Source organism: Pagrus major, chromosome 19 (genome assembly GCF_040436345.1).
Source record: "Pagrus major chromosome 19, Pma_NU_1.0".
Taxonomy (NCBI): Eukaryota; Metazoa; Chordata; class Actinopteri; order Spariformes; family Sparidae; genus Pagrus; species Pagrus major.
Genome location: NC_133233.1, coordinates 21,977,543 through 22,121,721, shown reverse-complemented (window position 1 = coordinate 22,121,721; position 144,179 = coordinate 21,977,543). Strand labels below are relative to the sequence as shown.

Here is a 144,179-nt window from a genome sequence, read left to right as displayed (position 1 = left end):
TCAGAAAAGATTGGTTCGAGTTCACAGACACTGACTGTGTCCTGGGACACGGGAGCAACGCCTTGACTGTAAATTTTCTCAAATCTCTGCCATCCTCTCTAAGTGTTGAAATGAAAACACTATCACACACGGAGACCGTTGTATTATGTATCGAAAAGCACACTGGAAATAGACCTCTCCGTGTTTTGACTTTACCTAATAAGGTGTTGTGCTATTTTCCTGCTGCTTGCTGCTATTGTTAGGCTTTTTTTTTAATCATTATTTGTGTGGGCGACAGCGTCTGCCGTCACTGTCAGTCATTAACAGAAGGCACAATGGGTCCTGACAGATGAAAGAAGCAAATTAATTCAAGACCGATATTAGAATTTGAAGTGTTACCATCATGGCATGAGCGGACCGCGTTCTTGGATCCTGTTTATTGCATTGGAAAGGCGGCCAAGCGCTGGAAGATGAACAAAATCAACACAACCGAACGGGAAAGTTGCTTTTTTTCCCAATCATTCTACAGTGCATAAATAGCATCAGCGTGTTTATCAAAGCTCGGAGAAACAAAATGTGTGATGTCAAATTGGCAAATTTTTTAGATATTTCATATGTTGCCTGGTGGAAAATGATTTCCTTTGGTGTGAGGATGTAGTGTGACAACGATTTTAACAAGTAAACATCCTGGCACATGAATGTGTTTTTATGCTTGACATGAAAAATATTTTAAGAACGAATCCTCATAATGCCGCTCTGCAAAAAGTGGAGGAAAAAGCCACAATGTTCTTTTAATGTACTAATTCATCAAGTCACTCTCCTCAAAATGTCATGAGACTCCATTATAACTGCCTTCCAGTCTTTCCAGTCTCTCTATTCTGCTTCCCGATTATGTTCCCAGTCCAGGCAATACGGTTGATGGGAGGGAGGCCATAGCTTTGTTCAGTCCCGCAGGGAGAGTGTGAGGTCTGCACAGGCTGAAGCTGCCTCTCGCTTTTTCTTGTTGCAGTCAATGAGGCGGCCAGTGAAGGCTAGACAGCCTGATTTAACAGATTTAACGGGAATATAAGTATATATTCAAATGTGTCTTTCACGCTTTTAGGACAGTCTTGTATGATAACATGAATATCGGCTGTATTTCCCCAAACTAGAATACTAAAACCACTAATACTCACTGCGGTGACAAAGATCCGTGTGCTGATTCCTAGAAAATGAATAGAAAAATGATGATAATAAAGTTATGAAGGGCTTTTCTTTGAACTTGCCGTTTTCATTAAAGTTCGGATACCCTTCACTTTCATTCTTTTGCAATGTCAATTCAGAGGCTACATTCTTGCTATCTGAACTGTGAGTGACCTCTTAAAGGGAGCAATGGTAATGTGAGGAACTGTCCTTGGACTCTGGCGCTTTCTGTACCTTTCTAATGTATTATTCAGCAACAGATCGACTGACTTCTAGTATGTGAAAGGAGTCCCTCTCAGATATATGCCGCATTCAGCGTTGCAACAATTCACAGCGAGCGGGTGGGCGTGTCGATGACATATATATCGTGCAACTCGCGCGTAACCGGAAGAATGCAAATATCGGAAGCTGAAGAAGAAGAGTAGGTTTTACACGACGACGGCGAGGAAATAGAAAATGTCCGTGAACTGGAGGGACGAAGAGATTTGCGAACTTCGGTTGAACAGCAAAATCGTCAAAATCGTCGAACCACACCATATTTCCAACATGTTTGAACCACGTCTGACGCTATCCTGATCCGATGCTCTGGATATTGTCAGTGAGTTTATCTGTGAGAGGGGCTCTAGCTTGCTGGCAAAGTCTGCCACTTCAATGTGTATAGTTATAATAAGCCAGGAGGCAGCTTGTTTCCTCTTGTTACCTCCAAGTGGTCAAGAAAATCTGTAATTGCAGGTTTAAAATCAACCAATTATTGGTGTTACCCTGATTCATGTTTATTTATGATGCCTGAAACACTTTTAATAAGATGTAAATTGCCTCTAATTCGATTACTTAAAAGGCTCACTTTGTAGTTTTGGAGAAGAAAATCCAGGTCAGAATTTTAATGTTGACGACATTAATGAGGTTATAATACAAACTCAGTAATATTTAATTTTTCCATAACTGAGTAAACAAGCTGTTCTCAGAGGAAAATAAGGTCCCCAGAACATTGTTTGAAGCTAGAAAGGTGGCGGGGTCCGCCACATATAAACAGAGTAAAACAGCGTGAAATTGTGTTGTCCTTTAAGGTCAGTTTGTTTATTCAGTCATGAAAACAAAGAGAGTTTGTTTATTTAGTTTAGAAATCAGTCAATTAAGATCTTTCTCTTCTGATTAAAATATACTCCCCAGAACTACATAGTGCTCCTTTAAGTTCAATGTGAAGGGTCATATTTAATGTAAAACTTCCACTTTAACTTTATCAGTAACAACTTTAATTTAATTTCATGAGAGTAGGTTATTTAATTTATTCACATTGACTCAACATGATGGAGAAAAATGTGCAAAGTGCATTAAATGTGACACTGAACTTATATGGATTTTTTAGTCCATAATTCATTAATATCTCTCAATCTGTACTTTAGAAACCCATCATCTTCTACAGTATACAGCCCTGGAATCAGACACATTATTCATCAGGTCGTTCTTTGATAGTTTCTAAGTAACTGCTCATATTTTTTTGGTTCCCTGTTTGTTTAATCGCTACAAAAACAAAACGTAAAAACAACAAATTGTGCTTTTATGGCGGATTACATGCTAGAACAGGCTGTTTTTCTCCTATAAGCTAAGCTAAACGCTTCTGGCTCTACTTTATATTTAATACACAAACATGAGAGTGGTATTGATCTTTTCTTCTGTCGATATGCCCTTTTTGTACATTACTTTCCCATTGACTACAAATGCACTGCCTTCACAAAATAAAATGGTGACGGTTGACGGGCAGCCCGAGTCGACAATGATCGCAGAAGCCATCAGATTTATTTTTTGTTGTTGTTGTTGTGACTGCAAAATCAAAACCTTAGTAATCGAGTGTATGGTCGACATTATATTTAGATTATTTTAAATCCATTCAAATAGAGGGAAGAATGAAAAATATATATGTATATACATATATATATATATATATAAACACGGCAGCATCTGCAGTAACTCAAATCTGCATTCAGTCTCAATAATGAAATTTGAAAGAAAGCCCTTGAGAGATTAGGGATTCCCCTTTGCCAACAGATGTTTGTGAAAGGAAAGAGTTTTCAAAGAGAAGAGGCCGGGGGGAGGGGCGGAGAGGCAGGGCAAGAAAACAACCAGAGTGTAATCTTGAGATGGAGGGAAAATGTTTGGATTCTCTCCGCATTTGTGCGGTGGGGGTAAGAGGACAATGGATGAGGCTGATTTTCTACATTGTAAATGTGCAATCCCCCAGCAGAGGAGTGCTGCATCAGGATCAAGACTTAAACAATGTCGCCTTGCCTTTATCTCGCCGCCACACTCTCCAACAGACCTGCTGGAATTGACTCGCAGTCTGTTATTCCCCAAAGCCTGAATCACAAACAGCTCCCTCTCATTCAAGTGCAACTTCATTACTGCTCGGAATATGCTCGGATTCAAGTATACATTGCTATTATATTCCTCGGCTTGTATGACACTTGCGGCATAATTTAGTTTACGTAAGGCTGCTTGTTTCTCTGCGCAGCAATAAAAATCCCTGAGAAGTTAACTTTGCGATAACCCTTGACAGCCAACTTTGACCTTCAGCTATGATAAAACATCAAGCAACACAGGGAGTCCGTGAAAGGAATTGCTTCAAGATGGGCTGATACAATCTTCCATTCGTCCTCCGTACAAATTCAACTAAAAGAACACTTGTTAAAGACCTCCACTTTATTGGACCCAAGCTGTCACATCTGATAAATCTCACGGTAACCGAATGGGCGACCCAGGGACAAGCGGTGGGGACCGGGAAGATTGGTCGGTGCCAAACTCGTGTGACACTAAAATGCACCTTTCACTCGTCTCTCAACAGACCATCATTTCAAATTGCGAAGCGAGAAAAAAAAAAAAAAAAAAAGAAATCACAGCCTCAAAGGCAGCAGACCCCTAACTTAAACAATATTACAGCTGTTAAAAATCAGCCTCTAAATGACAGACGTTGCTGCAATCTGGGAGCAACATTTGCCGGAACACCTTGGACTTTAATGATGGCTATGAAACCGCAAATGAGCAAGTGAAGACTTCCAGTGTGGAATCTGGAATGAACACATTAGCCTGTGCTGACAGATGAGTCTTAATTGTTACCTCTGGCAAATGGGACTTCACATAAGAGAACAAAAGCTCTCCTCGCAGCGCCCCTGTTTGATGCAATGTGACGATGACCTTGCTGCAATGCACCCTCCGCAAGATCCTTAAGAGTTTATCTTGACAGACTCCCAAAGACTGTCTCTCAGGTGTCGCACTGATAGACCAATTCATTTAACTCTGTCAGGATCCGGGGCTTTAGAGGCTGCCGCTTGATGAATCCCTATTGTTCCTCTGCCTGTCTGGCTGTTTGCACTCCTTGAGGCGAGCTACATTACTGTTTCAATAGCCTTTAGACTATTACGGCATGAAAAAAACGGCACTATTTTTCAATGAGCATTGTCCTTTTCTGTCCTATGTGCGAGTCCATGGTAATAGTATGCACTGCTGGGTAAATGAAACGTTGGATTGCTTGACTGCCTCGCTGCTTATTAAACTAGTTTAGAGGTGTTATTTCGACATGTACCATCAGTAAATCAAACTCAGAAGCCTTCAGTCTGTTTATATTATCGCATCTTTTTTACTATATTGCATTAAATTTAATGAACTGCCAAATCTCATGTCTCTACACTCCAATAAGCTATCTAATAAAAGAAGCTCTGGCCATTTTTCTTTGTTGTCAATGAGAAATAATTCAACATTTTAGGAAATTCACAGCTCGGAGTCAAGAAATGTGGCGACAAGACTGTAGATGTATAACTTTCGTACGGTTTAAAAGAGGGAATACTATGAGTTGATTTGTGAGCTGCAGCAGATTTTGTCTTCGGTCAGAGACAAGCTGTTTCCCCTTGTTTCCTGACTTTGTGTTGAGCTAGCGTCCCGCAGGGCGTTAGCTTAGCATAATGTTAAGAGTGGAATAGCTAACCTAGCTCTTTCGAATAAAATTCATCTACCAGCACTCCTAAAACTCACACATTACATTACCTTGTTTCCTCTTGCTGCTGTGAAGTTAGCTGTTTCCCCTTGTTTCAAGACGTTGTGCTAAGCTAGCATCCAGCAGCTGGTTAGCTTAGTTTAACATAAGGACTGGAACAGCTAAACTAGCTCTATCTAAAGGTAACACAATTCAGTAGCACTCCTAAAACTCACAAATTACATTACTTTTTTTGTTGACATCACTGTGAAGCTAGTTGTTTCCCCTATGTTTCCTGACTTTTTGCTAAGCTAGCGACCAGCAGCAGATTAGCTTAGCTTAACAAGAAGACTGGAACAGCTGACCTGGCTCTTTCTAGAGGTAAACAAAACTGTCTACCAGCACTCCTAAAGCTCAGGGATTACATTATCTTGTCCCTTGTCGTCACTGTGAAGCTAGCTGTTTCCCTTTTGTTCCCTGACTTTCTGCTAAGCTAGCATCCAGCAGCTTGTTAGCTTAGCTTAACATGAAGACTGGAAACAGCTAACATGGCTCTGTTTAAAGCTCACAAAATGCATTATCTTACTAGCTGTTTCCCCATGTTTTTCAGCATTCACGCTAAGCTAAGCTAAGCTAAGCTAACTGGCTGCATATTTACCTTACAGTCAAAAGAGTGGTATCAATCTTCTTATCTCACTCACGGCAAGAAAACGAATAAACCTTTTTCCACCAAATTGTTGAATTACACCTTTGAGGGATTACTTTATCTGTTGTCGTCTTTACTATCTCCATAACCTTGCTGTTGTGTTGCTTTACGAGGAGAATGCGTGGAGAATACAGGAGCATGACGGAGGAGAAGAAGAATAACCTGCTGACGATGATTCTTGTGGTAGAGGACATTAACCGATAAGAAATTATTAAATATCCGTGTTTATGCTTAGATTTGAATTATGTTTGACAAGTCATATTGCATCTAGTTTCACAGGGGCTTCTCCTGGCATTATACCCTTTACACAGCTGATGTAAAGAAAAGGGATGAGAAGTGTATTCTGTATTTTCTGCTTCACTAAAAGACGCACCTTACAACTATCCTTACACCTCACTGCATGTTCAACTAAATAAAGGATGCCAAGTGAGAGAAATACAGCGTGGCAGCTCACATGGCGACAGCATGACTGGCACTCTTGTACTTTGTTACTAAGTAGTTATAAATAGAGCTTTAAAGAAAGTGTTTCCGTCAGATTTCCTCCACACCTACACCAGCCAACTCTGCGTGGTGGCGGCTCCATATGGTAGCCAGAGGTGTTTGAAAACTTTAAAATCCAATAACCGAAGCCAATATGATGGTGCTAAACGTCACACAGCATTGGTTTATGTGAAAGGGTAGTAGCCGGATGAGAGAAAGATATAACGCCTGATATGTTTTCTTTGGTTGAGCCACTCCCTCTTGGCTGTTTCTGTTTTTCCGCTTTAATCTGCTGCTAAATCCCACGAAAGACATTTCCAGAGAGCTAATTACAATCTGAGAACACAGAGCGTAAGCATGGGAGAGACAACTTTCCTCATTTTGTCACCACCCTTTCCCAGTAATACATCAACAAATCACCACAAGTGGTTGCATCTGACTGTGCACACTCATTTCGAGCAGCTGGACTACCTCATTGCCAGGCAGGGAGTGTGTGGATGGTGTGAGTGGTCTTGCCTGGTTCAGGAGTGGGCATGCGGGTGTTAGATGAGCCATTGATCCTTCCCAGCAGGCTTTTCCACCAGGCGATTCCTCCACTTTCACAGCCCCCTCCCCCACGCCATTGACTTTCTGCCATGGCGTTCCGCTGTCACGGCAGGACCTGACATTTAATGATCCTCTGATGGAGTAACGTCACATTTATCACTTGCCGGCAGAAATGACGGGGCAGAATCTGAGAGGGGAGCGCAGGCCAAGGCAAAAAAAAAACAAACAAACAATATAATGCAGGAAAAGGAGCTGTGCTCTGACTGACAGCGGGAGTAATTCAGGATAAAGTCCCCAAAATGAATGTGAGGGCATGCCAAATATGGACAGATTCAGCCAGGGAAAAAAATCAGAAACTGCATTTTCAAAGAAAAAGTCAAACCCAGGCGGTGAAGATTTATAAAAATCATTTTTTAACTCTTTTTTTGTTTACCAATCGCTAAAGGTAGGTAGAAATGAGCCAATTGTGGTTATAATTGACAATTAAAGAGGCTGATTTTTTTTTTCCCTTTCCAAGACAACAACAACATTAGCGTAAGGATTGGATTAAATTGTCTGGAAGCTGCAGGCGTTAGCATCTGAAGCTAACTAACTACATAAGCTGTGAAACAAACTTTACTTCCAAGTGTAAGAAGTGTTTCTTAACTAACTAGCCTACACTAGCAGCTTATATTAGCGTACTGGAAGCAGCTAGTTGAGATATGAGGATATGTGGAAAGCTGATGATGGGAGGTAAACAGGAATGGTATGATCCAGTTTAGGGGTGTCTGAAATCGTATTACAAGATTCGTGCAGGCATGCACTGTCTTCTTCACCAGCCTGATTTCTCCCTCCACACCTGTTCTATATTGGTCCGAGTAACCCAGTCATGTTACCTGAGCTCTTTCCCCAGTCTGCCTTCCCTTCACACCTGCACTTCATCTCCCTCACTAGCTCACCCCTCTCTCCTGTGTTACCTATCATCACCTTTTTCTTCTTCTAGTGTTTTTCCGTTCAGCTCCCTCACCTGTGTTTCTCCATCTGCACCTCGTTTATTTAGTTTGTTTAGCGGGAAAATCCTGCAGCGACTGTGAGTGACTGACATTCCTTACATCACTTATCAGGCTTGAATGCTTTGTGGGTATGTTTCTAACCCCTTTTGCCTTATTCTAGACGGTAATTGTGTCAAGAGGAATGACGTATGAACTACAGTTGTGTGTGTGGCTGTAAGTTTAGGTTGTGTGCATGTATAAAAGCAAACCACGAGAAGGCTTTTCACACCTCCAGCCAGAGCATTTCACGTTGACGGTTGAGGCGTCCACTTGCAAGACGACTCTCTCCCGTGTTCAGTCCTCCGTGTATCTGAAATGACCACAACAGTTTGTATTGTTTCCGTTATCCTGATATTCCTTCGTGTTTGTCTGTTCTTTGTTTTGCCGTTATCCGGATTAAAACCTCATCCATTGCACTCCCTGCCTCCCTCACATGCACTTAAGTCCACCTTCTCTGCTCCAGCGTGACAGTTTTCACCTCTTTTGAGGGGGTCCAACTCCTAGTAATTCGAATCCTGGACAAAAAACAAGTATTTTAAGCCAAAACATGATGTTTTCCTAACCCTTCACCAAGTGTTTTTTGTGCCTAGGCCACATAAAAATTAAAATTCAACCTAAAGAAGCATCAAAGTTGCGTCGTATCATATGATATCATATTGCCGACATTTATTCTGGCGATCGGGTTGCATGCGAGAGTGAAAAGCTTGACGGGTGAAGCGACGGGAGCTGAGGTTTTTTGGGAAATGGTCAGATGCACTTGAAATTAGACCGTCTTAAAAAAACACACTTTTCATCTCTGCTTTGGCAGTTCAGTCCCGAGCATGAAAGCACTTACAAGTCCGGCCTCTCACCTAACCGTCTGTCTGTGGGGGAAGTAGAGGGAATATTCAATAATAGATACGTTGCACTCATTTTTGGGAAGATATCTGTGACTCTGTACAAGAAGCCGGAAATATACACGGAGAAACACTCATAGGGTAGAAGAAGTCAGTATCCAACTGAGCTCGAGACAGTTGAACCGTCCAAGTTCCTGTCCTGCAGTACGACGAACATCAGAAATTGGAAAAGTCTTACGTTCTGTGTTTCGCATACTATTTGGCGAGTACAAAAACATCCCAAGTGCGCTTTTCGCCTCGAGCAAACAGTCTGACTCGCAGCCGAAGGAAAAAAAAAAATCTGCACTGTAAGTTAAAATAGTGACTCTGAGGTCGAATAATTATGCGTTTCCTCCGTGTGGCGTATCGCTGCACAAAAAGGGCTGTCTAACAAGTTTCGACCAGAAAAAAAAAAAAAAAAAGGGAAAAGGAGGAGAAGAAGAAAAAGAAAAACAATGTCGAAGGACACTGAAAGAGATGTGTTAATTTACAAAAGGCTTGAGGAAGAGTTAATTAAGCCAGCTGCAGGAATGGGGAGAAAGTGCTGAGTCCTGGAGACACAAAATATTTATTCATCAGCCCATTAAAGTTTAATTCCTTTTTTTTTTCCCTCCTATTTTTAAAATGGAGGGAGAATGGAGGAAAAGCTTTGAACATTTGACCTTATATGTAAAAGTGTAGGGTGAGTCTGAGCAGCCTCGGGGATTGTTTTAATCATTAAAAACCAGCAGCAAGAAAAAAAAAAGGAAACTTGCTCAATGCTCTATTGGAGCGGACTTACATATTATTCAAATCAGATTTTTGCAGCACTTGATTATCCCGCTTTTCATTTTCTGTAAAAAACTACAACCACCTTGGGATACTCAGGTGAGGAAACAGTTACGTTGGAGGCACTTGACCTCTTTCTTGAGGCTCGAAACGAACAGACGGAAAACAACACACCTGTCCGATCACCCGTCACGCCGTAACGTAACACTTACTGTATCGCGGGTCGGGCTCCTCGTGAAAAAGGACGGGGCCCGGCCGAGGAGGGAAACAGTCGCGTGCTTTGATTTGTCTGCAGCCTAATTATATGGCAACAAACGAGTTGCCAATCACGAGAATATATTGTCTGGTTTTATCTCAGGAACTCATCAAGTCAACCCAATTAAAAGCTGCAATGAGAAAGACATTGGCAGTGAACAGGGCTTTCATTCAGTTAATTCATGATTGCCAATTAAAATAGAATAGCGTGCAAAGTTGTAAAGCTGTCAGGAGGGCCAAGCTAAATTACCCTTTTCCACTTTGAATGATGGATGCGTTCATTGCTCTCCCTTATCTTATTTATTCTCTGGGCAGAAGAGGAGGACGAGGAGGAGGAGGAGGAGGAGGGGGACAAAAGCAGGAAGAGTTTAAAGAGTGTGTCGCTAATGAAGAAGGCTCCTCCTTTTGGAAAACCGAAATCTGCAAGTGGAAGATTGTTTTGGTTTTCTAGAGAAAAAAAAAAAAAAAAACCTTAATTAAATCACGTACAGTATCCGGGATCCACGTAGACGGCACAATTTTCTCTAACAATGACGTGTAAAAAAGGAAAATCCAAAGACTGGAGATGACAATTGAAGTATTGATTGATATTACTCTGCTGTAGGTGGCACACAAGTGGGGTATTTAGTGGCAATACGTGGAAATCGGAGATGGAGATGGACGGCCAGTTTGGTGTGGCGTCGGCAGGACTGCAGGCTTTACGCCGGACCGACGTGGTGAAAAGGGAGCTGAGCTGGAAGGCGAAGCTCTCGGTTTACCTGTCCACCTACGTTCCAGCCCTCACCTATAGTCATGAGCTGTGGGTAGTGACCGAACTTTCCAGAAGGATTATATGTCTCTTGTGGCCTGGATGTGCCTCAGGATCCCCCAGGAGGAGCTGCAAAGCGTTGCTTGGGAGAAGGAATGGAAACCCCACCAGGTCTGCTGCCACCACGACCTGACCCAGGAGAAGGGTAAGACAATTGGATGGATGGATGGACTCATGCTCAAGAGTTAAAGGTCCCATATTATGAAAAAAACTCACTTTTTCTGGGATTTGGGGTGTTGTTTTTGGGTCTATGGTGCTGCCACACGCATAAAAACTTTGAAAAAAAGACCATCCGTGCTTTTTTGAGTGAGATACAGATTTCTGACGGGGTCTTGCCTGCAGTTTCCAGATGAGCGAGTCAAAATTGGCATCGGACACCGACGTCATTGACCGATCATTTGAATATTCCCACCCACAGTGTCTCCAGCAGCTGCACCTGAGCCACAGGTGAGTGTCGCCACGTGTTGGTAGCATTTACAGTTGCCTACGAGTGTGGTGACGTCAGCTTGACCTCGGCTAACTAGTTAGCTCCGCTACGCAACGGCGTTTGAAGCCAGTTTAATGTTAATAATATTACGAGGGAGCTTGGTTGTCACAGTGAAAAGTCTGGAAACATGTGCAGACTGGAGACAGAGGCTATGCGAACAGTGTCCAAGAGTTTGGAGACTGTGTTGGAGACAAACACAGCTTTCGCTAGCTGTTTTTAGATGTTACCTGTTGCAGGTCAGTGGGGGATGGGAGCCGGGCGGTTGTGTTGGGGAGTCCTGCTGCAGCCGCAGAGTCTGTATTTTCCTGAGCCTCTCCTTCTGGGTCAAACTGGTGTGGTTGAACGACAGCATCTCGGCGAGCCATAGCGATACATCCACCGTAAACATTAGCGCATGCTAACGCTAGCGTGAGCGGCATCCTCTCCCTGAGAGGCGCGTGTAGCAGGAGGGAGCTCATTAGCATTAAAGGTGCAGGCACAGAAACAGCCTGCTCTCACCTGAGCTCACCTGAGCGACTTTCAGACAGGTGATACTCAGAACCAGGATGGGTTTGGGGCAATACATTTCAAATACAGTGTTGTTGGACCTCTGACAGCTGTGTGAAATTGATGAAAAACAGTATAATATGGGACCTTTTAAAGAGGCTGGTGTCATTTTTGTTTAACCTTTACAAGACCAGAACCACAAGACCGAGAAGCATCTAGCTAACGTTAGTTTGTGGTGTTACAGGTTACATTAAAAAAAAAAACACACTCACATCCACAGGAACATTTCACCACTAGTACAAACAGAATCAGCCCGTACTGTCAGTATAAATCAAGTCTCAAAAAATGATGTTTTGTGTCAACACGGCGCTTTAAATCCCATTTAAATGTGTCCACAACAGTTAAAGTGAAGGCAACTTATCCTGGTTGTGTCTTCTGCACCATTAGCCACTGTTGCCATACTATTGATGGCCTAATTAAAATGTGTCAGGCTGAAATGTGTCACATTTTTTAAAGGCTGAAATTGATAGCTCACATTAATTTTCACTTTTCTCAAAATGACCTTTAATTTTCGCTCGCCAAAACGCAGGCTTGTGTCTACACCGGCACACCCTCCCCGTTCCTGCTCCTGAAACAATATGTCAAACGGCTTTGACAACACGCGGTGGAAGCCGACCATTCCTCAGAGCCGAGTGTCTCAAAGCTCAAATTGAAGTCACTCTCAGATTTCAAATATCCACGAGAAAATTATATGCCAGCGCCTCCCTGCAGAGTAATGGTTTCCAACAATTTCTTGTCTGTTAATAAGTCATCACTGATAACCCTCCCTTCTTTTTCAATTTGCTCACTTTTGCTCTTTTCCTAGCCCGGCTTTTATATCTCCCCTCCTGGGACTCTCTCTTTATGAAAGCAAAACAACTCCCAGATCCAGAAAGTGTCGCCGTGACTGGGTTTTTTTCCTTCAAACAGCCGGGGAGAAAGTGATGGTTTCCATCTGAGGCTCCAGTAGCCAAGAGTTTGTTCTCATCCCCGGGAGACGTGCTCCACAGGTCAAGCTCTTTGCAAAAGATTAAAAGAGAGTGTCACTAATGTCACCCGGCCAGGGAATCGGCGGCATGGCGTCGGAAATGAAAGCTGTGACGGACGTGGACGGCCACATCAGCTCCTGTCACCGTGTGTCCACTCTTCATCCTGGCAGCTGCTGGGACCTGAGGGGGGGCCCTGTCAGCTGAAGCCTGCGTGGCCCCCGGCACGCTCTTGAACCCTGGAAAGCCCCATTGGGGCCCTTTTCTTGAAAAAGGCTTCCAGGGCTTTCAGACACTCACACCATCAGATCAATCAACTCGTGCCACTCCAGACCCCGAGCCTTGCTGCTGCACCACCGGAGAACTTTTTCTCATTTCCCGACGTTTCCTCACATGAGAAATCAAAGTGTTAAAAAGTTGGAAACAGAGGAAGAATTAAGTGAAAGTATTGTTGTGTGGGGACTTTCTTTATTTCTTTTCTTCTCTTTCTTGATAATCAACAGAGCTCATTGCATAATCTTTATCTCATAAAGTGATTGCACCCATTTTTCAAGCAATGGGATTTAATCACCGTCTTTCAGCCTCCTCCTCTGTGTTTATTTCTTGTTTTTTAGGTCTCTATGTGCACAGAATCTCATAAATTTAGATGTGTACAATTGTTGTCATTTTCAAACAAGACAAACATAGCTCTTGATATCTCTCAGCACTTGAGTGTTCAGATGTATTTGAGGCTAAATAAATCTCGCTCGCTAACCCCTGTCCTCCCTTTGCTATTGCTAGGCCTTGACAAGCTTTCCGTTCCCGCGTGGCACATGCAGTTTACAGTGACGACTGTGGCAGATTTACCTCTCGAACTTGTTTGAAGAAATGGGTCCTAGCTTTAAAGACAGAGGTAGAAGAAAGCAGGTTTCTCATTTCTAGTTTGGGGACCTTTTGATTTTGTTGATATGACAGCTTTTCCCAGAAGATTTTATCAGCTGCGAGCTAGCTTATTGCTAATGTTAGCTTCGTGGTTTGGTTAAAAATTTGCAACAGTGGTGACGTTATGTCAAAGACGTCTCTGTAATGTGTTGAAGAGATATCTACTGAAGTTAGCATGCTAAATAGCTAGCCTGGTTATTAATACAACAACACAGTCTGGCTTCTTAGCTTGGGCTACATACTTTTAATTTCTTTGTTTGTCAGACAGTGTGTTCCACTTTTAAACATTACAAGAGCAAAGTCTCTGAGGATAAGGACATACCAATGTGTTGTGCTAATGTAAAACTTATTAGTTGCTAATGTTACCCTACATGTTAGCACTCAGCAGTTTCTAAACAGTGGGGAAATGCTATACAGTGTATGTCCTCGTGAACAAGAAGGCTTTTCTTAACGTAGCATCGAACCCCACCTAATAAAGTAGGAGGCTAGCCTATAAAATACTCCTCGGCCTTGGAAGTAACTGGCTTAGTAGCCTATCGTAGCAAGCGAGTAAATTGTAGCCTAGTATGCTAATAGCCTAATGTTCCCGTTATTTATGGCTAACATAGCCTGCTGCTGTCATAGTTTTGGGTTTTTAGTCAAGTTATTTCCTGTTTTATTTTGTTATATCCTAAAGTTTCTATGTTTTACTTTCCACTTCCTGTCTTTGTCTGTTTTCCCGCCTGTTTCCTGCTCACCTGTGTACCATCACTTTATCGTTCCTGTGTTTTTAAACTTACTCTTTGTCTTGTTTGTCTCTTTCTTTGTCCTCTGTTCAGTCTCCTGTGTTCCTGTGTCAGTTCCCTCTGCCCTTGTGTGTTCCCTGCTTTCCTGATTTGTTCCCCACGGCTTTACGGTTCGTCCTCTGCTTTCGTATTACTCTTTAGTTTCCTTGGCTTCTCCTCGTTGCCTTTTTCTTGCCAGCTTTATGTTGCCTGCTTTTCCGTTGATTGTATTTTGTATTTTGGGACTTCAGCTTTTTTTATTTTTAAGCTTTGCTTCTTGTTTTTCAACCTGCCTCCCTAAAGCCATAAGAGCTGCACGGTTGCAGACACACAAACAACAAAAAAAGAGAAATTATTCATTATATTCTCAAATAAACATGTGATTTCCTTACAGACTGTGGGTGACTTCCATGACGGAGATACCTTTCTTTTGTTTTTTGGTGGCAATTTTAATCTCTCAAGAGCCCGTTCTCCACATAACACACGTCGGAGGACTCGCGCTGTCAAGCAACACCAGGTACTTTTATAATTATGCTGTAACTCCTGAAAGTTTATTCCATTATAAGGCCGCACTAAGAAGCAGCATCTTGTGAACAAATTGAGGTATTACATTGTTGACAGCCAATATTTGTCCCTGTTTTCTCATTTCCCATCTTCTCCCACTGTAAAGTGTTTTTTTCTTCTTCTTTTTGTTACTTTGTGCTTAGAACAATGCCTTACTTTATATTCACTTTCTGTCTCCGACAAAAAAAAAAACACAAGATTGGTAATGTATTTCGTTCTGCTCACCCTCCACCCACTGACTCAGCAAGTGTTCTTGGCTCATACAATCCCATTCACATAAAGACGGGAAAGAAAATTTAATGGGTAGAATAGAAACTCCTGCAGTTAATGAGAAACATTTGAATTATGCCCGATAAGAAGAAGAAGAAGACCTGAGTCTTTCCACCGGTATTCATTACTCGGTGTATTCAGTCAACCCGGCTCCTCATGCGTGCCTGTGTTTTCCCATTTGACACTTGTTGGTTGATCGAGTCCATTAGATTACCACTGTTCATTTCCCTTTTCTCAAGACTGGGGGGGGGACTCACTTCTGTCACCAGCAGGACGGCGCCAGGCGCCGCGGGGAGCACCAAGCCTCGGCTTGACGGGACCGCATTTGATTTTCGGGATCAGGACGCTTCGCCTGACGCAAAACAAAAAAAGAAGACACCACCTGGGCTGTTGGCTGTGCTGTTCGTGTTCACCTGTGTCTTGCAAAAAGAAAAAGGCGCTTGCTTGTTTGCTTGTTACATGGTGGCCAGGAAACACGGAGAGGGCTTGCTGAAGCAAACAGAATGCAGATGCTTGTGGTGTGGGAAAAAGGGATGTGGACAGAAGAGGAGCAAGCAGATGAAGGGATGGAGGGGGGATAACAAGCTCTTTGCCAACCAGGCAACCATGAGTGCTATTGCTCTGCTGGATTGAATGCAACAGGCCTGGGTTTTTCAGCCTGACTACTGGAGCATGTGAACACACATCGTCCCCGCCATGGGAGAGGAGACTGTCATGACAAAAGCCAATGCCTCTGCCTCTTTTACTTTCGCTTACTGTCCCCTTCCTGCTCCTCATCTGTGTCTCTGTCTCATCCAGTCCTCATTTTCTTGCTCTTATTTGTGCTCGCTTTTTCTGTTTGGCTCTTTCTTTTCCGTCTCATTGTATATAACACAAGGTGACATTATTTTTTCCCTCTTTCAGAATGGAATGAAAAGCATCTGGGTGATGTGCAGTCAAGGCTTGCTGTCAAAAGCTTTGAACATTTGCCACCTTTCAGGGAAATCCTAATTGAAAAGCCCGGCTCTGGAGGTACAACAAATAAACTAGAAATGTGCAAGCTAGAAATGAATACAGATGCAATCTGATACAAAAAACCACAAGCAGTTTCCTTAAAAATGATTGTGTGCCCTAATATGGAGGCACGTTTTTTTTTGAAAGGGGATCCCACATGGCACAGGCGGCAACTTTTTGTTGTGATATTCCTCACAAACTCTTCTTTTTTTTTTCTTCTTGTGTATCAAACACTCGCCCCCTGCGGACATGAAAGGTGGCATTTCAAAGTTTGTGGAAGTTGCGGCTCGTTCCCTCGACGGTGGATTTACGACAGAAACAATCAAGGAATTAAGTATTAAAGCATCCGAGGAAACTTATCAAACTACCCCTGCAGCAAAATCAACTTCTCTGTTCTTCATCTTGTATACAACATACTCCATATTCCTAACAGCTGTCAACCTAAATACTGTATGCATTGATACACTTTGCACCATCTTCTCAAGCAAACCTGCTTTCAGATGTTGGCAAAGTGTGTTTCTGCAGAACCACAGATAAGTTGCAACTTTACGTTTCTTTAGGTCAAACTTTCTATTTCTCTCTACGCTTAAGCTCTGGTTAGGTTTAGGAACAAAACCCACGTGGTTAAGGTTAGGAAAACATCATGGTGTGGTTTAAAATACTTGTTTTGGATGACACAAACACGGCAGGAGATGGACAAACTTCCCTTAAACTCAGGGAAATATCCGTAGAGCCATGAATCCATGTGTGCTGTCGCCCCCCATTAAGATCGAGCTTATACACTACAAGGAGTGAGTCTTTGATGCAAACTGAAGTTATAGATTTTGGGTGACGTATCAGTTTAAACTGTCTACAAAGCCAGCTATGTTGAACCAGTGTTTTATTCTGGTATTTGCAACACTACAGTGAGAATATAATATGTAAAATGTTCCTAACTAACTTCTGTTCTATATTTTGTTACGTTATATACTTGCGTTATCCCCAATGCTGTGTGAGAAAGTACCGGCGCTAGCTATAGTTACTAGAACATCCAGGGAAACATGCGCTGAGATGAAAGTGACTAAATATGATGTGAATAAAACTTTATGCTCGTCTTTTTTTTGTGCATATAAGGACGAAGCTCAACAACAACAACAGGAAAGAACATACAACAATTGTGGCATTAATATGGAGTATTTCTAACCACGTGACTAATGTTTATTCAATGGGGACTCGCCTTGTAGCTCTGTTTTGGTCTCCTCCACCTCCTGAGGGAAATATTTGACTGTGTAGCTGCTAGTTGACTTTCTTTACTCGCTTGTAAAGTTGCAGACTTTTTCAGATTTCTGTTGTGTGCTGGGCAGGTATCGTGTGGGCGGGTACAGAGTTATTTTGTTGAAAACAAACAGGTTCTGGCTGCTGATGGAAATGAGGTTGATGAAAATGCATGAGCTGTTCAAAACAACAAGATAAAAAAGGGCTGAAAAGCTCCGTAGAGCTTGAGGGAGGCTGGATGACCATTTTCTGTGTAGCTAATCGAACCCTTTTCACCTCACATGTAGTCGTTTATTGTTCAGGATACTGTAAAAAACAATTAAAACATAACATGAAACATTTCTTATTATTCTATCATCAGTGTCAAAAGCAGGACAGCCATGAATCAGATGCATTTTGAAGCTTTGACCTGAAGCTGCACAAGCCATACCTCCATACAGTGTACAACACTTTGTATTACAGTGGTTGTGTTGACAAGGAGGATCTCGTCTGACAGACTTGTTTTGCTTTTGCAGAGATTTTGTAGGTGCAAGATCTGAGTGTGAATTGAGAGCACAGCCCGAGCTGCCTCGGCTCTGCCGCTCTGTGACACAGACCGCTGAATGCTAGCAAGTCGGCGTGTCATTAGGATTCGGATCAGGACGCCGTCTCAGTCGACACAAACTGAGGTGAATGAACATGTCTGTCTGCAGTGAGACGTTTCTCTTTCAGAACCTGCTGTGACGCGTCTGGAGGGAAATTGCTGCGGATGACCTCTGTACTCGATTGTTATCTATCGCAACTATTTACCTAGATTTCTTTTTTCCCCTCTCTTTTAAAGGGAGGCTCTCTATCTCGAGCTCCTCGAGGAAGAATGAATGTCACTTTAGTACTAGATGTGCTCTGCTGAAGTGGTATCGCCTGACTCTATATGAAAGATGCCACCGGTTCATGATAAACTTTCAGTAACATTGATTATTCACACAGATGCAGAAGATTGTCCTTGAAGAATGACTGTCTCTGCAGCGTTGGCAGCCAGTGTCACCAACCACCAAGTCATAATTTTGCTTGTGTGCAAAATTGCATCTGCAAGCATGACAACATTTGCAACACGCTGTATATCAATGAGGATTAAGACAATTTATATATGGGGGGGTGTATGCAGAGGGGCCGTGCGCTGCAGAATCTCCTCGTGAGGAAATACGAGAATGAAATAAAATACCTGAAAAGGGAAGTCGGGTTGATAAAAACCTGTTACATTAAATTATTCGAAGTCTAACCCTTCTGCAAGACAAGTTTCTAAGCTGCAACTCAGCAAGATTTCCATTCCTCCCCCGTAATCTATTTAACCCTCGGGGGACCAGGAGAGGTATGGGCTAAATTAGTGTAATCTGAATGAGGGTTTCTTGAATATGGTGGTTTCAGCCAGTGAGGGATCGTATCCGCCTGCAGCTCCAGTGGCCTGACAGACAATGAGGATATGACCATCTGAATCGATACAGCCAATCCCCCATGATTAGGTCATCCATTAGTTCACTTGATCTTTCGACCCTCTTACATTGCATCTGATGAAAATGTAATCGCTCAATACTTTGCCGGATGATTAGTCCAAATCCCTGCTTCTCTCAGAGAGAGGGAGGAGCAGGAATGTTTTGATGCAGCATATGCAAATAAGTCCGGCTTTTGTATTTCGGTCATGGCGCCGGAGTCAGGGGGACGTCATCTTCCCCGGCCTTGTCCCCTTGAACATCAAGGCCCCCTCTGCTCGCTCTGATCCCCGGCTCTCTGGAGCCTCGCGAAAACAGCATGGAGCGAAATGCATGTTCACATACTGTGTGCTATGCAGAAAAGAAAAAAAAAAAAACGCACACTGGCTGACCCCTCGCTGAGAGAAAACGCCGCCCCGATGTGTCTTAGCCCGACAGAAAAAAGAAAATCAATCAGCGAGAAGAATTAAAAAAGAATAAAAAACAATTAAAGGGGGGGATTCAGACATGTGCGCAAATGTCTTGGTGCAATTATAGAGCAGAAGGGGAGTCAGAGATAAATTAGAAACAACTGCTAAATGGGAACCAGTTTGATGATAAATCAGGATCCCATTGTCAAGATCATGGTGTGAAAAAGGTCACTCGCTTTGAATCATCGCCCCGCCGGCACCACGGCATTCGAAGGCCGACGCGGCGGAGTGAATTCTATTTTCATAAACTTAAAAAACTTGAATCAAAATTAATTAAACTGCTGTTGTTAGGACATTATCATATATCGGCGCGGGTTCGACCACATCATGTGCGGCTTCTCATCGCCATTCTCCAGCTCTTATCTGCTGTGCTTGGCTGTGTAGTGCTGTAGTGCCGCTCTACACGGAGAACATATGTTATGACAGCTTTTTTTAGCTGTGAGCACAGCAGCATGTTTTCTTTAAATGTCCACTGGGGAAATCAATACCTTGTTTAGAGCTGAAATTGGCCAGTCAATGATACAATCATCTGTTTCCAATGACAGTGAAAGGCAGTTACTGGAATTATAATGTCAGCCGTCTTTTAGGCGGTCTGAGATTGACCAGCAATTAACATGACTCATCAACTTATTTGCCTGTTATGAGTATTGATCCATAATTATCCACGTATTATACATCTGCAATTTCAATAGAGGTTGTGTGGAGAGATTGTAGAGGAGAAAAAAGCAAAGCAAGTACGCAAAATCGGTTAATTGCATTGTTTTCTAAGGGAATGTGGCCATGAGCACATCATGGCGAGCCGTTGTTGTCGGGCCATCTCGTATTACTACAATAATTGGATTAAAGTGGGAGCTGGGAAAAGTGATGCTGCTGGTGAGAATAAATAACATTACGAAAAACAACCTAATTACTGTCGGCCATCCTGTTTGTCATTTAAACACCAAGATATAAAATGTGTTTTTCTGTTTTAAAAGTACAGGTAGCAAGATGGACTATCTGATGTCTCCTGATAGGCGGCTTACATTGTTTGTTTACACGGCGAACAAAAGTCCACATTTAATGAATTCATTGTGGGGACAGCGTCAAAAGCGACACTATGGTGTAACACGTTAGCTAAAGATAAGTGATAAATGGTTGAAACTATTAGCTAAAAGGAACAAAAACAGTGTTGAAACTGATAGCTAAATGTTGGCTCATAATGTGTCATAAAACTGAAAGTGTTGAACAGCAGTCGTTTGTTAAAAGTACTGAAAACCAATAGATATAGTTCTCTAAAAGTACTGAAAAAGAGTTGAAATAGTTAGCTGAAAGTGTAGAAAAGCAGTTGTTAGCTAAAGGTACTCAGAACCAGTTGGAATAGTTAGTTAAAAGTATTGAACTGCAGTCGTTTGATAAAACTACTGAAAAACAATAGATATAGTTAGCTAATAGTGCTGAAAAAAGTTTAAATAGTTGTCTAAAATGTTGGAAAAACAGTTCTTAAAAGCAATGAAAATAAACAATTTAAGCAGTTTTCTAAAAGTAATTTCAAAGATGTGAAAATTTGGATTTATAAGATGTTAGCTTGAAGTCGCCAAAGGGAAAAACAACATAATGGACATATGGCAAATAATAGGCTAGGCTTAAGGTAATCAATGGATAAACAGCTAAAATAGTTCATAGTAATGGATAAATATTACAGTTAGCTAACTAAAATTATATAAATCATGACATTGTTAACGAAACATATATATAAACAGTTAAGGTAGCTAAAAGAAATAGATAAATGGATTAATTTGCTAGCTAAAAGTAATGGAGAAAGTGACTTAAAGTAGCCTAATACTGTAGCTATCTGGCTCACACCAGACTCGCCTAGCTATTTCAGTATAGCTAACAGAACAGTCAGCTAAATAATGAAATAACTAAAGCAATGGATGGAGGCCTTAAACATCTGAATAGTTAGCTACATTTAGTGGAGGCTCTGAGAAGGCCTAGTTTAAATTAGCATAACGTAGGCTAACGTTAAGCCAGCTAAATGGTGGACAGTTGTAATAGCTGTTTAAAGATAATGGAGAAAATGTATTAGCACCACCTTTACACTGAATGTTTAACTGTACGATGGCTAACAATATCAATGTTTGTTCAGTTAATAATGTTAAACAACATCCTAATTCAAATGAACTCTCACAGGAACATTACAGGTGGCGTTGATAAAGGGGCTATCTGACTTTTAGAGCAATAACTACTTGTGTAAATGCTAAATGCTGCTACCGAGATGCAGCACAAAAATCAATCCTCATTGTCCTTGGAGGTCATATTTTATTAATGTTCCATAAGCTGCTACAGTTTCTCCCCCCGACTGTTTTCCTTGTTAGTCTGTGAACAAAAAGACCCATCAAGCAGGCGTGTCACCTGGGACCTGATAACAGTAGGTCCAGGTGAGCGGAGGTCAGAGCATCCTGGCGAGGGGGGAGGAGGGGGAGGAGGGGTCGGGTTGGAGGGTGGAGGAGGAGATGTAATGGAGGCACGGCGGTTAAATGGCGAGGACCGGCCGCGGGGATCCGGGGGGGAGCGGGGAGCGAGGAGCGGGGCCACATCACCTCAGGCATCTCCTGACCGCGTGTGATTGATGGGGAAGAGCTGACGAGCCAGGCTCCCAATGTCACTCTCCAATTAAATAACTCTCACCACTGAACTGCAGCCTCACCCCCTCCTCCACCTCCTCCTCGTCCTCCTCCCTTTCACCTCTCCCTTTATTATCACACGCCCACTCTCCCTCTGTACTCCCTTTTTAAGTCGACTTCTTATTCAGTCCTGCTCACGCTCTCCTTCCCTTTTTGTCTCCACTTCCCTTTTTGTCCCTTCTCCTCAAACAACGTTATTCTCCCTCGCATCCCACTTCAGTCTCCTGTAGCGTACGTTTTTTTCTTTTTCTACCTGTCCATTGTCCCGTGTGTCTGATTTCAGCTTTGCTAACTGCTCTTCCAGTTATGACAGACAGAGGCTGCTCTTTCTATTAGTTTGGGTCAGCGCTCCCTTCTTAAAAAGACAAAAGGGAGGCTGCACATTTCTAATGTTTCCTGTCTCGAAAATGCAAATGCACGGAGGGGGAAAAAAATGAGAGAAGAAAAACTGCGTGGGTGACTAATGATCAGGGCTGTGTTTAAACTGAAACGTAATCTTTTTTCCTATGTGAGAACAGGTGTATTTACTATGAAAAACCAGGAGTTCAGGCTATTTACCCCGACGCGGCTCGAGAAGCGTTATATTCTGCGTTGTGCCGGTGTGTTTACTGTCACTAATTAGGAATGAGGCTCGTACTGGTCTGTTTCAGAGGTGCAGCAGTGTAGAGAAACCAGACTGGTGCTGCAGTCTAGTGTCACCACAGGAGCTCAGTTTGGAGCTAATTGGATGAAAAAAACAAATAGAAAATGGGGAGGGAGGCCGGATATATCCGTGCAGAAGTCCACTTAAAAAAGTGGGTATTTAAGAAGTGACTTAGGAGAACTTTTTTGTGCAAAAAAAAAAAAAAGGTAATTGTTTTTTTGTGACCTGCAGGATTTAATGAATTCTCAAGGTGAACGAGGGGTGTTGAAAAATCCCTCTCACCGGCTGAAGGTGTCATGCATTTTTATTTTTTTGTGCTGTATTGATTCTCTCCTCACCAGCATAGCCAGTCATTTAACAGTACACATGCCATCTGCTGCCAAACACTTGGCAGGTTTGGGATATTCGCTTCTTCTCTTCCCTGTGCCAAAAACGCTGCGTGCGTTTTTCTGGCTCCCTCCTCGCCAACTTATTCCGGTCAAAAAACTATTTCGACAGACTCCCTCTATCTACCCACTCCAAGGATTTTTTGCGTTTCCTGTCTCGTCCTGGAGGTCTGACGAATCTTCTTTCTCTCTTCTTCGCTCGCCTTGCCGCTGCCGCTGCGCGTCCCCTGTTGCCTATACGAACACGAGAGAGATGGATATGTAAACCCAAAAGCCTGCAGCTGGGGTTCCCTGCACGGAGGCAGCACTGCGCAGGATACTGAAGGGGGAGAGGGAGAGAGAGAGAGAGAGGGAGGGAGAAAGAGGAGAGAGAAAGAGAGGAGAGAGAGGGGGGGGATCAGACCTGCCACATCCCTGCCAAGGGTGAGAGCATTTACGCGCCGATCTCTCTCCGGCAGCTCTTCCTCCGCCATCAGGACTAATTTCACCATGCAAACTTTTCCCTTCATTCCGACATAAGCTGCGAGGACAACTTTTACCACCACGGTCCTCCATCTGTGCGGCGGTGAACTTCTCCGCGGTGAGTACATTTTTTCTCTCCAAAGATTGCAATCATTTCTCTCTCTCTCCTCCACACGCACGTCCCCACCACGCATCTCAGTTTAATGTGTCTTCTCTCCGTGCGCATTTGTGTCCCCGTCGTCTGTAATTAGTATTCAGTGGACACAGGTTTCCTGCGGCGCTCGCTCACACGTTATTTTATTTTTTCTTCTCTCGGTGTTTGTGCTGCCCGATTCCCATCATGCGTTCATCTGGCACCGTCATCCGTCCTCCGTCTCCATCTCCGAAGCCTGAAGTTGTTGAGATGTTGAATCGATCCGTGTTAATGATCCGAGATGTTTCTTTTTTTAAATTGTATTGGACGATCGCCCTCTGATCGATTCGGGAACAGGTGCGCCCCTGCGAACTTTTTTTTTTCTTCTCCCCCCCCCCCGGCGTGGTGCAGGTGTTGACGGCTAATGCGCAATGATGGATACTTAACAGGAGGGTCAGAGCAGGCAGGTCACACCTGAAGACAAGGCCGTGGAGAGGGGAGGGAGGGAGGGGGGACGGGCTACCTGCTGCAAAGAGTCCATGTCAGAGATTACCAGGCTGCAAAATCAGGGTGCATGCAGGGTAAAAAAACAAAAAACAAAACAAGAACTTCTATTGAGGAATTAAAATAGAAGATCTGCAAACTGCAGCGGAAATAAGTGCCAGAAAACGACTGAATGTGCTCGTTTAAGGACCAAATCAGATTACACGTGGATCAATACGCAATGAAATGACTGATAACGATGGATACGTCCTGCAGAGCAAGTTTACTTTCAACGTATGTGAGAGGAACTACGTTTTTTTATTTGCCAGAGGTACGATGTAGTATTTTGCACAAGCCATCAGCAGCATTTGTGAATTATATTTATGTGTCTGTGAGTGAACTTAAAGGAGCATTATGTAGTTTTGAGGAAGATGTTCATAGATGTTTTTCATGCATGAACAAACTAAATAAACAAACTCTATTTGTTTTTATGACTGAATAAACTGAATAAACAAACTGAGCTTACACAGTTTCACACTGTTTCACTTTGTTTATATGTGGCGGACCCTGCCACCTTTCTAGCTTCTAACAGTGTTGTGCAAAGTTATTTTTCCTCTGAGAACAGCTTGTTTATTCAGTTATGGACAAAAAATAAATATTTCTACCTCATGAATATTGTAAATATTAAAATCCTGTGTTTGTATTTCTTCTCCAAAAACTACATACTGCCCCTTTATAAAACATTTCATTAAAGGTGCACTATGTACTTTTTGGGAAGACATTTTAATCAGAAGAGAAAAATGTTAATTGACTGATTTTCATTGATTTTTATTCAGTTTGATGAAACAAACTGAGCTTAAAGGACAACACAATTTCACACTGTTTTACTTTGTTTACATGTGGCGGACCCTGCCACCTTTCTAGCTTCAAACAGTGTTCTGGGGACCTTATATTCCTCTGAGAACAGCTTGTTTATTCAGTTATGGAATTTTTTTTAAAAAAAATATTACAATTCTGAGTTTGATACTTCTTCAAAACTTCATATTGCCCCTTTAAAGTCTCAGTCTAAAGAGTTTATGTTTCCAAATATCGACTGAACGACCAGAGGATCCACTTGCTGGAGGTTCCTGTATGTTTCTGACGTGCAACGCATGCATGAAAGCCCTCCACAGATGTTGCGTTGCCTTCCCCTTGCAGCACACAGCTTCAAATCTACTCTTGGGTGACGTGAGGCGAATCCAAACGCTCGAGGTTTCCAGAAACATGCGAGTGGGGGGGGGAGACCACCTTATAAACCGGAGGACTCGGGTTCAAGCTCCTGCCTCGGTGAGACTCTGATCTGTGCTGCGAGTGTCCTTGAAGACCTGCCAGCAGCTCCGGGGTTGTTGTGGCTCTTCAGCTGACCCCCTGCTCCCTCCCTCCCCCACCTCCACACTCCTCGAAAGACACAAACAAAGAGGGAAGGTCGAGGGAAAAATCAATGAAGCGCCACGTTATTATCATTTATACAAAAAACTGCTCATATGCTCTTTTTATTTTTGCCGGTTTTCTTCAGCAGACGGTTCAAAATGAAAGAAAATGTACTTTAAACTTAAACGAGATCAGAAAAAAGCCGTCTCAAACCCTAATTAACTCAACTTTTTAAGCAGTTTATGCTTTGTATTCCGGCCCATGAGGAGCGAGAGACGCTCCGAACGTACACAATGATTGAGGAGAATATGGATCAGAGGAAGCGTGTGATTGGTTACTGAGCCCTGTAGCTCTGGTAATCCTGTTGTGAGACTGGCAAATGGGATTAGGACACAGTGTGTAAGAGAAAGAGAGCCGGGGGATGACTGGGAGGCTTTACATTCACGGCTTTATCTCGCGTTTTCACTTAATTTAGCGTCATCGCTGTGACACTGCCCGACAATGAGCCTCGTTAACAGGAAGTCAAATATGGACTCTGACCATTATTGAGTCAGCAGACGAGGATCTTTTGAGCTGATGTCTGATGTTTTTTTCTGGAATGATGAGACAAAAAAGCACCAGTTTGATTTTTCTCTGCAGGGTGGGGAAACCAACTGAAGCATTTAGAGCAGTTTGGCACCAAAACATTGCCAGCGCTCTAAGGCAGAAGGGTAAAAACTGCCTCTAAATGAAGAACAATAGGCAGTTTGATATCTGGAAGTTAAAGAACAATCCCTTTTTTCTCAGCTCGCCCTCCTTCCTTTTCATATTTGTTTCAGACATCAGGCCCTGGTTCTCACTCCTGTAAAGTATGAATAACAGCTCCAACAGACTGAGATAATCCATCAAAGTAAACACGAACGCCTTCGTTTGTTTTTTTTTCCACCCAAAGTTACTCTCTGTTTCCGTCGTCACATCGTCGCGCTCGGAGTCGAGTGTTTTCATATCAGCGCTGCGTTACTGTCAATCACCTGACGCCGACAGGAAGAGGGAATGGAAGTCGTCACGAGAAAAACACTCCCTTGTCACATCCATCTCTCGGTTTTTATTACACGCTTTCATTTTTAAAAAATTGCATTGAGAAGATTGTGTTTGCAGCATTAATTGCTTAAAGGTGCAGTGTGTAGTTTTGGGGAAGAGAAAGATCTTAATTGACTAAATAAACAAACTCTCTTTGTTTTCATGACTGAATAAACAAACTGACCTTAAAGGACAACACAGTTTCACTGGCGGACCCTGCCACCTTTCTAGCCTCTAACAGTGTTCTGTGGACCTTACCTTCCTCATTATTCCTTATCGTGAAAAAAATATATTTCTGAGCTTGTATTATTACTTCATTCACATCATTAATATTAAAATCCTGAGCTTGAATTCCTTCTCCAAATCTTCATAGTGCCCCTTTAATAATCTGAGCGGGACAATAAATCAGCTAAAGCTCATTTAATATCAAGCTGATATCTGCCTCGGTGAGCACGCCGCTGCACCCACAGCTACATTAGTGTTATCTCCAGTCTGCATCTGACTCCCATCTCTTCTAATGTTCAGGGTTTAGCGAAAATGAGAAGCATTAACGCGGTCCGCTCGGCTTCAAACTGACCCCGCCGCCGATTCCTCTCCCCCACAATACCACCGCTGCAACCTGCCTTCACCACTCGTGCTGCCCTGCAGCCAGATCTGCTCCACTTTCCACCTCTACCATTAAATTGTCATGCAGAGGCAGTGACTTTGTGTGTCTGTGAACGCTCATGCGCTGCAGCCTTAGCGTGTCGGGGGGGGGGGGGGGGTTATGGTTTTCTGGTTCATGTTGGGAGCACGTAGAGATCAGGGTTTGCACAGTTTTTGCAGCTTCTTGGATAAAGTTTTGCCTCGTAGGGGTTTGCGCGCCTCCTGCACCCTGACCAGAGAGAGGGAGAGAAATAGATTAAAATAGATTCTCAGATGTTCTCACAAACATTTAGCTGTCTGCAGAGGTGACGATCGCGCCTTCATGATTCATTTCGGTGTTAATCATTAGCACCGGTGGATAATGACTTTGCCGTGGCAAAGTACAACAAATCACTTCCACAGGATGTGTGGTAGTGTGCTGTTTTTATTTTGCTCGGAGGGGGGGGAGGAGGGGGGAGGGGAAGTCAAATGAGAACTGGAGAATCTGTGTGGGAAGAAAGAGGTCACTTTATGCCAAAGCAATTACCTTCCTCGTCCAGGGCCCTGCCAATACCCAGCGTAGAGGAGAGAGAAAGAGAGGTCGGCGTGGAAATAAATATACGTGCGGTCAAGCTCTCAGTTTTCTAAACGTCTGCTTTTCAGAAGACCTCCTGAAGTCTCCTGGCATTTTCGGGAGTCAGCATCATCCCAACGTGTTGCATAGATTTGCTGGCGAGCGCTGCTGCTCATCTCAGACCAAGGAAGTGTTGCTCCTTTGAGGTATTTATTGAGGGAATTAGATGAAATTAGAGCGATACTAGCAGCGATGTAATGAAGTTTATGTACTACTCCACATTGCCAGGATGTGTTGTGACACCAAGAACATTATCTGTCAGGAGCTGATGCTTTTCCCCTCGCTTTGACAAGTCTTCATGTTCTGGCATCTTGGGGGATCTGTCACGGCATGACGACGGCAGGGAGACAGATCCCCTTGCATGTGCTGGTGCCGGCAAACAGACTGCGAGGAGTAGAGGTCAGGAGCGCTCGGGCCATCATGCTGCTGACAGCTCAGATTTATTTTTAATCTCCAGCGATAGAGAGCTTCGCCACACAGATCATGTGGCTTGTTAGTGTTTGAGTGGCAAAAGCCCCGCCACCATTACGCCGTGATCTTATACAAAGAAAAAGTGACAAAATAATGACCTTGGCGAGGTGAAGCCCAGATAATTGGGAGGCAGCCCGAATGGGCGTTTTTGATTGTTATTCCGCGCAGCTAGTGTTGTCTCACTCGCTGCGAAATCTGCATGGAGAAACTCCAGGTCGTTTTCACCTCCATCTTACACTGATTAACACTTTGACCTCTCCACAGTTTTCCTCTGGCGTGAGGGGGCGTGCATGTGAAGGACGTCGTCTGTACCGTATTTACTGTCTGCTCCGTTTTTGACCAATTTCTTTATGATTGGTGAAAAATGTCATTATCGTTGCATCAGCAAGCACATTACTCGCTGTCTAAAGTGACTGCGGTCACACAGGCAATTTTGCTGACGGTACTTTCTCCCTTCTCTCCCCTATGTCTTTGTCTCTCTCCTCTTTTTTTTTCTCTCTCTCTCTCTCTCTCCCTCCCTCCCTCTCTCTCTTGTTCTGATAGGTGCCAATTATACAGCCTGTGTGTTGAAGCCTGCCCGGTCGCCACTGACCCTGTTAGCCGGCTTTAATGTCAACTCCCCGGCTCCAAAGTGGAGGGAATTACCCCACTTTTAGTCTCCAATCAGGAAAAAAAGAAGAACAACACGGCAAAATGCAGAGCTTGACTCTTTTCCGACCCATGCGCTCTTTTCCGGGTCTGACTGCTCTCGCGTTCTGGTGAAAAACACAGGGTCAGGACTGTGTGGATAAAACCCTGAGGGTTTTGACATTTCAGCCTTACTGTCTTTTTTTAGTTTTTCCGCTGCTCTTCTGGCCTCGGTGCTTTTTTGGAGGAGGCCCAGATGATGGGGTGGTGCTGCTCAGGCATATGCAGAGCCCTGGCTCTCCTGGCGCTCCTGTTTCCCTTGCGGGAAAGGGGCTGCTGGGGGCTGAATCCCAGCTCTGGGGATCTGGAGAAGTCCCCGCACTCTGATCCAGACCCCTGGGAGGCCCTGCACAGGCACAAACGCAGCTGGGTATGGAACCAGTTCTTCGTATTGGAGGAGTACACAGGAAATGAACCGCTCTATGTTGGCAAGGTAAGAGATCTGTGACCGGAGCAGCATTAGCACGGCTTAAAGGGGCACTATGTGGTTTTGGAGAAGGATTTTAAACTGAATGAGGTAATAATACAAACTCAGAAATATTTATTTTTTCCAGAACTGAATAAACAAGCTTTTCTCAGAGGAAAATGAGGTGTTTGAAGCTAGACAGGTGGCAGGGTCCGCCAAATATAAACAAAGTCAAACAGAATGTTGTCGTTTAAGATCAGTTTGTTTATTCAGTCATGAAAACAAAGCAAGTTTGTTTGTTTGGTTTGTTTTTAAGCCATAAAAAATCAGTCATTGAATGATCTTTCTCTTGTCTCACATGGTGCGCCTTTAACAACGTGCACAACGTTTTAAATGTGTAATACACATGCAGCATTTCATGCAGAGCCTGCTCCAGGTTTTGTGCACCTGTACGATAATACACATATCAATAACCTCTTACCATAACGACCTGAGAAATCTAGGACACAGCAGTTGTTTTCACAGAGTTGTACATATTCTCACTGCCCTATATACAGTATTAAACAAATGAAAAGAGAAAACACAGACAGTGTGGGAAGGCGTTCTGCGTTTCTTTTATCCCAGCCAGGTTGGAGCGTGAGCCTGTGCAAATGTACAGTTTCAGTGTAGAGGACGCTGTACGACTTGACACGGTAATTTGCATTGCAATCATTCGCCGGGAAAAAAAAAGGTACATATTACTCAAATGTGTCTTTGTGGAGTGGGTGTTCTGCCAAGGTACAAGCAGATAGATCAAAGTAATGCATGTTTTGGCAGATAAATAAGTATGAAGCCCTCCCAGTGACACAAGTGGCGTAGTTAATACGAGGGTGCACCGACAAAGTGACTAATCAGGCATTAGCGAGTTACAGTAACGCTGCTGTTCTGTTATGGATCACAGTCCCTGAGGTAGAAATGTGTGCAGGAACAAAAACCTGCAGACTTGACCTGCAGTCTCCTGTCCTGCATACTCCATGCTGGTATTCTGAAGTTGAAGGAGGAGGAGTCAAAAGAAGATATTCCATCAGTCAAAAAGACCATTCAGCAAGCTACATGCCAAGCCAGCAAACCACTGCACCCTCCCAACCATGACTACAAGAAGTTAGAGGATTTCATTAACCAGTTGATGGCCATAGAGACAGTCATCACCAGAGCTCGCTCACTGAAGGCCAAGTTTGCCCTTTGTGAGGGTGAGAAGGAAGAGGACAGAGAAGAGCTAGGGAAAAAAAACTCAGTTACAAGTAGATGTTCTGCTTGTATTTTTATTTAAAAGCAAACTAAACTGTAACTCTTAAGTATTTATAAGCAGCATGTAATACATTAACAAACATTTATGTAGTTTTTAATCAAATATGGAGACATTTAAGTGTTAACACTATGTATAAGTCGTCAAACAAGCTCAATTGACCCTGTTATCAAGCCTGTCATCGCCTCATTACAGACAAATGCATTAATAAACACTTGTATAAGAATAATGAAAGGTTCATAGTTCAGTGTCATCGTCTTTGTACACCACAAGAGTAAAAATGTATATTTACATTTGCTTACGACGACATTATAATGTGTTTTAAGTGTTTAATCGGGGGTTAACAAGTGTTTACAAAGTTCCAATTATGCAGAAAGGCTTTTCAGATGATTAATTAACGACGCATTGGGAGACTACTTATAATGCAGGAAAATACCCCATGTGGGTGTTTAACTATTAATTGATTTTACATTTTTGTGACTTCACAACAGAGTTCTCTCCGTGTTAGGGGGTCGCTGTAGTGGGTGTGCATTGTGAACAGGAGAGGGCTCAGGACGAAGCCCTGTGGGGCCCCAGTGTTGAGAGCGGAGGAGGTTTGAGTTCAAATTGTCTGTGGTCTGCCTGTGAGGACGTCCAGTATCCACTTGCAGAGTGTGGTACTCAAGCCAAGAGTGCTTGAGTACTAGAGGTTACCACTGGAAGTAACAATATACTGCGTCTCGAATAAATATTACTATTATTAGAGATTGTTGTTTGGGTTAAAATAACGATGTTACTTGTGTGACTTCAGTTACTATTGTAGGTATGTTCCTATACAGACTTTGTCGCTCATTATCCTTCACCCAGATTTCCTCCTTTGCTGCTGTAGTTATTACTTTTGCTGCCTAACGAGAAACGTAAACACTGGTTGCAATAAGCTGCTTTCACAGTTGATCTATATGGTTGTTTTTCTGATGAGGAAGATGTTTGTATTCGCTCTGTTGTGATCCATTTCAGTTTCAAGTGTAACCAGCCAGGTCTTTCTTGGAAAAGATGTTTCAATGTCAAGGGACTTCCTAAAAGTAACTGATGACAGAAACCTTGAAGTTTACTTGACAGCAGAACCTGAATAAAAATGACTTGTGAAGGTTCACAACTGGAAGTAACTGGTGACTATACCTGTCAGAGGAAAGTAAATAGTAAAAAATAAAAATAATAAAACATAAAATGTAGTTAATTAGATGAACAATACAGCGTTAAACTAAAAGAGTCATGTAAAATTCAGGCACAAGTACCTCAAAATGTACTTTATTACAGCAGCTGCATCAATGAAATGTACTTAGTACCACAGCTGGAAGTAACTAGTAACATACAACCGTCAAAATGATGTTGTGGTGTGAATTTAAATTAAATACGTTCCACAAAAAGTAACTTGTAACTCTGCATGTTAAATAAAAGTATAGAGCACAAAATATGTCACTTCCTTCTGAAATGCAGTGAAATAGATCTGAAAGACAAAGAAATTGAGAGAGTGAGATAAACTACAAGCACAAGTACCTTAAAATGAGCTTTAAATAAAACTACTATATACGGTTCACAACTGGAAGCAGCTAGTTACCATAGCTGCCGAATAAATGCCTCAAAATGCACTACTCTGTTAATTTCCCCATCAAATTATTATGCATAATCACAAGCTAGTTTTTCAAACAGCGTTGTAGAATGGTTGTTTTACATCACAGGGTTTGGTGTACACACAAACGCTGCTCCCCTGCTTTCAGCACCATGGTGTAAATGGACAGCTCCTGCCTGGAAAATGGCTCTGGTGTGTGTGCGCAGTGCCGGGCCAGATGGGTCTCGGATTGGTCTCTAGATCCCTGTTATCTTGGAGAATTTTCTGGTCTTATTATTAAATTAGTTTTCATCTTTCCGCTCATCTGCAGGATAATCATTCTCATCTGCATGTATTTGCCGGGTCTGCTCTCACAAGCCCATTTCCTTGCTGTCTCTGAACTGGATTAGTGTCTCCAGCTGGAATTAGGATACATTTGACTGTCCTATTGTTCTCCACCGTGTTTTTTTTTGTTTTTTGTTTGCCGGAGGGATGTCGGCAGGAAAGCATCTAAATCAGAATGAGCCTATTTGTGACACTGCCGGAGTTCAGCTAAAGGTCATTTTCTTGTCCAAAGAGAGTCTCGTCTGATCTGCGCATCTCCGGATATCTAATGCATCTGAGTATTTTTTGAACATCTGCTCTCCGATTCAAGCGTGTCCTTGTCCCGCGTTGACCGTTTTGGAAGTTACAGAAGAGAAGGCCGGCGCAGTAGTCGGGAATTTCGAGAGCCTTTTCTTCTGCACATGCTTGTGTCTGATTGCTTTTCTTGTTAGTAAATCCCGCAGGACACAAACAGGCTGATTACTTATTCATAGATGTGTAGAGATCTGCTTATCCACATAGAATATACACAAACTCATTTGCAACCCCTTTTCTAACAGGTAGTGCTTTTTCCTCCCGTGCGTGTATTGATTAATCTTTTGTTTCGTTTAGTATCAGATGCATTTATAGTCGTAGCGCTGGCCTACAGTCTGGGCGAGGGAAAGCATGTGAAAAGTCACACCGGCCCCCATCTCTCCGTCTTTACATGTGACCTCGTGGCCGAGCTCAGTCTTACCCATTCCCGAAATATGAAAAAATCAGATTCATTTCCTTCCCCACGGGGCATAGCAGGCTGCCTGGGAGCCTGAGGAGCTGTCACATTATTTGTTCCCTAAGATCACAGTTGTCACATGGCGTGTGTGTTTGTTTGGTATCACAAGGACACGCTGTAAAAAGTCCAGGGCGGGACACCCTGACCTCGCGAGCGACACGGAAGGTCCCGCCGTGTCAGGGAAAACGACCTTACTAGAAATGGATGCTTTAGCGGGTTTTTTTCACAGCTCAGCTCTTAATATTTCCAGCAGGTGATGGGCAAAAAACACCCAAGCGACATCGCCAGTAATCGCTTTTGTCAGACGTATCTAATATGACAGACAATAGGAATCTGTGTCCAAACAATGGCACAGCCGCTGCACAATTTGGTCGTTTATTTGGCTGCGAGCGGAGGGAAATATGATATAGTTGGTAGGAAAATGGGAAGTCATCACTTTGGCCTGGCTGCTCCCTTTGCATCTGCAGTCTGCTCGGCTTTAATGCATTCTGTCAGATTCTGAATTTCACAACCAAATGTCTCATTATGCCTTGGCACTCTGCCTCGGGTAAGTGTACTGGCCTGGAATCAGCTGCAGTCACACATCAAGCCAGCGGAAACATACATTAAAGGAGCCCTCGAACTGCACAGCAAATTGGTGACGCACATATTTAAACAAGCGGCGGAGCAACTCATCCACTTAACAAACACTTACTGGTACACATGATGCGATTAGCGTTTTTCGCCGCGTGTGATGAGTATTGGTGCGACGAAGTATCTGAGCGTTGCAAAGCTTCTGCTGAATAGGCAATGTTCGCAAGCGCAAAAGGGTTTTTTGTGAAACATGACGGCGACAATTTCGAATGTCAGGTTGGGATCTTTGTTAATGCAGCGACGTCTCTCTGTAACTTTCGCAACGCTTCCGCTACATAATTAAGGACATGTCTTTTTCTTCACGGATCTGTTTATGTTCGACTGGAGACGTTTGCAGCCTGTGAGGCAGAGTGCCGCTTCATGACACAGACCGAATCGCACCTTTTTTTTATTTTATTCCCCCCACAAAGATGTCTCCAAAATTGGCAGTCTGACTAACCATCAGAGTAATGGAAGGACTTATTCCACCTTATAATTCAGGCTGCATGCGGGGTAAGCATTAGCCGGGGCCTCTCCTGCTACTCTCCCTGAAGGATGTCTTCCAATACAACTAAAAGGAGCTCAATGAGGAGCAAGAAAATGGAAAACATCTCCTGATGGAGGAATCTCTTCAAGCTCGAAGAGAGGAAATGATAAAGGAAGCAGGACGTTTTTTCTTTTTTTCTTTTTTATCGCGGCAATCATCAGACGTTTTTATACGAGCGTGCAATCGTGAGTAATTCCTGACCCGGTGGCGAGAACCTGGTGTTGTGTGTGACAGTAATTAAGTTTAATAATCAAACAATATGCATCATAATGCGTCAGGGATACTCCCAAAGATAATTGCGATGGAGCCAACATCACATGTTACTATGCAAACCACTTCATTAGCATTCCGCGAGACGTTCACTGTCAAACGGGTTAGAATCATAGAGCACGGGGCGCCGCTGCAAAGGTCAGTCTCAATAGCATCTACTCACACTCGCTGGTGCTGCAAACACGCAGCTGGGGAGTGGTGAGAGCGGCGTGGTGAGCCGCAGAAGAGGGTGATTCGAGCTGACAGGGAGGGGGGCACATCATACACAAGCTACCCAGGGACAGGAGCTCACAGAGGAGGGAGCTCATGAGGCGTCCTGGGGGCCTGTGGGATGGTGGGAAAGCCTTTATCTGAGCCAGGGAATCAAAGGGGATGAAAACAGCGGTGTAAAGCAGACCAGAGGGGAGTTATCAGTGGGGTAGGGGAAAGGACAGCAGAGGAACATTGTTTACAGTCCTCTCTTAAGATGCAGCACAGGACCCGAGGTTGGCAGTTGTTTTAAGATCCTGTAATGTCCAGAAGGAGGTCAGGAAAAAGTCAACACATTGTTGAGTACAGGGAGATGCATTCAGGAGCAGTGACCATTATATTGGTCATTTAATCCAGAAAAATGGGTAAACAAAGGATGTAATGTACCCGTCAACATCCAACTAAATATTTATTCCACCTCATGCCACCAACTAAGCCAAGTATCAGTGTTGCCACACGCCGAAGAACCAAATAATTATACAAAAACGTATTTATCGTAACACCAGTGGGCTGCAGCTGCAACCCACCCTTCACAAACTTGCATCTTAGCATGTAAGCAGCCAAACTTCTTACTGGTGCTGCAACAAATAATCGATGAATCACTTGGTTGTCGGCCGCTATTTTGATAATCGATGAATCTATATACTCCTCCATGACAGCAAACTGAATATCTTTGGGTTGTTGACAAAACAAAATATTTGAGGACGTCATCTAGGTTGGGCTTCAAGAAATTTTCACCATTTTCTCTCATCGATTCATCAAGAAAACGATCAGCAGGTTAATCAACTGTGAAAATAATTGTTAGTCGCAGCTCTATTTCTAATCAACCTCACCACAAAGAGATGGGTTGACACTTAAACCAAACAAAAGGTCCAAAAGACAGTCACAAAGGGTTTTTAAGAGGTTATGATGTTGAAAAAGACACAACTGATAGTAGATTGTACAACAGGATAAATGATCATTTGTAGCCAAAAGGAGCCGCAGTGTTTAGTTGTCTTGTTTTCAAGCGGTCAGTCAGACGCATTGTCCCACCGTCCTGATTAGTCCTGCTCAGTGCGAGAAGACTTCACTCTGTCGGTTGTTTGGTTGGTTTTGTGACCAGTGTTTTTGCCAGGAGACTGAAGGTGGGGGGGCGGAAACAGTTTGAGCCCATCACAAAACAACGAGTAACATGAGGACAGCTGATCCCAACTGACTAAAAGAGGTGTGTCAGGGGGAGTGGCCTCTGATAAAAGCTGCAGAACTTTTAAACAGATTCAGGCAATTTTGATGAATAATAGGTAAAATAGATAAAAGTTCATTTATGACATGTCTGGAAAACTAAAATAATACGTGATGCTGAGTGAAGGGAGAGACACAACCAGCAGATATGTGTCTGATGGTCCATCAGGTCATTGGTCCACCTTAAAGCAACTGAAGCTTTCTATTAGTGACGCCGAAATTTACCATGGCGGTCAAGGCTGTGTGTGTGTGTGACGTGGTTGCAGCACTTACCTCTTTCTTGCTTTTACACGAAAACGGCGTCTAAACTTGGCCAAACAAGACGTGGTGACGCAGCAGGTTGAGGGGGATGGCAACCGGTCAGTCCGGGTGGGCGGACTGTCGGTATGCAGGGGGGCTGCAGCTGCTTCGACCCGTGAAGCCAAACAAGCTCGAGTGGGGCAGTTTAAACTCGAATCTTCACTCTAGACCTGATAAATCTGTCTGGTTGAGAAGTTCCCAGAAACGGTGCGTCATTTCAAACATGATCCTTTTCGTTTCCGAGACAAGACAGGCAGCTGGTGTCGGTCTTTTACGCTGATTTACTCCTCATGTGTTTCAACGTATTACAGAAGCTGTTTGTCTTTTCAGCAAATTTAAGTTATTTAGAGCTTCGATTTACTCGCTCTCCTCTCCTCTCAGCCCTCAGCTACATTTTTCAAATTTGATGATGTCTCGATAAAAACAGAGGTAGATCATTTTATCACTTGGGCGTGCTGTATCGAGATGGGATAAATCCTTGTAGCTACTAATATTGAAACCTAATTAAATATTAAGTAACATTGTAGGCAGGGGGTGTTGAGAGATAGTTTGAAGTTGCTGTGTGCTTTATGTTTTTTGTCTGTAAAAATCTCTTTTATGTTTTTTTTTGTGTGGAGTACGAGGCTGCTGAAGTTTCCTGAAGTGCTGATGTATTGAATTTTCGACATCCCCAACAGGTCTGATCCTGAATTATTCAAGAGAGGTCCTCAGCCTGCGCTGAGAGTGTAGACGGACTGTGAATACACACGAAAGTTAAAGTTTTTAGATCTCTCTATTTTTCCTCTACAAAGTGGATAACAGGTGGCCTGGAGACTGTTGTGTTTGGTATCAAGCGCTCTCTCCATTTCAATGAATAATGTACGCACCGCTCTTCATGTGATGCTAAGAAGCTGGTTAAATGCCTGCCACTTGTTCCTCCTAGAAAGGCTTTTGGTTATGAAGTAGAGAGCGTTTTGCCTTTTATGGGATTTAAAAATGTATTTAATTCGTTTTGAAGGCAGGAAAAAAGTGGTGATGTGAGGAGGGAGAGGTGTCGGTCAGGCATCTCTGTGCAGAGGCTTCTTGACTGTTCTCCTCAAAATGTAATGAGGCACTATAGACCAGCGCTCCTTTTTCATGGACTGGCTAATTACATCTCCCATGGATGGATCTGTACGAAATGAAAGCAGTTTGATCTCAGTTTTCTGGTTTTCAAACGGCATGGTACACCATTGGTCAAGAGACTGGAGGCATTACAAATGTTTCCTTGAGTTTTCCTCGCCGCTGTTTATTTTTCCTTCCACCACAGACTGTGTCCAGCGTCTTTTTAGATTAATTCATTATGTATCGCCCTGTGATGCTTACGGGACCCCTGGTTTGAAAGTCTATCAAGCTGCCATCGATTCAACAAACATCGAGGCTCCGTAGTAATCTGATTATTCTCCACTTTCAGCAGCGGTCTAGTTTTTTGAAACTTGGGTTTCCTTTTTCATGTTAAGGGAGGAACAATGATTTGATTATCAGAGCCAGATTTTAGGAAGGTGAAACCCAATTACGTGGTTCAGTATCACCTTATCTGGGTTTCTTGGAGTTGTTGGGAAGTACCACTTAAGGAACACTAATGATACCCAACCAGAGGTACGAGAACCCAGGGGAGCACCTGTGCAGGAACCGGGGGGAACATGGAAAGAACAGAGAGAGAGAGCTCACACTGAAAATATGCACAGAAATTATGACTTGGCAAAACATACATATCGTATAATATTACATATTTGTGCTTTGGAGGAAAAACAACACAAGAAGTCAAGTCGATGTGAGGCTGAGCTCAGCATGTTTACTGTCACAAGAAGGGATGCACAGTAGATATACAGTATCAGTGTGATAATGGGAAGCTGAGGCCTCATTAAAAGTGAGAAGAGTCAGGCATCCTTCCATTTGGTCGAGTAAGGGTAGTTGCAGCGGCAGTGGTGCTGACTGCGGGGGGTGCGGCCGGCCGAGGCGAAGAAGATGAAACAGAATCAACTTTTGGGAAGTGAGATCGACCTCACGTTACCGTGGCAAATCACGTATGCTGGCGATCAGATCCGGAGACTAGTGACTCAGCGTTTGCCTTGTGCACCATTATGAATCCTACTATAGCGAAGGCCTGACCTGCGGATCAGAGGCAGTAGTTAGGACCGGTCATTTTCAGGCAAGGCAATATATATCATATATTTTTCTTAACTGATGCTATTTATTGTTACTTTAACATTTAATTTTTATCTTGTTCATATCATGTTTTATTGTGTTTACAATTATTTTGATTGTGAAGCACTTTGACACAAAGTGGCCGTGGAATGAAGCCCGAGCCAACGCAGACACCCCGTGGCTATTCGCTGCAACGTCTGATTCTGTCTGAACGAGGCCTTATTGGCTCTCAGTCGATGATGAAATTATAGCCCTGATGACACAAAGCCAAATTGCGCTCACCGACTTAACAAGCGCAGCAGTAGGTAGCGGTAAGCACCTTAAAATGTTGGTTTACAATAAGAATAAGCGCAGCTCGCCGTTGTCGTCGTCGAACTGCTGCACCTTGTTAGAGCTGTACAGCGTTGACTAGAAAATCAAATGCGTCCCGTTTTGGGCCTGTTTTTCACAATGAAAAGGTGATTGCAATTTACAAAACTCTGTTTCTCCTGTTAATATTTTGTAGCAGCGGCGGTAGGGGGTAATTTTGGGGTATTTGTTCGGCCTCCATTCCTGTTGGTGTGAGTTTTGGAGAAGTGGTCGCAGCACTACTGTTTATATTTAGTCATTTGATTGTGATTAAACGGCTACTTCTATAACTTATGCTGTGTTTTTTTTAATCTAGATTATATTATTCAATGTCCAAATGTATCTAGCTGGTCTTACTGTGGTGGTCCACCCACTCCTGGATGAATGTAGAGGAGACACTGCAGGTGTTTCACAAGGAGAGAAAAAGTCTACAAGTTTCAGCACACTACTTCTTAGCCTTTTCTTACATACACTAAAGATTACGAACTCCTTTTTAAAGAACACAAATGTCAATTTACTGGTTATCTTATTGGTAATGGCCATGAGAAGCTGGTACTTACTGGTATCGCCTGAAAGAAATCCATATCGTGCAGTCCCTACAACCAAAAAACACCAACACATCTCCAAACCAACCTAATCATAGTTATAACAACATGATGCACTTGAGAGTTTGTGAGATTGCATACTCTAATAGTTCACCTAATAGCGGTCAAAATCTCAACCATCTTCCAATCAAAAAGTCAAATTAAATCCAGATTTAAAACAGTTCAAATAAATGGAGCTCATCTGACAGGAATCTCCTTTTAATGAATTGCTGTAACAAGTCGTAAGCACAGTGTGTGTGATTTATATGAATGGTAGAAAGTCTTAATAATGATTCACACACACTCTCCTTGTTAACAAAAGCGCACTGAGGGTTGATTCTGACATCAGACCGTTTTTGGAAACGGGAATGGGGGAAACACGTAAACGAGTTATCCGACTTTTTTCTCGCCTTAACCTGATTACCGCGCTCTCGGTAATTTGCTTTAATGTGTGTGTGCATGTAAAACGTGTTCAAATTGCAGCTCGGCTAAAGTAACCCGAAGCCTCCTGCCTCCATCCACACTCGCGCACACACCCAACCCCCACACCCTCCTACCATTTACCATCCATTGGCTGAAGGGACCCTAATATGCTAAAACCGGGGATGCAGTGGCCACCTCTCGCTGTAATTAAATTCAGTCATAATGAATCATAGCCCCTAATCCTAAAACAGGCTATATTTCCACAGGGAGGAGAAATGACCTACATGTACTGAAAAAGCTCTTAGTATAGCCTTTCTACTACAGCTTTCTTACTTGGCACCCGCTCTGAAAGCATGACAAACACACACAAACCTCACTTTGAGCGGTGTTGAAAGTAACTGACTTGGTGTGTCGTGCCTATTTCCATATCAGGGCTGTTTATTTATATATATCACACGGGGAGTAGTCAACAACATCAGGTAGAGGCTTCAAAACACTTAAAAGCAAGTCGTGTCACAGTTTTCAAGAGTTTCTTAATAACGTGGTCAAATCTTCTTTTTTTTTTCTTTCGACTTCTCCGTCCTGGTTTCGGCTAATGTTTTGTGACTTGAATAGCAATGTGATGTTAGACGGCTCATTGCTCTGCGGAGAAGAATGTGCGCATAGTAACACGAGGCAATTAGGGTATTGTATGAGCCAGTCATCGGACTAATGTTGGTGATTCACAACGGTGCCTCTGCACCTTTGCTCCTGGAGGTGTATTTTATCATTTGGAGACCATGTTGGTTGCAGCCCAAGATCCTGTCACCGATTCATTGTGTAAGGAAATACACTTGGCAGCAGGGGAACACAGAGATAATGCATACTTTGTTTTTTCTGTTTTGAATGGATGCAGATAGTAGGAGTAATGGTGCACTTGGAGGAGGAGTGCGTTAATTACGATTTCTATCTTTGGTTTGCGTGTTTGAATCATTGTGTTGGATTCATTAAAGTCCTTTTTTTGTGCTTAATTGCACATAGTGACTAATTGCATCAGAGAATTTAACATTTCAGCTTCTAATTCAAGCTTTTATTTTGGCCTAATAATGGCTTTCCACTATCAATCATGTGCTGCTGGAAACAGATTTTTCATTTGGGCAGATTGGAGAGTGTTTTTTGGGTAAAAAATTGTTTTCCCTTCTTCATTGCACTTCTGTCCTCTGGATAACAAGAGCCCCGTTTGGGCTACACCTGGTAGGGATAGACCAATTATCAGCCGGTTGGATTGCCAATAAAAAATGTGCTACTTTGGCTCTGATGCAGCGTCATCTCACACAATGTGCCGCCCCACAAAACTATTTGATCGTTAACGCGTCACAGTTAATAACACTGAAAAATCAGTATCTGCAAAGTAACTAGTCACTAAATGTATCAAATAATTGTACTAGAGATGATAGTATTGTATAACGTTGCAGAAAAGTGAAGTACTCAAGTAAAGTATCTGAAAATTGTCCTTAAGAACAGTTTCCTTTTTACTGCAAATGAATATCGGTCCCAAATATCGTTTTTCAAGCCTTATCGGTCGACCCCTAACTCCGGATAATGACATCTGAATCTACATGATTGTGACTGGGAGGTTGCTGGTTCAGTCCCCAGACCAGCAGTTAAAGTCTGGGTGGGAAAGTGAAAAAGCCAGTGCCTCTTTCCCCGTCCCTCATTATCACCACTGACGTGCCCTCGTGCGAGGCCCTTAACCCCAGCTGCTCCAGTGGAGCTGCTCAGTGGCAGGCAGATCAGACTGTTGTTGTACTTGGCAGCTTCTGGCTGTGAATGTGTGTCACTGTGCAAATGTGATCTTCTTGAAAGAGACAGGCTTCCCTTCTGTGAAACCTCCCTGAATAAATAAAGGTTAAAAAACACAGCAACTTTTAAATTTACCCCTAAAAACAATACTCTTTCTCGTATCTTGATTCTGCCTGAACTGTGATCGGATCCCATTATGCGAATTAGACTGGCAGATATGGCACGTCTCAGGTCAAGGGAAGAAATTCATTTTGAAATTAGGCTACATTTTGTGAGGGAACACCTGCTAGGAACTGCAACTTGTACATGTAGCTTAAAGGAGCAATTTGTAAGATATAAGCCAGTGGTACTCGCTAAGCTTCACAAGCCCTCTAGCTTTTAGTGTGATAAATGAACAAAATTATCTCACAACATGCCAAGAAAATAAATACTCTTACTTCTGTTTAAGTCATCGCAAAACACTCTTCATTCAAACTCACCAAACAGGCCTGGTATGGCTTTTCACAATCGGGTTCGGTTGAAATAAATCCTCAGTTCACTGCACAAGATGGCAGACTCTCTCTTGCTCCTCTCCCGCTTCATTGCTGTCATGACCCAGCCTTCTCAGCCATTCGTTCATAGTCTTGGTCAGTGCCGTTGTAAATCGCCTCTGTACTTTATCCCCTGACCTCCCTTGGTCTCAGAGGTTGTTAGGTCCCAGTTCTTTTCACAGCCATGTTCAGTCTCAGGCTGCTCAACGTTGTTGAGCTGTGCAGAGCTGCCTGTGGTGACTCCCCATGTGATCCGTGACTGGCTCCATGGTTAACTGAGTCATGAGCTAATTACATAGCTAGCTAGCTAGCTTCTTTGCTAGCCAAGAATAACTAGCAAAGAACTGCAGTTGTCGGTTACTTTGGTGATATGCTCCCTATATTTATGAGGCTATCTTCAATTCTGTCCATAATCTGCAAATTACAGCTCTAAGCTAGCAGGAGGTAGTGTACATGGGTGGTCTTTTTAACTTGGCTGGGTGCTATTTTTTTCCCCTTGACGATATGGGTAAATTGGGTCCAGAGAACATAGTTCATGCTGAGGGGGCATGAATGTTTGAACCAAATTTGGTTTTCATTTCATTTCACTCAAACCCACAAATGTAAACCTCGGTGGCGCTAGAGCAAAGGTCAGGGGTTCACCAAAGTTTTGAGGATTCATCATCTTGACAGTCTCTGGACCCAAAATTTGTGCCAATCCATCCAAGAGAAATCATGAGATATTTCAGCCTGGACTAATGAGGTGGAATGAGAGAGACTGACAGACATCACCATCCCTGAAGGTATGACAACTAAATTACATCAGATAATGAGAGCGAAGTGAGGAAAACAAGGTCTTATCACTTTGTACAAAGGTGTCTCATTCAAAGCCCGAGTTTTAACGACCAAACGATCCGGTAAATAATCAGAATGCAAGAAGTGACCTTTGCCGCTCGCCTTTCATCTGAGGTACTGCTGTGGCTGTAAAAGCATAATTGCTTCATTGAACAGAACTAACCCCACTCATTACTGACTCCGCATGACTGACTTTGGACTTTCGATGCTCAAGGCTAATTCTTAAAAACAACCAAAATAACTGTATTGGAAATAGCTGCCGGCTGAATCAATTCTGTTTCTTTTCATTCTCTTAACTCGAAGCATTCATTCAATTTCAGGGACAACGGGGATAAGTGGATCTTGGGTGGTGCAGAAAATGTTTTGTAGTAATTTTTCTTCTTTTTCTCATACAGCCTCTATTTTTTATGCCCATGAAAAATCAAGGACACTGTCTTGCATGTGTGAATTTAAGTCTGGTATTTGAATGTCCTTTCATATGTCGTGTGCATTAGATTTTTCCTTCCTTTATTCTTTTCTTTTCTTTCTTCTAATTCTTTGGTTGTGATTCTTAAGTATGAATGTAACTTCAGCACAAAATGTCTATAAAAGTAACTACTTTTATGACAATTTCAGAAATTGCCTGTATTAAACTTCCATTCAGGACTTTTGCCTTGCACTAGGCATGATATAAACCATAGGTGCAAGACAAATTATTTTCACTCCATTCACACCAAGTTTCATTCCATTTCAGCCGATTTTTTTCCTGTAGATATCACTTTTCGCAGCCTGAATTCAGTTAAATTTAGTGGCTCCGGAGAAGTTTGAGGGATCTCTGTGAAGATATCCTGTTCTTGGAACTTAGCCCATTCATTTTCTATGGAATAGACGAGTTCATAGTCTGACAGTGTTAAATTATGCCGAGGGGCTAAGGCTATGCAAAGACTATGGGATGATTCAGAGATGGATTGGGCTATGATCTGAAGTTGTTATTGAATTTGGCTCCTCATATCCCTCAGAATGAAGAATGGAGTCAGGAGAGTGATTTGCTCTTTTTCTTGGTGGAAGACTAAATATATTCACTACTGGAGGGATTGTGTACACATCAAAAGTCTGCCTTCCCAAAGGCCCTCTCATGTTGGGGTTTAATAAGGTATTTTATTGTTTGAAGTAGTACTGCTTGTTTGAGTTGTTTATAATCCCATTGGATCATAGCAGCACTGTTGGTAGTGTACAAGAGATGGCATTATCCGTGTTTTCTTTTCTTTCTCACTCGCACTGGGCTTTGGTTACATTGTATAATCCAGGTGGGCTTTCTCATTCCTCCCCCAAAGAGCTAAAGGAAAGATTGAGTCACAGGGTTCAGGATTTGTATTATGTACTTCAATGCCAGTGGTGGGCGAATGCCATTTTTTCATTGTTTATGGTATGCAGCTGTAACACAGAGATGTGAAGCTGAATGGAAAGCTCGGACAATGTAGGTTCTGTAACTGGAATGTGAAAGATCAAGAAAGTCCAGGTAATGGTGAAGACGTTCCAGTAACAAGACTGCAGTCCTTGAAAGCCTCGAGGTGTATTATACACTCGACTTAACTAGTGGATAGTTGCGCATTGCTCTGGCAGCTGTTTTTTTTTTCGCAGGTTAGGGTTAGGCTAGTTCAAATAATATTCACCCGAGTCCATCAGAACATACCACCCTTGGGGATTTAACAATTTAAAACAAGAGACAGAAATTCAATTTGTTACAAAGTTCCATTACTCAAAAGTATCCAGAGTAAACCCTCTCTCCAAACAAATTAATTGAAGATTAATTAAAAGGAAATCACTTCTGTTCAGTTCAGTTCCTCCCCGATCAGTAACTCCTCTTTCCAAACAAATCAAGTGAGGATCTCTGGCAAAGTTATTAGCTCTGTTCAGTTCAATTCTTCCCCTACAAGTAAACCATCTTCCCAAAGGTATCAATTACGGATCTCTGAAAAAGAAAATTAAAGGAACATCTCTGACGCTGTTGTCAGTTTGATCGTCTACGTTTACGTGAGATAAGGGTCTGGATGTGCAGCTGCAGGCTAAGCTAGTTGTGTCGCAAGCCCCCAGGAACATAGTGACATAGTGGCCAAACTGCGTAATTACAACACCATGTGATCCGCACTGGGCCGAAAAGATGTTTTCCGACAAGCTAACATCCCGAAAGAAGCAGCTGTAAAACGCTGGAGACATTTTTTTTAGCGTTACAACCCTCGCAGAATGACTTGTTTCACAATCTGAATTTGATCCATTCGGTCTGATAATATTGGGAAGGTCTAGAATAGCCGCACCATGAAAGGCTAAACCAGAAGATAGCTGCTGGACTGGCAGAAGTGCGAACGCTCTAAAGTGATAATGTTAAGGCTACTTTTTTATATCTTTTATTTCGGCCACTCTGAGCAACGTTCGAGTGCTGCCTGAAAGGATATTGTTGTAAAAGTATTTACGCACCAGCATGCTTAACTTCAGTGTGAGTAAAAAGGGGCGAAAATTTGCGTGTCCACCCAGATGTCACGTTTAAAATACCGCCGATCTGAGATAGAGCCTATACATTTCGTGACTGCTGCAGAATGGCTGGGAATAAGCGCTGATCGTACCAATTTTAAACTGAAGCTAGAAGCCAGATGTGAGACCAGTGTGAGGCATTTAATCATATATTTTCCTGTCAAGCTCCTCAGATCGACTGTTTTTAATGATCATGGACAAGATGAACTTGATTTCCAGCATTTCACTCATCTAACAAGGTCACACGGAGAAAAATAAGTGGAGAGCGCAGCATGGTGGAGCGCATGCCTCATACACACTGATATATTAGAGTGGATATGCCTCAGCCAATTCTGACTGCAAGCTATAGACTTTCTTTATAATTAGCTGTGAACTGTAACGCAGCTGGGTAAACACTTTGTCGGGTCATTTGCATCTGTTTTCCCGTAGATGATCTGATCTACTTTACGTGGCAGCCCATCAATTTAAAAAAAAACTTTACAGCTGTCTGTTTGCCAGAAGCTCTTGGAGGATGTATGTACAGTATTAACTGGAAGAATTGGGCTAAATTTGCCACATGCAGATATGTAGGTAAAAAAATGCAGCAAAAGCTTATGCATTTTGATGCTGATTTCATTACGAATAAATGAACTTTTTTTTCTTCACCTCCCACATTCGGTTAAAAGTTTCTAATTTTATTCAAATCTATCACGAGCTTCGAAATCTTTACTTGCAGTTGCCACAGATATTAATGATGACAGGATTCGATGCAAAAATACCACCTAAAGAAACAAGTAGTTTTTAATTTACAGATCCCCCCCCCCCCTTTATTTTAAAGGTCTGAAACATTAACGGTAAATGTCAAGAGAGCTTCGTTGCTCCCTCCACCTACACATACAGTTCACACAACAGTACGTTTTCTGTGCATTTTGGAAAATACAGGATATCATTAAGTGGAGCAGAAGACGACAAGGCCAGATGAGATTAAATGGAAAGAGTCATTTAACAGCACTGAACATTAATAATGGATGTGGCAGACATAGTGTAAGCCTTATACCTTTATTTGACCTCTACGTTGACTAAACAACACGCATAAGCAAACAGTCTCATCTGAAAATACGTTTGTACTAAAGTATTGTGCGTTTAAACATGTTTGACATTGAGGTGAAAACGCGCCGCGGTTTTGACCTGCGTCATTTGTCCGTGTCAAAGTGAATTAGAAGAATATTCAACTCATTACAGACACACTGCAGCAGATTTACTACAGAATAAATAATATGCAGAATTCACCCACAGGGTATCCAGTGTATATTTTGAGTTGTGTGAAAGTTAGTTGGACCAGTGTGGTTGAGGGATCTTGAGCACGATGTTGAAGAGGCTGGCCAAATCGGACCTTTTCAGGTGGCTTTCTTCCAGGAAGTAACGCATGACCTGTCTGTCTGTCATGTTGCTTTAAGTAATTGAGCTAATGTACACAAATGACATAACGTACGATATGTGAGTGACTTGAGTTACTTCACTTATGTAACTTATGTTCTTGAAGGTAGTCATCAAGACAGAAGGATTATTAAACAGAATGATGTAAATAACACCCCACCCTGAACGTTTACTCTTGTTGTTGTTGAAGTATCCACTAAAATGCAGCTTTTATGGCATGACCAATGCTTAGTACTGTAACCAAGATGCATAGTGAGCGAGACATTTTACAGTGTGTAAAATCAACCTGTCTGTTGGTGGACAAATGGAGATACTATTTCTTCATGTCCTCAAACCCAGTTTGGCATCTGAACTGTAATTACAACCTTGTTTCCTGCAAATAGGAAGCAAATTTGAAGCAAATGTAACACTACCTGTTACTATCCTATTTTTTTTGATTAACATAATGAGGAAACAATGCCAAACATAGTAGTACCATTTTGACTGATGACGTTTAATTGGTTATTCCTAGAAATATCAGATTTTTTAATACAACATCAGCTCACAGTGCCTACAGACAGCATTATTAAACTTTATTTTTGGCACATGCAGCTCTTGGGTTAGGTCAGAGAAAGATCATGGTCTGGTTTAACACAGTCTCCAGTGACTTGATACACAATGTGCTAAACTTTTTTACCAAAGTAAGGTTCTTTCTCTAACCCTAAGCAAAGTGTTTTTGTTGCCTAACCGTAATCACAGATGGGACTCCCACGCAGCCCGTTCTCACTCCCAACGTGTAACACGGCAGCCTGGTCAGCGGCCTTCAGCTTCTAAGTTTGACACTGTAGTTACTCCTCTAGCATCGGTATAGGGAGTGAGAAAAGTGTGTGCAAGTTTGGGGGTGCAATAGAAAACATGACATCTTGTGCAGTTTTACAAATATTGCACCACAGTTAATGACTTCTTATTGGACCCATATTTACTTTTTTTACTTTATTTGAGGTTTTAAAGATGTTTCATGTTCATATTGAAGTCAAACGTTTTCTACTGGGTTTTCGACGTTTCTGCTGACCATAAAATGTCTTTTATTCACTTTGATTGAAATAAATCTGTAGCTTAAAGTGTGCACTTTTACTGTAAATGGACAGTTAAAACATTCATTGACCTTGTTTCGGAAAAAAAACGATGAGCTGGGAAGTAGGTCCGTGTTGCCAAGTCATGCAGGTCCGGTTTGATTTAGAATCGGGGACCAGGACGAGTCATGACATCTCCCCGCGTTGGCCGAACTTTTGCTGACTCTTCATCTCTTGGCCCTGGGGTCTTTCCGGCAGACGGTGGCACATACAGTAGAGATGTCATGCTCACTCCTGCGCTGTCTGGGGTACTTAGGGCAACGGCACGGCGACAGGAACAACACATTGGTTTCCCACGAGCTGCAGACAAAATCAGAGGTGACTCGTTCTCGACAGCGAGACTCCCAAACGTCATGTGAGCAATAGATGGATCACAGTAGGCCATGATATCACATTTTTGCCGCTTACATTTACAGGGTGTCTGCACCGTCACTGTTTCCTCTCAATGTTGTGACCCCATTTTCAGGTTCTACTCCAAACAGGCTTCATGCGGTGATGTGAGCCAGTCAAACAAATGTCATTAGGTCAGTGTGACTTTGTGTCATCTGACAATCTCTCCTCACATCATCTAGACAGCTGCATGATCAGAGAGTTGGTCATGCACAGATTAAATTTTGGACGTTTGATTTTGAGTTCATCACATTGAATGGCAGCTTTGGTTGACATCCATAGTAGTAAATTCAACGTCTGATATATTAGAGCTTTTAGAAAAGGAGTTTCCCGTTATAACTTGTTTAACATGTTGGAAACTTTTGATTAATCACAATAACTCTGTTATGAGATAATCTATAGACTATATATAAAGATTGCCAGACGTGAGTGGGTGTCAGTGGGTTTTTTGTCTAGTGTGAAAGAGATCATAGAGGGAGTGGAGTTTATGAGCTATACTGTAGCCAGCACTTCACTTTTGGGGAGCAGTCATGTCCTCCATCTTTATATATGGTCAATGACATGATGGTTGCAGTAGACATAGTGGTGCTGTGAGCTAAATGCTACTCAGCATGCCAACATGCTCAATGATAATGCTAGTATGCTGATGTTTAGTAGGAATAATGTTCACCATCTTACTCTTGCTATTGCGGGGACATGATTGTTTTTAGTATATTTCACAGCAATTAATCCAATAATTATAATTTTTCTACAACTAACTCAAATTTCAACCTTCTGATGGCGCTAGAGGAAACGTCAGGGGATCACCAAAGTCATAAGGGTTTGTCCTCTGGGGATGGTGAATCCTTACAAAATTTAGTGGCGATAAATCCCAATTAACTGACAAACATTGCCATGCCTATACCCGTGCTGCTAGCACTGCTGAAAAACATGATGCACATAAACACATCCAAGTGTTTTTTCATCCTCCACAAAAACTTTTGTTCTTGTCTTTTAGTGCACCCCACTTCACTCTAAGCTTGCAGCACTACTTATTTGCCCATGTCTAAGTAAATACTTTGAAAGTTGAGTCCTCTGAGGCGGTCTGTTCCTTAGCCGATGCGACTGATATATTGCTCTATTAACACACAGGTTTCTGTCTTATTGGCCCGGAAGATGGAGAAACTTCACGGCCTCATCACAAAACCTCTTCACGCTTTAGCTATGACTTTTACTAAAGGCCACTTTCAATAAATGTCAGGCTCCAAACATTGGTAAACAGTTTTAGCTCTAATCAAATTCCAGAGGGGTGATATACACGGTGAGGTTGCCATGTCTGTAGGATTACAAGGGTTCCACTTGGAAAATGGCACATTAAACAAATGGATCATTTCCCACTGGTGACGACAGTATTTATTCCCAACACTGAGGAGGCCTGCCCTTTCACTTCACGTCCCGCTCATCCAAACGTTGAGCCCCTCCCTGACTCTTCCCATCACCGACGAGGGCTTGTTCACTCCAGTTACATAGCGCAGCTCTTGACAGGGATAGCTGCACACTCATTACTTTTGAAATATTCTGCGGAAGGTGTCGAAATGTTGATCCACAGAATTTTAAAAAGAGAAGATTGCGTCAGAGTTATGAGTATGCAGTTTTCTACTCCTTTGTTTGATGTGTGCGTGACCCAGTGTGAGAGTAGCTCTCTCTTCTTCAGTTTAAAAAGCAGCGCTAAGTACACTCACATTAATTTCTCTCCCTAACAAATACATTCTTTTATGTATATATGTAAATATGTCACTTCTATTACTGTTATTATACTGTGCTGTTTTTTAGAGGTTAGTTTCGTATCAATTCAAGAGCAGAATGGGGTATTTTAACAGAAGCCTATAACATTATTGTATTGCCAATAGTTTTATTAGTTAATAGTTTTAATGTTGCTCACCTTAAGATATATATAATTAGACAATATGAAATAAAAAGTCATTTGGTAGATGTATAAAAAAGCATACACAATAATAATACTAATCATACTGTACAATAATAATAATACTGACCACCTTCTTCATGAGTTGTTCCGGATTAATTATGAACCAGCCACTGACTAGTAACAACTCATTACTTACTAATTATTCAATCATAACTTACTGTTTTTATGAAGTTAAGTAAGACATAATTCTAAGTAGTCATTAATTATATAATAATACTAATTACATAATCATTAGTTACTTTTTGTGCACCTTCAAGTACAGTGAAACAAAATACTGAATAGTTGCTACGTAGACTCATTAATTACTGATTACATAATCATTAGTTACTCATTAGTGAAACATAATACTGTATAGTTACCAGGTACTCATTAATTACTGATTACCTATTCATTAGTTACTCATTAGTAAAACATAATACTGTATAGTTACCAGGTACTCATTAATTACTGATTACCTATTCATTAGTTACTCATTAGTAAAACATAATACTGTATAGTTACCAGGTACTCATTAATTACTGATTACCTTTTCATTAGTTACTCATTAGTGAAACATAATACTGTATAGTTACCAGGTAGACTCATTCATTAATAATTACCTTTAATTACCTACCTTGGTTGATAGTTAATCAGGAACAACTCAAGTGTTCAGTATGTTGATTCAGATATTTATGAATGAATCCTTAATGAATACAGTATCTTCAGGAATTACTCATTAATGATTAATTAATTATCAAGTTGTTCTTGATTCATTCCATACTTTATCTTTTATTGTAGTAAGTATTACCTGGAATTGTTCACATTTTAGGAAAATGAGCACAAACCTTGAAAAGGGGAGTCTGTTGTTGTGAAAATAAATAACATTCTTCATCATTTTTCATTCATCACAACACATTTGGTAACTTATGGAGTGTAGGCTTAAGCTTAGGAGTGTAGTACAATTTTGATTGGTTAGAGTTGTTGTTTTGGGTTAGGGTACCTTTTATAGAAATTAATTTGTAGAATCATCTGTTGTACCAACAAAGATGAGACAAAATCCTGCTTTGCTATTCTGTTGTGAATCTGTGGCCTTCAACATCTTTTCATTTCTCTCCGAACAATCATTTAAAAACTTGTAAACATTTCAAAAAAATCTGACGTCCATTAATTTTGTCCTTGTATTCATTTGTTAGCTTTTGGATGTTTTGAAAATGTTATACAGATTAAGTCTAGAAATGCCAAATATTAAATGGATCGTTTTTTATTGTCTGTTTGAACAGTACACATTTGGGTGTTTTGCCTTAATTAGAGAGTAGGCAGTTAAAAGTTGAAAGGAAATGAGGAGAGGCAGATGGGAGACGACGTAAAATAAATGTCCAAGTCTGAATTGGGCTTTCTGTGACAACATGGCCGATGTTCCAAACCCTCTAAGCCAACAGGATGTCGCAGGAAGGAGTTTTTGTCTATTAGAGTCGTATATAGTGAGGTAATGTCAGCCTCCCGCTCTCAAAATTATGTGATTTATGGGTCATAATAAGGCTGTTATCATCCTCCTGATCCACATCTCCAATATTTGGATTGTTCATTGTCCTTGTCGGTCATCTTCATCCATGTGTTGTAGGTGACTAGCGCCTGAGAAGAGATTATTGATGTCACTGTCATCAGACGGTCACCTCAGAGTGCTCGGAGCGACGAGTACTCTTCACTGAACAGGTTTTTAATCAAAATAATGTGTTTCAAAACGCCATCGAAACCTGTTTTCTGTGGAGAGCCGGAGTGTGTGTGGAAAAAACAAGAGTAAACAAACATTGGCAATTATGCTTCCCCAAGCATTCAAAAAATATATGAATGAGATGAAAATGAGATGATGCTTATCAAAAACACTGTGAGAACAAGGGAAATAGAGGATTTTAAATGGCGATGGTGAAGATAGGCCCTTCTATTTTGTTTTATTATTCTTTTGACTGACCTTTTGTCTGAAATATGTTTTCTTTGCCGACGGATTTGTTAAGACACATGAACAAGCTTAACCATATGTTTTGAGATTTCATTTTCCACAGCTGTTTTCTAAATTACTGCTGACTGCACTCCATTAAGCTGGCACATATCATGGACTAAAAGCTTCTGCACAAGATGACGACGACGTATAGAGGAGAGAGACTAGATCAGTGTGGTCTGACTGACATTTGGGGTACAGTGGGGCACATATGGTGAATATAAGGACGGGAATTAATGAAAACATGAGTATGTGCATCGTTTGAACTGATTTCACGTTCATAGTTCACAATTTTGAACCATGCATCATGTTAATTTCTTCCATATTTTTCTATATTACTTTTAGCAGTAATCTGTTTTGTGGTTTATTACATTTACAGTGTCAACTAACGCGTTACCAGCTGATCTTGTCATCTTTGGTCCAAGGTGTCATACACTCTATCAAAATATGTGCTAACATACTTAATATCTCTAGAAAGCTGCATGTTAGTGACTATTTATCCATTTTTCATGTTGAAAACAGTTTTCGTTGCATTATTGTTCGCTGTCCAGTCGCATGACTCCTTGGGCTGAGTCTGTTGACCAATCAGAGGCTGCGTTCATGACCTGTCAACCAATCACAGGCACAGTAGGGCGGTTCTTTTCAGGGAAAGCAGTTGGATCCATAATCACGGCTGCTCTGTATGAAACATTACCCTCTTCCGTTTTCCAGCCGGGTTCCTTAAAACTCTCACGGAGTTAGCGACGCTCATATTCACGGTCATTTGTTTCAAACAGATACTTGTTGACAAAAAAATACGAGCACATCACCTGCTGTCATCATCTTTGTTTAGCCAAAACAAAGACAGCTGAGGATGATGGGAATGTCGCTAGTTTTGCAGGTCATTAACCAAAGTGTTGGACAAACTGAAATTTAGACCCGATGATGGTGCTACATCAACATTAAAGAAAACCAAAATTGATCATTCAAGTGAATTTCACTGAATAAGCATGAATGTCAATCTCATGGCAGTAAGTAGGATTTCTCCTCTGGAGACCATGAATGTGCGACCAAAATTTCACTGTGATCCAATCAATGGTTATTAAGATATTTCAGTCTGGATAAGCGCGAATGTTGATCTCATGTGAGTGCTACAGATGAATCCATCAGTAGGATGTCTCTTCTGGGGACCATGGACGTCTTCGTACAGTTTGATGGTGATCCATTGAACGGTTGTTGAGATGCTTCAGTCTGGATCAGAGTTCTGCGATTACGACTACTTGAAGTGCTGTGCTGAAATCCCTTTCCCAGGCAGCTGCACAACACTTCACAGTTTAATTAATGCGACTCTGACGACTCTCATGAGTGCCATACGACCTCACATGTGATCCCAGTGATCCCAGAGCCCCTGCTCGGGTTTAAATGTCTGGGAACTCCCCTTGATTATCAGTCGATAGGACTAATGACGCTTCTTAAATGACTTTGAGGACAAATCCAGTTACCGTTCACATGTAGGTCGACAAAAAAGGGATGTTAGAACTGCAGTTGTTCTTTACACAAAAAGTATAGTAAATTCCTCTCCATGGTACAGTAGGAACAACTTCCTCATTTTAGCCTCCAGTTTTAACAAAGTGCCAGGGCCCCTTTTTCACATGACGGCCAATGGGGAACGGCTGCAAGACGGATGGAAAGCAGCCACTTTGGAAAGGCCTGTCATTTTTGTTGGCAGAGTGGAGCACTTTCTAAAGTTGTAGAACATTTTAACTGTACAGGCTCGTCCACATGAAGTGTGGACCACTGTTTGTGTGAACCGACTAATCACAAGAAATGTGTGTTGGAGGTTTTTCTTCGCACAGCTGCCGCAACATGGCAACAAAAGAGCAGGTAGAGCAGTTTGCATCAGTTTTTGAAATCGTTGTGTGTTGATTCTTTGCTGAACATCATCGCGGCTGCACAATACATGTATTGAAAACCTTGAAATCACGGAAAAAAAAGCTACACACAAAACGCCATTAGCATCATAATTGACTCTTTGTAAACATTCATGTTCTTTGATGTAATTTCCAAGTTGAATTTGATCTGATTGTATAAAACCTATTCTGTGCTTTCTGTAAAGCAATTGCAGCACTTTCATTGAAAGGCACACTTAAGCTCAATTGGACTCAGGAAAGAATCAATTCAAAGTGATTCACAGTGGAGAGAAGAGGAGCGAGTCGGTGCTATGTGGGCCGTCACAGCAAGCAGGAATGAAATTTAAAGTGAGGTTAGAAAAAATAAATAAATTGTAAGGTTTGCTTCTACATTTTTATAACATCTGTCAATAAGGTCCTTAGCTTTTATCACCTGTGACAAATGACTTCTTCAAAAATAATAGGCTTTCGCTCGGTTCCTTTTTCTGCTTTCACCTTGTCTACAAGGCTCCATGTATAAAAGTGACATTTTTATGTAACCTCCTCCTGTTTAAATACCCTTCAGATTGTCAGTTAACATTAAAATGTTACATTCATTGCACTCCTCTATCTCCACATCAGTCTTTTAATATTAACAATGAAAGGAAAGGTACTTTTACTGTATAATGAATAGGGTTGCATAGGTACGAGAATCTTGCAGTACGATAACCACCTTGAAGGGAGGTTTCACAGTACCACAGTATACGTTATTACATCAGCGTTATTGTGATCATTATGATGCCTTTTACATATAAGTTAGCACAATCCTAAACTGAATGAAAACAGACAGGTTTCTTGGTTTAACAAATGCTTTCCCACAAAATACAATGTCCTGATATATATATATTTTTAATAACGCTAATAATGAGGAATTTAATACTGTATACAAGCAAATGAAAGGTATACCTTGAAAATGGTATATCTCTGCATCCCTAATATTGAAATATGATTTTTTAAATATATTTATTAAATGCTGAAGGAATTGTTTCTCCCACCTACACCCACTACCAGGCAAATATAGGCTTTAGTACACACTCTACACTTTCTTTTGTTGTATTTTATCATTTATGTCACTATGTTTATGTCCAATTCTTATTTTGGCTATAATTTAAATACTATTCTGTTTTTTTTTATTCAACAGTCATGATCTAAGGCATATCAGTTACAGTAAAAGCAGAAAAAAAAAGACATGGAAAGCCAACAAAAAACAGAGCAAATTGCAGAGCAATGAAGCAAAGACAAACAATACAACAACAAGCAAACACAAGCAAGCACAGACGTGACACGCAATTTACAGAAGAGCTTGCAAAAACAGACATAAACAAGGACAGATGAGAGCAAAGACAGCAGAAAGCAGAGACTGATTTTAAGACTAGGACAACACTAGTAACTGTGAAAACAGCAACGCAAATTCCAGTCAAGCAACAAGGCAGTTTAGCAGCGTGCAAGTTGTACATTGACGGGCATTTGTACCGCACACGTGCCTTTTTAGCGCAGCCACGTTGCATTTCACAAGTAAACTGTTTCAGTCTTTAACCTTTTTGGTCAAGTCGCGTCTCTAAATACATTATTCTTCACATTTAAAGGCAGATGAGTTGACCACAGCGTTGTGTGGATGTTATAGACTGATGCTCAGCTTTGCATTTCGTAAGTAAAATCATAATGTCCATTTATAATGTGTCAGATTTTGAATCATTTAGTGAAATCTGTCTTTGACCCAGGGCCACAGTCAATACAAATCTGACAGGAACTCAGCGTTTCAGTGTTTTAAGTGGGCTGTAACTCTGGATGAGTTCGACCGGAGGTTCAGAATAAATAAGTGAAAAGTCTCCTCTGTTATTTATTTGTTATGATGCTTTTGTAAACAAAATTGAAATTCCGGCAGTTGACCGTTGGCCCCTGTGAAGTCAGAATGATAAGTGATGAGTAAAAGTTATTGTCGAGTGAATCTTTGTTGTTTTTAGACATTTTTGCCTATTTTATTTTGTTATTCACGAGGCTGTGAGCACATAGTCCCTGGCGCTTATTACTTAAAAACCTCACCGGTGTCACAGAGAAGTCAGACTACTGTTCGACAACATCGAAATTCTGATGAAATGCACCTTTAATTCATGTTTTAATCCACCATAGGTCTTGAATGCAACTATTCACATCAAATAAATCTTCACTTTCATACAGTATTTGTTCCTGAAGAAGAAAATGAATTCTCTACATTCATACTTGAAGCTACTGAAAGAGTTAGTCTGATAAAAGGAAGTTGTAGAGAAAGAACGCAGCTTTTGCACTGGAAGGTTAAGTATAGTTTGCCTTTTCAGCATCTCGTAGTAACTTCTCACCACATTGTCATTCGCAGACCTTGTGCACAATCGTGTTCCTCTCATCAGGTTTTTTGCTGAAGTGTGTCCACTATCTCTACATTTTTTCACCTGCAGACAGGAGGAGTAACATCTGTTATTGTAGGTCCGGCATGCAAATAAGATTCCTCGTATTGAAATACAGTTCCTCTCATCGCTGTTCACTTTTTCATTTAGATTGGTCCTTCAATAGGCTGTCAGTTCCAGCCTGTACTCAGATGAATTAAAAAAAAAAAACAGTCGTCACAACGATAGCATCTAAGGAGCCTTTTTGTGACAAAAGGGCTTTGATTCCCTCACCCATAATACTTTGAAAGGGATGCCTATTCCTGTCTCCCATTTATGTGCATCTCTGTGATGAGGGCAGCTGAATGCCACACCGACACACACACACACACACACGCTGACACAAAATAAAAAATAAAGTGAAAGCTTGCCCTGATTGCCTGCTTGATTACTTTCATTGATGTGGATGACAAATCGGCATGGTGGCAAGGCTGGCAAACCAGAAAAAAGGCAGCGGGGCACCAGATTGAAAGGGGCCCTGGAAGCAGTCCTGCATGTCTTTAATTAACATGTGTGTGTCAAGGGCTACTCCAGACACAGTCGCATTGTGCTGAAGTAAATTAGGAAAATGTTTGTCACCTTTGAAATCTATTTAGAGGCTCATGTTGGGCAGCTTCTTTCTGATAGATGCTGCAGTAGAATGGGTACTTTGTCACCATTGTGTGCATGTATCTGTGCAGTATTTTAGAGGTGCAGTGATACTTTGCTATTTGTAGCATCGATGCTGGCACCGATACAGCTGCTTAGCACTTGTGCTCAACATCAGCAATTGAGTTTGTCCGTTTTCTGACACCGCGGCCGATGCTCTTAACGCCTGTAGTATATCGGCTTTCTTTCACTGGAAAGCACTTTTAAGCTTTAATAGGTTTCATTTGATCATCTCTAATTACAAATGAGACATCTATGAATGCAGTTTAACTTGTCTGAATTCAAATTAAAGATATCTACAGTTGCATTCTGAGTGTTGAGAACGATTCGAGGCGTCCTCTGAATGGTTTCGACTAAATGAATTAAAGGCGTCTATAATACAATCATCACTGTTTTATCGTTTATTGTAATGACAGGATTCACGTTATGCATTAATGAGTAGTCAAAACTTTAATTTAAGAGATCTATAGTTACATTTTGACTTCTATCACTAATTATATTCGAAACACAACTCCATTGTATTTATTATTTATATATTTATGTATTTTGGGTGACTGCTTGAATAGCTTTACGTGCTTCAATGCTAAAAAAAACAGTGCGTTAACTCTCTGTTTCGACTTCTGTCTCTTTTCTTTGGATAGTTAACAGGAATAAAAGTTTTTAATTCATTTAAATCACAAGAAATTGCCTCACTTGTTAAAAAACACAGTTACAAAGTGCTGATATTTCAAGTGCTTGACAAACTCAAATAAATCAACCCCAAATGTTACAAGGGTATTATAAAAACCATTAAACGATATAAAAGTTTAATGCTACGCACTGTGTGGTCTACACACCCAGCTGGTGTTACAATACTTTTTTTAAAATCTGACCTGCTCAATATCAGACGCACCGATGAAAATATTTAGTCAGACTAAAATGTGCAAATGTGCGACCAAAATAGTCCAGGCTGGTATGAGAAAATGTTTTTAATTAAAACCCAAGTAATTGGTCATTTAACCAGGCTGATATTATTACATTTTAGCCATTTAGCAGCCTAAATATGGGTCAGATTTTGTTGGTTGAATAGCGATTCGAATGAAGTCATTATTTTTAGTACGTAAGTAAGTTGGTGTCTACTTTATCTGTTCTTTTATAACTCTTAATGAAGCTACTCTGGTTTGCATCAAACTTAGATCAAGTCATTAAAACAGTTTTCTAATGAAAATAAACCACATTTCATATATTATTAATCATTAACAGATAACTGATTGTTAAGGCAGCGAACTCACCATTAAACAAATTGCTTTAAATCTGCCTCCCTGATTCCTACCAGTCAGAATATAATTAGATAGTTTGAATTCAAGTTTTGACTTCTCATAGATGCACCGCAGATGTGTTCAGTGTAAATCTTAACAATGTTATAAGAGTGTCTGTGTCTCCTTTGTTTTCTGTCCTGCACCACACGCTGAGTGCATTGCATTTCAGGTGGTTACATATTAAGCACAGCCCCGATGTATGAATAAATGTAAGTGACACCCACGTTCATGTCCTGCTTTTTCCACTTGAATGTGAAAATACTGACAGAAACATGACGGATTCATTTAATAAGTCAGAACTTGGGTTAAAAAAAAAAAAAAAAGTGAATTTTTCTTGCCTCGGAGATCTCGACTGAAATTGTTCAGGCCCATTTCTATGAAAATCCAAATTCATTTTCCCCCCACATGGAAGCAGAGCCATTATCTCTCCGGTGTTATGACTCAGCCGGCAGGTGCAGATATGAGCCGCCGCTGTCTGATGGAGACAAAGTGTATAAATGGCAGTCAGAATCGAGAAAAAATCGCTCCTGACTTTGATTGAAAGCCGATTCTCTTATGTGAACAGTCACCACATGAGAGAGAAAGCGGTGCACCCTGCCTTATCCCCGCTGAAAACTGCCTCTCTGCATTTTCATATTTATCCTCCCAAGAAAAGCTATATGCACAATGCTTTGTACCTGCTGTCAAGCCTTTAACAGTCTGTTGAACTGCCTCTTTGACTCCTTTGAATCAGCTTATTCAGGACAGGAACTACAATTTCTCCTTATTTAGTTTAGTTCTATAAATCAGAAAGCTGTTTTTCTTTTTCTATTTGAACTCTTCAAAGCCACATATCGACTACTTCGACTTATATTTCATCCGCTGTCACTGACTAACTGTTTGCAGCGCTCACACTTCAACTATTTTTACCGTTCAACTGTCAGTTCAACTGATTTCATTTCTTGCACTTCAACAGGCAGTTCAACTGCCTACAGGGCTTCAACTCAAAACTGAAAAAAAAAAAATGCTCTCATGGATTTCAACTGCTTTTATGTCTTACAGTTGAAGTCAATTCAAATTCTTCCAGTGTTTCGACTTAAACGGCAGCTCCGTGATCGGGTAACTTTGCCGATTTTCCACCAGCTTTGTATCGCTACAAAAATTTCTCTCCATTTTACCTGCACCCAGAATGCAAACTCCAGTCTTGCTCTTGATCGTTATTTCACATTATGTATGCCAACTCAGATCAAACTGTCTAAACCAGGCAGTGCTGATCGACCAAGTTTCTGTTACTGCACTTTCCCATTTTTCCTCGCCAAGAACGCTTTCGTACTGTGTAGCTGCGATAGAACCATAACGAACCATAAGTGGACGCCATATTGTTCCTTTACTGTGAAAATAGAGGCTGAAAAACCTCTGATCAAACTGTAAAACAAGGCAGTGCTGATCAAACATGAACCACGATCCTGTTCACTGTCTATTTCTCACCTAAAATGTTTTCAAAAGCATATTTTAGTGTACTGTTAAGCTGTAAACTATGGTTTTGTTATTGCACTGTCCACAGCCTTACACACAGTACGTCATCAATCAGAAGGAGGGTTTATTGGGCCTTTGCTCCTGATTGAGCAAAAGGGAATACCACAGCAGTTTTTCTGCACCAATTTCGAAAATATTTGTCTTTCTACTGTCTAGACAGCCCGGTTTTAAGCAAGGGCCGTCTTTCTAGTCTTGAAATACTGCTTTAAGTTCTTTATTTTAAACTACAACTACAAAAGTATTGAATACTTCTCTGTTGAGAACAGTGTTCAAATGTGTACTATAACAGATTTCTGTAAAAAAGACAAAAAAAATGTATTTAAATAAATGTACAGTATGTACATGTTGTCTTGATGCAAGAAAAGCTGTAAATTACAGTTACATTAAACAAACTGTCAAATAATGGCAACCCTGCTGCCAGTTCTTTCAGTGTAAGCAAGAAAAAAACATTTTCTTCATTAAGCCACCTACTGCACAAAACTGATACCACTTACCAGCTTTTCTGTAATTGCAGTAAAATACCTTTAAATGTGCTTTTCAGTGTAACAGTGTAATACACATGTGATTCATGGAGGTTAGTTGAATATTTGTCTCTACGATGACTCCACATAGTTTTAAAAAAGACATAATAACTTCAGTTACACGCTGGAGTGAAGCTTAAAGGTCAGTGTGTACCTTCATTCATTTTGAATTGGCTAATTTAGGACAGAAAATAAAATAAACTTTCTTTTATCAACTTTTGAACTGTTAATTGTTGTGAAATATCTGCTAATTAGCTCTGTGACTAAGTGTTTAGCTGAGCAGACAGTCACCGCATTCTCTAGTAATGACTGGAGCCTCCAAACTGGGTTCAAAATGATACACAAACCTCTGAAGGTAACTTAACATCTCCTACATTAGCATCAAATATCTGTGTGCTCGAAAATGTTTCCATCAGGCAAAATAAATATCTTAGTTATTATGGCGAAATAGACTCATTAAGTGCAAATGATTTTGAAAACAATACAGATGCTCAAAAATAAAATACATTGGAGAGATGGTGCACTTTGCTGAAAATATGTGTATCAGTAAATCTCTGAAATTGCCTCACAAATTGCAAAATAGGTTTGAGCTTTTATAAGCGGTATGTGTTTATGCTGCAATCTGCCTTCATCTCGATGACTCATGTGACATTAAGCCAAACAAATAGCCAATAAATACTGAAGTGTCCTGTAATCATGGTGTTCTTGTGTGTTTAGGTGCAGTCATTTACAGTTTACGACTGATTGTTTTGAAAGATTAGCATTATTTCCCAATCCAAAGTGTTCGTCCTTTACAAACTAATGAAATCAGACAACCCACGCACTATGTCAAACTGACAATGATTCATGTTTGCAACAAATTTGAGCTGTCGCGTTCAGTCGATTTATCAATTAGTTGATCACCTGACTCTCCTGTATTTAATTGTTTTTCCTAGCGTATTCTAGCAGTCAGCGTCAAGTACCATACATCATTGGTTTCGGGAGAACTTTAACTTTTGGTCCGGCTCATTTAAAGTCCCGATTTTACATTTGCTTTGTCTGAGAATGGATTGATTTACCAGAATTTTGAAAGAATGCCAGTCAAAATTTGGTGTTTTTTTTTTTTTTTTACTGTGAACTTCAGGAAGTTCATTTTTTTTCTACATCTGACCTTTCCTAAGCATGTAACAGTCATTTATTAGAATATTATCCCAGGCGTTTTTTCAGTAGACGTGTCTAAGAAAAAGTTCAGAGAGCAAATAGAAAGGTTATTAAATCATAACAGAGAATATTGAAGTAAGAGTGACTTTACTTCAGAGACGTTTTTGATCCATTGAAAATGAGCAACAAAAGAATCTTTGCCGAAACCATAACCAGAGGAAGAAACTACGAGGGTTATCTGACGAATCAGTTTTGCCGATGGCATAGTCACGTTCACTACGGAGCCCCTGAATGTCCAAACAAAATGTCTGATACCACCGAAAAGCTGAGAAACAACTTCACTTTACATGAGTCTTTAAAGCATATGAATAGTATTATAAGTCAAAAGTTATTAAACTTTTTGGAACCAATGCGGGCCGCCCAAGTAAAATATATGTGTGGGAAACACTCCAACAATAGCTATTTTAGCTACCGATGTTTGTCTAGGGTTTTATGGTTTGTCAATAATCAATAATAAATAACTGTTTCAGTCATGTTTCAAGCAAACTTTTGCTGGTTCCAGCTTCTTAAATGTGAGGATTTGCTGCTTTTCTTTGTCGTAGATGATAGTAAATGATCAGATGTTGGGTTTTGGACTGGTTGGTTTGACAAAAGAAGCAATTTCAAGGCCACCTGGTGTTCCCATGTTCGAGAAAAAAAAGTGCAGACTAGGGTGCCCTTCCAGTGGACAAAACATGGTGCAGTGCCCTCTCTATAAATATATCATGACTTTCTGCATGCTGGTATACCCCTCCAAATATTTACGGTGCCCTTTTTATTTTTTTGCCTCTGTCCCTGAAACACTGGTTGCAGAACCTAAAACAAAACAAAATGTGTACAAATATTGAACATGAGGAACATAAAAGACAAAGGAGAACGAAAAGAGTTAAAAAAAAAAATATAATGAAATGTCAAAAATGAAACAAAAAGACATAATTTATTAAATATAAGGATCATGAGGAGAAAAATGTGTACAGATCGCATTGATCTGTACACCACTGTGTGTTAGCTAACAGTCTCTCCATGGCGACGGCTGAATCCTCACCTCCCTACGTGAAGTGAAATAGGAGCGGCTGAGCCTCTCTCCGGGCACACAGCAGCAGCGGCACCATGGCTACTCACCAGAACAAGGCTGAGTGAATAGATGAAAAGCCAAGCATGTCGGGAGCTCATGTCAGTGACAGCTGCACCGGAGCCCCCGTCTGCATTTTTAGCTCTATTTTGTGACCCCCGCCTGCTGTCCTTCTTTATTTGAGCTTCATGTATGTTTTATTTAATGAATCTTAAATCCTACAGATGGCACATGTCCGGTAATAACCTTCATCCACTGGCAAGTGGAGTTATGATTTCAGCTGGATATAATACGATCATTAAGTGTGTGATTTGCACTGTGGGGAGGATTTCTATATGCAGGTTTTCTTGTGCAACATCAATTTCTCAACAGGAAACAATGTCAGAGTACACCATCGTCGATGTTTCACATTTCATTTTGGGGGGTTGCTTGTGAAACATGCTGCACTACCTTGTTCGGAGAGACGCTGTTAAGCCTTTCTGTGAAATATCTTGAGGGCGACTGTTGATTAAGGGCTCTCGCGCAGCGGCCGAGGCTGTTTTAGTGTACTGGATCCAGTGTTGCTCACAGGTTGCCTGTAGGTATGGATGTTTGTATCCATTTTGGATCGCGCACAGACCGTTGAATAGGAGAATTTGTACTCAAGAGAGACACAAATACAAAGCTTGAAACATGAATCTTGGAGCTCTAGTGCTTTTTTTTTTTTTCGATATTTTTTTTGTTTTATTTCAGGCCTCTATAGTTTCCTGCTTGCAGAGCTGAGCCAAATCTGCGTAAAGAGGAACACAATAGAATTACACACTCACCAACGTGAGTTTCCATGTAGCAAAGAATGGCAAAAAATGAAAATTTAAGTGCTTGAACAGTTCGAACACATTGCGCTGTAGTTCTGGTGATAGGACAAGCATGTATCAGTGGGTTTTTAGTTGGTTCTTTTATGCTTTCCTACTCCTCTCCCTTGCCACAAGGTAAACAAGCAAACACAAAGCTAACAGGCTGCTCCCCGGAGAACTGCCGGCATACAAAGTGATGATAAGTGTCAGCACTGATTTCAGAAGGGTTGGTGTTCAGATCCCACCCCTCCTTCACAATCCCTGGGAGTGCCTTTGAGCTACACCGCCGTGCTGCACGCTGCGCTACACTCACCTCAAGGGAGGCGGAGAAAAGAATTACAGAGGAGTCTTTACATTTTTGCAAGTGAAGCAACTATGGCGCTCAGTAAAAAGTAATAAGAGTTGAAACTTCAAATACCACCTGAAAATGAGCAGTGACGGTTTTAAAATGGGTTAGATTAATGAGAGAGAAAAGTATTTGACCAGGGTATACTTTTAATAAGCCCTGCCAAGCTATACATATTTTATGTAGTGCTCAGTGTTGATGAGATTTAAGAGATGGGATATGCGGAGCCAGTTGCAGCACTGTTATGTGTCCTTCCAGTGCCAGGCAGAGAGTGAGAAAACGAAGCAAGCCAAACAGTTCACTGAAAAGACCACACAGTGTGCTTGACCCTTCACCCGGCTCGCATGCTTTGTGGCCTGTCAGTTCGGTCCTCCGTGTCCATGGCATTTACCGGAAACAAACGGCCACGGATGGCTTCCTCGAGATTAAATGTTGACTCTCCACGACTGACAATTTACCTCGAGTTTGCTCCTGACAGCAGGAGATGGTGAATAAACACAGTGGGCTCCGTAAGAGGGGCCAGCATATGCATGCTGAGGCTTGAGGACACAACCAATGCAATCATCATGCCTCTAATGCAGCATCCATCAGCCGGCTGATGGATTCCATTAATAAAAGACCTTTGGTGTTGTATCGTCGTGTTCAGCATGTACTCCTTCAGTGCCACCGATATAATATTGACCTAATCATTCCCCACCCCTGCAGCGCTGGCTTGGAACCTGAAATACCATTGTTATTTATCCCATAATGAGATGTTGACATTTACAGATAAATTGAAGGAAGAGTTTCAACAACAATCTTGTGTGAGTACACTGTAATATAAAAAGAAATGCACAAAAGGCTTTTGTCATCGCTCTACACAATAAACAACGAGAGAGGCCAGTGCATAATTGAAAAGCACTGTACACAGTGTGCTCGTATTCTCTCATTTGTTCTGTTTTGACTATAAAAAATAATCTCAACAATGAAAAGTAATTAAATTGCTCAAATATAACCTTCTATAAAAATCGCTTCTGCACAGAGTAATACATTAGCTGCACTGTTTTGTGTTCACAAAGCACATAAAATCATGTAGCTTCTAAGAGGTTCAGACAAACCATCAGAGTACTCGAGAAGGGAGAAGGCAGACTTTTTCCCTGACTGCTTTTTGAAAGGTTCAAAGGTTTATTTAATAGTCATTTTACAACACCAGGGTTGATATCACTGATGCTAAGTTGATTGGTACCAGTGATGTTCTGGTAGGTTTTAATTACCCGCTGTGGAGCCTTTCTGTCCTGGGCCATGCACGAACCATCATGTTTCCAGTCAAGATGCTTTGTATTGCTCCTCTGTAAAAGTTGAGGAGAATTTGTCTCTGGAATTTAACCTTCTTACATTTCCTTAAAGGTCGGAGATTTAAGAATTCTGACCCCATAGTTTTGAGGTCAGAATTTCAGGCCGAATACCGACCCAAAACTGTGAATGAGACTCAAACTACCTTTCTCCAGCATCGCCTTCCCAGCCTTCAAGAAGTAGAGCCTTTCCTGTGCTTTTTTCGTCTTAATCATTGCGCTTGCAAAGATTACAAGGTAGTCCAAAGGCACCACAGATGTATGCTGCTTGGGACGGTGGAAATTTATCTTGAGATGCAAAAAGGCTCTGGCTGTCATAAGACACAAACCTCAAAGAGATTCCAACTAATTGACAAACCTCAGGTTCAGGAGGATCAATGTGGTTTCAATCTGGCTTTTGGAAGAGTTGATCAGCTCTGTATGATTTCACAGAAATTGGAGTGGCCATTGGTGTTGCAGTTTACATATGGGGTAACTTGAGAAGGTGTTGATAGTGTTCCTTAAAGTGTCTTGAAGGGTGGTGCGCGGGAGCCATTTGAACGAAGGCAAAAGCTGAGTTTGCACTTCCAGCAGTGATTCAGGAACATTCTTGGTATAGATTAGTTAGGTAATTATCATAACCCCGAGGCACAGCCAAGAAGTAGAGTGTAGGTATCCCATTTGTTAACGTGGAGTAACTGTAGTGTCTCACCTTGGACAGAAGTCCTTTTGCATACAGTGATTGCAAGGTCTGCCTGCAATGAGCTACAAAACCTACAAAAACAGCTCTGCCTTAAAAAATTTGGAACATGTAGAAAAATAAATGTTTCTTGAAGAACCATTTTATGTCTGCATATTTGGCTAAATAAATTCAAGTTTATTTGTTGTTCAAAGACGTTACATTGGGAAATTGCCTGTTTCATTTCATTTGTACTGAAGCGACTGTGGGAGCTGCATTTAAAGTGATTTCTCTAGTAAAATGCACATCGTGGTGGGATAATAAATAAAATCCTGTCGTGAACCAATGTGAAAGCTGTGCTTGCATTTCAAGCAGAAATTTATTAGCATTCTTGTTGATGATTGTTGTTGCTGATTGTTTGTTACTGTAGGGTACAAAATCTCAATGTACAGGCAAGGAGTGGAGTGTATCTCTAGTTTGGTGTTGTTACACCTGGGTTTTGTGCTTTCTGAAGTAGTTTGTCGGTCATGTTGTCCAACCGCGCCAGTAATCTAAAGTGAATCTGACATTTAATAGGTGTGAATGGAGTTCCTGAAGCTCTTTGTCCTTGCGACGAGCCGTTCCCATGGGGTGTACCCACCTCTCTATGCCGACGATGTTGTCCTGTTCATGAGGCATCCAGCGTCATGAGGTGTTTGAAATCACAAGGATGGGGGTGGGCAGTGCAATGCTAAATCTCTGACAAACCCATAAGTTTGCCATGTTAACACTGTGATTATTGGTGGTGTTCTTAATATGTTGCAGAAACAATTTGTGCAAAAGGCGGAGAGAGCTTGGCTTGCGAGTGAGAAGGAAAAGTTAAATTATTTCTTTTTAGCAGACATCCATCTGTCTACTCCACCTGGTCCTTCCTAATTTTATTGGTTTGTAGGCAACACGGTTCAAAACACTTTGAAGACTGAGAACACGATTGATGTGTGGATATTAGAGGCCTAATTGAGGCTGTATTTTGTACACTTTTTATACCAAATATTGAGAATCGGGGAAAACATCCTCTGACAAAAAAAAACGCTAAAAGCTTGCTCTGCCTGCTTTTGCTGTTAATTGAGGTGTTTTGTCATGCTGGAGGTGATGGGGTAAAAGACAGAAATATGCACTCTGCTAAATGCTGACAGTTGAAAATGGTCCATCTGTCCATCTTTGAATACCAACAACAGCCTTCCCTTAAGATATAAGGCGGTGTCTGATCACTCTGATGTTCGGCACATTGAAGGGGTTGATGGCCATCAGACAGCTCTGACTTCAAACAGGATTTATTCAAGGCTGGTTACAAGCTTCAAGTGTTCTTTTTTTAGAGATGTTCAAGGATCTTTTTTTGACTCGTCTATTGAGGAGGGGTCTTAAAGTCATCTTTATACTCATGCATTGCTCTTCTGAGATTAAAACTCCACAATAAGCAGGAGGTTGTTGTAGTGACTACACCGGTTCAATGATAAAAAATGTAGTGCTTCTTTGTAGACTGTCTGTGTGTGTGGAATATTGTAACAACCCCTATTAATATTCTGGCTAAGTTCATAGTGGTAGCCCACATGCTTTGAGCTGAAAAAGATTTGATTAGAAGATTTGAACTCAACTGTTTTTTGCTGTGCCACTAATTTTAGAGAAGGATGGTTTACATGGCCATTAAAAAAGGACTCATCTGACAGCATGGCTCTCGGTATATGACCTCAGCTCTTGCTACTGATTCTCAGAAGGCAAAAACCTGTAGAATCCGTTTTGCTATCTGCAGTGGGTGAATATAAAGCCACACTTTGTATTTTTGGCTCATCTTAAAAAGTCCCATATTGAAAATGAGATGTGCATGTCCTCTTGCTCTTAAAGAAGGTCCAGGTGCTGTATTAACACTGAGAAAACATCAAAAGGCTCAATCTGCAGAGAAATGCAAACACCATTATCTGAGACGGTGCCTTTAAACAAGCTATCAGGACTTTCAACCTATTCGGCAGAATAAATGTTTGCAATGCACTTGTGTACTTGTTGCAACTTTACGTTTCTTGAAATTTAATTTTCTATTTTATATTGCGGCAACACTGCTTCTGATCTGGTTAGGTGAAGACACAGAAATCACTTGGTTAGGGTTAAGAAAAATACCTAATACCTAAAATACCACAAACATGGCTGGAAATGTCCTGACTTCTCATCAAAATTATATTTTTGTCACCACAGAAAGGCTACAGATGTTTTCACTTCTCGTCAAATGAAATAAATCAGTTTTTCGTTGTTACAAACTAACTGGAAATTGTCCTGTTTACAGCTGGCTAATTCTTACATATTGCAGCTTTAAGTAGCGGTTTGGATACACCTTAAGTCATTAATATTTGAGCAAAGACAGCAAACATACAGCATAGTCTCGACTCGGACAGAAATATTTATTCACAATGGCAAAATATGGATGAAGCATTTCATCTTGACTTTCCAAATAACGGTTGTCTAGGCAGAAAACAGGTGAAAACAAAGCTCATCATTCTTTAATTTATTCAGGCACATTTTTAATAGCTGTTTTATGTTCTTTTATGTGACTTGATTTAGTTATTGAAGCAGGTTAATGGAAAATGTCTGATTTTATAAATTGTGACCATTACATCAGTCAGTCACATTGCAGAAAGATTTTATTCCATTATTTGTGGCAAGATGCAAATCATGATGCGATTTTGTAACATAATTAATTCGTGCATAAACGGTTTCGTGTTTTGATCTTTTGATCTGATTCAGATGTTTGTCCAATAAACACGATGTGTATTTGCTTGTCGTGCTTGTGTACATATCAGCAAAGACATGACAGTGGAATTCATGGGGTATAAATATTGAATAGTTAATACATTTACATATTTTATCAGTATGTAACACGAGATATTTCTTTATTTTATGAGATAAAAAGAGTGACTAAATGTGCTAAAGTACAGCCAAGTTCAAAATCCATTTTGATTAATTAAGCTTTTTCCATAATGTGATGCAACAACCTTACTTGTGTAATCAGTATTTAATAGATGCTAGTTGAACAAAACAGAGGCTCTCAAGTCATTCTCAACTAAAATATAAAAAGTCCTTTCTTCCCTTACAGATTGTTTACTTTCTTTGATAGCATCCTTTAATCTGATGTCCTTTGTCCTTCCAACAGCTACACTCAGATGTGGACAAAGGAGATGGCAAGGTCAAGTATGTGCTCTCAGGCGAGGGCGCCACCTCCATCTTCACCATTGATGAGAACACAGGAGACATCCACGCCACAAAGCGCCTTGATCGGGAGGCGCAGGCCTACTACACCCTCCAAGCTCAAGCTGTAGATCGACTCACCAATATACCTGTGGAGCCCAGATCTGAATTTGTGGTCAAGGTCCAGGACATCAACGATAATGAGCCAAAGTTTCTTGATGGGCCGTACTTGGCAGGGGTACCGGAGATGTCACCCTTGGGTAAGTCTCCCCATTAGTCTTAAAAATAATCCAATATCAGTTTTTTTTTATTATTATTATATTTTCCCATCCTTTTCTGCTCTCTCTCACACTCACACTTTCTCTTTGACTTGCCCTCGCTACAACATCTGCATTTGATCATTTTCCACCCCGCTGAATTCGTCTTCATCTCTCTCAGTCTTCAGGTCATGGGGGAGAATCCAGAGGTTTGCAATATTAATTTGAATCCAGCTTGTTCGCTTTGTACCGCTCAATACCAGCTAATCACATCGGGCCCAATTTAAATTGCATGAGCGTCTGCGCATCGGTTGAGGTCCAGGTTAAACTGCTCCGGTTCGTGCAACATGCAGGACTTTTTGGCTACTTCGTTCTTTCCGCTAATACTCTATGCTAAAACGTGAAACCTTGGTCTTGGGTTTTCATAAACCTTCGATTCAGTTGTTGAAGGCGTGATGATGAACAAAGATTGGACTTGCAAAGGCGGCCTTGGAACTTTTGACAAGGCAAGACAATTTATTCATGTGGCTCTCTTAGAAATTCAAAGTACAACACACAAGACATTGAAAGCAAAATAACAGAATGGAAAAGGAAAAGGAAAAACAAATAGAAATCACTGATTTAAATTAAAACAATGATGACTAACTATGTTTTTAGCCTAAAAAGTCTACATTTTAAGATATGTATAGCAAAAACAGTCGCAAGCAGCTTCGCCATGTGTTGTTTTAAATGTAAAAATAAGAAGACCAGATTGTCTGACGGCTCTGTACTTTTAATATTGTGTCAAAATCAACATATAGGTGTTAAAACATGAAGGAGTCTTTAAACAATAAGGACTTGTAGAAGTTATATCCATTAGAGTGATCAATTTGGACAAAATGTGTAATTAACGACACTTAATTTACTTTTTTTTAGCTATCACACACTTGATCAGGCACCAACAAGTAAGATTAAGGGTCTGTGTCCAGTAAAAATGTTTTTCCTAAATTTGAACTGTTCGCAGTGGGAGTGCTGTGCACTTTCACTCTACACATGGCAGTTCGTAGTGCTGCACTCTTGGGGTTTTTATCTGGCTGCCGACAGTTTTAAAAATGTTCCACTTTGGGTAAAAATGCTCCACTTGTCACTAGCTGCATGTCAATCAGGGGAGACTAGTGAATGAAGTAAAGCAAATGTTTTGTATGGTAGATGACATGTGATAATGAGGCTTGTCAGAAAGACTTTGGCGCTCAGACAGGAAAAATTTGTGGCATATTCCCCGAGCAGCAGCAGCAGCAGCAGCAGCAAGAAGAATCCCCCCACTGAGTCCAGACGCTGGTGTTGGTCGTGGTTGATGACTCCTCTGAGACATGAAACGATGAAGCTGATGAAGCTGGTGAATCTGTGCAGACTGGGCTGTGATGGGGAGGTGGAGGGTGCGGGCAAAACAGCAGCATGAATGAACTACAGGCAGGAGACAATCGTAATTAAAAAGACGGTAGGCTAACGGTGAAGGTGTGTCGCTGTGCGGCTGGATAGATGTGCCCGGCTGATGTGAGCAACTGATATCCCAGATAATGACAGGCAATTATAAGTGAGCATGAGGGAGGGGAGTGAATGCAAGGATGAAAATCTGAATAAAAATGCCTCCTGCAACCACCTCAGTCAGAAGAGACTGGTCCGATCCAGCCCAATCCAGATGGATTTTTTAATGGGATCGAGAAGGATGGTGTAACCCATTGATAGTCTGATCAATAGGAAAATATTAGTGCCAAAAAAAGTTTCTCTCTGGTTGGAATAAAGATATTTTTGCTGCAAATGTTCGTCTCACATGGGGCGAACATGAGGTGGCATTGTGTTCAGGAGGAACAGAAACATAGAGGTAGCAAACTGTTTTTTTGTTGGCGATTTTAAATGATTGAAGGATTGTTGAATGCCTCGATGAAGCTGAGCGAAGCTGGAATCCACCGAACCAGAAATGCATTTATTAAATTATGTCAAATTTTCTCCATGAAGTTGGAAAAAAAAAACACCTACTTCTTTTATATTTACGGCTGATTAGACGCTTCACATCGGGTGAAAGCACTTGTCAAAAAGGTTATATTCTGATTAAACTCTCTGGGGCATGTAAACACATCTGATTGTATCACTTTATTTAGCGTCCATATAAACAGTTGAATATCTGTCACTGTCACTTTTTACCCAGCCGCCCAATCACAGCTGAGGAGGTGCAGGACAAACACCACCTTCACATCTTATATGTACAAGAAGAAACTCATGCTGCTGGTCTCTGAGTATCAGCAGCTAGCAAGTGCTCCAGTATTTGTTGAAAACTATCTGTGAAACTTGCAAAACATAAACTAACAATAACTTTTGTGCATATCGCATAGTGCTCACAGCTGGATGTGTTCAGAAAAGCGGTTTAAAGCCATGTTGTGCAGCAGCGCTAACGTAAAATGGTAATCACCATTATTTTGCCACGTTAGCATGCTACAATTTGCTAATTAGCACCTACACATAAAGTGAGGTTGCTGGAAATGTCTTGCAGGCATTTTGTCCTGATGAACATTGTTCACAAAGTCCAATGATCACCAAAGTCCTGACAAATTCCCAAGAGGTGACCATGAAAAATATCATGTCTCTCCACTCTGTAGTCGTTGAATTATTTCAGTCTGGACCGACAGCAGTGCACCGACTGACCCGCCATATAAATCCACTCCTCTGGCATGGCTGAAACCATTATACAGCTGTGGCTGTCATCAGGACTCACAGTTCATATTCTGTTGATCACATTAACATTCATTACTGCAGATATTTCTTTTCTATCCGTCTGTTTTTAAATGCGGTCCTGGAGGGAGTCGTCCTATCAGGTCCCCCGTCTTTAACCGGCTGCTTCTCGCTGCATGGTCAAGATTTCCTCCAAGGTTTTATGAGGGGTCACGCTCGAGCTTTTAAATGCGAGTAAATGCAAATGAGCCACAACAACATCCAGAGGCTTTTCAACACAGCAGGTGTATAGAAACACAGCTATAACGAGAGGGAGACCTCCATATTGATAAGCCATTATACTCCCTATATGGCACTTTAAATATTTTATCAGTTTAACAGAGTTATTTCAGGTCATCTAATAGTTTTTTTTTCTTTCGTACTATAGATTATCCCGTTTTACCATTAATTTTACATTTTGGTCAACAAGGAATGGGTGTTGCTGACCATAAAACTCTGCCGATATGCTGTTTCATGGTGTTTAAAAGTCTGACTCAGTGTATTGTAATGTGAAGTCTGAATTAATGTCTTAATTTACATATTTATCACCACACATATGCCAGCACAGTCCTCCCGGCTCAGAAATGTTGATGAGTGAACCAAAATGGACTGCAGCAATCTTAAGGTCTGAATCAGGCTCCAAGGCCAAAGGCATGTTTTCCACAAATTAGACTCCGAGTCGCCACTCGGCAGTACTTACAGGTACCTCTCTGCGGAAAATGTCTCTAAAATGTGTTTCTGAGACAAACACATTTCTATCCATTCAACAGAGCGGCACAGGAACCCTTAACTTGCTCCGAGGGGTTCCCGAGGCGCTGCCAGGCATGCTGGGAGCTTTTGGTCTAATCACAAGTGAGTGCTGACTGATGGGCTGGAGACAGAAATGATCTGGATGTCAGTCGACTGGCCTCATATAGTACTGGACATGTGGTAGCTGGGGGGAGGCGGGGGGCGAGTGAGCGCTTGCTTTGAGTACATATCATTGCATATTTCATGGGTGCGCTTTTAGGCTAAGCAGGACATTAAAGGATAAGATCACCTAAAAATTCAAATGTAGTCATTATCTGCTCACTTCACATGCAAGTGGAAAGTTTGTTACAGCTTGTCCGGACTAATCCAAGTCTCTGGAAGCCCCAAGATCCCAAATTGGTTTGAAAAGGCAATATCTACGCACTTTTTTAAGACAAAGTCTCCAAAAAGAAAATACAGCTAGTCTGATGTAGTTTTTGAAAGTCCAGAGATCCTAAATTGATTTGAAAAGACGTTATTTACACCCTTGATGCTCAGTCAAGCTCGTGCACCCACTTCAAGTGGTGTGTCTTCTCAAAATCGATTTGGGATCTCGGGGCTTCTTGAGACTTGGATTTCACCAGACGAACTGTATGGAGTCATTTTTTGCTCTTTAAAGCTGAATTATCGGATCAGGTTGGCCATTTAGGGGTAACCTATCAGCAGTATGAGAACATTAGCTTTAATTTCAAATCGTATTTCAGTCCTCTTCAATCTCTTTTTGTTCTGTTTTTGGTCTCCACCCACAGAAATATCCGGTACTTTAGCTGCTCATTGCACCGCTGTGTTCACCAGCTAGTCGTGAACTGTGTCTGTCCATGGTTTGGTGCTGGGCAGCTAGTACACATTGGGTTTTTATATTGATTTTAGCAGGAAACTGCTGCCTGCTGCAGCTGGAGACGACCCTGTAAGACCCAGTAACAGTTAATGTATGATGCTATAAAGCTCCGTATCACTGCAAAGTTGATTAGAGTCGCTTTTAATTTCACGGTTTTACAGAATAAAAGCACATTACATTTCACACCGATGAACAAAATCGCTCATTTTTCACATCGGCATCACCTCAAAACCTCAAACACGCAAACACGGCACCATACAGATGGAAATGAGTGAAAACAAAGGTGTTTATGGCTTTTTGAGAACCTTCAAAGTCAAAATGAACATTTTCGGCAGGCATGCAGTGTAAGTGGGAGTCGTTCCAAGAGAAGCAGTGCTTTGCTTACTACACAGGCACGGAGATCTCTGAAGGATTACACAGCCGACTGTCAACGGGGGGTACAGAGCTCAGGCTTAAGGAACCAGAGGATTAGAGTACAAGGGCTTGGAGTCTCGTGTCCAACCCGAGATAAGACAGCAACTCGGTACATCAACCACAGAGGAGGATGCGTTCACACCATGAGTGCTGAGACGCAGGGTCACCCCTCGCCACTTTATTTACTCTGCCAGTTCCTGTGAAGGTCTTCATCACAAGTTGAGGGGAACAACAGGAGAATAAAATGCATTGCCTCTCTGTAAATATCTACTCAAAGCAATTATCAATGCAGTAAAGAACAGGGACGGGCCAAGCACCTCTTGTCCTCAATAATTCCTTTATAGATGTCTTTAAATCATTAATGGTCACAGCTCTGCAGCGCTGATGAATGGGTTCAATTTAGAGGAAATCATGAATTTAATTAATTAAAGTAATTAGAGGCAGTGCTCGTCCATACACATGGAGACCTTATGGCCCGAGGATCTCTGAGGGCTTTTGTCTTAATCACGACAGGGATGTCAAATAAAAGACGGGAGAGCTCGAGGACAGTTGGAGGTGTGACAATCGCCAGTCTTGGCTCTCTCCGGCTGCACAGCGAAGGGGCCAAAGGAGCAGTCTGAGGGCTCATTACAAGCATAGAGAATGTAATGTCAACCCAAGGCCACGGCTTTTGAATTTACTACTCGCCAGTCCTATATCCAGCTGTCATTGTTCCTGTCTAATTCATGAGACCGGAGATCAAGGATGGGATAGTCATTTAATCCTGGAAATGAGAAAGGTGTTCCGGTTTAGGAAAAGTCGATTCAAATTATTATTTTTTCCATCACAGGTGCAGGTTCAGTGTCACGTTGATTCCTCTTGGGATAGGGGGTTATAAATATATACTCAGTGGCCACTTTATTAAGTACACTGCTACATTTAAATGGTCGTTACTCAGGTCGTAGTTAAAGGTGGTGTTTTGTATTGAGGGGTGTTTCCAATTTCTTGTCCTCCTAATATACAAACATGAGTGGGTTCAGAATATTTGAAACACATCTGAATATGATGCAATCCAGTACAACGCCATCACTAGGAGATAGAAAACTTCTTCAGGAAAAGTTTTGACCAATAGCGAGCCTTTAACTCTCACGACTGATCAGCTGTTTCTGCTCCGAGACAAAAAAAACTGCGTCCCCTGTGGTGTCTTCCTGGATATTCCCATAAAACTGCCTCTCCCACATTAAAGGTTTTTAAAACTGAGACTAACATTTACATGTTCTGGTTTCTAAAATGATTCAAACTTTTGGACTCGGTCCAGTAGATCGCCTCAGCTGGCGGCTGCAACATAATCCTTTCGGGCGACTCTGACAGTGAAAGTTACGTCCACTAAAAGTGTTTGTTTTTTGCCACTGACAGGCTGAAGTCCTCTCTCCAACTCTGACTCAGATTTCCTCTGTCGCCTTCCGGCAACAACTCAATCAAGGATTCAGACTACTACTTGTGCGGGACTTGTGTGTCTGGTTACAAAAAGGATCTTATTATGCAGTTGGAGTTGACCCAAAGGATTACGTTGGCTTTGAGTTCAAATTCAGACCCAAAGCGTCAGTATTACTTGGGAATGAATCTCAACAATCAACTATTTTATTTCAGAATTGCTTCCCCACCTTAAACTGATAGTTGTGGTCTTTTAACGTGAGGTTGCATGAGGTACTTCTCCCTAGTCATTGTATTACCTGCAGTAGATGACCGTCAGCTCTCCCACCGACAGGGAAGCAGAGCATTTTACTGCTGAACGTGTAAGCGTACGCTATGTTTTGAACATTTTTGGCACTTTACTTTGCCGTCTGACGGCCCTCTCCTTTGGCACTACGTTCCATCAACCGTACGACGGCCATATTCCTACGCACAAGCAATGACGGCAATCTAAAGCACCAAAAACGTTCATAATATAGTGTACACTTAAACGGAGATGTATTTTTTTAGCCGTGCCTTCTTTAAGGTGGCTAAAAGTGTCTCATATCCCACATCTAAAGACCCGAACTATCCCTTTAAATTCCTACACTCCCTCATAGATGGCCGAAGCAGCTGGATCTGCTTCTTCACCTTGTTCCCTTCCTCTTCCCTGAGGTTTATATGCAGTTGGCAAACAACAGGTCCTGTTTCCAGGCTCCTGTTAATTACAACCATCCATAGCGTAAGCTAAACCGCAATCATCTGACAAAACTCTGCCACGTTTTAAAAGGTTGCGGGAAAAAAATCATCATAAACGTGTGGCAGCCCAGCTGAATTGGCTCGCATTCGATTAAACAGGTGGACGTAATGACTGTACCTTTAATGTTGGAAATGTAAAAACACATAAAAACAGCAGGCAGTTAGTAACTTTCCCTTAAAATTGCTGTAATTCATTTTCAGTCGGCAATTGCAAATAAAAGTCAATTGAAGTCAGAGCAATAATCCCTGCTTATGTGAAGCAGTGGGGAGCAGGTGCGAATGTGCATGAATATAATCAACTTAATCAACGGTGGCAGCTCTGAATACTCATGAAGGCATTGCAGAACTACTGGCTTCAGACAGAAGGTTTTATTGTTTTTAATATTGTTTTTTTGTTTTCTTTTTAACGTGCGCACGTTCCAGTTCAATTTACAAGCGGCAGATTAGGTTTCTCTACGGTCGCGTGACAATGTGTTTACATACAGAGGATGGCCCACCCTTCGTTTGAAAAACAGACGTATTCATAAAAAGTTATAAGTCACATTCTGGGTCACGATCCTCCAAAACAAACAGATTTGCATTCCGAGCGCGCGCTCGTATTGTTTCCTGACAGTCGGACGCGGCCTGCGTGCGCGAGTGGCTGAAGAGTACCTGTCTCCCCATTCGTATCAAGCGTGCCACATTTATTTTCATTACTGGCAGATGACAGTTGCTCACCCAAGATGCGGAATTGATTAGGAAACCTGTTTTGTGCACAGCTGCCGGGAATAAGAAAAAAAAAAGTGGGGGGGAAAAAAAAAAAAAGTGAAATGTGAAGATCGGATCCATCACCTCAATGAGGACGGACAAATATTGAAGGGACACAGACAGGGGCAAATTGAGTAGCAGATGACAGCCTTGTGGAGCAGAAAGAATCTATTCAGGGTGTTTGTCAGCTTTTTTGACATCCGCCTCAGTCTGCTGGTATTACCTTTCATTCTTACAATGTTGTGAGAACGGCGTGTTTGTTGGACTCACAGGGCAAACAACCTGAGGAAGGAGCTAAAAATATATATATATATATATAAACCTTTAAAAGCTGTGCTCCCTCTCGGTCCATATTGAATGTTAATTTACAGCCTCGCGGGCCGAGCGCCGCGTGCAGTGATTTTAACTATCAACCCTGTAATAGAGATTTAGACGTCGGCTGGGTTCTCTTTCATACAGTCATCTTTTGACCTTGGCGTTTTAAACTACCTGTAATATAACCTGTCATGACTAAGAGGTGATGATATAATCTAGGTGTCCTTCCACAACCGGCTTGGTGATAACTTCTCCAGCTTCAAACCGAGCTTCTATTATATTGTTCACATCCAGGGCCAGAGCCTGTTAATTCTGCTTTACGGCCAGAATGGAGGACTCTAATCTTCAATTTCCATGATCACTTCATTCTGTAAAAGCTTGTAAAATGCATCTCATGTAAGAAAGTGAGATTTTTATTAGGGTGTTTTCTCCAAAGTAAAAAATATCACCGACTTGTAAGACGGCACTTTCTGTCAGGTGGCTACAATATAGACTCAGGCTTCGGCCAGATATGTACAGCGAGCAATTAAAGTGAAATACTCAAGCATCAACTGGAAGAGGCGCACTCATGGAAAAAGGCTTTTTTTTCCTTTTCAAGGTTACTTCAACAATGTCTGCTGTTGATGATTTCACCGCTGCCGAGTGTGTAGTAGGCGTCAGCTTTAAGACCGACACTGACGCACAGTCTAACAGCAGAAAATAGCCTGAATTATGATGGCTGTTTGTGAAATGCAATCAATTAATTGACTTTTTCCCTCTTTATTATCAGCTGGATATCAGTTCTTTGACGCAGGTTTACTTTGCCTCAGTCTGTAACCAATAAATGAGTCCCGTTGGAGCAACAAGGCGTGTTTATACCACAATGAATGACCCATTGAAATTGATTGGCAGTGATTATTTTTTTCTCTGTGAAATCTTCAAACGTTTTTCTGCGTTACCTTCCAAAGCCACGGCTGTCAGCTCGAGTCACGTCAGCAGGCGTTCTGGTGGTGCATTTAAAAAAGAAGTGCATAAGGAGTCATGTCTGATGTCTTCCTCTCTGCCTCCGAGGGAGAGTGGGAGAGGACAATACAGTACTGCACGCACAAACAACAGTTGTCAGTTGTCAGCAGAGTTCACAGTCGAGTTTGAAAACAAATTTCCTTCTTGTAAGCTGGGAGGAAGTTCGGGGATTTGGGGGGCACTACCGGGCAGTAAAACAAAATCAGGCTTTATATCATGGGGTTTTATCTGCAGTACTCCACTGCCTGCTGTCAGTTTTTATCCTGGGACTAAGGTGGTACAGCTATATAGCACATTCTTTACCGGACGCCTAACAGAATATAACATATATTGTACACTGAGTCCTTTTTCTTTAGATTAAAACCTGAGCTGCAGCTGCTTCTGTCCTGGTTCAGTGGCTTATAGCCAGTCGATGGTGTTAGCTTTTATTTAACAGGAGTTGTACAGATAAGCATTGTTACCGACAATGTGACCGATATATCGGAGCCCATAGGGCGTGTAGCTAGCCTGTAGCTAATTTTCAACCCCTGTTCCTAGTTAGGTTTTTAAATCTCAACCCACTTGCCACAATAAATGTCATAAATGTATTTGCAAACCACAGATATGTTGGAACTTGACTTTTTTTGGGGGTAAAATTTTTTATTTTATGTTATAACAATGCTGTGCTTATGCTCTAGTTAGTAAACCACTTAGTTAGGGTTCGAAAAAGATCATGTTTTGGTCACCACAAGCCTCGACTTCTCATCAAAAATATCTATTTTCTCACCATAAATGCAGATAGATCGCCTTAGAAATATTTTGCGGTTTCACACTTACAAATGTTGAAACTCCATCGCCATCACCTCCACCTCCCGATGTGATAGTCAGGTAATAAACATGTGGCTCATGTGAACGTGATATGACACGTTTGATAAAAAATGTCAATATGGTACGTAGCCTGTGACACTTGGAAATCATATCAGCGGCTTGCAGAAGCGCTAATTTCCAACATGTTGTCCTCACAGTAGGTTAAAACAACTACAAACATCGGTCAATGCTAAGTGTGGCGGGCTAGATGCATTAGCTTAACTGCTATCCTACCTGCCAGCTTTGTGGTTGACATTAGCACTTGAAATGTTTTCCAGATCGTAATTTGACCGCAATTAATATTCCATTTTATAAGTACGAGTGTTTCTCTCTATTTCTTCAACAATAACCATGTTAAATCATGTTTTGTCTCTTATTTTGGCACGGCGGTTGGGTCTCAATACCACATTGTATTGTATAATGACGATAAATATGAGTCATGATGTTATTATATATAATATATACATAATATATTGTAAAATGAATGGGACTAGATTTAAACTGACCAATGAGAGAAGAGAACTAAAGCTGGTTGACTCGTCTGCCGGCCAGTGAAATGAGCGGGCATTGCTATGCAGATCTGAAATAGCAATATAGGCTCGATATCACATTCGTCTAAGTATTAGCAGCAGCAAATTTACATGTAAATTAAGGTGAAAATCACCCTTGGAAATCTACTTGATTTATTAAATGATGGGTTTTCAAATTAAGGTGTTAAGGTGTTAATCCAGTGCCTAGATTAGTTTTTGCCTTCCATGAACCTCTTATATATCTTAATACACCTTGAAATGATAATTAAGGGATATGTCAAATAGTTCAAATTAAAGTGTAAATTAAAGGAAAAGCTGTATACCCCTGATATTATATTTAGTTAAAGGCTTTTTTTCGAGTTTGGGTTTATATTTAGGGGTTTGGTTTCCACCTTTTTATGCAGAAATTACGGGATGTCTGGCGACCACACCGAATACTTTTATTCCTAATTAAAGTGTTACTTAGGGTGGATGTTCTCAGGGGTAAATTAAGTATTTATTTGTGGTAATTAAAGGGTTTATCTTATATGTTATACTGCATAGATCCAGGCTCAGTTAGCCATTTTGGGATAGATAGCCTAACGTGCATTGCTTTCCTTAAATCCAATAAAAAAACAACAACCTTTCACTTTAAGAGCAGCAGAAGAGGAGTGTTTGATTAAACAAGGAGGTCTGCCTTTCACTGAGCATCATAAACAAACTACACTCGATATGTTTGTGCAACAAAACCGCTTTCCTGCCTCTTGCCTTCAGATATCATTTTGTTTTCGTGGTTAAATTCTTCCCCTCTGCAGATCAACAGAAGCAGTTTAGGGACCCTAAATCAGAAACTGGATGGTCTACCATCTGTGCATGTTAACACAGATTTAAACTGGAAAATAAATGAGAACGAGTAATAAAAAAAAAAAAAGTGAAAAATTGAAGGAAAAAGTCTTTTTCCAACTCCCAACTGAATCCTTTTTCTACTTTGGTCATAAAATTCTTTATTCTACAGAGTGTTATTGAGCCCTAATTAGCAAAAGACAAAGAGACAGCGTCCTCCTATGACATCGCTGGAGGACATATTCAAACTCTTTGACTCTTCTGAAACCACAAAAAAAACTTCGGTGTGATGTGAGATGCATAATAATTTAGCTTTGTCTTGTTCGGTGCTGGTGAAATGCCTCTGTAGCACAGCTTGTGTTGCAGCTCGAGACCATTTGGCTGCCGAATTGGAAGCAACAGATTGAAGTTGCGGGGAAAAAGATGATCTGCAGCAGGCAAATGGAAACAATGGCAGCAAAAAGATCTCTCAAGGCTGCAAGCTGCAGTTAAATCTTTCTGCAGCGTTCCTGCAAATGACGCCGACGAGGGGAAGTGTTGTTTGTTGCACGGCGTTCGAGGCCCGCGAGCACAGAACGCAGCTCACGTCACACCTTTGGTGCTGCTGAAGGTTTCTGTGAAAGATTGTGTTAAACTCAAAATGCTTAAAATGTTGTATAAACATTTAACTCAGTACAAAACTAAAGTAAACACCAGTCCCAAAAGAGGAAGACAGTGTAATGACTGATGTCTAATGAGATTATTTACCGCCTCAGAAGTTACATTTTCATCGCTTTCCCCCCTTTTTTCCCAGCTTTCAAGCAGGATCCGTCACACCCTCTGTTGATGCGATGACTGTTTCCACATTTAGCTCCGGTTTGACTCTGGCTTCTGCTTTCCGCCCCGCAGGAACAATGGTGGTGCAAGTGGCGGCCACCGATGCGGATGACCCGACGTACGGGAACAGTGCCAGGGTGGTCTACAGCATCATCCACGGACAGCCCTACTTCTCAGTGGAGCCCAAGACAGGTCGGTGCAACAGATGTTAAACAAAAGTGATGGAGGTTTTTTAATGCGCTGATACAGCTGCAGTGTGTCATTTAAAGGCCCTGAAACATATTGTCTTCATCAGCTTTTTACTACGAGCTATAAGTGTTCATGATGCACTGTTGTTGGCGTTGTTGGAAATGTACATGTATTTAATAATGTTTGTCACTGGACTATTATATTGAAAGGTGTTTCTATTTTTTTGTCTATGAGGGGGGCAGTATATTCTATACACCATAGGTCTGGAGAGCTTTAATTGGTTAAAGGACATGTTTTATTTTCAGCTTCATAATTTTATTTTGGGTGACTACTAGAATAGGTTTACATGCTCTGTTTTAGCTCCTGTCTCTTTAAGCCCCCCCTCCTGAATACCCAGTCTGCTCTGATTGGTCAGCTCACACAAGCCTGAGCCAGCAACGCTAACCGTGTCTCCTGTCAGCTCTTACAGCGCTGAAGCTTCACTTCTACCATGAATATCGGCTTAAATCCTGCATATGTGTGACTCCTTGACATAGTGTGATGTCACAAAGTCACGGATTTAAAGGCGGGACTACTGACGAGGCGTTTCAGGAGCAGTGTTTTCTGTAGGAGAGAGGAGCTTCTGCTTTTGCCGACTTCAACCTTTTGAACTTTTAAGATCTGTTAGGCTCGACTGAATTCAAGGGGACTGCTGGGCTTTGGTGGAGGTATGCGCTCTACTGAGTGCCATTCGAGTTGATGTTACTATGATGATGTTGTCCTTTCCATCATTTCTAAATATGCTATGATATTAAGAGAGAAATCTCCAGGGACAGTGTGTATTTTCAGAACAACAGGCCCTCTGAGCAGAGGGCTTTTTATTTTTTCAGTACAACTGGCTGTTGGACAGATGGGCTTTCAGTCCAACGGGACATTTTTCGGACTATTGGGATTTCAGAATAATGGGTCATTGGAACAATGAGCACTAGCCCATTAGGCACGATAAGCTATTGCAGCAGCAAAACCCCTGAGTTATTCCCAAAGTTACATGCTGTGGCTTTAAGCCTCGGTCATACTGGAATATACACCACACTTAAGTGCCTCGATGCCGACATTAAAAACACCACGACGCTTTTATTTTGCGATCGGCAAATTAAAGCGCTGAATTTCAAAGAAAGGGTCTGACAGCTAAAGTCTGTCGTCGCTCGGTGCAATAAACATAACAGCAGTGAAATTAGAGAACAGTCAGAAAGAAGCCTGAGAAGAAGAAGGGGCCCAAACTAACGGCGAGATGAGATGCGAGGTAGTTTGTTGACTTGTGGCCCGTTTTATCCTGAGAAGTGCAGCGGCGGTCCTCGCTGCATCTTCATAGCCGGCTCATTAGCCACTGCCCTGCCGAGGCTCGGCTACTCCACGCAAAGTGCTCTTGCGAGAAAACAGAAAAATATGGGGCCATCCCATAATATTAGCCTTCATCATCTGCTTGGCGAGCAAAACACATACACACATGCTGACGCTGGCGGGGTTTTTTTATATGAATGTACAGCTCTAATTCATGAACTGGTGAAAGCCCACTGCAGTGCAGGGATTTATGTCGTTTATTTTTCACACTCAGGCGGACAGAGAGCTGGGAGGGCGAGCGACGGCAAAGCTGCCACGCCGACCTGTGAGGTTCGCTCGTAAACATTCAATAAGCCTAACCACCGGAAGAAAAAGGAGCAATTCGAGAAAAAATGAATGCAGATCGGAATAAAAGGAGGCGGCTTCATACTGTGTTTGCTTTATGGATGAGGTATCTGAGGAGGATGAGATGTTGTGAGCATCACAATTTCAGGCTGTGAAGTCTGCACAGTATCACAGAATTTATATGTTGTTTTTCACTTTCTGGAGACCTTCGACTAATGAAGCCTCCTGCCGAAGCTTTCATTAGGGAACATTTCCATGTTTCCATGTTTTGGGGCGAACATTTACATGTTTTATACACTCTAAATGAATAAGTTCCTCGTGGATACTCTTTAAGCTCCGACAGTTCCACCGGGACGCCTCTGAGGCTGTAAATCTTTGATTTCCTCAGAAGCTAAAAAACTTCTGTGGGCTAATTAATGTGTTAAAATGCTGCAATCACCTTCTTTAAGATGAGTTTGGGAGCTGGAGAATTTGTGCTTCCATGTTTTTCTCAGTTCTTCTCTGCCATTAATTCAGCTGGCGATCAAGCGCCGCACGTTCACGGGTGTTGATAAATCTGTTCCTTTTTTTAGTAGGCGTCGTTTAAGCCAAGAAAGAGCTGGTAATTTGGCTGGCTTAGTCCAAACACAGCCAAAGACAGATCATATCAGTCCTGATGGCTATTTTAAATGTCATGTTTACATCATAAAAGCACCCAGTTTAAAGTATATTCTAATGAGGCCTGTATAGCTTGTGTTTCTGTAATCCGTTAAGCAATTCCTTCTTTGTCTCTTTAATGAATTGAAACCAAATTTTCGTAACATTTCCAAGTTTTTGTGTCAGATAAACTCCTGGTGTTTGTTTTCTGTTAGGTCAAACTGACACGTAAAACTGTTAACTACTGATAGAAGACTAAATATCAAAGTTAGCAGCAGCTGGTGTTCACCTGTCTGCAGTTTGGTGCAGGGCCAGGTAGCATCTAGTTGGCTTGCTTGCACTTCTTCGCTAAAAACACCTTCATTTATTTAGATTTGTATGGCCAAATTATGAATGAAGTCCAATAGGGAAATACCTGGCCAGCTGGTTGCTAATTTTGTCTCTTGCTTGGATGCCGGAAAGTTGTTTTTTAGAGCTTTTTCTTTACAGCTGCCTGTTCGATCGGGGAAATGGCTGTAGTGAGAGCGGACCAAAACACCGTAGTTGCGTCTCACGATGAAAACAATAGGGATAATTCTTGTCATGACAAAAGACAAGTGTGATCCTTTGATTATAGCTGCTTTGAAGAACATAAGCAAAATTAAGTTTAGCTTAAAATACCTCCTTGACTTCTGTAGCTTCAGTTGCAAATTAAGTAACTTACATTATGTTACGTACGTATGAACGGCGGCCTCCTGAATGAAAGTCCTATGGTTGTTTAACCCGACCATCCATCCCCGACCTCCTCACTGTACAGCCTTTCCGCTCTTTACTCGAGATACGATAACAAGAAACGTAACACGGGTCGTAATAAGCTGCTTTACTTTGTTCTTCTGATGAAAACAGTCTCATGTGTTGATAGAAAAAATGTCATCCTGGAGAAAAAAAAGATGTTTGCCAAGTGATTTAAGTTGCCTCGTGTAGGTTTAAGCTTCAAACTTTAAGCTAACAGATAAATCCCACGTTGGTTCTCTCTCTCTATAGGACAACAGCAGGTTTATTAACCTGTCAGACAAAGCACCACACACACACACACACACACACATAGACACACACACCTAAATGTCCACCCAGACACAGCCCTTGGGCCCCTGCCAGCGCCACGGCTTTCTGCTGCCCATCACCGCCTGACCACGACTGATTATACTTGGCTCTCTTTCCATCCACGTAGAAGGTGATTGGATCTCATGGTTATGAGATGCAATATTGGTGTCAGAATTGAATATCACGGATGGCTGTCAGGGAGGTGTGACTCCATGTGGGACCGGACGCGGGGAAGCATGAAGACATGTTCTCTTGTTTGACAGCAGTAACCTTAATAACAACCTATAGTGTAGAGCATCGGCTTATAGAGGAGTAACTCGCGTGTCAGGAGGTGAAATCCTGCAGGCTTTCATAGCAGCATCATTACTGCAGAGAAGTCTCTGTTGGTTTACACGAGTTTTTTGAAGTTTTATTTTTAGTTTCTTCCTTATATTGCTCCCTGAAAAAGTACGAGACACAACTGTAATTGAGAGAAATATTAGGAAGTGCTCACCCGCTTACCTTCGTCTTCATCTTAATTTAGTTACCTTTCAAGAAGGACTACCTTGGGGAAATAAAAATTTATGCTGCTAAATAATGCTCGGCTGGTTCCCTTTTGAAAAACCGAGCTCCTGCATTGTCATCAACTTTCAGCACTGTAGTCCCTTTTACAAATACGCTGCCTTTTATATTTATGTCTCTATTTGTGGCTTAGTCGTGTGACATTTTTTGAAAAATCACAGCACTTCCTCCTCTTTAATTACATTTATCACAGAGTATCAGCTGTGGTTAAGTTATCCACAGGCAACTTATCTCACTTAAAAGATATTTAGACAGGAACTTTGCAGATTTTCAACCAGCTTTGTGTCGCTGCCATGTCGGCAGCCTAAATAAACAATGGTAAACTTCTCTCCATTTTGCCTAAACCCAGATCACCCATTCTCTAGCCAGCAAAAATCCCCCCTGATCAGGGCCTGATTAAATGGATAGATAACACTGGGCAGACTATTTTCTGGTTCCCCTCGAACGTGCACATTTTGATATTCGATAAACAAACAAAAAGTGACCTGCCATGATTATGATTGTGTTCATTAAGTTAGTTAGATTTCCTTCGATTTCTTGTGTAAAATGTTTTCAGAAACACATTTTCGCATACTGTTTAGCTGCAAAAGTGAAAGATTGTGAACTGGAAGTGGTCACCATGTTGTTTCTGTATTGTGAGGCTATTTTAGTGGACAATTTAGCTGTAATACGACGGTGTTTGCTACCAGCTGGCTGCTTTACTGTTCCCTGTTTCAAAATGGATAAGGAGCTTAAACCAAGTTTATTGGTCCGGTGCGGTGCAGTGCATTCTGGTTGTTGTAGGTTGTCTACCTTCTGAGCAAAATGGAAACACCACAGCCCTTTTTCTCACCAATTTAAAACACATTTACATCTTTTTACTGTATAGACAGCCCAGTTTTATGCAGAAGCCATCTTCCCAGCAGTGAAATATTGATTTAATTTCTGCTTCTTCTTATTTGTGTTAAGTTGTTAAGTATATTATTCATTAATTAAGTAGTAAAATATTTACATCTTTCTACTGCCACCATTGTTGTTAAGTATCTCTTCATTGTTTGACAGTGTAGTACGAAAACAAGTATGCTTTTTATTTTTCCCTCTTATCCCGACCCTTCCATCACATTATTTAGAGTCCATGTGGTTAAATTAAAAGAGAATAAAATATGAAAATAAATATATATATAATAATAATCATAATACAGTGCAGCATGGATACACATGGTCAAGTTATTATAGGCACAATTAATACAATTATCTCAATTAAATTGAATATTTAAGTACACGTTGAAGTCTGGTAAGTGCATAAACAAAACAAACGTCTTAAGTTATTAGAGATTTAAGCCTATCAAAACAAGAAATCCCATACCTTGTGAAATCTGCTAGCTGACCTTGTTATCATGTATTTGATTATTTTAAGATTAATTAAAATTCTGATCATGAAGATCTAAAAAAATGAATAAAAAAAGGAGGCATCATTTATCATGTTGTGTTTGGCAGAAACTCCTAAAACAGGGACGGAACTGAGTCTTGACCACTCGCCTCCGGCTGTTCAGTGATCTTTAACAAGGTTTGCGCACAAACCCATCGACGAGTCTCATGTGAGGCTCCCTGACACCAATACCAATTAGAGCGAGAGCCGACATTTACTTAAGTGATGTTCAAACAGCATGTCTGCCCCATAAAGTCCCCATTACTCTCATGTCATGTTTTTCTTGAGACCCGTCCGGCTCAATGACCGGAGCTCATTCTTTCACAGCCTCGGCTCATGACGTGTTTTTCATTAAGCTAAGTGGAGTTTTAAATCCCAAGGTTGATATTTCGAAAGCTTTTTGGGGTTACGATTGCTTACTGTAAGTGGCCTGTATCCTCCAACAGTAGATCGTGATGCTAAGTTTATTTGTGCTACATGACATACCGTCACTTTACAAACAATCAGCACTGTGGTTGAGACGTGATGCAGAGATGTCAGCAAATGCCAGTCTACCGTATTCTTAAGAGTGACTCCTGTATTTAACATTTGTTTGCATCTTGACATTTTACTTTCTCAGTTTTTCTCCCAGGTAGGAATCTAGCGAGGTTTATAGAGGTCTTTGCTGAAAAATGTCAATCACAAGAACACAGAATGTGCTTGCACTGCATTTTGCTTTTTAGGTGTGTCGCAAAAATGGAATTTAAACCACATTTTCTTCATTTCTACACCACCTAACCTCTTGGATTAAAGGGTAACTTAACACAGGGTCATTTTACACATTAAAGTGTGTTTACAGGTCTTTAGGAGTGCTACTGCATATGTGAAAAAGGAAGTGTAAAGCCTTTTGTGGCTCCAGACGAAGCTGAATGTATTCTGATAAACTGCCTCCACTCATGTTGCTCAGTGGCTAAGTTGTATTGTGGGTAATGTAGGAGATTTAGAGGTGCAATATTGAAGGATTTTAGTTTTAAACGTTCAAAAATGAACTAAACCATGAAGCCATAGGGAACAAATCAGGAACACAGGGTCAAAACAGATTAAGCAAGTAAAGGAAAACAAAGACTTGAATACATAAGGGCTGATGAGCAAATAAACAAGGATATACACAGAAAAGGGGCGGGAAAACAGACAAAGACAGGAAGTGGAAAGAAAAACATGAAATAAAACTCAACTGGATTAAAACCTAAAACCTAGGACCATGACAGTGTGCTTTGCTGTTATTAGTGGCACAACATTGATGGAGTCAGGAACGAGGCAATTATACAAGTCTTACCAACAAAACAAGAGATATCCTAAAATCAAAATGAATTCATGTTGTGGGGCAATTAGCTCTCAAAATAGAAAATCTTTTTGCTAGAGTTATTTCTGTCTCTCTGGAAATACATTGGGTCTGACTAATAACTGGAAAACTCTCTCATATTTGTAATGAAACCTAGTTTACTACCCCAGAAAGTAGGCTGATCCTTAGTGATGACCTAGCTACAGAGGCGATTTCCAGTCCCTGTTGAGTCAGCCTTAAGCTAACTGATTGTGGGATTTCCTTAACTGAATACCACACATATAAACACAGTACTGCTTAGCTAGCTCAATCTTGTTACAACTAAGATATCTGATGGAAAAAAAACTTGTCCTTGGACATATTTAGCCATTATCTGTGAACTCACATGTCTTATTAAGCTAGTAGTGCTGGAGTGAGACATTGATCATAATTGGACAAAATCACCAAGAGGATATAGTGGTTCAGTAAAAACTGGGTAAATTATAAATGCCCTCTAGGCACACTGTCCAATGTTAAGTTAGTGCTAAACCATGTTGCATTTGATTCTGCTAATTTGCAAATGTCCACAGCCCAAAACTGTCCAATCACCAAGCTAACGTTAGGTGGGCGGGCTGGCAAAGGTTCCAGATGTTGACTCGCAAATCGGTTTGGCATTTTGGCGACAGCAAAATCCTACTTTTAGCTTCCTCACCTGTTTCTCACCCTTAAAAAATAGTCCGACTTCTGTGTGGATCGACACTGCGATTGACAGTCAAAGCATGCCGTGGCGAACGATGAGCGAGAGTCAAAGTATGCTGTAAACGATGAGGGAAAGGTTCAACTGGAAGAACTCAGAAGGTGGTGATTTTTTTATGACTTGGCACCTTATTTCTCAGGTGCTGAAAATAGTAAATGATTATTGATATATGCAGCTTAAATATAAGTGTATACTTTAAGATGATAAGTTTCTTTAAATGGGGAAGCAAAACCATAAACTCACCTACCCGAAGTCAATAATGGGGATTCATTTTCTCTACTTGCTCCATTGCTCAGGCACCTCATGTTCCTAGTATACTTTCCCTTTGTGTAGGTGATCATATTTTAAATCTGCACTTTACAATGAGAGGTGTTGCTGCTGCAGTCTGACTGTATGTGGTCTGGTAATGCCAAGAGTCCTTGGTTAGACTTAAAGGTGCACTATGTAGTCTTGGTGAAGAATTAATCAGAAGAGAAAAATCTGCACTGATTGATTTTCTTGACTGAATAAACTGAAAAACAAACTGTACAGAAAGGTCAACACAATTTCATACTGTTTTACTTTGTTTATATTTGCAGGACCCTTCTAAGTAGCCACCTCCCTGGTTTCAAACAGAAAATATTCACATTTTTTCTTAAAAAACTACTCAGATTAATCTATTACTGAAATTGTTGGTGATCAGTTTCATATTTGACACCTGATCGATTCATCTTTGCCGCTCCGCTTGGTTGAGACGTCACCTGTGGGACAGCCAAATCCAAAATTAATAGTCAAATCAGAGTTTGTGTTGGGGAAAATAACTCGACCAACATATAATCCAATAGAGCAAGACTTCAAATGATAGTCTTGAAAAGGTGCAGAAAATCACTGTTTGTCAAACACTGGAAAAAGAAATGAGCAATGAGCAAGTAAAGCAAAACAAACGTAGCTTGCTGCTTGCAGGCAGAAGTGACAAAAGTACACATATTATCTCGTCAAGTAGAAATACAAATACATGTGTGAAGAAAAGAAGTACTGATTCAACTTAAAATAAAAGTAATAAAGTACAGGCTCTGAAATGTACCCAGAGTATCAAAGTGAAGTATCCCTCTGAAGGACATTTGTACAGGATTTGTCTGAGCTGTTCATAAACACACCGGGCTGATAGTTGATTGTTGAGTCTCATATCCCAGGACGTCAAATACCGACATTATGTGTTGATACAGCGTCCCGAGCAGCAACAGAGTGAGAGAATAAGAAAATCCTGGCCTCCATGTCTGTCTGTTTCCATCTCGTTGCGTCTTTTTTTGTGATTTAATCTTGCTGCGTCTGCCAGGCGTGATACGCACTGATAAGTTCAGCGTCGACGTGCCTGACGTGCCTGTCTTGAAAATGTAAGGAGCAGAAAGTACAGATATTTGTGTTCAAATGTAGGGAGGAAAAGTCAAAAGATGTCAGGGAAATAAATACTCAAGTAAAGTACAGATACCTGAGTATTTGCACGTTGTTACTTCCCACCTCTGCTTGCAGGGTTGATCCATCAGACTGGTTTCATTTTCCATGATTCCCTTGCATCAGTTGTTTGTTTTACACCATTGAAATGTGGCATGTTGAAACTTTGTCTAACAGTAGTACAAGTAGAGAAGCATCAAACATTAACCGCCATGAGCTGCTGGTCATAACAGAACAAGTACGACTCTGGAAGCAGAAAAAACTCCTCGGCGTATTGAATTGTGTCTTTTCTAAGAGAAGAAGAATTGTGTTATTTCCTCTCAATAGCTCCATAGTCTCAGTTTAAATGGTGTTACGGGTGTTGAATATGGTGTCAACCCTCTTTGTTGGCTGTGAAAGGGACCACATTGTTTGTGTTAACTGTTAGTTTTTAACATATTGTCAATACCATGTATCTTACAGAATACACTCCGGGGGTGAGACGACCGGCTTCTCGACGGCAGCCCGACGATTGAGCGTTGTGGGATGAGCGTTGTGCTTCTGTCTTTGCGAGTTACTAATTAGTCCCATTTGCGGCACACGCCTGGGCCATAGCAGAGGGTGACTTTGACAAAGTGCCGGCGCTGAAATACACTCTAAGCTCCACACTGCAATACTGCACTAGCGATTAAGTGGCACGGGGCTAATGGTCAGGGTGGGGGCGGGGGGAGGCTGATGTGTGTGACCTGGTGTTAGGATGGTAGCATCCTGGCTCTCTGTCGTCTAACAAGTCTCTTTACTCTGGTTCTTAATCCCAAATTGAATCTACAAGGTGCCCTTGGGGAAAAAAAAGTACTTAATCCTGAATAGCTCCAATAACTTCCAAGCAACGTATAATGTCTGCAAAACACATACGTTGCTGCGCCTAAAGGTGCTCAGTTAAGACATGATTTTGTAAAATATATTGATTGATAGCTTCTAGTTTAGTTTGAAGGTGACGCTGAAAACGCTACTGCTGTTAAGGACTGCCTTCTAATTGATGGCAGGCTCAAGGAGGTTTGAACAGCTGCCTCCAGCTCCATACACCTTGGCGATATGGCAAGTCCTCCAGAGACAATTATCCGCGCACATTAGCGCTGCTAAGCATGCATGCATGCTCGCAAACCTCAATGGCTGGAATAACAAGAGAAGAATTTAGTTAGTGGGAAGTGCCAGGTGCCTGAATGAGAGGATTAATTACATCCTAAAGGGGGTATTTAAGATGTGACACGGCCTGCCTCTCACAGCGACACGACTGTGACATCTGAATATGACAGGCACTCAGGTGAGAGGAGGCTGGATGGACTGAGCTTTGTGTTTTTTTTTTCTCAGCCTGAGAATCTAATTAGATGGACTCAGCCAAATAAAGGGAAAAGGCCACGTCCAGACCCTCGTGTAATCATCACGTGTGATATTCTAACGCGGAGGTCAGAAGGAGACGATATTTGCCGATACCAATACTCGACTTCTTTTTCTGTATTATTAACATTTGTACATGTCAGCGGCTACTTACCACGTTGACGTTTCTACAAAACGTGTCATATCACGTTCACTTTACATGACCTGACTGTCATATCAGAAGGTGGAGGGGATGGTGGTGGAGTTACAGGCAAGAAGGCTGGCAAACCAGTGACTGCAGTTCGAGACTAGTAACACAGGCGGATATTTTTAAAGAGACCTCGGGAGAATATCCAGCTGTGTTTTTGGTGACAAAATCAGGTATTTTAAGCCAAAACGTGAGCTTTTCCTGACCTAAACCCAACCAGACCATAAACACAGTGTTGTCACAACATTAAATTGAAAATTGAACTTCAAGAAAACAAAACAATGACAAAACTGAATTCCAAAATCCAAGATGCAAATAACAGAAAGGCAGGCGACAGAAAAACTGGCAACGAAAAGGCAAAGAGGCCCCCGGGGAACACAAGCTGGAACACAGGCGACAACAGAGGAGCAGACACAGGGAACAATTATGAACCAACGGTGAAGGAAAAACAGACTTAGATACGGGGGTGGTAGTAACTAATTACGTCAACTTAAAAAAAAGTACAATTTGAATTAATTAAATTACATTTTTGTAGCCAATAAGGCTTCCTGATCACAGACAGGTCAATAAAAATACTGACACACAGACAACTAAATGTAAGATATACTTTGAGCAGAGTTTAAGAAGAATACTTATGTAACTGAGTAATATTTCAGTAATGTAACTTTACTCGTACTTGAGTAGAGATTTTCAGTCCTGTTTCCACCACTGCTTAAATACTCGGGGGCTGATTAACTAAGCCAAAGCAGGAAAAAGCAGGAAAAAGACAAAGACAGGAAGTGGAAAGCAACAAAATAAAACAGGAAGCAACTAAACTAAATCCCAACGCCATGACATGTAAAGTTTCAATATATCAGTGGTAGCAAAACATAATGTAAAGGTAAGTAAATAGCATCAGTATCAGCTGTTGGATATTTAAAAACCCGGTGTGCTTTTCTTTGAGACGTGTTGTGGTTGTTCCCCCGCACCAGATCCTCGTTGTGGTGGCTGCACTAAATCGAGAACATTACAGCTGAAGGCTAGATATAAATCTGGCTGCCTCCTGTAATATCGAGAGGGAGATGCAATTTTTCAATTCCAATCACAAACAAACACCCACACCTGCATGTGTGCACAGGAGAGCACACTTCCCCTTTCAGCCGTACAACTCGAATAAATGGATATTGTTCCTTTGTAACATGTTTGACTTAACTAAAGGTTTGAACACTTTGTGCTGCAGCATCACTCGGTCCTTTCACACTCCTGGATCCCCTGGTCGGTACAGTGACCCGTGATTAGAGCCTGATGCTTGAATGTCACTCAGTAATAAACTACCCAGGCTGGAGGTTTTATTCCCTGTTTGTATGGCCTGTTTTTTTGTGTTATAGGATCTATTCCTTGTAAGTGGACCGCCCGAGGCTTCGGCAAATCACATACTGCACCCTTCATGTTTAAGTGTTCATCACCTTCATCAGTACCTCTCATAGCTGCTCGCAGAGCCAGAGGGTTCCTCCGAAAGTCTGCACTTTTATTTCCTCTTCCCAAGACAAATGTCAAGTATCTGGGCTTTAGCAGGGAGCGTGGCCCACCCGTCTGCCGCCAGTGGTGTGGAGACAGCTAGATAAATGCGCGGCTACAATGCGTCTGGCTTGCACCGGAGGCAAAGGAGTCACGGCGCAATGCGAGGCCGTGCCGTGATAGCGACAGAAGGATTTTAATCATCGCCTCTCCCCAGGAATGACACCAGCGCCGCACGGGGTAACAGAGATAGAGAGCGAGGGGGGGGACTGGCACCCAGCAGACAAACAACAGCCTTGCAACATCGCCGTGTGGATTAGTCGTGTCGCTCGGTGAGAAGTATGTGTGCTTCTGGCCGGGCGGGAGGAGAAACATGTCGCTGTTTTTTTTTTTTTTTTTCTTTCCTAGGAATCAGGATTCATGGCATCATTAACCACAGCCAATAACTCTCAGGCTCCAACACACCAAGCTGATATTAAATAAGTATATCAATTGTGTGTGAAGCCTATCTATGGCTTAGTGAGATCATTTATTTGTCTCACTGCCGGCTCCACAATCTTAACATCTTTCTCTACTTTATTTCACCTTTTAGGTGCCACCCGTTGCAGCTGTTATTACAGCCCAACCATTATCCAGCTTCTACTTCTCCTGAATGTTTAAAGATGCCCCCTTTCAAGTCTAGACATGCATGCTTTGTCCCTGTGGTGATGTTGTATGGGAAGTGGAGAACAGAAAAGTTTTCTTTTTGTTTGTGTCTAGCCAGTATTAAGGGAGCGGCGCTGGATTGAAGGCTGGAAGTAACCTCTCTGATGCAACCCAGTAAACAGGGTTCACAGGTGTCACGGCAGCAGGCACCAGAGCAGTGGTGGTGCTCTTTAATTGGCTACCAGGTTACACTGTGGAAGAGGCGAACCGGAGGAGTGATGAATGGGTGGATGGAGGGAAGGGATGCAAGGGATAAACGGAGCAGATGGGTGAATATCTGATGCCTGTATTCCCGGCATAAAAGCATAAGGCTTTCAAAAAAAATAAAAAAATAAATAAGAAAGAAACAGATGACATGTTTTGACTTTGTCGTTGAGGCTTAACTGAAGGAGAGAGAGGCAGCCGTGTTCCCCCCCCCTCCCCCCCAGTGCTGTATGACAGCGCCCCACTGTTCATTATTTGATTCAGGACTGAAAATGGCATGTTTTGTAGAGCAACAGCAAAAGATTATTGCTTTATTGACCGGCGTCATCCCACTGTAAGCCCACTGGCAGAGACTTGGGAGAAAAAGAAGCGGCCGGCTCACTATAATTTAGCTAACTGAGCCATTTAGTCAGAGCAGCCAATAACAGTTTTCAGCTGGAGGGGCTGTGATGACATTAATAAAGGATGGCAGAGAGAGAGAAAATTAAACACTTAATGGAATTGTTTATTTTCAAGTACAGCCGCGGTTGACGGTCAAAAGGCGTCTTCATTCCTCTCTTGAAGTCTTCTGACCCACTTTTCTTGATTTGTTTGTCCTTCGTCCCTTGTTCCTCGAGTGAGCTTAATTACAAACACTAAGTGTGTGTGTGTGTGTGAGAGAGTGTGTGCTCGTACTTGCGCTATTCTTGTGAGAACCAGACTTAGCGCAGGATAAAGCGGGACTGAGGGTCGGTTAAGACATGCGGTGAGGTGGTTTTCACGCCCGGATAAATTACAGCACCTGTCGGCGCGGGTCGTAACTCAGTCAAAACAGAACACGATCCTCACACACACAGTGCTGGAAATGGTGGACCTTCATCACGTTGGTGATTCATCAGAAATCTGTTGGAGGTATATTTTACATCATATTTTTTTTTCCCTTTTGTTCAATGTCAAATATTTTATTATGTATGCATCCATGGTCGCAGTGTAATGGCACTCAGGAGAGCGCAAACCTCCACCAAGGCCCGACAGCTACCTTTAATTCAATCGAGCCAACTTCAATAGCAACCTTTTTTCATCATGATCAATGCATCGTTCCCTGAGAAACGAACGAAAATATATATTCAGAAGCTGTCTTTAAACGAGCCGTTAGGACCTCTGTAAGGTTGTGATGTCACAAGTGCACAGTCACTGCCCTAAGCCACGCCCCCAGTACAGTCAAGGCTTCAGAAACACCGGCAGAGCGGATGCAGGAACACAGCGGGTGGTGCCTTGCTCAGGCCTGTGAGACCTGTCCAATCAGAGCAGATCTGGCTTGCTTGGAGGGGGGGCCTTAAAGAGACAGGCACCAAAAAGGAACATCACAGACAAGAGGGTGAATAGAGAAGCTGGACAGGATGTAAAAAAAATAATGTGTTTGTCGAACGTAATGCATGTAAACATTTTCTAGTACACGCCAAATTCCTGGATCCGTCCAAATTTCCAATAAACCATTGAGATAAATGAAGAAGGATGACGTATCTTTATTCCTCCCACTGTACAAAAACATCCCAGATACCAACGCTGCCGTCTCGTGCTAGTGATGTCATCTGGAGCCAGAGTCCGAGCTGTGACTCATGACATCACTTCCCCTTTTTATAGCATCGAATAACCGATCGAAACCAAACGTAGGGAACAGAAAATGTATTAAAAAAGCAGAAAATCACAGCAAGTCGAGCCAAGGAGAGTAAACATGCTGTTTGTATCACCCAGAGCATTTTTATTATTAGTATTAATATAACAGTGTCGGTGTTAATGCAGAGACTGATATTCACAGCTATCTAATCAGATTTTAGCTTATAAGTGGAAACTTGTGGACGTGCAGGCAAAAATCGCCACTTTGAAATTGCATAAAACCTTTATTACTATACAGAGACCTCTCACATACCAAATAATGGGATTTATGTGTAACTAACACGCCTGGAAAATAACTTTATTGGCCTCGGGCATGTGTAGGCTAAACATGTGGTGAATATGCCATGAGCCGGTAGATGAAGGGAGTGAAGACCAAGCAGAAACAGCCAAGATTATCAGATTTAACAGTATTTATTCATGTTTTCTTAACATTTGCTAAATTAAAGTCTGATATTAACTCTCTTTAGCTCTGTGAGGAAAATATCTGGCTCTTAAGCTGCTAAAAAACTCCCACTATGCTCACCAGCTAGCTACCAACCACGTCTGTCAGCAGTTAGGAGTGGATAAAAGGTATAAATCTACCTCTTCAAATCAGCCGGTGAAATCTGCAAACATCCTCGGTCGCCTAATCACGTCTAAAAACAACACAGTCCTCGTCAAGGGCACGGCTGATTGAGAATTCTTCCGTACATGTAATGAGCAAATAAGTACACCGTTTTTTTCTCCCCTTCCTCGTGAGAGTGGGCCTCAATTACATGTCAAATTTGTGTGTAATTTAAAGGATTATGAGGAAATTTTTCAGGTGCCAAACTCTTAAGCAAGAGCCCCCTCTTTGATCTGCTTCATCAGACTGTGAATGTGATAAAGCGGCTAAGAATGATTCATTTATTCGGCAACTGTGTGCCGTGGCTTTGTGGGGTCCGTAATGAGTAATCTCCCATGTTCCCTAAGAATCTTTAATAAGTGCCATTTAATGAATGAAACACATTGTGTGGTAAGTCATTAACTTTGGAGGCAACAGTGATTGCTTCTGAAGGATTAGGACACTTTTTCTTTGCATTTAAATGCGCGCCGTTAATTTCTCTGGAATTATCATCTTTGTAGTCGAGAGATAAAGTTGAGATTGGAAAAATGTCATTAATGAAAAGATTTCTGGTCGAGCTTTTTAGTATTTCGTTCATGCGTACCACATCTTGGCAGATTCATGCGCCAGCGAAAGGTGCAAACAGGCAACTACAGACAAATGCCAGTCATTTGATGCCAGTGTTGTCACATCTCTGATCCTTTTCTGATAGAGATCAATCATGACAGTGGGGACAGACAGATAATGTCTCCCCTGGCGGCGAAAATGTCCCCTTGCATGTGCTCACTTTTTCTGACAATGTCTTAATCTCGTCATATGTCAGACTACTAAACAGTTTGGAGTGACAGCATGTTTGAGGGCACATAAGAGTCACGATTCATTGCTGTTGTGTAAACAAGCAACCAGCCATTATGGGCACCCCACATTAACCCCAAGTCATGTTTTCTTATAATTACTGCTTGAGGACTTGAAGTGAACACGTTTCCGCAGTCTGAATTTATCTTTAGAACAGACATTTCGACATGAATCCTTCCAGTACTTGAGTGTTGTACTTGTCAACTAGTAGTTAAAATAATTTCAGGGCTTGAAGTGTAATTTTGTTTTGTAGTCATTTTTTTTTTTTGGGTGCTTTTGATGCTTTTCTGCAAAAACAAACATGAACTGGAGGCTTTTAAAGCGCTGTAGTTTTTGACCAGTGTCGATCCTCCTGAAGGAAGAAGAATTATCAAAATACAGATGAAAATAACAGGAACATAACATTTATCAAACATATTTTCTTCCCACTGTGGAAAGATGAACAAACAGGTCACATAGCTGACAGTAGTAGTTAGTGTAAACATGTATGGTAATTAGCAATTTAACAGTTCAAATATATAGGCCAGCTAAGTGGATAAAAAGTTGGAATATTTAGCTAAAAAAAAGGAAATGTTTGAATGTGTTAACTTTATGGATAAATGAAGTAGATGGCTGAAAGCTTTTTTAAAGTAATAATGGAAATAGTTAGCTAAAAGGAATGGAAAAAACGTGACGACCAACTAAAGTAAACAGGTCAATCAGTTAGCTAAAATTAACATATAAATAGGTGAAATACTTAGCTGAAAGTAGCCTAATGGATAAATGGTTTGATATCTAAATAACTCATTTAAAGGACTGGCATAAAAAGTTGAAACACTTGGCTAAAATGGGCAAATGGTTGAAATAGGAAGTTAAATAGATAGCTAAAGAATCTGCCTCAGCTGTTAAAAATACTGAGCTAGCGAGCTAACTTAACAAGAGGCCTAAACAGTTGTAGCAGTTAGCTAAAAGTAATAGATAAATGGTTGATATACCTAGGACTAGTTATTTAATAGATATTTATTTGTAGTTAGCTAAGTGATAAGAGGTTTTTAGCTAAAACTGCTGGATAAACAGTTTAAATTCTCAGCTAGAATTGGATAAATGAAATGAAATTGAAATGTCCAGGTTTAGCATCTCCAAATGGTAGCTATAATGATAGCACAAATGCCAATTTGACTAAATAAACCATGAAACCATTATTGTCGGCTGTCCAGTTTTATATTTAGTGTTACATCCTGTTACAACTGTGGATGGATGGGTTCTTGAGAGAATCTGTGGGTTCAGTATGTCTGATTGGGAGCCGCTGACTGAGAGCATCTTTTTCTCCCTCCCTCCCTCCCTCTCCTCAGGTGTCATCAGAACAGCTCTCCCCAACATGGACCGGGAGACGAGGGACCAGTATGTTCTCGTCATCCAGGCCAAAGACATGGTCGGCCAGATGGGCGGCCTCTCCGGCACCACCTCCGTCACTGTCACACTAACCGATGTCAACGACAACCCGCCTCGGTTCACTCACAGTAAGACTCCTGTTCCTGCTCGTCTCTGCAGCATCGATTGAGGTTGTCATGTGCGGTGCACGGCATGTTCTGAACAGCGACTCAGCAATCAGAAAATGAAAACCTCCAGCTATTCGCTTCACTTGCATGTTTTTTGTTCCAGTTGAATGGAGGTTTAAAGATCTATTATCAGCAGAAAACCACTTGAACTCCGGGAACCAAAGGAGGGCACACAATGTATTGTAGGCAATGAATGCAGCGGTACAAAACAGACTGGGCTGTTAATCCACCCATGAAAAGACATTTTATTTTTACTATATCACTAACAACACTCGGAAATTATTTTTTCAAGCACTGTGCGGTTGAACAGGAAGTACTCAGAGATCTCAGAAGACAAACACACTCATTAAATCCTCATCATTAAACTTTATCACGTCCTTTTTCTAAGGTTATGTCAACGGCCTTCCTCACCCCATTCTCTATTTATCTCTGTAACTTCCCTACATTTGTATTTTCAGCAAACATTTGGACTTTTTTTTTTTTTTTACCAACGCCTTCCTGCAAGGTGTGCAGCTACCCTGCTTTACTCTTCATCAGAGCTCGGGGAATGCTTTGGCGTTGGACACCAGGATCAATCAGGCTCCGTTTTTTTGTTGTCAGCCTATTTCACGGGTTGCTAATGGGTTCCAGGCCGAGCTTTAGGATTCAAAGGCATGCACTGCTTCTCATGATAATCCGAAGCGCCGGCAATCGGTTTACCGCTGATAGCCCGACCAATGTCTGGCTGGTGCTCTCACCACTAGACTGCCATGGAGCAGAGTCAATTTGCTGGCCCCTGGGGGGAAAGAAAAGGTTCAAGTTTGCACAACAAGTCATCAATGGCGTTTTAACCCAGTGCTGTCACGCTGTGAAGAAAGAGACTTTGGAGGAGTTTGGGTTTTTTTTTTTTTGCTCCTGCTGTCGCACTCCCAGGGTCATGGGTCAGAATCGATAGACCATTATGGAGCGTCGGCGCTGATAGTCAGGAGCTATAGCTAGCCCTGGGAAGAAACGAAGGGAAGAGAAGAAGCCAAGGTTAGCTGCATGAGAGGACAGGCTGCAGGGGGGTGAGGTGTGCCGAGAAGGGAAAAAGAGGTAGGTGCCGGGGCAAAACGGAGGGAGGAAAGCAATTCTTTGGTCTTTTAAAGAGCTGCTATTCCACGGCAAATTAAAAAGCCATTATAAAGATTACATGGCGGCAAACAATGTCAGGCAGATTAGCATTTAGACGGTGGCAGAGGGAGACACTGTGAGGAACACAGAAAGGTTTGGTAATGAGCTCTGCCATGGTGATTGGAGAGATTATGATTATGAATATGATTCCCTTCTTTATTCTTATAAGAGTACTTTAAATCCAAGGGGTCAGACAAAAGCTCAAGGAACACAATGGAGAGTTTCGGGAGTAATAGATTCTTCAAGTGGACGTTTCATCCCATGAAAGGTACTAAAGGAATCGAAGCCTGACTCGTCTCCTTTTTCTTATTTTCTCTGTTTTTGGTCCATGAGACAACCCATTACATCCATGCAGCGTTTGGTCTTCTACATTTTCCCTAATTTATTCTTCTGGTTGTAAAACTTGCCAAAATCTGACAACAAATTAGTCTTTGCTTTCGTAATTGCATATTTTATTTTCCAATCGCCGTCTCCACTGCCTCTGCTGCTGTGTGAAGTCAAAGCAAAGTGCTTTTTTTCCCTATGTATATCACGATTGCTGCCTGTCCGAGTTATGCAACATGAATTTATTCAGAAGCGACACGGCCGAATCAAAGCTGAAGGGGTATAACAAAAACTGAGCTGCTTGAAGGTGAGTCGCTGGTGGAAAAAAACAGCACGTCCAACCTTTTTTTTTCCTCCTGTCCTTCCTTTTTCCAGAGAACTATCAGTACACGGTGCCGGAGTCGCTGCCAGTGCAATCCGTGGTGGCCCGAATCAAAGCGGCTGACGCTGATATAGGCTTCAACGCCGAGATGGACTTCAGGATCATGGACGGCGACGGGCCCGGGATGTTCAACATCACGACAGACGAGGAGACGCAAGACGGGATCCTCATCCTTCTGAAGGTGATGCTTAATTCAGACTTTTCTGCCCATAAACGGTGCTACACCTCATCTCCTAAGAGTCAGTGAGACTGAAATAGCAACATCAAGTGCACATGAGCAGCTGGTGTAGCAATGAATATATTGGACGGGTATGAATCCACAGACAACTCTGTGCATTTCTTTTTCTGTCGGCAAGTGCTCAACAAGTACTTTCCTTCATACTGACTGCCAGCTCTAACTGTGAAAACTTTATGTATTTATTTTTGCAACCGAATTGCCAGAATAAATAATAGCAAAGTAAATGGACGCTTTTCCAGTCAAAGGACCGCTCAAAGCGCTTTACAACACTTGACATATTCACCCATTCACACACTGATGGCGAAGGCTGCCATGCAGGGCGCCAACTGCTCATCAGGAGCAATTTGGGGTTCAGTATCTTGCTCAAGGATACTTCGACATGCAGATAGGGGGAGCCGGGATTCGAGCCAGAGACCTTCCGATTACTAGACGACCCACTAAAGCCGCCCCATTTCTGTAAAACCACAGATAAGTTAAACTTTACATTTCTTTACAACACTTGGTTAGGGTTGGGAAAAGATCACGGTTTGGTCGCCACAAACACGGCTGGAGGTAAAAAACAAACAGATGTGTCGTTTCACGCTTACGAATGGTCCCTCGTCAAAAATATCCACGTTCAGACTTCCTGTCAAAAATATATTTTTGTCCCAGACATGGCTGGAAATTGTCCCGAGTTCTCCTTCAAAACCATCCAGTGGTGTTACGCTCACATCTGCCAAAAAGCAACTTCAGCTGGTCGCCTCTAACTCCACCTGTCACCTCCCGATATAAAAGTCTGCTAATAAGCATGTAAATACAAATGTCAGTGTGGTACACAGCCTTTGATGCGTGCGTATGGACATATCTGTGCTAACTGCTAACATTTTATCAGTGAACACATTCTTACACGTGTGGCCAACCCACGGATATGAAACGCTCGATGTGATGACCTTTTCATTGTCCGATATTAAAACAAATTGTCTTTCCATAAAAAGTCCTAAACCAGCAGTGAACTGATCTCACGAACAGGCACTTCCTCTCTAGCTAAAGGCTGATATGGTTGTTCCTCTGCCACAGAGCTCCATTATTGTCAATGAGTCACACAGCTGCACCGGGTGATGTATTCCTTCATTAACATGAACAGGAGCACTGTAGTTTGAGTTCCTTATACACCATCTGCTGTAAATATTTACTAGAGCACAAGATGTATATTAATCCGCAGCTGAAAATAGTCCCCAACACAATGCCGAGCAGTTTCAGGAACTTGCTCTTAATGAAACTGTGTATATGTGACATGTTGTGACTATTTGCTTGATAAACTGTGATCTTTAAGCACCAGGCAGTGTCGGCTGTGCTTTACGCTTCTCACCCTGATGTAAAATGTCTTCTCCACCTTTTGATTAAGTGATAATCACTAATGGCAAATCAGCATCGACTACCTCCAACACCTTTTTATCGAAGTAAACATCCCACGGTTAGCTGAACCGCGGCGGCAGACAGACAACACTGTAGGGATTGACGGAGGGCACTGAGACATTTTAACACCATAACACTCCTCTCACAATGTGAACCAGGATGCTATAAATAAAGCCACTGGTATCCGCCTACATCAATAAATAAAAACTTCTCAAGTTAAATGTATAACAAAGCCATTTATTCGCTTCCACAGGAAATGTGTTGCACATTCTTGCCTCACTTCTGGATGCACCGCGGCTCATGCTTTTATTTTTCAGCCTTTTTTTCCCGAGCTCTTGAGACGAGTCTCCTCGGGGGCCACATGCGTGTGACAGTTCATTGCCGCCGCTCTTTTGTTGGACACAGGCGATTCTTGGCAGATGGGCCAATTTGATCCTTTTGTTTGTTTTGCACCAAACAGACAATTACAACGCTGGAGAGAGTCACTGACAATGAAAGTGTCAAATCAATGTTCTCCTGTAGTATATTACACGTTGCGATGGGGAGTTCCAGACGAAAAATGGCAAAGTGTTTCAAAAAGCATTCATTTGAGAATGTTTTTCACCGTGCGCCTCTCTTCGGATCAATATTATAGCTTTCAGAGCACAAAGTAACTATAATCCATCAGCAGATGGCTTTGTTTAAATATGACTGTGTTAAATTGTAATGGGTCTTTAGAATCAACATCTTTAATTGGGATCAATACCTCAGCACTGTATGAATGATGATGAATTTACACATTAAAGACAAATGTGATCTGTTCTTTTGCCCTTGACTGACTGTGGAGCCGCCGTAACTGTGAAGTCTTCCCAACCAAGATCTGAACATGTGTTTGCCACGTCTCTTCTTCTGACAAGTAAAGTGAACGTCTCTCACATGTGCTCATGTGTTGTTCCTCGTCTGTCTCCTCTAGCCTCTCGACTTCGAATCGAAGAGCAGCTTCTCCCTGAGAATCGAAGCCACGAACAGGAATATCGACTCCAACTTCTTGAGTTTGGGCCCATTTAGCGACACGACATCCGTGAAGGTGACTGTGGAAGACGTGAACGAGCCACCTGTCTTCTCCTCGCCGCTTAGCAAGATGTTCGTTTCGGAAGACGCCAAAGTTGGCACCTCGATCGGGAGAGTCTCTGCCCACGATCCAGACACCTCCAACAATGCCATCAGGTAAAGATCTGCGAAGGAAAAAAATATCTTCATGTATAATCATTGCCGAATTTACAAGACGGCCCAAATAGTTAACAATTTGTTGTTGATAGTGTTTCACAAAGTTTATAGTTTCTCCTAACTCAACAACTTACTAAACTGAGAGATTTTTCAAAGGGAGGCTGGTGATTTTCACACAGGCGTCAAAGCAGCTGCCTATATTGGTTATTGTGTACAGTATTTGTAAAATTTGACACGTTGACCATCAAAGTTTGGTGCTAAACTGCTAAATGTTGGCAGGTAGATGCACTTTAGACATAGAAAAAGGCAAACCAACACTTACTACAAGATGAGAAACAACTTAATGTGTTGTATCTAATGCTGAATTGGCGAGAAGTCATGAATAATTCTGAATTTCCCATAACTATTTCGCAAAATGTTTTAAGCTTCTCCTAACTAAACAACACTTAAAAGGGAGTCTGGTGACTTTCTCTACGGGCGTCAAAGCAGTTCCCCATGCACAGGAAGACATGAATGATTTAGAATATTTGCTGTAGCTATTTTGCAAAATTTGTTAAGGTTCTCCTCTCTCAACTACTCGATTTGTGAAGAGAGTCCGGGGATATTGTGGTTATTAGTTCAATGGTCAAGTTGCAAAAGTTCCCAAACATCTGCTGCTAACAAAGACAGGTTCAGAGATCCATCCTGGCTGTTGTTGTGGCTGTTTCTGGAGGATGTCAGTCGCGTAGGCAGTCCTTCAGTGTGGACAGGACACACGTACTGTATGTAAACACTGCTAAAAGATCGAGGTCACATGCGTCCAGGACCTCCTCTGAGTGATCGGCTCTCGAATGCGTCTCGGTTGTGTTTGCACCTGTGACTAGAGCTGTCCGCTTGTGGTCGGATCACTCAGGACGGATGTTTGCACCAGGTCTGAGCAGCCTCTGTTAATCTCCTAGTCATTTCAAAATGTGGAATATCAGTAATAATTTACTTTAATTCAGAAAAATCTCCAGAGCTGTTTGTTAAAGAATGAAACCAGAGAGTAAAGTTCAAGTAAAGAAGACGAATTTGTCAATAAACGGGTTAATCCATTCAGCTCCTCCACATTATCTATAGATGGGCGTCCGCAGACCCTCGAAATGTCCCTGTGTGGCTGTCACAAAGACACAGCCAGATGGCGAGAGGGCTAAAAGGAGTGCAGCATTTGCAAAACTGAAATGCCATCTTGAACAAGAGAAGGGCATTCCTGCAGGAGGGTCAAGGCTCAACACTTGTGCCGTGGCATTTATGACTCAAAACAAGCACTCACATCGCCAGTCTGTGTGGTGTCACTCTGGAGATACTCACCCATTCTGCATTAATTGAATGAATATTGTATGGTATTCATGCTCGGTCTGTTAGGATTGTTAGTAATCTTAATCAGAAAATCAAATTACTCCACATTGTGGCTGTAAATTGCCTCTTTTTGCTCCTGTGACTGTTATCAGCGTCTGCAATATATTTCACTACATCTGTTGAAATTAAAATTATTGTGGAACTAATGCAGCCACAAGAGTCAAATTACATTGCAATAATACCCTTTGGATGTAGGCTAATTGAAGTTGTAATTTTCTCCAGAAATATGAGTTGCTGTGTATTGAAAGGGGTCGGATCAGTGTTGTGTGCTGAGGGACATGTAGACAGCCTTCAATATTATCAAAATTTAATAGGGTTTCATTGCACTCGCGCTATTGTTTCTGCTGCATTTCTGAATTTGTCTGGACTTTACATTTAATTACTTTTTTTTAGACATCTTAAAGGTGGGGCGAGCACGAGTCATTGATTGTTTAATTTAAGTTCCTTCAGTTTTAATCGAATGTCTCGTGTGATTGTCGCGCAGCTTCGTAATCTTTTCTCACAAGCAGGAGAAGCAGTAAAATGTCAAATCAATAGCACTATCTTAAAGCAATTTTTTAAAGAGTATGTCGGTTGTGTGTGCGGTTGTGTATTTTTTTTTGTCCAGGTACTCCATCGACAGGAACACAGACTTGGAGCGCTTCTTCAACGTGGACGCTCTGAGTGGGGTCATCAGCACAGCCAAGTCTCTGGACCGGGAGGCCAACTCGGTCCATAACCTCACCATCTTCGCCATGGAGAGCCGTAAGTTTGCTTCCAGCACGCAATCTGGAGTCTCAGTCAGAGTGAACCTTTGCTGAGCTCCTTCCCCAAAGCAGCGGCTGTCCACTCATAGCCTAGAAAACGTGACAAGGCACGGCAGATTTGTCGAGCTTTGGATTTCTCATGAGCAAAAAGTCTGAGGAAAGGATTAAACAGTGTAGTTGTCTGCTCTAAATTACCATCCATCCCCCGACCGCCTCCCTGTGCTGACTTCCTCCTTTGCTGCGGTCATGATTACTACAGCCACTAAAGGTCGCTCCCCAAAAAGAAACATTTAAATATGGTTTGTGATAAACTGCTTTCACAGTCGTTTTTCTGATGAGGACAGCCTGGAAATTACAAATGCTAGCTCTAACTAGCTCATCACTGCAATACAAGATAAATGCTTTTTCATTTCCATGACTTCTATGATGCTAACTTGTAGCTTTAGCCTTTAAGCTATATCATTTATCATGCATGTGGGCATCAAGTACATTGACTTCTGCTTTATAAGTGAAAAACAAGCTGGAAACATTCAAAAGTCAGAGTTTTCAACCATGTAACGGTGCTAACATTAGCTATATTACCTAGCTAGCTACAGCTGCTGAGATCAGTTGCCATAGAAATTGCAAGCCTGTCTGTGTCTACCTCTGTTTGAGATTAGGGAGCCATTGTTTTAAAAATTAATAAGTATTTCAGGCAGTGAATCTGCCACTGGGGCTTAGAGAGGGGTCAGTCACCTGTCACTGCGAGGACGTGAACGAAGACAAAGATCCTCTCTGTCCTGTTATCGTCTAGAGAATGTCTCAGAGGCTTCAGTGCTGTGGACAACACAGTTGATAAGGTTGTTGTCAGGGCTGTTTGGGGAATGTTAATTCATGCACAGGACGGTCAGGTTGACCTCCACACGTCCCTGAACCGTGGGGACGAGATGCTGAGTAAGGGTGGGCAATCTCACCCGCGGGTGATCTATGTAAATGTGATGTAAAGAAGCGCCGCCTGCCTTTTTTTTTGTTCGGCCGTCTGTGGCTCGAAGGACGTGATTGCCTTTTTTCAGTGCCATCATGCAAACACAATTGACAACAGTCATCAGCACGCTATCGGGCAAGCTTTCAAGAAAGCTGCGTCACATCAGTATAAGTTAAAAAAGACAAGCAGCCTGTCAGGCCGGCAGTTCCTCTGCTTTCACATCTTCACACTGAACGCTGAGTGAAAAAGCTTTTTTATCACTCTTTGCTTCAAAGATGTGTTTTTATTTACATCTAACAGCACACAGACGCAGCACTCGGTTGATTCCCGAGTGTGACCGCTTGCCTGATATAGCAACAAAGAGAAGGCAGCATATAATAATAGCCATGTGAAATGTCACAACAGTCCTTCATGCATGAGGTAGCGGCTTCTGACACGCGGTGACACTCGGGTGCTGTTTCCAGCTGAAAACATCTTTGAGTTCACGGACTGGCAACAGAGTCCACTGCCCTGTACGCCTTATGACAGTATTTATAGTAAATGGGTTCTTTGTAACTGAAAAAGAGTCCAGGGACCCCGTCGATGAGGGATGTTGTGCATTTGAGCTGCAGTCACTCACATTTCATCGGCTCCGCGCTGACCACGCCAATGACAAGAAGTCCGTGGCCCGAGGCCCCGCGCGTCCTTTTTATCACCATCAAATCAGCCGCCCCCCCCCCGAATGTCACCGCGTCATCTCTGGCCGGCATGGCGGCGACGCCAGGCCGAATCATCATCTTGCACTCAGACGCGGCCATTTAGCCATCAGTGTGTGTCAGGGAGACAGAGGCGTGAAGCCCGATGCAAGATGGCTCTCCGGCACACGCAGCCTTGGTAGCGTAGTCACTTCGGCTCCATCCACAGCAGAGCGGGTGAGGACGCCAGCTGTTGGAAGCGCACTGCATATTTCATTACAGCAGCGCTCCCCCCCCTCCAACTCCCTTCTCCTTTTGTGATTAATTAAAGCACATGAGGAAGATCAATATTCCATAATTTGGCCGAGTGCATCAACACGAAGTTAAGGCAGCAGTGAAAGTGTTTAAAGGAAAGTTTTCTGAATGCTTTGACATGAAACGGGGGACTCTCTCCTCTCTCTTTCTCTTCCAGAGGACCCAACCCAAATTGGAAAAGGCATCTCTCTCATCACAGTGTCGGACATAAATGATAATGCCCCGGTCTTCGCCATCGACTATGAAACTCTCCTCTGTGAAAACGCCTTGCCAGGACAGGTATGACCCAGCACCCTCTCTGCAGTCGGTTCCAGCTTCGTTTCCTTTTTCTCTCTCCCCACTAGCTTGAAGTTTGACTCACAAAGACAGCCCGCTGACTCTCAAAGCCATTAAAACCCTTTCTTGTTCCTCAAAACAAGTCCACTGTGCACATATCCGCCTCGCAGCTCGAGGTCATTCCAGGGAGAAGGCATCATTAGTATGAGACACATCCTTAAGATTTAATAGCACGTATTGTAGGTGTTATCATTCATTAGAGATGTTACTCTCAGTCCATACTGTCAAAGCCGACTAAATTAATGACGGTGCTTGACTCTGCCTGTGGTCTTAATCCACAATAATATCACGCCGTAATGTGATATCTCATGCTGGGATGGAGTGCTGCTCTGACGCGATCCGACTTTCTGTTCTGAGGACTGGTGTAATTAGACGGTCGCCACGGAGGGCAGCGGGGCAGCAAATGCATCACAATATCAAACCGAAAAAAAAGGGGACCCCGGGAGATTTCAGGGCTTGGAGATTTGATCGAGGAAAAGAGTAAAAAGGAATAAAAGCAGAAGCTGTAGCCATGCATCGCATTTTCCCCTGCTTAGCATTTGGCCTCATTGTTGCTAAATGACTTGTGTGTCCACGGCGGCGATTCGTCTACTCTTGGCATTTGGAAAATACAATCAGAGGCGAAGGGTAAAGGAGGCGTGTAGACCTGAGAGCGTACAATTGATCAGAATGATGCATTGTATTGGAAATGGCTATTAGGCCCTTTTAAATATGTTATTTGCATTCATATTTGGGAGTTGTTTGTCACCGTGCTCACGGGAGGGTGAAGTAAAATAGCAAATGATTTCATTTGCAAAAAATGAGAGACTATATTTCACGTGTGCATTTGTTTTTTTGTTTTTTTTCCGTGTGCATGATGCTTGACCACAATGCATCTCTTTTCGCAGTGAGGTTACGCAGCCTCACAGGTGAAGTTTACTGGGGTTGTGGCTGTGTTGAGTTTTTTGTGTTTGTCTTTTATTTCTTTTGTTGACACTTAAAAAAAAAGCAAAACATACAGATGGAGTTCAATAATCACAATTCTGGACTATATTTCATGTGTGCGCTTGGTGTTTTTTCTCTCTGTGCACGATTTTCTTTTGTTCACACTTAAAATAGTAAGAATACAGAGTTCAATGCACATAATTCAACCCAACTATGTCTAATTTTCGTTCTGAGGACTGTTGTAGTTAGACACCAAAATAGCAAATGACTCGTTTGCAAAGAAATGAGACTTTATCTCGTGTGTGCGTTGTTTTTTTTTTTGTCGTTTTTTCTTCTTGACCACAGTGTGGCTCTTTTTTCAGTGAAGTTACTTCTGTCGTTGACTTTTTCAATTGTTTTATAGTTTAAAAAAGCGAAAAACACAAATGGAGTTCAATAAAAAAAGAATTCAGCCTGCCTTGCTCTGACTTTTTGTTGGGACTGGTGTAGTTGGACACGAAAATAGCAAATGATTTCATTTGCAAAGAATAAGAGACTATATTTCATGTGTTTCATTAATTTTTATTGTTTCCTCAGTGAGGTTTTGGAGCCTTACAGGTGACGTTTACTGCTGTTGAGTGTTTTGTGCTCGTCTCTTGTTTGTTTTGTTCGCACTTAAAATAGCAAAAAAAACACAAATGAAGTTCAATACAAAGAATCCCGCCTACCTTGACGTGAATTATGTCTGGATCTAAATTTAATTAATCTGATTTTCGCCTGCGGGTGCAGACTATTTGCTGGAATAAACACCGCCTCTATATTAGATGCCATCATTATTGAAGAAAGCATTCTACCAGAGCTGAATGTCTATTTTTGGTTAATGATGCCTCCACTTATCCCGAGATGATCGTTGCTGCTCGGCGATATCAAATTTAGAGGAACCCCGGCAAACAATCTATCACCCATCAATATCCCCTCACTTTCACATTCAACACATAATTTGTACATTTCTCCCCACTAGCGCCTGATAAATTACAGCACAGAGCCTATGACAATACTGAAACAAAGTCATTCCCCAACAATCAAACCGGCCCCCAGGACATAGCAACAGCCGTGGCCCATGACAGCATCATCAGCAGGAAAAGGTACAGCAAATCTGTAATTACTCAGCTGAAGCAGACAGATTGCTTACTCAATGCCAGTGATAGCTGAGCTGTGAGGTCCCCCCTCGGTGTAGCCGGCAGCCGCTCTGCTGTTAAAGCTGCTGGAGACGGAGGCCTCTTGTCCTCGTCCGCCCGGCGAGAAGACGTGCCGCATTCAAATTAAGTCTCGAGAGCGCCGCAGCCGTCGAATGAGCCGCTATAGCTACAAGCTAGTTTTAGCATGCTAATAGTCAAGACACTGTGAGCATTTTAAAGCAGTTTGCGGCTGTGTGGAAATCTTTTTTTTTTACCTCCTTTATATTCAGCCAATGTCAAATGATCTGAGGGGGATCCCGCTGCTGAATTTCGGAGCATCCGTAGCACAAGAGCGAGGGAACCGAGGACAGACGTCAGCTGCAGGATTTTTTTAAACACATATCAGAGAAATCGGCACAAATATGAGCGAGCGCTGGGTACAAAATGTCGTCTTTCGCTCATGCCGATGGTTTTTGTTACGCGGCTGGGAAATAAATCACAGAAACACAAGTAAAAGTCACGTTTTCATTTGGGAAATATGATTCATTTTAAAAAATCATTGAAACCCAAGTCTGTGTTACATCAATGATGGCCGGGGGGCATTAGGTTTTCGGGGTTATTCATATCTTTGTTATGTGTGCGTCTCGTGAACGCAATATCTCAGGAGCTCCTCGAGGGAATTTCTTCAAATATGTCACAAACGTCCACTTCATCTCAAGGATGAACTAACAAAGACGGGCTGGGTCACATCCAAAAAACTAAAGACGAAGACAAAACCAGGATGAAGCTCGGGGAACTCAGGCAAAAACAAAAAAACACAGAAAACACAAGGAGCACACACAGCGACACTGGGAAACAAATAGATTAATTGACAAAGAGAGAGGGCTTGAAACACAGGTGTACACAGAAAAGGGTGGGGAAAAAGACAAAGACAGGAAGCGGACAGTCATAACAAGACACGTGATGATAACTCCTACAAAATAAAACAGGAAACATCTAAACTGAAAACCATCACACCACAACTGAGTGTAGATCTTCTGAGCTGCTGGGTCGAACACGTGTGAAGCCTCCATGTAGCTACTTTGCGCTCAACCACAATCAGCTTTTATTGGACTGTATTGTTTCTTTCAATGCTCATACTCACTTGTAGACATACAGCGGTAGTCCAACCACAAGCTATAATTGAGTTTGAGGCGATTGTGGTCACACCATGTGGCGAAGCTCTCCATCAGTCCTCTGTACTTAACAGTAAAAATAGCCTTTAAGTGAAGGCAGCGTGTCTCTCGCTGAAAATTGTTCTCTTGAATCACACATGTAAGGAGAGCCTTCATTTTTGCAAAGAATGACATGTAATACCTTTTATTAAATTCCTTGAAAGCCTTCATTGCCGAGGATACATTATATGAGTCTGGACAGATATGAATCGAAAACCGCAACACGACTGGTAAGTGGAGGCATACAGCCGGGAGGTGGTAATTGTAGTTTCATAGGGGAAGTGTTAAAAGAAACACACATCCTTATGTGAAAGGATACAGAAGGCCTGAGGGGCAAGTGAAGATTTTTTTTTTTTTTTCTGGTGATCCATTTTCTAAGCGTGATCGAAACGGTTTTCTCTCCTGTGTTTGTGACTTATGAACTGGTGGGGGAAAAAGAGAAATAAAGTTTTGCAGGATAATCTCTGTATGTTTTTTTCATCTGTGAAAACAAAGAAATTCAGGAGAAAAATTCAAATCGTTTTAAAATGAGTGAATATTGTTTTTGTTTTTTTGATGTGTGAAGCCGAGTGGAAAACAAGTTTCGGCAGGAGAGTTTTTTTATTTATTTTTTGTCAGGCTCAAGTGTTTGTTTTTGTAATACTCATTTTACAGTACGAGCTGAAGTACACCACTACCTCCTGGCAAAACTTTTTTATTCCCCATCAGTTCTCAAGTCATAACCACAGGAGAGAAAACAATTTGGATAACCAGAAATAGTCTTCGACTGCCTCCGTAAAAATCACATCCTAACAGGTTATAAGAAATGATTAGCCACAGTGATACAGTCTGCGTTCGATCTTATAATTAGCCATATAAATTATGTCTTTGATTTTGTTTTTTTACACGATCAAATACAAAAAATTCAAATTATCTGAAAATCTCTCGCAACATTCTCGTGATAAACATGAATTTCTGTGTATCTGTGTGCCTTGTCATGTCCTTCACTTCATTTTTGAGCGAATTAAGTTGTTTTTCACTAATTCCACTTTCTATTCAATCTAAATAAATCCTCCTGTTGAAGCCGCTCTGAAGTGCACCGGACGGGTTTCACCTCTAGACTGAGTAACGGAGGAAGGCGAAATGGAAATTTCATGATTGAAATTTACACCCAAAAACACATACAGAGCAAAAGGGAAGGAGGGAGGTTGACATTTGAATGCAAAACCCCGCTTGAATTACAACGAGGTGTCGGCTGTCTGTTAGCAGACAGACCGGGTGGACTTGTAACCTGTCAGATGTGCGCCCCGCCAACCCCCTGATTCCTAATTAATTAAAAATGCCCCTGTTGTGTACTGTATGTCCAGTGAACAGTTGGTCGGACTGTCTGCTCTGCTTCCCCGCGAAGGTTTGTTAAAAATCTTAGGCCGCCCACTGGCTGTCACGCCCATTGGCTTATTCACAGCTGCGACAAAGATGAAATAATAACATTTGCCAGTTGAGGCCAGGGTTGACTGTGTGGCTCTGTAGCTCAGATTAACAGGGAGTGCTGGGATGGAATAACCTGCCATTTTTCAGGCCTAATTAAGGCCGTCTCGTGGCACTGGCTCTCTCCAGAGATGCCACTTGTTACGGATCATCGGTGCGTCTGTCTTCTGCCATAATATTAATTGATATTATGATGGGGGTGGAGGGGGCAGAGGCAGCGGGGGTGGTGGGGGGGTCACGTTGTACAATCACTTCAGTGTAACCATTACATACATGAGTGGACTTGGCATTCTGCTGCCCCCAATCTGCTCCCCGGCCCCTCCCTGCACTCCTGCAGCATCTCAGAGGAGGCGCGGCGGCCTCCAGAGATCTGTGAATGTTTAGTTTGCAAACTGGGAGGCATGCCCCCGCAGAGAAATGAAAGAAAAATACTGCTATAGGTGAGAGGCAGTTTACCAACACAGCCAGTTCCAGTCAGTGTGCGTCAAAGCTCGTTCTTCTTCTCCGAGTCATGACTCAGTCCAATCTGAACACACTGACTTGATACACACAAATCTAGATTCAGTGTTCCCGAGGATCATTATTTTTGGTGTCCATTGTGAATAAACACGACTTTGAAATCATAGAAAGAAGACACTACTTATATTGCCAGAACTTGCCTGAGAATTATCATATTTTTAAGTTTTCTTCAGTATCAGAATAATCCAGAGATATCTGTCCTTACATCAATGAGTTCACTGCAAAGAAGAAGCGCTAATAGCTAATTCGGCATACCTTTAAAGCAACATTATGTAGAAATTGATTTTTGTATGTAACACTGTGATCCTACCCTCCCACTGAAAGTACATAGAGCAGAAACAAGTGATAGAGACACCATTCACCCTATTACAAGACGCTGAACCATCAGCATGATTTTAAAGCTGTTATATTAAGGTGAAAAAGTTACATAATGTTGCTTTAAACGTCTTAGAAACATAGAAAAAAAGACGCTGCTGAAAACGCCAGAACTTGCCTAAGAATCATCACGTTTTTAAGTTTTCTTCAGTATCACAGAAATCCAGTGATGGCTATCAGTACACGCACGAGTTCACTGCAAACAGGAACTGCTAATAGCCAATTCGGCGTACTTTTAATGCTGCTACTTCGCCAAAATGTGAAAACAGAAAGGCTAAAGAATCAAGTCTCAAGTCCCAAAAAGCATTATAGGGTCTGTAGTTCCACGACTAAAACAAAGAATATTCAAGTAGGAGTTCCATATAGCAGTTAGCCTTGATAACAATACCTTTATGTCCCTGGAGCACCCTCTCTTCTATGCGTTCATATCAGACGTAAACTCAAACAATTTCAAACCGCAGCTGTCTTGATTTTTATCTGAGTGTCAGACTTTGATAAACTCCTGGTCAAGAAAAACTTCACGTGTCTCTTTTTTTTTCCTTCCCCTGATCAAAACTACCTCACCACATCTGAGCTGCTCCCTCGACTGTCACATCAATCACGCAAACAACAAAAAGTATCTTCACACCTCCAGTGTTCATGTAAATTATCAGTTTATTATAGGTGTTGCATCAAGGTGAGGCGGTGGTGAAAACAGACATGTCAAGGCGCAAAGAAAACGTGGAAAAAAAACATTAGCGTGTGCTGTCTCGTTCTGTAAAAAGACAGAACATGGAGCAGATTTAATCTCAGATCTCACCAGGAGATCACTTGAGCCTCGGCGGTTTGGGCTCGTCGGCTCATGCCAACGAAACGTGCTGGTGTCCAGGATGAATGTCAGCGAAATAATTTGGATAATCAGTGTGAAATGAGCGAGGGAATGAAATGAAAAGAGATATTGCTCGCTGTTAAAATGTGCGTGTGTGTGTGATGACAGCAGGTTGGGGGTGTGGGGGTGTGGGGGTGTGGGGGGGGGGGATGCGAGCGGATGCTGTTGATCCGGCGGTGAACTCGCCGGGTGCCACATGTGGGTGATGTTTGGGGCGGCGGTGTCACGGAGCCGCGCAGAGCGAGGAGTGTGAAAACTGCACGACCATCACTTCCTCCATCGACACAACCCCCGGTGACAGCTGTCTGGTCGCCACGGCAACGAGTGCCACCTATTTGATGCCGTGCTTATTTATACTCTTAGCTCAACTTTCGAGTGGCTGGCTTGATCTTATCGCATGAATCACCCAGCTGACGATCTGATAATTACACTCTCAGGGCAATATAATAAAAGTCGACTTTTTTTTTTTAAGGCGCAGTGTTTACTCTGCCGGTGTCAAAGAGAGGGGAAGTGTTATTCAAGCTCATTATCTCACTGATTTTTTTATTTCTTTTGCAGTCTCTCAGACTAGCCGTGCTACATTAGCTGACATTACTTTTCCTCATTATAGAGGCCACAGGTCTGTCTCTTCACTGAGAGTCGGAGTCGGTGCAGACACACTCAGAGGAGCAGAGGGGGAAGTGAGTTACGGTCGCTGCAGTGAGGTAACATACTTCAAGTGTTTGGGAGAATCTCGATTGTCGGAGAGAGGAAGACACATTTTAGTTGGCAGGATGTGATTTGTGAGATTACTGCAGGAACTGAGTCGGTGTTTGGTCCGTGAAGGTTCAGCTCGATCATCCAGGTGGCGGCTACGATGGAGAAACGTGCAATACAAGACACGTACAAATTTAGGGTTAGACTTTGGATTAAAGGCAGTTATAGTTGAAGCTTCAGGACTGGATTGTTTGAACAATTTAAGATATGAGTATAAGACCTGAAGTTTTGAACCAGTGTCTGGAGAATATATGATATGCTAACAGTTTTTCTACTGGAGTTATTTCTATTCCTTTAATTACATGTCGTTAACTGAAACATCTTAAGTCAGAAAAATGTATTTTTTTCTGTTTTACGTCGGGAAATATTTAATGAAAGACAAAATGAAACAAGACTGAGATTTATTTTTAAGTGCATATCAGATACTCTGTACTTTGTACCTGTGGCGTCTGGTGGTGTTTTCCATTGTTTCCTTTCTAAAAGGACTTTTGAATCACTGTGTGTTTACAAGTCATGAGGAGTAAAAGATAGTGAGTGTAAGATTTTTTTTATTATAAAGCCTTTTGTGGCACTTTATGCAATCTGATTAAAAAGGCCTCCAGTGATGTTACTCCGTGGCTGCTAGTTGCATTGTGGGTAAAAATAGTTGGTGCAATCGATTAATAGATTTTCATCATTTGTTTTTAAACTGTCCGTAATGAGTCTAACAGTGTTATACTGTAGGAGTACAATGCTTTTCAAAACCCGGTGCCTACATTACCCACAATGCAACTTGGCCACAACACTTGAGGCAGTTTATCAGATTACATGTAGCTGTTGTTTAAAAACCTTTTTTACTGCTTTATAAACAGTTTATTGAGGTTTGAATTGCTTGTTTGCAGTAAAATACCTAACTTAACCAAAGATAAATTAATTATACATTTACTAATGATGTTTATAATAAAGGGGGTCTTAGATGAAGGCTTTGTGATTCGTGATTTGGGCTATAAAAATACAACTTGTCTTGATTTAGCATTTAATAAAATATACCAAACTGCTAATTGTGTTAGTGTTAAATAAAGTTTGTTTTTCTTCAGTTTTCTGTTGGTTTGGAACGAGCTGATCAAAAACAAAAGCAGAACTGAAAGTAAATTAACAGTATTAATAACAGGGCCATAATTAGAGCTCTAATACAAAGCGTTGATAAGGTGTCAGCTGTTGACGACGCCAGCACCTTCAAACTTCATCACCTCATTAAAAGAAGTATACTGGGTGCCAAGTTTTATTTTTTTTAACCCACGACAACAAGGTGGAACAACTTTACATCAGACACAAGAAGGATGGTCACCTTTACTCTTGTTAAAGTCTGCAGAGACGTCTGCTGACGAGTTTCAGGAGCAGAGAGGAGCTTCTGTTGGTGACGGACATTTTTTCCGTGCACAAGAATCTATAAAACATTGTAGGAAATACATAATAGGTCTCCTTTAATCTGCCGGGTCTATGTGTGGGAAACACTGTCAATGCTAGCCTCAACAGTATCAGTTGCGCTTCGGTTGAGGAGCTCACAGGTCATAAATGTTGAGAATCGCTGTTTTTGTCGTGGTCCTGTCACTTTGGTTTCATTGTGTGTGTGTTTTATATGTGTTTTCTGGTTTTGTGTTGTCTTTTACCCTTTTTCTATCGACCCCTTCCCTGTTTCTATTGTTTTTCCGTTGATTTCCCTCACCTGTGTGTCTCCGCTTCACTCCACCTGCACCTCATCCCCTCATTACTTCTGTTTGTATTTAAGCCTGTGTGCTCCATGCCGTCTTTGTCAGTTCGTCCCGTGTTATCACCTGTTTTTCACCTGTTCTATCCACTATTACGCTATTTACATCCCTGAAATGTTTTCCTCCTTTTTGAAATTGTGTGACTTCTTTGCCCGTACTTTACATCCAAATGATTTCCGCACACAGCGCGTGTCCTTATCTGGAAAATTAAAGTGTAAAATGAATGCAGATCGCTGCAAATATCCTCACATTTGTTGCAGCACCAATAAAATGTAAATGCCTCTGTTGTTTGCACATCCTCCTCCTCCCCTCCGCCTCCTCGCTACCGACAAATAGAGACCTTTTGTCCTTTTCTATCCGTTCTGATCCGACCTGCAGCCATGTGTAAACTCAAAAAACCTTTAATTCTGTGATTCATAGGCCTCCTCAGTCTTGCCTTGCGACAGGCACCAGTCGGCTGCTGCTGTTAATGTCTCTCAGCGAGAATTTATGCCTACATCCATGCCTCTCTCCTCCTGTCTGCTACTCAACCCATTAGAGAATTCCCCACCAAAGGTTCTGTGGAACGCCTTGCATCAGAGCCACACTAATGAAAGGCATTATACATTACAAAGTGTTTGATTTAAGGATGATTTACAGTCCTTTTCCCTCAGCAGAGAGGAAGGAGAAAATTCCTGGAGATAAGCTCTGAATCCATCTGCAATATTCAAAGGACATCAAAGGGTTCAAATTGTGTATAGGAGGTGATGGTGTAAGAACCACAAAGAAAGGTTTTCTATCAGATGTGAAATTTCCATAACAGAGTGAGAGGCTTGCGAGTTATTATGATCCCCGAATCAATGGCAGCTTTCATGATATGCAGCTGAGCATGCACAACACTGCATGTCGGGGTGCGTCTACCTGTCACTGATCTGCCGCTGACACAAACATCACTTGTGTCTGTGTGTGCACAGATATCCCAAATGTTCTTGAAGTAGAGCAGATAACCTTTTTTATTTTTCCTTTTTTTTTTTTTTTTTCTGCATTTCTGCCTCCCACATAAATTTCCCTTGCGCTGCGAAACCAAACAGTAAACAACAAAAAAAAGAGAACACCCAGCATACTTTGTGATTACTTCTGCTGATGAAAGAGCAACTATTTTAATTTAGTTTGGAAACAGAGTAAAATATTCATGAATTTTCACCCCGCCTGCCAGATTTAATAATTGGCAGGATGTCGTTTACCACCTACACCAACCCCTAATACCTGACAGCTTGTAACCAGCAGCATTTAATCACAGCTGACAACTGATAATCCATGTCTCAACACTGATGGATCATTGGCTTTTATATTTTTTTCTCCTCCTTCTTCTTCCTCGCCCCTCTTTACTTTATTTTATTTCAATTTTTTTATTTTGTTTTTGTCTTGATGTGAGACGTAAGGGCTGTTTGGGGGCTGGGAGATGTGATAATTTAGTGTGAATTGCTTTTAAGAATCTCTTGGATCACGTCCGAGGGTGTGAGTTGTCACAGGGTTGAGTTTCAAGATTGCCTACAAAGGAATTCAGGAGGCTTGATCTAAATTTATAAGGACACTGCTGCAGTAACACCCACTTTGATGGCCGTCTTGGTGGCTATCATTTGTCGTCCATATGGCATGTCTGTGTGTGATATGCCTCTCCTGTACAGCATGTACTGAGTGAGATATTTTTTTCCCTCTTCCCTGCTGCAGCAAAGTGCTGCTGCACAGACGGCGCTCAAATTAAAGCTCAGCGTTCTTCTTCGCTGAAAAGAGATAACTTGATTTCCAGATACCACGTTTATTTGGATAAAAACAAATCATTACAGCTCATGCTAGTGGGTGTAAATAAATTGGTTTATTTGGTAATTTGATTTCCTGCATTATTTATAGTTGTCAACCGCGCCATATAATAAGTCTGGGGGTTTTCGGAGGCAAAATAAAGTGGGCCGAAACAAATAGCGTTCACTTGTTTAACTCACAGATATGAATGCTTGTCTTGTTTCGCCTCGAGCGAGAGCTGTTCTCATCATGAGTCATTTTCGTACTTGTAATAATGAAGTGGGAATGCCTGACTGCATAACATATGCATTTAGTTTAAACAGATTCAGCGTGACAACATTCAGTGGACTCACTTCGTTACATGTTGGTTAATGCAGGCGGTTACATGCGACGGGGCTTTAGATATCAGAGTAAGAATAATGTCTAGTAGCCATTAACCCTGTGATAGTTTGACGACTGAGCTCTGATCGAGCCGTCTCTGGCAGGTGGTTGAAGTGTGAAGCTTTTTTTCAGGAAAAATTACCATGGAACAGTTGTCAGAATAAATGTTTTATATTTATTGTATTTTATTCATCCAGCTTATTGCTCAGGGACAGTGCATATTAATGAACATTACTGTAAATATGCCAGAATTAGCAAAGAGGCTGGTTTTCATCTATAACCCTTGGCCAGGTGTAAAGTTGGCAACCTTAAAATCAAGAAGCAAGTTTAAAACGACAAACATGATCTAAGGCGTGCAAACCGCGGTAAGTTGAAATCTTTAGGCTCTGTTTTCTGTTATATGTTTGTCTATGGTCTAATTAGGTTTGAGAAAATACTTGGATAGAGTTAGGAAAAGTTTTTTTCTTGTCGTCACAAACATGACCGGAAGTCCTGATTTCTGCTTCAAAATATCCAGTGGCTTCACACTGACAAATGTTGACACACAGTGTTGAACTGTGGTCACTGGCTTGACAGCTGTCTCGCCTGTAGTCCACCGCAATTGTATCCATCTTTGATATTTTAGTCAGGACTAAAGATGTAATGTGAATGTGATTTGACACGTTTTGTGGTAATGTTAACACTGGACGTAGCCTCATGACTGGGCTGTATGTCCATAGGATTGCTTTGACTTCTATAAAGTTGCTGTTATCTAAATGTGAAGTATAAGAATGTTTAAAATTGTTGAAAGTCTACTTGTTCTGTATTCAGATAGAAGAGATGCACATTTACCATTAAAGGCACATTGGTAGAGGCTCGTGATTTGAAAACTGCGTGGTCAGTTAAAAAAAACCAATAGATTTTTGTCGTTATTGCCCAAAGGAACGATCAAACGATCAAACACAAATCAAAAACCCATTGTCTTTTTTGTTCTGTTGGATGTGACCGTCGCGGTGGATTGACTGAAAGAACAGTTGCTGGACAAAGATTTGGTTTCGGAGAAAAACACTTCCCCAAAGAAAACACTTCATCCCTTCTAAGAGGGTGCCAAGCTCTTGCCAAATAAGCACTTACTGTACTCCAAGAGATAAATGACACAAAACCTCAGCCAAACATTATCAAACAAATCTCTTTCCATCAATCAAAATCGAGCTGATTTTCTCCCGTTCGCTCACACCATTACTGGGACTTTTAAGAAAGATTTATGCCTCGGCGTACATAAATCTATGACAGAGCGAGAAGTGATGCAAATACAAAGGCTTGGCAACAATGCTCTCTTTAAACTGATACTCTAAATGCATGCACACATTAAACAATTTACAGCTTGAGTTAACACCTAATCAGGCAGCGGGATCGGATAAAGATCAGCGAGGTAACTAATCTTAAATGTCTCTGATTGTCTCTCTGGTGTTCCCCGTTGTTTTCAGGTGATACAGACCATCAGCGCGGTGGATAAGGACGAACCTCCGAGCGGCCACCGCTTTTATTTCGCTCTGGCTGCACCTGCTGCCGGCAATCTCAACTTCACTCTGCGAGATAACAAAGGTATTACTCATGTTATTTTGTGGGTAATCATCTTCATTGGTTGGCCTTCATAACTTCCTGGAGAAAGATAGTTGGCAGTTGAGTCTTATCCCCAGGTTGTCAGATACTAATGCTTGGTGTGCAACCAAAGCCGCCAACCCAAAGCGTCAGTAGTTGTAGTAATTTTCGATTTTGTTGCTTTGGTTTATCATAAACAATAGTCAGGGACCCATTTGAACATTGAAACATCGGTTTTAATTGCTGTAATCATTCCTCCTGATCATACTGGTCATTCAAAGATCCATTTCTAATCAGTTTATTCCAGTGTAACGGCATCGAAACTTTATTTAACCAAGAAGTCCCTTGAGATTGAAATCTCTTTGCCAAAGGAAACCTGGCAAAGACCAACCACCAGTTACTGTTTAAAAAGAAATGAAACACAACAGCCTCGAAACACAAACATTAACAAAAGGCAATTATTTAATTCTCAGTTTAATGGACTTTTAACACCTCTTTAAAATGTTTCCAAGGGGACTAGATTATTAAGATGTAGTATGTTCTCCAGATTATTCAAGGTCAAGGCTACAAAGTAGAGGAGGCATGGCCTTAAACACAAAAATACAGAAATGTAGTTTTCTGTGCAGACTAATGCTGGTGCCGCTCCAGTCGATGTTGAAGGTCGGAATTTTCTAGTTTAAATTTCCAACTTCCGACCTCCAAGTGTTTCAGGTGCACGTCCCCCAAAAGTTAACAGAAAATCTGACTGACTGTGACAGAACGATGTCTCTTTGGCAACACGAGGACACGCGAGTGAACCCTCTGCAGTTGCAGCCTCCCTGCGTGTATAAATAAAGAAGAGGAGGTGAAATGACACATGAGGTGACAGACGCCATTAAACACTTTATTTTACAGCACTTTTATCATTGGGAATCTGTTTAAATATTCCATTCTCTCACCTGGTACAAATACTGTTGTCTACAAATATATCCTACCCTCTTCCCACGAGGGTGCTGCCATTGTCGTTTGACGTCAGACACAACTGCTCCCTCATGAAGTCGGGGTAGATGGATGTGCCACGAGTTAAAAAAGTAGGAACTTCGAGTGGCGTTCGATTGTTTTTTTTCAAGTAGGAGGCTTGAAATTTTTGTGTTTCACGTTGTCTGGAACGCAGCATTAGTGAAAACCAGTCCACCAAATCATAGAGTATACAGTGAGTACATAAGTAAGTGATGGGAGACAAAATCTACTGTACGTATTAAGCCCCCACTCCAGAGATAGCTGTAGCAGAGGCATTATGTTTTTTCGGATTGACTGTCCCATTTAGCCTTGAGTGAATTACTCCAAATTTGGTACAAACATCCCCTTGGACTCAGGGACGAACTGATACTTGGAGATTGGAGGTTGGAGATTGCGACCATATTTCACATTTGGTCCGATACTGAATCGCTGACACTAATCTCAGGTCGCCACAGATTTTCTTTTTTTTTTTGTCACTTATAATGACTCACCTCTTTAGGAAGAAAGGATTTATTACAGCAAGAAAACCAGTTTGGATCTTCATGTGAGAACCTGACTTTTGTTGTCACACAGGCATGAAAATTGTCCTTTAATAATCCCAGGAGAAATGACTGGTACAAACTATGGGAAGTACTTTTAAAGTGTTACATAATTATAGATAATTGTAGGCCTTGTCATACCTGCTGCTTTTCCATCATACTGCAGACAGTATGATCGTGAAAGGTATTAATTGCACTCTATATGGTCTTAATAAAGTCTTACATTTAACTCGGTGAACAGAAACCCTGAAGTCAGTCACCATTTTAAACGTACGTCCTTGTCAAAGCTCCGAGCGTCAGATCAACACTCTTGCATGCAGCTGCTAAATCAAAACTCTCAGGGTCTGTAAAAGGTGTTGGTCAAGCTAGGTACGGTCTATTTGCTGCTTACTTCCTTACTTCCAGTTGAGCCTTGCAGCGATGCAGTCGACACTTTGGCCATTGCTCACTCCCAGCTCTCTATATCTGCCCTCCATCTGGACACAATCCACTCTGAGATCTGACTCAGGAGAAGAAGTACAGAGTAGCCGGTGCCTCCCGGCGTGCCCGGCCGTGCCAAATGAAACCATAATTCTGCTATGACAATGCCCTCAGTACCCTTTTCTCTCTTTTTTTGTAATTGTTCATCAAAACTGAATGCAAAAACAAACTTTTTGCTGCAACTGGAGCACATCCGAGTTAACTCCATTCGCGCCACAATCCACCACACCGCAGCCTTGTTCTGCTTTGTGCAAGGTCTCTATGTACGAGATCACAGAATAACTTTAACCTCAACACGCAGGCTGAAAACTCTCTTTGTAGCATTATGATTTGCACACCACCTACACGCAAAGCAGTGGGTGGCTGAGCAAAATTAGCTTCTCCTAAAGGAAAACTTAAGTGTTCATTTGCATAAAGCTTTAAGGACATGAGCGTTTGCGAGTCCATCATCGGTTGCTTATACATGAATCCCCACCGCTTTATGTGCAGGGCCGACACATCCTCTGAGGTAATGCCCTGAGTTGAGTGTTTCGCTCAAACACGCCGGAGCTCATCTGAGGCTGACATGTTCTTTCAGAGGCAGCAGCAGCAGCAGCAGTTATGTTACTGTAATCCATGTGAGTGCAGACCTGTGAGTGGTACATGATGCTCCAGGTAACCTCTCTGCAGATTACAAGCAAATTGGCTGCGAGACTGTTTTTGATAGCTTTATTAAAGAAACGAAGGAAAGAAAGAAGACCTTGGTTTCAGAACGTTGAGTATCTGTAGAAATTCAGCCGTATCGTTTAAAGGTCCAATGTGCAAGATAGTTGATTGGTGAGTCTCATTCCCAACTCTGAGTTGTGCACTTAAATGATCCCAAATGTTACCAACAATGTTCAAACCCACACTTTTGTTCAAGTAACGGCATGTTTCATTTGGATTCCTGTCGCTGTAACTTTCAGATAACAGCAAAGTTAGCAAACGTGAATAAACGTACCTTCAATCACACTCTTAAACATTACCTTTTCCATCGAGAGTCAGATAGATGGTGGTGGTTGTTTAACAAGGAAGACAACAACTCCCATGATCCCACGCTACTTCACGACATCATCAAACCTATATCTATACCTAAATCCTGCTTTGTAGTGCAGGTTTCCTCCCACATTTCCTTTCTGCAATGCTAAACTACTTCATCCAACTGGGACACAATTCCCTCGGATATTTTTACTTTGGATACATGGGAATGGCCCTTTCTCGTTTAAACATAACCACAGGCACAAAACCCAGCTCCTTAAAGAAAAGTTTTTCCCAAGTTCGTTATTGAAGCTATTTCTCTGGCCTGATCCCTGACCCTCAGCTCCATCCGATACATTTTGAATGAACCGGCTCAAGCTAGATGTCATTGCCCAGCATCAGTGCCTGACCTCACTAATGTTGCTGTAGCTGAACGGGAGAAAGTCTTTCCAACCAATATCTTGTGAAAAGCCTGAAACCAGGGGAGTGAAGGCTCCTGTGGCATCGTGATTTTGGGAATGAATTATTCAGCAATGAATTCAGGTGCTTACAAACTTTTGCAATGTAGCTTTGTGCCTTACAACTTATTTTTTACTGAGGAAGAGGATAACTGTTAAGGACATGACCGAATGTTTTTACATTTAGCGACAGAGCATATTTATTTAACAATCTTAAGTGTTTCATTTTCAACCCATCGCTGTGTGGTTTCCTCTCAGCTGTGAGAACATTCTGCTGATTTGGCTAATGTCTCGATATTAATTTCACCTTGTTCTGAGACTCTGAGAGCAAAGCAAAGATAAATCTGAATATTGCTCAGGAAAGAAAAAAAAACACACACACAAAGGATTTGTCTGTCAAGGCCAAAATCTACATTTCAATTGCGACTGCTCAATTTGAAAGCACATTTCAATCTATTGAAATAGTTGTCATGAAATGGCTTTTTTTAGCTGCTGTAATGACATATTGTTCTCCTCTGGCTGCCTCTCTCTCTCATTTACGCTCAGATTTCATATAAGATTTTTACCATCAGACCAAAGCTGTTATTAGCCAACAGGTGGTCAAGATCAGGGAGAGACGCCACAGTGTGTCATGTAATGAATTGTGTTAATGACACCATCTGTTGCCATTCCTGCTTTTTAATACTGTAAAATCATTTCAAACTGCGCAGCACAAGCACAGCAATCATTACAGAATAGAAGTTAAGCCTCTTGCTAGTCATATATATGCAGATCATTGTTCGCTTGAAGCCAATAAACCTGATATGCACATTAAACGCGGCTTTCCAAGCCTTTTCTCACAAGTCTGTATGCTTTTACTCGTATTTTTTGCAGACAACACGGCGTCCGTACTGACGAAGCGAGGCGGCTTCAGGAGACGGGAGCAACCTGTGTATCGGCTGCCCGTGTTGATCGTGGACAGTGGAAGTCCTGCCCTCAGCAGCACAAACACACTCTCAGTGCGGGTGTGCGACTGTGACTCGGACGGCGTGGCCTTGTCTTGCGGAGCCGTGGCCTACACTGCCACCGGCCTCAGCACCGGCGCCCTGCTGGCTATTTTAGGCTGCATCATGACGCTTCTGGGTAAGATCCATGTAACCTCAGTGTCAGACACTCAAGTCCATCCAATAACTAGTGGAAGAGGTTAGAATGAAGTTCAGGGTGAACATTATTGTAGAGGTGGCCACTATTTCTAACAGATATGAGGACATTTTATCTGGAGTTTGGTTTATAACTTGTCTCGTCTTAGTGTTGCTTGCATCGCTGGGCAGTGATGGAAGACATATTCAGATCCTTTACTCGAGTACCACAACGTGAAAACACTCCACTACAATTAAAAGTCATGCATTCATAATTTTACCTGAGTATTTTATAAGTATCATCTGCAAGATTATCAAAAGTGGAAGTAGAATAACCTCCATGAGTGTAATTTTATAACACAGGGCTGCTACACGAACATAGAACATAAACTATGCAGTCATTTAGGCCATAAACATATCTACATAAATATGTATAACATGTAATATGTATATTACATCAGGATGATGTGGTCGGCATCTTCACATTAAAAGGTCAACATCTGGTAAACACTGCCCATCAGCTCTGACAGCGTCTGAGCACCACGCATCGATGACGTAAACACAGAGTCCAGCTCTCCGTGTCCTGCGTTCTGTCTGCCGTGAACACAGTCTGTCCAAGAGAAACAGCTTGATTCGGGATGTTGTGGCACATAACAGTCTCTGGGTCCCCATGTGTCTGTTTCATTTCCCTGTGACCGGACATTAGCCAGGAGCAGCCTTAAATCCGAGCTGGATTAGCGAGGCTCTCTTCTCTCTCCTCCCTGGGGAGGTCCAGCTGGTCAGGTTGGACGGTCGAGCAGCGATCGTCTCAGAGTCTGCTGGTCTTAATCCGGAACCAGCGCTTTTTTTCTCCAGTGCTGTTGAATTAATTTTTTGCCATAGGCGATATGTCTTTCAGCAACAAAGCCAGAAAAAGATAACAGTTAACAAGGCAAATGTGTAGCGAAGTATCATCTGCAAAATGTACTCAAACCCCACGAGTGCGAAATTATGATTTATTCAGTTATTGGTTCATTATTACTAACGTTTCAGCATTTTACTGAACTAATCTGAACTATTTTACATACAGTTTGGTAGCTTACTTTACATTAATGCAATATATTCTATGGTAAGTTGATCTCTACATCTAAAGCTGTGAAATATTTATGTTGGAGTCAAAAAGGGCAGTATATCTCTGTGAATTTTAGAAGAGTAAAAGTTCAAGTGCCTCAAAAATGTACTTTCCGTACATTATACTCCACAAGTGCTTACTGGTCTATTCTGACAGATGTGTCGTGTCCTCAGATCTCAGTAATTAAGCAATTAACGGTTAATGGCAGCAGTACATAATCAGAAATGAGCATCAAGCAACAGCAGACACATTGTCAAACATTTCCCCTACAATGACACACTCTGACTTTTGCACTGTGAAACGGTCGTGGTTTTTTGGTCAGGTTTAGGAAAAGATCTCACTGTGGGTTAAAATAACTTATTTCAGTCACATCACTCACGTAAGTCTTGTTCCGCTCTTTACGTACGTTTCCTTTCTTACATGACATGAATTAAAAACAACAAGTGGGACGTGAACCACTCTCTCCTGTGGATGACACATCCAACCACCCCCGACTCGGACTTCTCTCGCTCTTTATACCGCTGAACTTCAGGATGTGATGCTAGAGGGGCCACTGACCAGGCTGCTGAATTAAACAGGCTGGAAAGATCCAACATTGGCAACTGTCGATGGCGATATTTCCCTCCCACTACCCTCCTTTCAGCTGAAAATAAAAAAAAACAAAAAAAAAAACACCGGCAACACTCTGCAGTTGGCCTCCATTTGTTTCTTAAGTTGCAGCGGGAATACATTTAAGCTAACAACCTTTGCAGTTCACATTTAGGGTTCAGATTTAAGTGGAGGTAACGCAGATACACGGTGCCGCGCTTCAATACACGGCTCACCTCAGCATTTACAACCCATTCAGACTCATCTTGGCTGCTGTGTTTTCTTCAGGCAGTCGAATGTTTTTTTGCGAAAAACCACAGTTGCATCTCGAGGTCTTGCACATGTCAAACCTGGGGGGAGTTATCTGCCCCTCATATTTCCTCTTTGGTAAATACATGTGACCCAGGTCAGCCCTGCTCTGAATAGCAGCCTGGATGTTTACAAGTAAAATGTTGTTACTGAAACCCTGCCAACAGAATCAATTACCTAGAGGAGGTATGCTGGGTTTGGGGGGAATTTGAGTGTTCAGCTTGACCCATCAGATGGTAAAATTTTTCTGTGGGTTGTACGCTGAAGGAATACGCGGTCACCCAAAGGCTGCTACCTTGACTTTCTATGAAAGATTTAATTCTGCTTGTCCAAACTTTAAGAAAATGTAAGAGAACAACATAATTTATCCAAAAGAAGCGACGGCGCTATATATTCATCGTATCATTTTGTTGTTTTAAAATGTATTTATACTTTATTTAAGTCTCCTGCAGCTTTTTTTTTTTTCACCTCCTATCGGCAGCGCGTCAGTTATGTGTCATTGCTCCTCCTGCATTTGAGCACGCTGAAAGAATAAAGTGTAATGATGTGCATTTTCATTGAGAGAAAACGGCGCCTGAAGGCAGCCTGAGTCAGTGATGAGATTTCAGATTTTTAGATCATTTCCCCGTCTACAGGAGCTGTCATGATGGCTTCCCCCAGATACGTTTTATAAGCTTTAATTATAATATTCCATGAAGGTCAGAGGGATAACCACTGTATGGAAATACTGCATATTTCAAGGACAGCGCCTCCTCCTCCTCCTCCGCTGCTGTTTTCCGGTGTAACGCCATATGTTAAGATGTTAGTAAAGACACTTGTAAAATGGGAATTCATTAACATAACCTTAAAGATGCCGCAGCGCTGAGGCATCACCTCCAGGGCTGCATTATTACTCATAAAAACCCACAGACAAAGCATTGCCACATCAGGGCAGAGTCATAGTTTAACGCTTAGGTGATCTTCATTGGGAGCCGAGGAGGATCTAAGCAGAATGTACAATAGCCGAAATGAATTCTTCGATGGGGTCAGGCTCTGCTTCTTATTCCAGTACCCTTGAAGAAAATTTCATTGCAGCAGAGAATACGTTTTTGTGATGAATGAAAACTTCAAAAGAGCAACAGGGGGAAATACAGAGCCACACAACCCTGAACGGGGCATCGCTAATGAAAGCTGGCTCTATTCTGCGCAGCATGGCCTCAGGCCACAGGCTTAGAACTAATGGCCTCCAGTTTAATATACCTCCAAGTTGTCTTGTCCGTGTGTTTGTGCGAGCGTATGAGTGTGTCCTCAGCTGTCTCCATCAGTCTGTTTTGCTCAATTGGATCAGCCTCTTCCCTTCTTACCTCTGCTTCCTCTCTTTGTGCATATTCGCCTCGCAGCACCTCCTTTTCTTACCTTCTATTAACAGCCGACGCGCGGCCGCTCTGCCCGATCCTTTATTCCGATCTTCCTCGACGGTCTTCCATCAAGACCTCTTTCAATCTCCTAGGTAGCAATTGAAGCTGTGATTGCGTGTGATTGTATTGTTTTGGATGAGACACGAACCAGAATAAGACCCGCTGTCATCCGCTGCTGTCAGTCTTAAAAATCTGCTTGCTTTTTTTCCTCTTCCCCTCCTTCCTCCATCAATCTCTTTTCTCTACATCAGGTGAGAGGAACACACACTCCTGCCAGCAACACACTGATTCCAGTCATCTGTCGTCATGACTGAGTCTAATAACTGCAATGCGTGGAGAGCTCTTCGGAGTGCCACTCCTCTACTTGTCTCAGGATTCATGTGTCTGAGAAACTTCAATCACAACAGTTGAGACAAACTGTGCCGGTTTCCACCTGCCTGCCTTTCCAAAAAAAAAAAAAAAAAACCCACAGAGCTGTGTGTGCATTAGCTTTGGCTCTATGTGCTCATAAGCTAAGTGGTCATTAATCATAGGTTGATATTTTTAGATTTAATTACTGAGCTTGTCCTCTACTCCTTGCTGTAATATTCCTGAAAATGTCTGGGCACAACTTTTTTTTTTTTTTTTGTAAATGTCATTTGAAACCTTCTTTTAATGATACGGTGAATTTGGATGACAAGTCCAAACTACTGAGACGATCATTATCTTGTTAAGATCCCGTGCACAGGGTCAGGTATTGCTCAATCCTCCGGAGGCCCAATTAGGACATCACGTAGCTCTCTTGATTCTCCAGACAGTTATTTCTGTCTCATCAGACTCATTCTATAAATCTTCACGTCCACTCATCTGTCTCCTATTTTCCCGCCCGTCTCCCGTGTTAGCTCTCCGTCTCAGTCTCTGTTTATTTGTCTGTATTCAAACAGCAGACGATTCTTGTTTTTCTCATCTCCGAGCTGCGCTGTGCACATTGTAACCTGCGAATGGCTTTTTGCATCATATTTGTGTGCTTAAAATCTGAGAACTGTTTGCTCTAGTAACGCTAGTTGACATGCTGGAAATACCAAAAAAAAACAAGAAGCGAGGAAAAAAACCCTTTTTAACTGAGTTAGTCAATTAAGAGCAGATTTGTCTTCATAATGACAGCCTGGCAAAAGCTAAAAAGACCTCTTGTGAGGGAAACGGGGAGAATAAAACGCTAACAGCTCGCAGAGGGGTACATAGAACAAAATAAAAACAGAAATGTGAAGGCAGTAAAGAAGCACGGACACATAATTTGGACAGATACACAGTAAACAGTGTGACAGATAACATCAGCAACAACAAAGAAGACATAAAAGCTGCTTGAAGTGTGCAGAAAACATACAGCAGCACAGATAAAGAATAAAATGTTGTGGGATTTTAGCCAGAAACACAACACGGAGGGTTTTGTTTAGATTCTGATTGTTTCTTTGCCCTTTATCAAGCCGTGGTGCAGAATGAGCTCGGCGTGCACGGAGAGTGATATCTGTCACGTTGATGAGGAGGCAGGAGACCTCTTCATGTGTCGGGACGCCTTCGTTTTCCCTCCTTCATGCCTGTGTTGTCTTTTTATTACAGCACATGTTTCAAAATGGTTGTAACTGCTGTAGATCTGAAATGATTGTCTGTCGATTTAAAAAAAAACAACCACTAATTGGTTATTATTTGCTTTTAGTCTCTTTTTTAAATCGATGTCAACTCAATATGAGTTTCAGACTGTTGGTCAGACAAAACAAGCAATTTTAAAACGCCCCCGGGCACCCCGGACATTCTTCACTATATTTTTTTATTTTATATTTTAGTCCAAAAAATTTAATTGAGAAAATAACCTTGAGATTAATAAGTAATGGAAAAAATAATCATTTGTTGCAGGGCTCGTAGTTACAAATCATTTAAGAAGGATACAAACATGTGGGATGTCCTGGGAAGCAGTGGTGGACTCAGGATGTTTGAGCGGCAGGGGCGGAAAAAATATAAAAGGGCCCCACACGTATCCAGGGGGGGCACCAGTACACAGAGAGTCATGAACTGGGCCTGTTAAAAGTGAAGAGAGAGGGCAGCTCAACACTGAAGTCCTCTGGAAGGGCAGTCTTGAGGGCACTTTCGCCTTTCGCTTTCTGTTACGATCGCTAAAACTAAGTCGAGATAATAATTGTAATTCCAAACAAACATAACACATGGTCGAAAAACAAGTCAATCTGACAATTTGTTGTTATTTCACTACTTCCTGATTGATTAGAAAAGTAAGACAGTGGATAGTTTAATCCGGAGGGTCATCGGACCATATTTCAAGGTAGAACAACAGGTTGGATGACGGATTAGCTTCCATTAGACAACAGCTAACGTTAGCGTTCAAGAGTGTGACATTGGAGGAAAATGGCCGCTGTGTGAATAAGATCTAAACATAAGAAGAGGTTAAAAAACAATTATAATTGAAATATTCTGTAATCTTTAATGAGGGAGAAGTAATCGGTGTCATTTTATGGATTTGTGGTTCTACTTCTTTAACATGTCAGACACACAGTGGAGGTTTTTTGTATGCCACAATAGATGTGCGGAGAGGACGCTCATGGAAATATGCAGACGGACTGGATTTGCAGTGGTGTTTTATTGTCTCTGTGGAGTGTTGTCTGCACTTCCTGACTCACTGAGTTACATCTAATACAACACGTACACGTAACAACCTTATTTTTTATACATAAGTAAGGCTTTGTACTAGTTGGCCATGACAAATATCCCATGCTGTGTTTATATGTTCAGCAGCCTCTGAACAGCTGGTTCAATTAAATCAAGCTTTTAATCAGAACCTAAACTCTGGCTGCTTGTTCTGTACAGTCGGATAAAGACCGTTAAACAATCGACTACACACCGACTGTACACAGTTTAATATTTCATGTATTGAAAGTTCATTTCAGAATGCTTTTTTGTCAAAGCGAGGACATGCGGTAGCTCTGTAGCTTAGCTCAGGGATTTCTGTTCACTTTCAAGGTTCAAGGTCCTTTTATTTGTCATCCTACAACACAGGGTGCATTCAAGTGCAAGCTGTCGTCTTTTTATGCTACACAGTAAAAAAATATTTTTATGGCGGAGTGAAGAGGATGAGTTCAGGAGTCTCACAGCCGGCGGAAACAAGCTGAGTTAAACTAACTTAACTCACTTACTAACTAAACCTTTGCTAACTTTAAAGTAAAATGTGTAACAAATATTTGCAACATAATGTGAAGAATTAACAGTTTTGATGTAACGTCAAAGTCGTCTATGCATTGTGTTGAAGGGATCCGTTCAAGTTAGCATGCTAACCAGCTAGCCCCTAGCCAGTTTGTACCTCAAGAGTTGATAGTCTGATCGTAAAACAACGTTCATTCCTCCGATTCTCTGAGCTCCTGTTCCAGGCAGAGTCAGCGAATACAACAGCTAGCTGCACGGTTAACTGAGCTAACAAGCTAACATCAGCAACAGTCAGCAGCAGTTAGCAGTTACCTGGTTCTCCGAGCTCCCAGTCCCAGCAGATTCAGCTAATACAACAGCTAGCTGCACGGTTAACTGAGCTAACAGGCTAACGTCAGCACCAGTTAGCAGCAGCTAGCAGTTACCCAGTTCTTTGAGCTCCCAGTCCCAGCAGAGTCAGATGTTATAACAACTAGCTGCACGATTAACTGAGCTAACAGGCTAACGTCAGCACCAGTTAGCAGCAGTTGCCCTGGTGATATGCTGCCCCAACAGGTGGCCAATTCTTACATATTGCACCTTTTAATTCTGATTGGTTCTTGGCAGTAGATGACATCACCAACCGAGTCCCGCCCACTTTAAACCACTCCAACTTTCTTCACAAACTTTTGCATTCATGTAGCTCTAGTAAGAAGCGAATTAACAAAACAGGTACTCAAGGCGTTCAAACATTTGGCAAGGACGCTTTATTTTCTAACACGAGAATGACACCGCTACAAAACCCTCCTTTTCGTTTTCAGACGGTGTCACAGTTGCAGATGGTTACCTCGCTTAGAAATTGCACTGCAGCACAGAAGCATAGGGAATGTGTGGGTGACAAAATGAGTGAATAATCATCCGCAGGTTCACCAGAATCACACGGCAGCATGAACAAAAAAGAAAACACTCATAATGAGAAAAGTGCATTCGATGATGCATGCTGGTAAGAAAAGGGCAGCACAGAAAACTCACCTTGTTCGGTATCGATTGTGCGGGGCTAGATCATTTAAACAATTCAATTACAGAGAAAGCCTTTGTCACACTAAATTGATCTCTGTTTCTCATTCAGTACAACATCATCAGTAAATGTGTTATGAAGACTCGGGCTGCCGTTGCTGCCACGATCCGCGTGTGTTTGCTCAACTGTCTGGGCTGGGAATCATCTCTTACAGGACCCTCGGTACCTGACACACACCGACGATTTGTATTCTCGGGGCCATCCACCTGCTCATCCTCGTCGGGAAGCGATTGGATGCTGGCCCCCTTCCAGTGTGTGTGACGCATCGTAGCTGCCTTCTAGGCATTAAACCCTAAAGAGCTTTGCTGGAAAGCGCTGAGAATATTCTATTTCAATGTGCCACTTTGTAATTCACTTTAGAGAAGCCCGACTGAATCGAATAGAATTTAAAATGACTTGAGTTCCTGAAATCAGAGGAAACAATCTTCCACAGAAATGTTTGCCGTTCTGTCTTGAAGCGCTAAAAAAAAGTGTTGTGGATATTAGTGGAGGTTATTAGACTGGAGGGAGGCGTTGCGAGTATTTCACAAAAAAAAAAACTGTACCAGTGCTCCTGTTTTTAGGGTACCAGCAAGTCAGCAAATAGCCAACAGAGAGCTACCCATTCATCTCCTGCAGCCTTTCCATGTGACACTTCTCTCCGTTCCATCTCTTCCATTTGCTCCCTTATTAGAGGGTGTGAAGTGGTGTTTGAATTTGGTTCCTGGGCCTCTTCCTCTGCTGCCTGCAGTAGCTCGACGCCGAGAAGGAAAAGAAATATGGGCCCACGGAACGATATTTCACTGGCAGCCGCTTGACATTGATGGATAGAGGATCATTAGACATTTGCCAGTTTGCTTGGGCGTAGAGTTATTTTCAGCAATAATGTATGGGAGAGGGGAACAGGGGCTGGAGGAGGTGCTCCTGGTAGGATCGCACAGGGCCACAGATTCCAGTGTGGTGGTGGAGTTTCATGCAAAATGTAGGTGGTGGAAGCCACAGAGGTGCACCATATATTACATTGGGGGTTTAGTTTTGTAAAGTCTTGATTGGATTTATAGTGCAGCGGTCCCCGACCTTTCTTTAACAGACGCACCCCCGACAGCCCTGCCACATGAACACAGATCCTGCTTCTCTGACGTTACATGTCACGCTTCAAACGTGTTCACCTGAATTGATTTTAAACAGGATTGGCAGTGTGGAGCTTTTGTCTCCCGCCTCTGGCAGCACCATAGTCATGTTCACCACAGCCTTAACTGTCCGCTTTATCTCTGGTGACTTTACTGTTTGACTTTGTAACTGATGTTCATTTATATGTAACAGTCCCGAAACGCTGGTTAAACACGGCCGGTCGTTCGGGTCTGTTTCGTAAATGTCCATACAGCTGCACTGTAAATGTTTGGGTGATGTACGGCTACTGAATCTGAATGTTTAGCAGTCCCATTACTTCAAGCTTACAGTTACAACTGTTTTACTTTTAGCTATACATCCATTAGCTAACTAGCCTAACTGAGCAGATTTTTCTTTACTTCAGCTCCCAGTTTCAACTGTTCATTCATTACTTTTAGCTAACAGTTGAAAAAATGTTTGTTTAATTTTACTTGTTGAACTTGTAATCGATTCCTTTTAGCTACCACTTCCAGCTCTTCATCCATCATTTAGTACATTTAGCATCAATTATCTGAACCCTTAACTGTATCTGTTCCCTTTAACTCACAGGTCCAACTGTTTTTCCATTCAGCTAAACCTGAACTGATTTTTCATTGCTCTGATCTGACAATTTCAACTGCATATCCATTACTTTCAGCTTATTATATGAATAACTTACAGCACTTTACCCCCTGATACTTGCAGACGTACCCCCTGTGGCACCAGTACTCCCTAGTCGATCATTACTGTCATTGTGTATTTAGCTCTTCTAAAAGCCAAATAAGAATTGATTGTCAGTCAATAACAACTCTGACATCTCTCCCTGTCTCTGCAGTGATGGTTCTGCTAATTGTGACAATGCGTCGGAGGAGGAAGGAGCCTCTGATTCTCGAGGAGGAGAGGGACATCAGGGAGAACATCGTCCGCTACGACGACGAGGGCGGGGGAGAGGAGGACACGGAGGCGTTCGACATGGTCACCCTCCGCAACCTGAACGTCATCAGAGACCCGAACGTGCGGCGAGACGTCACCCCCGACACTCCGACTTTCTTTCATTACCCATCAACTTCTCGCCCGTCCTATAAATCCCTGCCGGACAACGTGGTGTTTCGAGAGTTCATTTGGGAGCGACTTAAGGATGCTGACGTAGACCCGTCAGCTCCTCCGTACGACTCTCTGCAGACGTACGCTTTTGAAGGCAGCGGCTCTGTAGCTGAGTCGCTAAGCTCTCTGGAGTCACTAAGTACAGACTCAGATCAGAACTATGACTATCTCAGCAACTGGGGGCCACGCTTCAAAAAGCTGGCCGACCTGTACGGCAACAGCGACGGCACCAGCGTCTTCTCATAGCCCCTAAATGTCTCTCTTAAACAATTGTTGGACTTGAAAAAAAAAAAAAATTAAGAGTAATTTATTGTCAGAGAAAGTGATTTTGTCTGCCTTAGTGCATCGGAGGAAAAAGATTCAAAGACAACACGAGAGAGATTGAAAGAAAAACACTTTGACTTCAAAGGTTTTCGGTTTGTTTACCTCCTTGTATGGATTTTCAAAAAGCGTGCCATGGTGAGTTTTGACACGGACTTCAAAAGTGACTTGACTGAGGAGGAAACCTTGTGTGCAAAAAGACATTAAAGGTTTTCGGATTTTGGGCTCCAGTCCAACCATTGACTGCGGTATGCATACATGTTGGATCATTTTTATGGGGAAGGCACCTGTCCTTTCATTCCAGCGATGGGCACGGACCCAGCACTCTTTGCTTTGATGCATTCCTTTGCTATCTTTGTGCTAAAAAAAACACAAAAAAAAAACATGAGTTTCTCATGAGAGGCTGAGTCCCTGGAGGCTAATCAGTAGTCACTTGACTGTTCATACAAAATTTGACAACAATTTCTATGCGTTTTCTTTCTTCTTTCTGGGGTTTTTTTGGGAGCAGGATGATGAGAAGCTGTTTTTTTTCCCCCCATAAACATTTAAGTGACAGAGCCGCATTATTCATGTCCTCTGTCAGAGAATCTCACCACTATATGAAAAGTGCCAAGTGCACACATACAGTATAAACAAGTAGTTGATGTGCCGAGGAAGTGATCTGAGGACATGAGTCGTGGAAATAATAAAAAGAACGACGCTCTCGCCGGTTTTGACGTCTCCACCGGGCGAAATAGGAACGCGTATAATTTCTCTTATTCTCCTTACAATACATTTTGCAGATGTTGCAATGTAGTGTTTGTCTGAGTCTGTTTTTTCTTCCGCCTTTATATTTCCAAGTCCGATGTATAATTTCTGAGCTATACAATTCAGTTGTTCTGCTTTTGTACGAGGCTTCGGGGCGGGCGGGCGGGCGGGCTCTGGGGATGTCTGCTATGTGAGAAAAGCTTCGCTGAAGGATCCTTGTTGTGTTTGATAGCGAGGTTCACACCACCTAGACTCTAGAAAAAAGACTTTGTTTCTGAAGTGACGGTCCTTAACTGGTTTGCAGTTTGTAAGTAAAATGAATTTTTGCTTCTGTAGTTCGCAGAGTCCAGCATATATTGTCATTCAGAAATGAAACCAGTAACGTCCATGGTTTGTTTTATTGGTGGTGAAAGGACACACTGTATGATAATAATCATGTGCCGCATTGTGCCGATTTCTTTTTGTTTTTCCAGCTTAAACGAATTATGTTACAACTGGGTGTCGACATGTGCGATGTGACTATTTATTTTCAAGAGGCAGAATTGTGCAAATGATGTTTTTATCCTTTTGCTGAAAATAAAAATTGACATTCAGTTCCTTAAAAGACTTAAAAGGGATTTCTTTCAATCCGTCTGAACATGGAGCGGGCAACGAATTATAATAATAAACCACAACCTACATTTACAGATAATAATCAGCGGTTTAAAAAGCGGTGCCTGCCTGACTCTGAGAATTTGGGGAGCTGAAGGGAACCAGAGACGGGGCCGGGGAATGAGGAGGAGGAGGAGGAGGATCTCTTTTTGATGAGGCTTTTGTAGCCTAGTTGAAAGGCCTGATCGACACAGAGCACCGACTCTCCTTCAGAGGTGTGTGTGTGTGATGACTGCGAGGCTCACCGTCGGCCATCTGAGTCTTTTTGCAGGTTGGCCAGGCCTGCGTCTCTCAGTCAAAGGAAGCATCATTAAAGGTGTGTTCAGATACTAGCGAGGCGCCACAAATAAACATGTACGGTACAGTTTGTTGACCAGAACCTAAATGCGTCAGTGCAACACCGGTCTATAAAATGTACAGTATCTTAATATTTTATTCTGTCACATTTTATATATTAATTTAACAGTTTAGTTATATTTTTTGTGAATCTGACCTCACTACAGGATGTTAAATGTGGCTTTATAGGCCGATTACCAGCTAAAATCTAATAACATTGTCTATAAAGAATCGCAATAACCCTTAGATAACGTTTGAAGTGTAATTAAAGTGTAACTACAGATTGTAAAGTCTTCCTCGTGCAGGGACGAGATGGCCAAGATAACCTAAAACTTTTAACAACAGTTTGAAAATGTTTTGCGCTACAGCAGAGACAGAACTTTAAGTCAAAGCAGCCACAGCGACTCACATTCAGCAGAGGGGATGAAAAGGGAGAGAAATTCCCCAGACTCCCTTATAAAATCGCTCAATTTTGTGAGTTTTTTAAGTTAGAGAAACATAACAAACTTTGTGAAATGCTGAGTACGACAAATTCTTAATTAATCGGGCCTTTTTGTGAATTCGACATATGTTACACATTAAGTTATATCTCTCCATGTGTAAAAAATAATGTGTCCCAGTGATGCACGTGATTATTTGCATGTGGAGCGGGGAAGACGCCACTTCGAGACGTGTCGTGCCAGGTGTGAAGTGACGGACCTACAGCTGTCCACTCGTGATCGGATCACCAAAGAGGCGCGTTACTGCCGGGGGATGAACAGTCGTATAAATAATGCAGCGCGGTGAGGATACAGATACATTAACACAGATTCTAGCTTTACCGATCAGCTGTTTAAACTGTACCTCTACTTCTACTTTTATACTAAAATGGGAGAAACAAAAATTGTGGCTGTGGTCTGTGAATGTTTGAAGCCCCTTTAAAATATTATGTGTTGGTGCACCAACAGCACAAAAAAACAACAAAAACAAAGACAGCTGATTCACTGACTCCATTTGAGCCGGGCAATTCTTCTAATCGGGCCCAAGGCAAGAATTTTAGAGATATTGATGTCGTGGGTTCAAATTCCACCAGTGCAACATACAAAGACTGTTAATATTTTACCTTTTTCATTTTTTCATTTTTTTTATGTATTATTTAAATTGTATCAGTTCTGAACAACCTTGGACCCAAAGTGCTTTCCAGTGGAGGCTGATGGTTTAAAACCAGCCTCAGTACAGGTAAGAATGATTAAAAGGAATGGTACATAAAAGGCAATGAAGCATAAATAATACAAAAACTTCCGATAATACAGGCAGTAATGCTCAAAAAATAAGATAATACGGAGAAGAAAAGACAATGGAAACCTGAAAGAACTGATACAGATAAAGAAGTGAGCAGAAATAGAATAAAACTCATAGCAGATTAAAACATAATAAGAGTTGGGAGTAGTATCATATATATGTGATATTACATAATGGTCCCTGGTGCACAGGACATTACAAATTGGAGGCAAATGATAAAAAAATCCCAAAAATAAATCAACCATTTGGCCTTGACCTCCTTCCTTTTCTGTGTGTGGTTGTTGGTCTTGACACGGCTCCATCTTTGGGTTCAGATCCGGCCCGTTACCTGCTTGTATTCCCTTTTTGAAAATGGTGTTGACATAATTGTGCAGCAATTTTACCTTATCTCTGAACATGTATAGCCAAACACGACAGTGACATGGTGGACCAGCGGGTCTGTTTCCCAGTGTGTCATGATACCGCGTTGTAACTTCAGATGTATGACTCAAAACAATTTGTGTTCAAAAGTATCCGACTAGTGTCTCTTAGCTGTCGGTGCGTCTCGGCAGCCCTCACAGCTTCATGAATACAACTGACAGTATAATTCACAGTGATGCAATCGATTGCAATGCACTTGTTATGAATCTTTGCTTGGTAAATATGCCGTCTCCTTACAGGTATTGACATAGTCTCCAAAGCTTTGAACCTGGCAAAAACAAAACATCTGAGATATTTTAAGTGTGAGTCAGGAGTAACCAAGGTCAACGCGGGTGCTCGTTAGGATGCAGTTCACACAAACCCACAGGAAGAGAGAGTCTTCTCTCTTACATATTTACTGGTTACCGTGCACGGTAGCCTCTTCTAACGTATTCAAAAACAAAGAGATCACTTGTAAATCTAGACGTTGCAAGGTGAAGGGTTCTTGTGGAAATCAGTGAATGGAAAACTTCTGAAGTGGAACTGGTAGACATTTGTAATCGGCTGAAAAAACCTGAAAAAAGGCTAAATGCTCAGTTGATTTGTATGTATTTATGATTCAATGTCAGATTGCTTAACATTGTAGGGAAGAAAAAGCAAATTCCTCCTCTTACATGTTGAAAAATCAGCAATGAACAACACAGAGATACAAAAAAAATATGAATTAACCACATAATTGATGAAAATATAAAAACGAACACTTTAAACACTACAATAGAAAAAGGGCTAAGGGCTCAAAGATATACACTTGCAGTAATTACAATAACAATACTAAAAAAAAAGTTATAAAAATAAGTATTCTAATGAGATTAATAATACTTTTGATTGAGTTCCAGTAAGAAGACACTGAATGATCTTTCACATTGGGTAGTTATAAATGACTTACAGCCAAATGATAGATTTTTTAAAATCGTTCTAGTACAAAGTGTGAGAGACAGAGTACTGAAGCTAAAATAGCTGAAATGTGAGAGGAGCTTTGGACAAGCTGAACTCGATTAACTGAAGATTGAGATAAGCCCAGAAAAAGAACATTACAGTTGTCTTACTTGGAGGTTATAAGGCATGGATGACTTTGTGGATGTCAGAATCCTAATCCTAAATTTTTACACTTGGGTACACTATGGTTTGATAAAATAAATAAATAAAGGATTGCTGAACCATAACGACAATGGGAGCAGGAGTGATGATTAATTCATGACTGGTCCATCCATTTCTCAATGTCCTGAGGACAGTCATGTAGAATCAATACATTGTCAAGATCATTAAGAAACAGAGACAGATGTATAACAACATGTCATCTACATAAAAACGGTCTCACTTAAGTTGCTGTGGCTATTGTTCGGCAAAATTTGGGTAATCTAACTTTAAAATGTCCGTGCTCAGAAAAAACTGAAACTCTGATTGTGCTCCTGTAACAATACTAAACTACTGTTCAGCATTTTAGCTAAATGCTGAACAGTAGTTTAGCATTCAGCATTAACACACACTAATCAAGTTACATAGTCTCACTTTGAAACTAATACTCTAAAGATGTTATGCTAAAACCCCAATTTTGCTACTGTCACAATACCAAATTAGCATTTGTGCTAAGCTCCACTTGGTGTACAATACTTGCATTCTGGTTAAAGGCTGATAGCATCTAGCATTGACACATAACTATCACTTGTAGCCGAAATGGCATCTATTCCCTAAAACGTTGCAGTCTCACGTTTCAACTTATATCGCCTATTTTAAAAATGTTGCTGACACTCCACTTGGCCTAAGCTAGGCTAGGCTATTTTTTATGGCATTTTAGCTAAACACTGAAGAGCAGTTTAGCATTTAGCACTAACCCATATGTGTCACTTGTAGCTGCAGTGGATGCTAGTCAGCAAAAGTTACATAGCCTCATATTCAAACTTAAATTCTTTAAAAATGTGCTGAAACTTTGGCATTTTAGCTAGGCTATATGCTGAACTGAAGACTAGCTTAGCATTTAGCATCAATACATAGGCCTAGCCCGACTGTGGAGTGGAAGCTATGCAGCAAAGTTATGCATTCTCACATAAAAAATGATATACTCTCAGGATGTTTTGCTGAAACCCCACTTGGGCTGCTGTAACAATACTTGCTGAACGGTAGCCGAGCATTCATCATGCAACCACAATGGCTGTTCTGCAAAGGTTTCATATTGTAGATCACTTCTACACTGTAATTAAATGTGTTAAAACTCAAATGCAATGTATTTCTGTTTCCTTCACAGCCAGTTGTTTTCTGAGTTTTATGAAAAAGGACAGTAAACCCAGTAAAGATTCTAGTGATGTACAGATACATCACATATAGAGTTCATGAGATTTCTTTTATCTAAGCAGATAGACAGCGGCTCGAACACAGACATCCTGATGTAAACTCCACCACTGATAACGTCTGCGACCAGATGTTGATTCTGATTGACCAGCTGTCAATCAAAATCAGCAGAAAGCGTCTTTTAAGCTAGCCGCCTGGGGGTACTTATGAGCAATCAGGGACCCTCTGCTATCAAGGGCTCAATCTGGACCTGGGTTGATTACTCGTGTTGGCCCTGGCGCCATGGCTGCGGAGGCCCAGGGCAGCTCCAGACACTTCACTCAATTCTTATCATAACCATGCATCATCAACAAATTGCCCTGACAAAGAGGTGTCCATTTTCAGAGACTCTCTACGAGATGAGGAACACGCTTTTCCCTCAGATTGTCTGCTGGAACATCGCTAATGGAGTTTGACCTCTTGGCTGCCTGTTAAAGAAATCATTCTCTGCAGTAGCCTTCTGGCTTCACGTGCAGCCCAGGTGCCTGAGATAATTTATCACTCGCCAACCCTCTTCTATTTACAGCGAATAAATACAGTACTTTCTTGTGATTAACGGCATCATTTCTTCAATTATGTGAGGCTTTTGACTTTTGGAAAGACAATTACGATTAACAGGATGCTTGATGTTGGTGCCAAAATAGGAAGCATACACTAAAAAAAGCTGTAAATAGTAGCATTATTATGTGCGGGGCGGTCAATCACAAGAAGAATTCATTGTAGATAATAATGTAAAAAAAATCTGCTTTGTGTGTATCTTTCTGCCAGGGTTTAAAGCATTCACCTGAAGTTTAAGTTGCCCTCCTCTCTTGCACAGAGGCTGCGAAATGAGTTGAAATATAAGCTTAACTCTAAGCCAACTGGGTACTAAGTCCTTGCATATTTATGCATGCGGGTGAATATTTATTTCTGCGATTACCCAGCATGAAACAAAACTCCAAAGAAAGTCTGTCTCCGTTTTTTTCTTTTTTTCTTCTCGCGCACAGAACAAATATAAAAATAAATAATCGTCCGAGCCGGGGTGCCTGTTGGTGGCGGAGGAACGGGGGCCCCTGCTCAGGCATCAGCTGGACGACTCCTCACTGGTCCTTTGAAAGAGAGAAAAGGGGGGAAAGGAAGATCAAAGGCGGCTGCAGCACCATGTTTTATTCTCTGTCTCTCTCAGCGGCTCTCACAGTTCGCCTCGCCTTCAGCAAGAGAAATGTCAGACCTGAGGTTTGTGTACTCTATAGTTCCACACAAATTAGACTGGTCCCAGACCTGGCCAATATAAATAATTCTCTTGGGAGGTGTGTGTGTGAGTAGGAGTGCAACAGCTTGCTCCTCGAGCGCCTGGGGAATGCAAGGCGCGGGGGAAAGTAGGTCAAAGTGGCAAGATTACGGTAATAGGGTGTAAAAGAAGGAAAATTTGGGATAATAAGTGGAAAATAACTCAAGATGGATCCATCATTAATGTGTCAGTGTCCGACGAAAATCGACCGGTTATGGGGGGAGAATCTGACTGGAGGGAGTATGAGCTGCAATCATCGGGGGTGAGCAAAGGATGCCATTTAGCTCGTCTCAGAAAGGTCAAAAGCAACAAGGTAATTGTGAGAACAACTTGCAATCACAATTCAGTCATGTTAAAGGTGCGAAATGTAAGATTTTTCGTAGAAGACATTCAAAAATGAACTAAAACTGGCAACACAATGTGAAGAAATAACTATGTAGTTAATAAGTTAGCATGCTAACCAGCTAAACCCAGCCTGTCCCGGCCCAACGCTTCTTTGTTCACAAAATGAATACCTTCCTAGTGCTGCCAGCCTCCCAGTCTCTAGGTGCACGGCTAACTAAGCTAATGAGCTAACGGCATCTACATTTAGCAGCGGGTAGCATTTACTCTATTGTGCTGCCTCCTGTTTTGTTTTGAGGGTGAATTCAACATGTGTTCAACTCTCACATATTGCACCTTTAAAGATAAAGCCCATGGTCCATGAACTATTAGATGCTCTATTGAATCTGATCCCTGAAAAACAATATTTACTTTAATTTAGTTTTTCCAACATTTTTCTCACTTTCCACTAACTCTGTCTGCCACTTTTTTTTCACGGTTTCAGCTTTGAAATCTCACCCAAGAAGAAACCTTATTACATCATCCAATTTCTTTGCCTTGGATGGTTAAAAGAAAAATCTTTGGGAGCAACGTCTCATACAAAATACAATAAGAGCCAGTGGACGGTCCTGCAGAGTTTTCAGCCATTTTCGGGTCC

The 144,179-nt window shown here is 41.7% G+C and overlaps 1 protein-coding gene across 1 annotated transcript; it reads left to right on the top strand.

Moving 5' to 3' along the window:
• The first annotated feature begins 29,145 nt into the window (after positions 1–29,145).
• On the top strand, positions 29,146–136,056 carry LOC141014545 (cadherin-7-like). The gene is made up of 11 exons (XM_073488385.1): positions 29,146–29,382; positions 69,485–69,779; positions 81,903–82,022; positions 99,256–99,423; positions 101,314–101,501; positions 103,906–104,159; positions 106,144–106,280; positions 108,393–108,514; positions 121,226–121,343; positions 125,686–125,934; positions 135,542–136,056. The coding sequence occupies exons 1-11, from the start codon at positions 29,146–29,148 to the stop codon at positions 136,054–136,056; spliced, it is 2,403 nt and encodes an 800-aa protein (XP_073344486.1).
• Positions 136,057–144,179: the final 8,123 nt, after the last annotated feature.

Bases quoted from the DNA above. Each gene is read 5' to 3' on its own strand.
- LOC141014545 (XM_073488385.1), top strand. From the start codon at position 29,146: ATGATGGGGTGGTGCTGCTCAGGCATATGCAGAGCCCTGGCTCTCCTG. The intron at 104,160-106,143 runs GTAAAGATCTGC...TTTTTTGTCCAG, and splicing joins ACCTCCAACAATGCCATCAG to GTACTCCATCGACAGGAACA. The intron at 125,935-135,541 runs GTAAGATCCATG...CTGTCTCTGCAG, and splicing joins CTGCATCATGACGCTTCTGG to TGATGGTTCTGCTAATTGTG.